Raw genomic sequence first — 125512 nt, 5'->3', positions numbered from 1 at the left:
AGAATTGCAAAGCATAGCCATAGAAATTTTTAAGATTTGTATGTATAAATCAATACAATTATACATAGAATGGATTCCTAGGTCTTTAAATGAAAGGGCCGATTATTTATCGAAAATCGTTGACAATGATGACTGGGGTATTTCCAAAGAAATTATGTCAATGATAGTACACAAGTTTGGTCATTTGTCAATAGACTGGTTTGCGTCAGAACACAACGCCAAAATACTCAAGTTTTATTCTAGATTCTGGTGCCATTCTTCTTCGGGAGTGGATGCTTTCACCGAAAACTGGGGAAATGATTTTGGGTTGTTTGTACCCCCCGTTTCACTTATTGGGGAAAGATATAAGTAAAATGAAATCAGACAGAGCAGTCGATGTTCTTGTCGCCCCATGTTGGCCATCGGCTATTTTTTGGTCTGATCTGTGTCCAAACGGAAATTTCATTCCCAATGTGATAGATTGGTTTGATTTACCTACTAACAAGTCCTTCTATACAAGGTGCAGTAATGGAAAAGGAATGTTTGGTAATACAGACCTGAAATTCCGAATGTTGGTTTTGAAACTAAATTTTCAATGCAAGGGAGACTAGTCAATTTAGTAACAAACTTAAATAAAATGGATTTACCTCCCTTGAGCACAAGATTATATTATGTGTTTTTTAAATTATTCATTTTTATATTACTAATGGTTAGATTTATGAGAGATGTACAGGCTAGTTTAACCTTAGAATGATTTAATGCAAAGTTGTAAGGTATATGTTTGCTTAAGAGCCGGTTGGATGTAAATTTGCTTCAGCAGTATTGCTTACAATATTTATATTAAGGTAGATGGCGTGCGAGACGTCATCGTGGCTCCTTTGCCACGGATGGTGTTGAAGGCAACCTTGCCATGAAATGTTATGAAGGCAGCTTTGCCATGAAATGTTATGAATGCAGCATTGTCATGAAATTTTATGAAGGCAGCTTTGCCATGATATGTTATGAAGGCAGCTTTGCCATGAAATGTTATGAAGGCAGCTTTGCCACGAAGTTTTATGAAGGCAGATTTGCCATGAAAAGTGTCATGAACAGTATTGAAGGTAGCTTTGCTATGAAATGTTTTGAAGGCAGATTTGCCATGAAAAGAATCATGATAAGTTTTGAAGGCAGTTACCAGGGCAGCTTTGTCTCAGAAGTTCAGAAATGATAGAAAATAATCAGTATAATTCTGTCGTGTAAATGCGATACTATTCTGTCAGGTGTTTGTTTCACCTCCTAATAACATGTATGTGACCTGTAAGATTTGTTTCCGTCTCCGCTGTTGATTATTGACATGATAATTTAAATCTTATTTTATACATTTATTTTTGCAGTGTCATAAAAAGGAAATTGAAGAGCTTCCGGAAGTGTTGGCGGACAAGGTGGACCTACTCCCTGGCGTTTTACGTAGATCAAGAGCAGATAATACGTGTAAAAAGTATGAGAACGCATTCTTTCGTTGGAAAAAGTGGGCTTTGTGTAGGGGGCTTGGGAGTGGGGACATCTTGCCCGCCAAGGCTTTGCCTGTGGCCATATATCTTACATCTTTAATTCAAACTGCGAACACACCAAGTCCGGTAATTACAGCTTTTTATGCATTAAAGTGGTATCATGACATTTGTGATTTTAAGTCTCCAACAGATTCAAAGACAGAGAAGCAGCCAAGAGAATTTTGGCAAAACCTACGAATTAAAAGCTACCTATGACCGTTGATTTATTATTAGCTATGTACAATAGATTGTTCGAAGCTGGTAACTTAAAAAGCCAAAGAATTATTTGTGCATCATTGTTAGCTTTTGCAGGTTTTATGCGCAGTTCTGAATTACTGAATATAAGGTTATCAGATTTATCAGATTTAATTTTTGAAAATACATATTTAGCTATTTTTGTTGAGGGAAGTAAAACAGATAAATATAGAGATGGTTCATGGATAATGATTGCCAAGACTGGCACTTGTTTATGTCCTGTGTACAACACAGAGTTATATATTCAATGGGCAGGATTAATCGATGACGATTTTCTTTTTTGTAACATAACTGGTACCGATAAAGGTTACAAAGTCAGGAAAAAAACATAAAGTTATGTCTTATACAACTTTACGTGATCAGTTTAAAGCGGCTTTCTTACCACATGTCAGTGATATTTCACAATATTGTTTGCATTCATTAAGATCTGGTGGGGCGTCTGCAGCGGCAAATAACGGGGTAAAAGATAGGATGTTCAAGCGCCATGGGCGTTGGGTTAGTGAAAGTGCCAAGGATGGCTATACCAAAGATAATCTAGAAGAAAGATTGTCTGTTTCTAGTGCTTTAGGTTTGTGAAGGTTTTTATTGATTAGAAGTTTGCTGCTTTTGTTTATCTTATTTTAGAGCAACCGCCATGTTTGTCTCGCCAATTTATTTATGTAGGCATTTGATTATCTGCCGTTTCCCGTTCTTTTAATTTTTCAGTATGCTTTCCGCAATTTCAATATGAATTTTTGAAATGATGGTGAGTTTTGTTGTTCTTTTCTCAGTATTCCAAGGAGACGGTATAAGGTTTAAGGGAAATATAATTTCTTTCGTTTGAGCAGACGAATTAGAAAGAAATTATTTTCCTTTCAATCGTATGTAGTCTCCGCCAGGTGGCGTTCTATCGCACGAAGTTTTCGTGCGTAACGGTAATTAATGTAGTTGTCAGTTCAGCTTTGGGACACTGACTATTCTACACGTTAAATTTTTGTATATATATATTTTTAGAATACAAAGAACTAAAATTGGCGAAACAAATCTTGTGACAAGTAATGTTTATGGTATACATCATTATCGTCATAGCGTATGATTATTTTCACGAATATGATAATTTCACTATGAACATGTGTTTTAGGTATATTAGTTATAGCATGCTTTGTTGCTCTGATTTCTATATGATAGATTAAGCTATAACTCCAGAATGTAGTGTGTGTATTTTAAAGATACATGGAAACACAATAATTTGTGTACACTGTAATTTGTGTTTCAGTGAAATGTGATTCCTTGAATGAGTTATAGGAAATGTGAATTTAATCTTTCAAGTTCATGAGCAAGATATTGTGAAAACTGAAGTGTTTATGAACATTATGATAAACATAAATGGAAGTGTTTATGAACATTAAGATAAACACAAATGGAAGTGTTTATGAACATTATGATAAACATAAATGGAAGTGTTTATGAACATTATGATAAACACAAATGGAAATGTTTATGAACATTAAGATAAATATAAATGGAAGTGTTTATGAACATTATGATAAACACAAATGGAAATGTTTATGAACATTAAGATAAACATGGTACTTAAGTTTACTGAGTTTATGATGTTGATGCTGTATTTATGATTTGATGATGATATGTTATATATATACATGTAGTTTGGTCAGTATGCGACCCAAGCGCTTTCCGCAATTTCAATATGAATTTTTGAAATGATAGTGAGTTTTGTTGTTCTTTTCTCAGTATTCCAAGGAGACGGTATAAGTTTTAAGGGAACAACTGTACTCTACTAACATGTGAGGACGATTAACTTAATGTCTGGTAACGAGCGGTCATCCTTGTGCAGCCTAAGTACCATTAACTTTGTATTTCGGGCGTGTCAAAGTATCAGCCATTTTGTTGCGGCAACTTTGACACTTTATCATCTGTAAGTATGTTTAGGTTTTTTAAACATTATGATCTTTTTTTTTAAAGTAGAGTACACGCTGTGAATCCTTGAAGAAATGAATGCCAAGAGTAGCGTATGGTACGTACTATGGTCATATTTAATGCTCAGCGGTATAATGTAGATTAAATGGAATAACTTGTTAATCTTAAGACACAGGACATTTATACCCTGTCCCCGTCTCTGAATTTTAAGACATTTTCTTTTTACAAATTTCGGGGACCATGACGTCATTACGTGCTGCGTACGGACTGCTACGCCCCTGTACCATATTTGTGATTCTAAAAATAGAGCAGGATTGAGGTCAAAAATCAATTTGTATCATAGTGGTCGTTAATTTGAACAACCTTTACTTTTAACAGTATTTTTACATTAAAACGTCACAGTTGATGGACTAATCATTGGAAAAAAGTAATTAAATAATCTAATTTGGGATTTGTTTTGTGCAGTTTCTACTTTCGATTTAAATGCATGGCTTCCTACTTAGTGTTTTCTATTTAAATGTATTTATGTATTTACCTGGTAAGTTAATTAATGTGGAGAGGTAACTGTGAACGATTTCGTTTAACAGTAAAATTACATTGAAATGACCGTTTCGATTTTAGTAGACTGCCGTAATTTTTTAATTTTCTACTTTCGATTTTTTATGTAGATGTAATTTTTTGTTATGTATCAAGGCTGCTTTGCATAGTTAGCCTAAGTGTTGTAATAAGATTTAAATATTGTATTATTTCGCTCACACGCATGACTTTGTCTGAATTAGTCTCCTTTGTTTAACAGGTACGTAGGAAGCATTTTCAGATGGCGGCCGGGGGGGGGGGGGGGGGGGGGGGGGGGGAGGGGGGGGGGGGGGGGGGGGGTGCAAATCAGCCGACCTATAACATACCAAGTTCCATGAAACGTTAAACAAAGTTTGTTTTGTTTTATTTTTAGTTGTGCGATGTTAATCCATGAAAAAAAAACAACTACAAAACTGCACGGCACAGCTAAAATTGACTCGCTGTCAAAAGATTGCTATGATAATTACCTTAATTAATCAATTTTTTTTTTTTGGGGGGGGGGGGGGCAGCCCCTGGCCCACCCTGTTCCTACGGCCCTGGTTTATATTATGTCATTTGCATGTCATGCAGTAAATGTATACATGTAAGTTTTTTAACAATAGAATTACTCAGTAGTAGGAATGAATACTAGTACTCGGATGGTGAATGGTCTAAAAATCAAACGTTCTCAGATCTATAGGTTGCATGTATGTCATGTTTACAAGCGTTTATCTTTTAAATTGTTCTGCATTTTATGATTTTATCTAAGGAAAAAGGTGCATCAAGATTCATGATACAGGTAAAATGTTGTTACAACCAGACGAGTATTATTGGTGTTGTCCCTGATTTAGTTAAAATAACCGTTTTTGTTGATATTTTTATAACCACATATATTTTTGTATTAACATGTGAATGCTTTTCAGCTAATCTAATCAGAATGTATACCTTAAAGTGGCATTATGCGCATCTTACAGCACGTAGTGTGTTTTTGGTGAATGTTTTATAAAAGCAAGTTTTCGGTTGCTGTGCATTTAAATGTGTTAAATTAACAATAATGCCGCATAAGCATTTGAAAGTGATGCTTTAGAAATGAAGAATTCGGACTTATAAAATAATAGTTCATTTCTTCAGTCTTGTTCGCAATGATCTCCCTTACCTATAAGTAGAGATTTCAGAGGTTGAAGGGAAGTAACTCCTGCAAGCAGTTTGACTTTTCTTAAAAAGACTGCCCCAGTCAAAAAAAAGAAAAGTCATATTTAAAAAGTTATTATTTCGTTATGGTAACAGGAAGAGTTTGGTATACTGGGTTAAAAACTATAATTTCCTTGACCCTTTTTACACACATATTTATTTGTGCTGTATTTTTACTTGTAAAATGCGTATAATTCCACTTTAATATCAGGGTTATTTCCCTTAAGTTCAATTAAAATGCCGTTTTTGTTATAGCACATATCTGTCTGACGACCTTTTAGTGTGGATGGATATCATTTCGTTGACTTTGCTTATTTTCATTACAGACTGCTATACAATGGCTACTAACACAGCAGATGATGGATCAAAATGTCCTATATGTTTCGAGATTTATAAGGAACCGAAAGCACTTGTCTGCTTACATACATTTTGTGAGGCATGTATTCAGGAGTATATATTAAAAAGCAAAGAGAAGGGTATACTGTGTGATGGGATAGAATGTCCTCTCTGCCGATTTGTGACAACTGCCGAAAAGGACGAACCACCAGAAATGTGGGCTAAATCTCTACGACCGAATTTTGCTCTTGCTTCATTACTAGAGAGTGCATCACTTAGCATCAAATCTTCTGAGAAGGACGGAAAGCTATGCCAGCCTTGCTTAAAACAGAATAATACAACTTCTGCAACAATCTTCTGCTCTGTTTGTAACGAGAGGCTGTGTGGTGAATGCAAGAAAGTCCATGATAGCTTAGAGTTCACGAAGAATCACGAATCTGTTGAGATTGAAAAAAGAGAAAATGTTGAATTTCTAACAGCTTTCCAAACTTTTCAGAGATGTCAACAACATGGCAAAAAAGTTAAGTTCTATTGTAAAGGTGAAGACAAACTGTGTTGTAGTACTTGTGCTATTATTGCACACAGAGAATGCAAAGGCTTGGTAGAAATAAGCGAAATTGCAAAGGATAAGTGTAGCTCAATTCAGCGTAATATACTTTCGAAACAAATATCGGAATTAGAGAATACTATGAAATCGTCTGCAGCACACTTTGTCAGTGAAAGTAAGAAATTGACGTCACAATCAACTGAACTGATGGACCGTTTGAGACAGCTTAGAGAAAAAGTCATTCAGCGTTTCGATGCATTAGAAGACAACCTGAAAGGTGAAATAAAAGCAGTACAAACAGCAAAATTATCTGAAATTATGATAAATGCAGTCGGATGCGATGAGATTGCATGTGAAATGCGTCGTTTAATGCATATGTTAGAACTTGCAAACCAAAACGGCACCGAAGAACAACAATTTGTCGTTGGGAAAAAGTTAAGGGACGAATTTGCCGGTCGTAAATCTCAAGCCGTTTTAAAGTTTGCCGAAGTTGAATCTATAAACTTATCACTGAATATTCCCAAAACGATGGACAATTTCTTAGACATGTCAGCAGAAAATATGTCTGTATCAGTCGAGTCCAAAACAGAAGTTATACCAAGCTGTGCTGCGAAAACGCTCAATCTTTTGGCCGAAGTCAAGATTGAACAAGATACAAATGAAGAAAATAAACCATGGTATCGTGGAATAGGATTTCTGAATGATGGTAGAGTAGTTGCAGTTGATTATAATAATAAGAAATGTGTTTTGATGAATGAAAACTTAGAAAATATAGGGGAACTCGAATTGACATACTCACCGCTAAATTTAGTAGTTACTGAGGACAACTGTGTCATCATTACTGCCGGAGTGAACAAGAACTTGTATATGTATGAAGTAAATGAAAATAATACTTTAACTGAAAAACATGTCATCCCAGTTTCCCTGAAATGTGATTGTATATCAAACTTTGACATCAATAAATGTATTGTTGGTGCTTTTGATAGTTCAGAACCTGCTCATGAAATTAACTTTGCCGGAGATATAGCTCAGTTAAATTTTGATTTTGAAGGAATGCAGTTTACTTCCGCGAAGGACTTCAAGTGCTGCTATACGAAAGAAACAAGACAATTACTTATAGCAGACAACAGAGAAAATGCAGTTCATATATGTAATCTCGTAAACGGAAACAGGAGCACAGTTCATGATAGAAGTTTCGTGAAACTTAGAGGGATTTCGCATTATATGAACGACTTGTATTTCATTTGCTCTTCAGGCACCGATTCAATTGTGCAGTTGACAACAGCTGGTAAAGTGTTAGCTGTAAACAAAATAAATATGAAACGTCTATATTCAATCTGCATTTCACAAGACAAAAACAAACTGCTTGTGTCGAACAATCGCTCAGAGGTTAAAAGGTTGCTTCTCTACAAAATTCAGTGAACAGTGGCATATCTTATGAAGTGTTGTTTTGAAAACGCACTGTGCTAACATATTTAGCGAAACAATCTAATTTAACACAATAGCTAAATCATTTGGTGTTGATAGTTTTAGCTCTCTGGAATTCATTGTTTTCAGATCATATAAAGAAACATCATTTTTTGTTTTATACAAGTTTGTGTTAAGCTAATTCCATAAAAGGACTGATACTTAAGTTCATTCATCCATACCTGATTTGTGAAGTTGCAGCATGTGTCCAATCGTCTGTCCGTCTGTCAGTGTCCGTCCGTCATATCAGTAGGAAGTAAAATTGGAATAATGTTAGGACGAATGCGAATCATGACTGGCTCAAGATTTATAGCCGTTAAAAATAATAAAATACTGTGTTTAGTAGAGATAGTACCTAAAAGTTTAAATTATGAAAAGCAATTAAAAATTAACTTTGGTTGTTTAAATACATTAGTCTTGATTTGATCATTTTGAAGCATGTTGTTTAAGATTTTCTCAAACATTTTATTTAATGTCAATGTATCTCCTCTTGCAGATAGTCATACATATCAAGTCATTGATCAAAATTTAATCCCCAATTATACCTGGATAATTGCAGAAGAACTTAACTCAATAGGTACATAATTTTTGTATAACATCGGAAAATGTTTCCCGCCTTGTAGATAAAATTTGAAAAGAGTGAGAGGGTAAAACATATGACGCTGTCTCAGTCAAACGTTTTTTCCGCACAGCTTTCTGAGTATGCAACATGATTGTCAGTTATAGGTTTCGCTCAGTAATAAGGCGCTTTGAAATGTAGACAAACAAAACAATAGCATATATATTTAAGTCAATACACTACGTTTAAATGCAAGCAGTAATTACTTGTGGTATTTATGTTATACGTTTTCGTCGGGAGTTCGATTCCCAGACCCGTAAAAAATATTTTTAGAACCGTATTTATTTTCTCTGTTTTTAATACGATTCAGCGAAAACAACACTAGTTGGTTATTCTAGTACTAACTGGTTCACTTACTTATATATGTCACTGTTAACACGTAATTTTGTTTAAATACATTTCGTCGTTAATATGATCTAATGTTTTTGAAGCTTATGTGAATCAATTAGAAACCAGAGAGAAACAAACTTACACAAAGTATGTTAATATAATGCAAAATCAAAAACATATTGGACGGATGCAAGTTCGAACCATCAAACGATCACTATAAAATGATTACATGTCTACCCACTCAACCTACTGCGCCATCAAGCCAACCATTAAACTTACTTCCTATATCTTTTGTTTTAAAAGATACTGCTTATCCTCATAAAATAAACGTGTTTGTAAAATGGACGGTTCCAAACTGAAGGGGATCCATGCTCAAAAATAATGACAAAATACAATACATATCGCGTATCCGTAGCCCTGACCAACCTATAAACCGGACTAGTCTATTTTATAAGTACAGCAACACTGTTGACCCATTTAAACGAGGAGTACTGTAAGTATTGATTGTTTATTTACATGTTGCTAAAAATAAATAATACTGCGCGGTACTTATAAGAAATGATTATCCTGTGTTTGTTTTTCAGTAGTTATTATTAGGTTATTTAGCATATTTCTGTACAATACGGATATATATTTGGACAAGTACCGAGCTGAGAAAACCATGTTGGACGAGCCAATATGGTTTTCTCAGCTGGGTACGAGTCCAAATATATCTCGTATTGTACAGTATTGTCCGTAAGTATTGACCTGGCACTTATTAATCTTCGCCAATATTTTGGGACGTTTTCGTTAATTTACGCAATATCTGTATTCTTAAAATATCTATATCACTAAAGTAACAGATACAGTTAACCAATGACACGGTGGCGCAGTGGTAAGGTGGCTGACTTCCAAGCATGTTACCAAGGGTTCGAAATCACATTAAATCATTTCATGCATTTTTACGTAATGTAATGTTATCGATGCCTGTTTTATTGTTACATTATTTTATGCATCATATTTTTATGAATTTTAATTGTTTCTCTTGAAGTATTTATTTTCTGGAAACGCTGGTGGCAAGTACTTTGTATTTTTGTATAAGACGCTTCTAAAATCATTTTTATTCAACTTTTTCTACAACGATTAAATATGACAAAATTCAGTATATGGACCATAAAAATCACGATACGTTTGATCCGATAAGTGGTTAGTTTGCATATTAAACTTATAAAAACAGATCCGGTCAGACGTCGGACTCGAACCCACAACCCGGAGGTTTACAGCTAAACGCCTTGACCGCACAGCCACCCCTGAAACCACTGCAGAACTAACATCAGTATTAACAAAATTATGTTTCAATTCATTAGTATATAAGATATGATGTTCTACAAACCTGGATCTACATACAGACATACAGACAGATCAGCTGATAAGACATAAATACCTATAGACCTATATACAGAGGCTAGACACAGAACACATTTTCAAGTAAGCAAGCAAAAATCAAGTTCACCTAGCAGCCTAAATATTTAATGAATTCTGCCATTGAAGTACTGAACATTATTGGAATTCTTTCAGAGTTTTCTTCATAGAGAATACACTAACATTTTATAGCTCATCAAAACCACTTAATGGTAAATGTTTCGGAAAGTAAAATCAGAGAATAACCTTCACAGCAAGTGGCAGAAATCTAAAACAGGTGGATACAGCACGTTCTGTAAGGACAGGCTAAAATAATGTTGCTGCAAGGTAACTTGAACTGGATTCTAGTCTGTTGACCTGCAAATTGTTGGTTCAAAATGATCTTTGACTTAGACAAGCCCCTGACACTCCTATCTGGTTCATCACTGCTGGGGAAATGGCAGTTTAACCTCTATTAAGCAGCCAGCAAAAAGCAAAATAATCCGTCAGTTTAAGGCAGGTGGCTGCTTAAGACAAGTTGAAATTTGAATAACTGTTTATTTGGGAAGTTAGCTGACTGGTTGCTTACAGCAAGTTCATGCTTAATACAGGTGACCTTTATGGCAGGTCAGACTGTATTTCAATATTTCAGTTCTAGCAATACTATTAAACTGTTGGAACCTCTATGGTTCATGTCATTGACCACTTGCCTTGGGCCACAATGGGTCAGAAACCCTGCTCGTGAAACTGACAGTGTTGTCAGCTAGCTTTCAAAAGACGCGTGGTTGTCCCTTTGTGCCTACACATACTTTAAACTGTCCAGAGGTGCACTGGGGGTCTTCCTTGACCATTGCATATGACTTGAATTGCATTGGTGGAGTTTGCAACCGAACACTTTGACAAACCTGCTGACTAGACTGCAAGAACCAAATCAGTATTTCAATCCAGCCTTTTTCTTTCACAAAAATCTTGTGAATGAAAGAATTTTATCAGAATCTCTGATCTTGAGAGGTTAGAGATAAGTAATTCGCTAACAAGTTTATATCTATAAATATTTCTAGGAAAAGAACTGATAAGAATCTATGTGACTTTTTTAAAATAACTGTTGCTTTTCCCGTGGGGGGGGGGAATAATTAAGATTTAATATACTCTTCAATTTCTATTAACCCTTAGCCTGCTGCAGGCGAATTTAACAGCCTTTGCAAACAGCTTGGAACCAGATCAGACGCCGATTAAATCGGCGTCTGATCTATGGAAGGGAATCTCCGCCAGGACATGCATGCTGCTAAATGACATTGCTGTGTTATTTACTTACATATGCGTTCTGCAACATTGCAACTGCATTTTAGTTTCTTACATTTGCCTTACAAGAAATTCATCTTTAATGCTTCTTAATGCTAAGAAAACAGTCCTTTCATGAATATCGGTTATTCTTGCATGTAACTGACAAGCGCGTTCAATCTTTTTGTTTGCTTACTGCAATATTGAAATGTATACTCATGCTATTACTAACTGTATTCTATGTTTTCTTACGCGTATTTGACGTTATTGCTACTGAATGTAACGAGCTATTAACAACGTTGTGACTTGTGAATATTCCGAAATTTTCATAACTTGATTGTTACTGCTTTTTGGATTTAACATTAGTGATGTTTGCAACCACTTGGTTCTTGTTTATATTACAGTTTCCCGGCAAAAATAATTTACTAAAACACATGGCTTTAATAAATATTTAAACTTGCAGTATAACAAAAATTTAAGCACGGTAGTGCATTACAACATTACAGGGAACCAACAAAAAGCAAAAATTTTAGCGCAAATTAGTATACACGGGAGACCACTCTCGACAGCAAATTCACGTGTTCGGTAGTTTCCGTAGGTTAAACGGTGAGAGAGTCTAAACTTACCCGTGTATACTTGTGTTGTTTTCGGTGGAAATTATGTCCCTGGACAGCTATAAATCATGAGTACTTTTTTAATAAAACACCGTTCATGGTTCACTGATTTTACGGAAACTGCCGGAAATTCTGGTTCCAAGCTTTCTACGAATTTCATATTACAAATGTTAAGGTCGCATTTGATTAACTTCGTGCTGCTTACTGCTTACTTAGCACTGCTTTCGCCTTGCATAAATTTCAATCATTGCAATATTTAGAATCCATGAATTTAAAGTAGGGACCTACATAGAAAAGGTCTACAACAGGGACCTATATATCAAAAACAAAAAACAACGGGCAACAACGAAATGTTAACATGCATGTGTTAGTATAATGGAGGAACGATTTAATCAATTTCAGAAAGTAAAACGTACAAAACACTTAGAACTTGTTCACATAAACATTTTAATATGCCACAGAATGGATGCATTTGCCATTTACACGCAAGAATATGCGTTTTACATACATGCAGTGACGAAAGATGCAAGGTATGTGTCACTAACGGATGGAAGGTAACACAAAGACGCATGGATGTTGCATTTAGTTTAAAACGAATAACACAAGGCAATATGCATTTTGTCATTTAGCAGCATGCATGTCCTGGCGGAAATTCCCTAATATGCAGTTGCAATGTTGCAGAACGCATATGTAAGTAAATAACATAGCAATGTCATTTAGCAGCATGCATGTCCTGGCGGAGATTCCCTTCCATACTGATCAGGTTCCAAGCTGTTTGCTACTCTGACAATATTTCTTCCAATTTTGGAGCAAATTGAATGAACTTTACAATTTTAGCAGACAACATTTCCAGCAGACGACAATTTATCTAGCATGCTAAAGGTTAAAGTATCATTAACTTGACAACATGTGTGACCGAAATTCCTTCATGATATATCACGAAATATTTTCATGACTATTATTTCCAACTTAGATCACTGCTAGTATTACAGAACTAAAATGTCATTTCAACAATATTCTTTTCAAAGCCACATTTCATGAACTATGGTAAATATGTAGGTAGATATATCATCTAGCATTTCATGTATAATATCATCAAACTTTCGTCTCAAATCAGGTCTATTTCTGGCGTTTTTAGCAAAACTGGACAGCTTTGTAAGTTAACAACAAAGAGAAACAAGTGTGTAGAAAGATTTCAAAACATACAAAATAAGGGATTATTCTCAGAATTTCTTGTAAATAAAATACTATCATTTATAAGTGAATTTATCAAAACAAGACAATACAACAGAGATATAAGATTTGAAATGGGAATAAAATATGCAAAAGTATGTCTATAGACATATATACAACAAGTCACAGAACTTCATATTAAATGTGCCAACCACATGGGCCTGTATCAAACTCTTTTTTTTCCAGGGGAAAAATGGCCTACATATTACAATTGTATATATTATAGACCATTTTCACCCAACATGAGTTTGATACTGGGCCCTGTGATGCCAACATAAAACACTGCCAGAAAATCTTAGAAATTCTAGCACTCAAATGTTATTTGTTACATTTAGGTTAAAACGAATTTATTAGACATAGTTTAAAGTTAAATGTTACTGTTTAGAAAGTAAGCAGTCAATCAAGCACACTAATTACCTCTTTGTGGCCCTCGTAAGCTGCCATATGCAGTGGTGTCATGCCAGAATTGTCTCGGTGCATCTCGTCAAGGCCTCTATCCAAAAGCTGCTGAACTATTGCCAAATTCCCCTGAGCAGACGCAATACTGAGAACAGTTCTACCCTCAGAATCTATCGTATCAACTGCTGAACCCCAGAACAAAAGCTGCGTGACAATTTTCTCGTGTCCCATAGAGGCAGCCGCAAGCAACGGAGTTCTGCCGTTTTTATCACTATGATCAACGTCTGCATCCCATTCAAGCAGCATTTCACACACTTCCTGGTGTCCTTCATAGGCAGCGACAAGAAGAGGGGTCATTCCATCTTTGTCTTGATGGTTAACCTCCGCCCCGCGCTCTAAAAGCAAACTAACAACATTTTCATGTCCTTTGCTTGCTGGAATACACAAAGCAGCGACAGACAGAGCAGTTCTACCATCACAGTCCTCATGGTCAATGTTTGCATTATAATCCAGTAAGTGTTCCACAATTTCTGTGTGACCCATGTACGCTGCTGCGATAAGTGCAGTTCTGCCTTCATTATCAGCCTTGTTTACATCAGCACCACTTTCTAACAGTTTTACCACGATTTCCTCATGGCCGCCCCATGCTGCAGCACGGAGCGCTGTTCTTTGATCAATGTCAGCGTTGTCCACCGAGGCACCTGCAGACAATAAAACAGATACCACCTCTGTGTGTCCACCCCAAGCTGCTGATCTAAGGGCCGTCCACCCGTCTTCATCAGCATTGTCAACATTAGCACCAACTTCAACCAAGGCAGAAACAACCTCAGCAAAGCCCTGTTTTCCCGCTAGATTTAATGGTGTCTGTCGAGATTTATCTAATGTCTCTATGTTTGCACCTTTCAACAACAATAATTGCACTAAATGTAAGTTACCCTGGTACGAAGAGGTGTGTAACAGTGTACGTCCATTTGCATCAACATGATCGATTCGCTCGTCTATATCTCTATCACTAAGTTTCGGAGATTCTATCTGGGACTCAATCGTAAGGCTCTCTTTCATGCTGGCAGCATCACTTTCCTCCTCGCATGGCATTTCAGCCCCAGCATCCAACAATAATTTCAACACTTTCTGTTCCTTTGGTATTCCAGCATTCAGACATTTTTCCACATCTGCTCCAGAAATTAGCAACCACTGAACTAAGTGGTTATGATCTATTGTTGAATGAAAGCTGCTTCTCACAAGGTGCGATGCAAAATCCTGAACTTCAGCTGGCGTAAGCCGTGACGCATGTAATGTGGCGTAAAGACACAACATACCATGGCCTTCTGATGCATTACACAGATATTTCTGTGTGCAATGTTTAACGTCTAATAACCATTCAGCGAAACTGTGGTGAAATAATATTCTACAGCCGTCTGCACTTGTAATTAAAATTTTGGAAAGTAATTTCATGTGTTTTTCGAATTCCTCTTTGGAGAGCAATGTGTTTTTAATTTGAGCACAGCCATACAGTTCTAAATTAGTTAGTGGTTTTCTTGTCGCTAATATCACTTCAAGGATAGCTTTCACTTTGGAGAACTGTTTTTTAATGAATAACCTCTGGCACAACCATAAATAAAGACCATTCAGAGTTCCCGGAATTTCTCTAATTTCGCGCAGCATAACAAAATTTTCAGCCACACCATCTAATACTTTTTCTAGGTACAGAAAACATCCATTACTTTTTATATGTAATTGATTTAACATTTCAGCAGTTTCACGACTCAAATGTTGTCGTAATTCTTCCTCGCGGTCAAGCCGACTCAAAATATACTGCTGCACATCTCGAACCACGTGCGACTTCCGAAGGTCATCAAGACTTATTTTTCGGAATCCAGTGAACATTCGAGTTATAGCTTTATTCTGTTTGCGTGACGAGCAGACAAGAAGTAACCAGTTTGGAATTAATGTGTGGTGTTTGGCGATCATTTCTGCGATTGTTTTGCTCCCCTCTTCTCTTTCGTTAACAGAATGTAGGTAAGACTCGTCTATAGAGTCCACCAAAATGAATAACGTTTTCTCTGGGGGTTTGATTGCAGACAAAGGATTAACTATTGCACGTTTGAAAACCTCATCACAGCTTGTGTCACATTCGCTAGAACTCAGCAATTTTTGAACATCTGGGGCTTTCACAAGTTCCGAGTACCCAGCAATCAAATCTGAACAAATCAATTGTTTAACTAAGTTCCTTATAAAGGCTGTCATTGACAATGTTTCCACATCGTGTGCCTGGCAGAAGTGATATGCCAAAAGTCGTCTGTTTAAAAGAATCTGTTTGCCGTCTGCATTTGTAGGCCAGACAAGTTCGCAGCAGAGAGCCGTCTTGCCGCATCCGGGCCCTCCCATTATGAGGGCCCCACATGTTTTTGCTGTCGGCCTATTTTCCAGACAGTGGTTAACTTTGCTGAACGCCCATTCTCTACAATAGAATCGCTTCTCTTTCAATAAACAATGACTCATTTTTTCAATTATTTTCTCTGTTTGCTCAAGAGTAATTTACGAGAATATGAAAACTAATTTTCTCATCATTCCAAACTGACAGCTAAATTTCTTCCGAATTGAATCCGCTAAACAATTCTTGTCTATCTTCATAATGATTTTTTACGCTATTCATTTCCAAAATACTTCCCCGACCCATTGATCTTTCCGAAATAAACAACAATCAATAAATACAGATAATCCCTTTGCATGAATAACTAAACAGTTACAGGTTTGCGATAACGATGCACTTAAACTTGATATACCGAAACTTCTTAAATAATTGAGCGAAAGATGTATTTTGGTATGTCACTGGTTTAATCGATATGTTCCTCCGCACTTCATTAAACTGAATGAATGAAGATGGAATGACTAAGCAAGCTCCCAACTGATCTGGACCAATACATCAATATCACACATAGTTCACTGCAGCAGAAAAGCATTTAACGATACAGAAATAGAAGTAATTTCACTGCTACACATATAATTATCTCCAAAAATATCTTTAAAATCTCCGTTTTCTTCCCACCCTTCTCACACACTGTTGATCGAGTGAAAACTTTTATAATTAAAATGTCAAACAAACTTTTAATACATCAGCATTTACTCCATTTAGACTTCTCGCTATCGCAGTTTACGATGTTTCTTTCATAATTTGATACTTATTTATCATGATGAGGGAATCAACAAATCCACAATCCCATTTCCCAATGCTTCAATTATCCTAAAATGATCACCAATTCTGTATTTCTCTAAATGATAAACATTTCAGAAATTCTGTTCACTGTTTTTTACTGAGTATAATTCCTATTATTTTCAATTATTATCATTGAATGTTCATCCAACATGGAAAGCTATATTACACCTGATACCTCTTTTTGTGAAAAAAAAACACCCATATATAATATCACTTACATGAGGTTTTTCACTCATAAATATCTTTAAATGCCACCAGACGTATCATTTTCCAGTACGTATATCGACAAAAAACATTTCCTTCAAATATCACTCTAGATTCCTCACTCTTCATGTGGGAAGGGAACACCAAGAGCGACCACAGCTGTACGCATCACAGATCTTAATTCGACACAACGTCCTTTGTTAATTTCAAGCTATTGCAATTATTCCGATTCAAAAAGAAATCCCGACTGTTTTTGCTGAAACGTTTTTTCTGCAGGATCAATATGGTGAACACTATTTCAATTTCTCTTTTTGTTTGTGTTCTGTTGCCAATGGAAACAATCATGTACTCTCTGAAATGAGAAGGAAAAGAAATATAAATTTTTACAAGAAAAAACCAATTATAGTGCAAAACAGGGGGCAATATAACATGTCTTTTAATACTTGGGGAATAATCACACAAGTTAAACTCTGCCAGTATTCCATAAATGTAGTGGTGATGTAATTAAGAGTCAAACTCCAAACCTCAGTGATCATGATTTAGAATCCAAAATGAAAAGAAATTTAATAGCTACTATTGGTTTAACCCCCTACCCCCACCCACAACAGGAAAGAACAGCCTGTGAGGATATTTTTTGTCATACAGAATTTTGTCCCATTCTTTTGCGTCATTAAACCAATCAAAAAATGAAAATAAACTCCAAAAGTACCTACCGGGTAGTAACCCAGATTTTGTAAAGATAATCATGAGAAACAGCAATATCTCTGCATTTTAGTAAGATTAGAATATTAGTAGTCCTATATATATATATAGTCAAAATAACAGAACATTTAGGCCAGCCTGATCATCTTCTTAAGACAACCACATTTAGATAGCAGGTCATTAACCCGTACCCTGCTAAATTTCTATAATGAATTTGTCCATCTTTCAGTTTGGACAGTACCATTATCTGTTAAAAGGGGTGCTTACCAAAAAGATACTGTCTGAATGGCAAACAGTGCAAATTATCATGATGTGCAGGCTGATCATGATCTACACTGGTCACAAAGGCAGAATCAGTCATGTCCAGCATGATAAGGGTTAAATATTCAGCAATCTCTGTAAGCTGAATGAGTGAGGCTAGTTTAATCTAAGTTTGTGAAACAGTCATTTAACAATTATAATCATATAACACAAATATCTAGCATTAATGTGTTTGTTGTGATCAACAAAACTGCATGCATCATCAAAAGAAAACAAAAAAAAACTTGCAGTATATCTTCAACAGCATAAAATGTGTCTCCACTAGCTGTGTTTGCAAGAAATTGCAGACATTTATATCTGGTATGATGCCAGGAGCTATAATGTTGTCAAAGTAGAGAGGAAGAATAAGTGAAGCTAATGGCCACAATGTCTGCTATAATATCTACATTAATCATGATCAAGTTTCTCAGTTCAAGTAACCTAGTAAATAAACAAAGATTTCTTTTCTCAGCAGGATATTTTGTGAATTTAGAGAAAATCTGCCAACAGCTTCCTGTTGGTATGTCCCAGTTCTCACATTGTTGCAACACAGAATTCTGCAAGTGCTACATATTGCACACAGTTCTCACACTGTTGCAACACAGAATTCTGCAAGTGCTACATATTGCACACAGTTCTTACACTGTTGCAACCCAGAATTCTGCAAGTGCTCCAAAATGTACATAGTCGGAATTCTGCATGTGCTCCAAACTTTACACAGTTCTCACACTGTTGCAATCCAGAATTCTGCAAGTACTCCATATAGCACACAGTACGGTACTCACATTGTTGCAACACAGAATTCTGCAAGTGCTCCAAATAGCACACAGTACGGTACTCACATTGTTGCAACACAGAATTCTGCAAGTGCTCCAAATTGCACACAGTTCTCCCACTGTTGCAACATATAATTTTTACTTTTCATTTTCAGCACCAATACAGGCACAGAGGTTGCAACAGAAACTACTGTTACAGAAATGTCAGTACCATAGAACAGGAAAATCCTGAAACCCCAAAAGACTGGTAGTGATAAAGCCAAGCACAAAGTGTCATCAACACCAATCTGACTAAAGTACTTGATCTTCTAAACGAAGATCTGAGAACCACCCATTCACATTCGTCTTCTGTATATTTTGGATTTCCAATATTGCTCTTTTTATTTTCGCAAATCTATTTTTATTTGAACCAATCAAACAACTTGTTTGAATGTCAAAGAATAAGAAAAATTTGCAGTCAATCCAAGGCTCGAACGCGGGACCTCTCGCTTACAGAGCAAGTGCACTACCGATTGAGCTAACCGGCTATCTGACATCTTTCGACATAAAAATTGTAGATATCAAAAACTAAGGCTACTTAAAGCTTGCAGAATGTTGTAAGTTAGCTTTTGATTGGCTAGAGGAAAGGTAGCCAGAATGAGGCTATCAATAGCTCGTTGTCAGATCCTATGCGTAGCGTAATAGGATATGTATTTTAGTCAGATTGTCATCAACACATATTTAAATTATTTGAAATGAGATGCTTTTAATGTACACTGTTTTGTATACTTAAGTGTGAGTCCTTGGACCTTAAGTCCTTGTGACTTTTGACCTGTCGTCAACACATATTTAAAATATTTGAAATGAGATGCATGTACACTGTTTTTCGCATTCTTTTGTGTAACACTAGAGACTATATCTTACCTGTTTATATCATTAGATATCATATATCTATTTATATCACTAATATCAAGAAATTAGAGAAAAGCCAATTATGTGTAAGGTTGTACATAATAAAAGTGTTCTAAACTGTTGATTTGTTTTTTAATGATCATTACAGTAACCTAGAGTAACTAGAAAAGTACTGGTAATTTCCAGGAAGCTATGGTAGTTGGTAAGTACTGGGACTAAATTGCCAGGAAATATGTTTAATCATTACGATGGTAGTGAACTGTGTAGACTACCACTGGAACAAATGTCATGACTTGTGATGGAAGTTGTTGTCAAAGATCAGTTTGACATCTGCAATTGTGAGCAAAAGAACGTATTTTTCCAATACTATGGGTATATAACTGATACAATTGCTATTGAAAGATGGTGTAAAAATAGCCCAAAATGCAGGAAATCGCGTGCTCGATTTCAAAATTTTCAGGGGGAGCAAGCCCCCGGACCCCTCTAACACAGGCCCTCATTCTTCAGCACCAAGCCCTTTTTCAAGTCTAGATACAACACTAGTGCTCCAAACTGCACACAGTTCTCCCACTGTTGCAACACAGAATTCTGCAAGTGCTCCGAACTGCACACAGTTCTCCCACTGTTGCAACACAGAATTCTGCAAGTGCTCCAAACTGCACACAGTTCTCCCACTGTTGCAACACAGAATTCTGCAAGTGCTCCAAACTGCATACAGTTCTCCCACTGTTGCAACACAGAATTCTGCAAGTGCTCCAAAGTGCACACAGTTCTCCCACTGTTGCAACACAGAATTCTGCAAGTGCTCCAAATTGTAAGCAGTTCTCAAATTGTTACAACACAGAATTCTGCAAGTGCTCCAAATTGCACACAGTTCTTCCACTGTTGCAACGCAGAATTCTGCAAGTGCTCCAAATTGTAAGCAGTTCTCAAATTGTTACAACACAGAATTCTGCAAGTGCTCCAAACTGCACACAGTTCTCCCACTGTTGCAACACAGAATTCTGCAAGTGCTCCAAATTGCACACAGTTCTCCCACTGTTGCAACACAGAATTCTGCAAGTGCTCCAAATTGCACACAGTTCTCCCACTGTTGCAACAAAGAATTCTGCAAGTGCTCCAAATTGCACACAGTTCTCCCACTGTTGCAACACAGAATTCTGCAAGTGCTCCAAATTGCACACAGTTCTCCCACTGTTGCAACACAGAATTCTGCAAGTGCTCCAAATTGCACACAGTTCTTCCACTGTTGCAACACAGAATTCTGCAAGTGCTCCAAATTGTAAGCAGTTCTCAAACTGTTACAACACAGAATTCTGCAAGTGCTCAAAATTGCACACAGTTCTCACACTGTTGCAACACAGACTTCTGCAAGTGCTCCAAATTGTAAGCAGTTCTCAAATTGTTACAACACAGAATTCTGCAAGTGCTCCAAATTGCACACAGTTCTTCCACTGTTGCAACACAGAATTCTGCAAGTGCTCCAAATTGTAAGCAGTTCTCAAATTGTTACAACACAGAATTCTGCAAGTGCTCCAAATTGTACACAGTTCTCACATTGTTGCAACACAGAATTCTGTAAGTGCTCCAAACAGTAGAAAATACTTCAAATTATATTATATTGCATGTTCTACCTTCCATAGGGATTGTCCAAAAAACTCTTTTATACTGTGGAAAAGTTAGAAAATTAGTCACTGCATATCCAAATGCAGAAATTCTTCTTTCTGTTCTTTCCCTGGAATATAAGAATCTGACTGCTTGAAAGTGCAGACTGAAATATCTGACTCAAGGGTGACTGTTTATGTGGTAATGAGGCTCTGCTGAGTTACTGCAAAACAATTACCCTTACAGCCAGTCACCCACAATCAGTGATAATCCTTTTTCTTGCATACTTTGTTCTTCAAATATTAGAAGATTCATATCACTGTTCAGACTGGACTTCTTACCAGAGTCAGAGTTCCAAATTTGGGTTGCCAAAAAAATCCCCACATGAGAAAATAGTCAAATGAAGCAATAATATTGGTCAAGTAGGTTATATAATATGGAAAATTCAGTGTCAGCTAATTTTGGTGGAGGAATACAGACAGCAAATGCCAAACTGTGCAATACTTCAGTCCGCGGTAAACTTCTAACTCAAACTCAGAGCGGTGGGACTCAGAAAGCCAATGACATTAACTGACCTCCATGCAACTCTGGAGTACGTAATAAGTCAAAAATATATTAAAATTATCATAACCTGTAACAAACTAAATTGCTTAAATTCCACGTCTAAAGCAAGTGTGCTTGATTGATTGCATTAATGTAAGCAAGACCTGGAAACAAATGCTGAACTAATTCAAATGAGGCAAATCACCAGGCATGCTTTTACACAGACAATGCATTGAAATAAAATCCAGACATGTCAGAAATTCTGTTACAGCCTGTAGCTAATTCAACAGGACAGCAGCCTGTTTTGAATTTGCAATCATGCCAGACAACTCTGCAGAACCATGTTGCCTTTCAGCAAGAATCAAATGTAGCATAAAGATTGCTGCAGATGTTGAAAGAATTCTACCAGATTATTTACATGTGGTTTCAGACCTATCAAATACATTCCAAAGCCACCTGACTTTCTGCTAAGTTGTTTTGCAAGCTTTTTTTTCCTATTACCACACTTTAAGAAACTTGTGTTGAACAGTTCTGATATGAAAATGATCTGCATGTGGTTCTCTATTGCACCAGCAACATGTGCATATGTATCTGCACTTCTGAAGCATAATGTAAATGCACTGGATCAATAACACAATTAATATAATGGAGGCAAAAAGTGGTAACAGCTTACAGATAGATCAAAATTTTGGATAATATAAATATTAAATCATTTTCAACCTTTTCAAAATGTTGATATTTATAATGCTACTGACATTTTGTAAAATATTCCAGCCCTTTTTATTTTTACAATTTGATAGAAAGCAAACATATTTATGTTGTTAAGTATTTGCTTTAAAGTATATAATACTTCTTAGATATTCAATTTTTCCATCTTTCCTTTTTGGAAATCGTCATCAAATGTATTTAACTTGACTAAACATATAAATTAATGATGGATGTACATGTGCAGCGAGTTTAAACCCTTATCATGCTGGAAACGATTGATTCTGCCTTTGCGATCTGTGCAGTCTGATCAAGATCTGCACTGTTCGCTATTCAGTCAGTATCTTTTTGGTAAGCACCCCTTTTAACAGTTAATGGTATGGTCTATTAAATTGAAAGATGAGCAAGTTCATTATAGAAATGTAGCACGATTTTAGGGTTAAAACTTCCATGTTTTAGTGGCAGAACATGTACACTGTGTTGAGCTGCATAATGTACTATTTCAAACCTCAGTGAGTATAGTACTATTCTTTAACTTTGTGCTTATACATTTTTTTTTTGGGGGGGGGGGGGGGGGGGGGGATTTAACGTCGCACCGACACATGATAAGTCATTATGGCAACTTTCCAGCTTTAATGGTGGAGGAAGACCCCAGGTGCCCCTCCGTGCATTATTTCATCACGAGCGGGCACCTGGGTAGAACCACCGACCTTCTTTTTCAGTATGAGCATTAAGTATGAGCAGTTATATTATAACTGTATGAAATTTGGATATAAGTTAATATATAATTATCTACCTTTAATAAATTCCCATACCAGTTTGTTTGCAAACATTAGTGTAAAATGTAAAATAAATCATTGCAAATAATACCCAAATTACAGTAATGCTCACTTATTATCATCATAATCAATGAGGGACTGTGTAGACTGCTTAATTAAATTTACATTATTCAATGCCAGACTGGCACATCACCTAAAATCTGCAGGAAAATATAACTGCATGCAGACAGAATATTTAAATGCACTCTCAATGTAACCTTTTATTAGATATTATTTATAGATAGAATATGAATGCATTTCGATTGTATTTTCAGTTATGGCACTAGTGTCACCACCGTGTGGAAAGGCGTGGCTGGGAGGATGTTGGCATTTTGAAAGGTCACACTAAATGACTTGAACAACATGTACATGACACTGACCTCTAATTAGTGTAAAAGGTCATAATTACAACATGTCATTTTAAAACCCTAAGGCGATATTTACTCAACTAGCCTAATTTCAACAAAATATTTTATCTGAAAAGACAATTATCTTCAAACTGAACATTAAAGGAAAGTTAAAAAAATGTATTTAAGATCATTTTTATTTACATAGATCTTTTTTGTTTATGCAAGGTTTTTCTGTTTAAATAAACACTGGGGTTATTTTTCTTTCTTTTTTTTTTGGTGGGGAGTGGGGCTGGGGGAGTGGGGGGGTCTCCAAGAGGCATCTCTTTCTTCCTTTGATAGGACTACTAATTACTGGTATTCCTGTGCTTTTTATTTGTTTTGGAAAGAGATTTTATGTTGAGCACTATTTATTTATGTAAAAAACAACGCAATTTTTAGATGTGCTATTTTTGTTCATTGATTTCCGTTCAAATGGCACTATCATTGTATATATGCCACTTCCCAAAATTTTGCATGTCTTTTAACCTTTACCTTGCTAAATTTCTAAAATGGACTGGTCTATCATTCAAATTGGGCAGTACCATTTATCATTCAAAGGGGTTGTAGTGATAGTAGGTTTATAGGCCACTTCCAACAGCCTTGCTGGGTTAACCCTTTAGCGACGTGTTTAGAGTGTCCATCTACGGATCAAGAGGTGTGGGGTTCGAGCCCCACTAAGGACCTTGGTATTTTCTCTCCAATGGGTTACTTTAATGGCGATAAGGATGTTTAACAGACTCATACAATGAGCATGGAGGGTCATTATGGAGAGCTGTAGTCAGCTCTGAAAAGTATAGGTGGGGGAGAGTGTAGTTATAGTAGGTCCAACAGCCCTGCTTTTGGGTTAACCCTTTAGCAACGTGGTTAGAGTGTCTGCCTATGGATCACGAGGTAAGGGGTTCGAGCCCCAGTAAGGACTTTGGTATTTTCTCTCTAAGGGTTTACTTTAGAGTCTTCACTAAAATTTTACTGACTGAATGGCGAACAGTGCAGACCAATATCAGCCTGCATGGACGTACAGGCTGATCTTGGTATGCAGGACGTGCAGACTGATTTTGGTCTGCACTGGTCGCGTCTGCGAATCACTTGCTGCCAGAGTACTGGCTAAAGGTTAATATTCTAAGCAATCAGTGATTACAAATAAATCATGGATGTGCCATCTACCCAGCTAACTCCCTTCTACTTAATTACATTTAATTCAAGTTGTAACAATGTCCAAACATTTATTATTTCACTATTTGCCACAGTTCACATTCCTTCTTCCTTTATATAAACAGTAAGAACCAGATATTACCTAGCTGGACACAAAAGAACTTCTATATTCTAATGAAATGATCATATTCTACAATCCCAGCTGGATAAATATTAAATTTCCAATCTAAATAAATGAATCTGATCATATGTCAACTGTGTTTAATTTTAAATCCACCTGGCTCTAAAACTGGGTCATACTGTTTTTATCATTAATATGATATGTAGGTCAATAGGTTATAACTGTTATCTTAAGTCTGACCTGTCTGATGAACATCAAAAGAATTGACAAAGATGTACAGATAATATCTCAAAAAAGGTGATTATTTTAAACAGTCCCTTGACCCATTGATAATTTTAAACCCACTACCAAGAGGAAATTTCTGAAGATGAATTACACCTACTAATCAAAAAACACTGCAGCTTTGACTACACTGCAGAAACATACTTTTTTCTGAAGATAGAGGCCTTCTATAATAGTGGTCATGTTTTGTTCACAGGAGATAACTCCTGAGACTATGTAAATTTTGTATAATTATATCCCTTCCCTTCTAGAGTAGATAATCAGAGGCAAGAAAGATCGGTCAGAAAATATATGAGAAATGATTTAAAAAATAAAAAAGTGTAGTGTTTAGTCACGTATTCCCAACAGCAAGTTACTAGTGGTGTTGTGCACAAGTCAGCTCCGGCACAAACTATTTCCAGCCGGAACAGTAATGCTTTTTTATACAGATAATTAAGGTATTACATTAATCTAAAGAACAAATAGCTGTCAAGTATGTTTAAATGTCATAATTAGCAATAAAATTTATATTTAAACTTGTTTGTTGTAATGTTACATTTATACTGATGAGGATTTGCTGTGTAATGGAAAGTTTTCAAATTCTTTTAACAAGTTATTTTGTCAAATACCTCTTAAGGTCATTAAAGTTGACAGTAATCTAAGTAGTAAGTGGCAAAAGATTTTCTTACCTGATACCAACACCTTCTTGGGTAAGATTAACTTATCCTGTCTGGATTAGAGATTAACCATTTGACCAAAGGCTGACCAGTGCCTAAGTCCACATGTATCGTGTCACTCAAGGACACTTAATCAATATGTGGCGGATATGAACGGTCAAGGTTTAGTCTTTAAAATCCGCAAATATTTAGTTTTGCTGTAAGCTATTGGTTTTTGTGACATAAAAATAATTACAAAGTGTGATCTGCATAAATATTTGGTTAAGGATGGTGTTAATTTTACACAAGCTTAATGTCTGAATGTATAGTTATGACATCTGAAGATACATTTCTTTTGAAGTTGTGCAACTACAAATCTATTTGACTATGTATATGCATAAAGAATTATTATCGCTCAGCAGTAAACAAACTAAGGGGACTTAAGGTTGTTGCTGCCACTGACAGCACTTACTTCACGATTTTTGGGGCAGAAATTCTGCTCCAAACCCCCAACATGAGGAAGCTATCAGCATAAATTTGACTATTCTATTATTCATTATAACCTTTACTTATTTGGCTTTAATCTTTCATGACTGGATATTTTGTAACAGTCATCCCTCCAGTGAACTTTGAAGTTCTACCTAGTCATCCCATATCTATCTATGCTGCTAGTGGACTTTTAATTCAAGGCACTGAACCCGACCTCATATCTTACATAGAAGTGTTGTTCCAGATACTTGGGCTGAGCCTGGTAGAGTGATATATGGGTGCACCAAGCAGGGTTAATTTTAAGGCTGTCTCAGATGGTGGCACCAACAAGAAAATATTGGTGTCCCAGATGCATGCATTACTGAAACATATATGATATATATTGCTTTTTAATATGGTGTCCTACGCTTCTGCCAAACACAGTAAGATTGCCTGTCACTGATAAACTTGAGTGTCCAGCACATACTCCTGCCAAGCATAGTTGATACCTGCGCCAAACATGGTCAAGGGTGTCCCAGATACTGGCACTTAAAGCACAGTTCTAAGTCATTGGTTCAACCACAATAGTCTGAATTTCTATCAATTTATTATTAACGGTAAAATCTTTTAAAAGATTGACTTCTGGAGTCTTACTGATAGAATTTCAGACTCCTGTGGTTCAACCCATGCAGCAGTTAGCCCAGATATAATATACATCAGCCAGAATATAGAATTAGTACATTATTAAAACAATTTTACTCTCTCAAGAATATGCCACGTTTGTAATGTGTTATATATATTATATATAGGCCTACTTGTATGAAGCTATTCTTACCAGTGAGCTGTGTGCTAAATATATATTCAAATAATCCAGAGTTTAGTTTTACTCACACCCTGTACATCCAGTCATCCGAATTAATTTAACCCATCACGGTTTAGTTCTGCATCCAAACACTGCTATGAAAATTAACTCACCTATTCTCCGCTTAAAAGCTGTACTTTGTTCAGATCCAATTTGTAGCAGAAAACAAAGGAAATTGCAAAATTGTGTATTTCATTCAATCATACACACAACGTGCGACTGTCTACACTATGTTAATTGAAATGTGAAAGTAGGCGGTGCTTACGATCAATACACTTTGCTCATTGGTCCGTTTAAGGTGAATGATTGTCCTCAGCAGTTATAATGGATATGTCGAAAACGGAGAAGCGATGTTTGCTATTCGAATATGGTTTCTAACTTTTTAACGAATTTTAGAGCAAAATAGGATACTGTTGCATACCATAGCCGTCGGTTTTAGTATACAATGTTTAAATGTTTACTTTAGTCGCTTCATTTTATATATCATTTTTGAACCCGCGGTTTGTTTTAAGTTTACATCGATATCTTTCTTGATTGATAAAGTGCTTTTGAAAGAGTTTATTCAACAGGGTTACCGCTATCACAAACACTGACCGTTACCATAGATCGTCTGAAAATTTAAAGAAATATAACACAAACCTTAGAGGTTTTTTGTTTTTTGTTGTTCTTTTTTACCTTGGCCTTACACACCCCGTATTATATTGGGATGTAGTTTATAAACCATAATGCTTACTTGAATAAAATATCTGTGAAGACATTAAAGTTGAAACTAAAAAAGAATATGTTTTCTTGCTTATTTTCAATCTAATATCTGTTAGAAAATTTATAGGCTATAAATTACAGTGCATGGCGATGCCCATATTTATTATTTGCCCTTTGCCGTTTCGTTTTATATGCTCTGTATATTGTCTTGTATTTTGGTGGTGTAATTTCCCTTCACCCCACCCCACCTTAATACGTTCCCACTCTCTATCATGGTACCCACTCTCTATCATGATACCCCCAACCTGCCTCTCCCTCCTCATTTCCCCCCACTGATGCATATTTGAAGCAATTATATCTGTTCACTACAGTTTCTAATTGCTCAGTGCCACCTGGGAGTCTACTTTTACCTATTATTATCATTATATCAGGACACATTCTAAAACTGATGAAGCTTTGTAAACATGTATAATGCACATTGCTAAATAGCAAATAAACCTCGGCTTCAGATGTGTTTATATACTATTAGGGTAACCAAAAGAAAACAAAAAAGCGTTAGTTAAGCTATTGTACCGATTTGTTCTTTTTACGGTCATACGTATATTATGAACTAAGTATGGTATCATCATGTGCATAGTCACAAAATCATTATTAAATACTTATGTTTATCAGGAGTGTAATTTTTGTACAAAAAAGTGTCATAAATCACGAAAAAAAACTACTTTATTTCGCTTTGTGTGCTAATTTGAATAGGGAAGGTGAACAAAAACATTGCCTCATCGTGAAATTATTTTATAAGTCTATTAAAGTAAATAAAATAAATTCTTGTCATATTTTGCGGTTGCCTAGAGACGTGGCACGCGCAAAGCTGTGTATAGTGAAACGTACTTACTTTAGCCATTAGTATATAATTATATTACATTTCGCACCACTGACTTTCGTACTTGATGGATATGTAACCCAGTTGTTTCGAGTCAGACGATTGACTAGTGCCTAAACCTCTCTTGGAACTATGGCGAACTATTGTGATATACGTACAACCCAGAACAAGCGTGCCCGAAAAGCATGGGCAATGTTTTATATGTACCATGCTATAATGATTGTTGCCATCTCGTTATATACGTTCTTACAGCGCGATAACGCGTAAATAGTCTCCACTTCATTTTAGTATATATCATTTATGTAATAGTTTTGCCAAATATTCCATAAACAAAACCCTGAGATACGCATCAACATTCTGTCGTTCAGACAAATCAATATTGCTATCTTTCATCTTTCCCTTTTATGTTAGATAGTTAAAGAATTGGGCAGATGCCCAGAGAAATAAGAAAATATCAATATTAACTGACAAAAAACGATGATACCAAATTAATAACACTTTTGATACGGTATTGAAAGGTTTGGAAAATGCGCGGTTCTAAAAGATGCGTAGTCAGGCTTTTTGCGCAACGCTTTTCTTGAACAGCAAAATATGCAAAGCACGAAAACTACACACATGCAAGAGTCCTTGAAAATTGTTTGTTTACGTTTTATCATGTTCAATAATTATTGTGATGAGTAAGTTATTCATACTGAAGCAAATCACCGGTTTCATCCGGAATGCAAGGAATGTACATTTAAGTGCAAAAATATATAACCAATGAAGATCTTTGACAGTTTTGACTAATGACTAAATATGCTATCATTGTTATCAAACTTAACAGTAGTTAACACTGTTTATAACAATACCACTGGGATTTTTTTCAGTTTCAAAACCGTAATGTTTGCGTGTATTACAACTATAAAGACTGAAACTACGCCCCCTTTGCCACGAAACAATACTAACAATAGCAGTAGATCGATGACTTCAAAGGATTCGGATTATACTGATATTGTCTGTTAACATGCGCACTTGTGCATGATTTTGTCAGTAGATAAGTAAATTTCAATGTAAGTTTAATATTATTCATGTAATTACTACTGTATTGTCAGTAAATGTCAATTTCGGGGTCGTCTTGAACGTGATTTCACAATTTATTTCTAGCAATGACATTATATGTCATAATTTATTTTGTATATTCCGTCACTTTCATGGAATTCATTATTAAGTTTTATTAATAATAAAGATCTAATTATACCAAATTAGCTTTGTTGAAACCAAATCCGTTTAAACCGGCCATACCAATACTTATCTTTATCCGTAAATCCACAGCGTTAGTCACCCGGTGAAATATGCTGTAAATCTGTTCCTTATGATGAAAGCTGTTCTTTGTTGTGTAAAGCTGTACTTTATGCTGTGAAGCTGTACCTTGTAATGTAAAGCTGTACCTTGTGCTGTGAAGCTGTACCTTGTGCTGTGAAGCTGTACCTTGTCCTGTGAAGCTGTACCTTGTGCTGTGAAGCTGTACCTTGTGCTGTGAAGCTGTACCTTGTGCTGTAAAGCTGTACTTTGTGCTGTAAAGCTGTACTTTGTGCTGTGAAACTTAGCTGTGCCTTGTGCTGTAAAGCTGTACTTTGTTGTGTAAAGCTGTGCTTTAAGCTGTAAAGCTGTACTTTGTGCTGTGAAGCTGTACCTTGTAATGTAAAGCTGTACCTTGTGCTGTGAAGCTGTACCTTGTGCTGTAAAGCTGTACCTTGTGCTGTGAAGCTGTACCTTGTGCTGTAAAGCTGTACCTTGTGCTGTAAAGCTGTACTTTGTGCTGTGAAACTTAGCTGTGTCTTGTGTTGTAAAGCTGTACTGTGTTGTGTAAAGCTGAACCTTGTGACGTAAAGCTGTTCTTTGTTGTGTGAAGCTGTGCTTTGAGCTGTAAAGCTGTACTATGTTGTGTAAAGCTGTGCTTTGTTGTGTAAAGCGCTGTGCTTTGTTGTGTAAAACTGTACCTTGTGACGTAAAGCTGTACCTTGTGATGTAAAGCTGTACCTTTTAGCATATCCCTACTTTAAATGATTTCAATACTGATTTATCATATTTTACAAACGTTTCGGGGATTTACTTAGTGTTATACTTTTCTTTCGAATATTTTGTTCAATTACATTTTAAATGGGATCTTTAATATGAGTGTGATAAAAAAGATTATAAAGTAGACTAAGATCTTATATGTGCATTTTAGTGTATTTATATGAACATATATTTTGCTGAAATTCATTATATATATATATTCTACAAAATTATATTGTCAGGTTAATAGGTGGAAGGGCCTCAAAATAAAAAATAAAAGTAATAAAAAAAAACAATAAATAAAAATATAGATAATAAATGTAAATGATGATGATAATAAGGATAATAATGGGGGTAATGACGATGATAAAATGAAATAAATAACAATTACAAAATAAAGATAAGAAATAAATAAATTAGTACAAAAATAGGTATCTATGAAATTATTTTAAAGTGTACATAAAATTATGAAATGGTTTAACTGACAGTAGTACAAAAATAAAAAGACTTACTAGCCAAACCATAAAGCACGTTTCACTGTAGACACGTTCTGCACTAGTCAAACCTATTTTATAATGTAAAGCTAAACAGTAAACATTATAAAGTATGAATGAAATAGCAACGTAAATTTCCATACTCTGTCATAACAAAATATGATCTGTCTCACCACAAACAGTCGTTATTGTACATTTTTCAAATACTTCAGACACAACCAAAATAGACAATACGCAACACGCCGTGTTTCGTAAATGACATACCCTTTTCCTGGAAACTCTGATGTGATTACTGGTATAATTATTATACATGTACATTTATTTCATTCAGTCTGAAAGTTTAAGAGTAAGTAAGTTCATAAAATGTGTTTATCAATTTTTTTGTCCAAGGTTATATGTCATGCTGAACTTTAAGGTCCCGGAGTGCGTTTATTGTTATTTTTTCTTGTTATCGGAATCCCTTTGATGTGACAGGATAATAATAGGAATTATCTGTTCATTTAATATACTTATTTCATTAACTGTTATTAAGTATTACAAATCACTTGCCCCTCACCGATGTGGATTCGAACCCCACCTGGGGCGTATAATTCTTCATATCAGGAAGCTATCCAGCAGCATTGAAGGCCGGTGGTTCTACTCAGGTGCCCGCCCGTGATGAAAAGCGGGAAAGTCGCCATATGACCTATGATAGTGTCGTTATGATGTTACACCCATTATTTAATGATCAAAGAAACGCAACTACGTTATTGAAGTTATGAAGTGGAAACAGAGTTACTGTTTCGCTACTTTCCTTTCTGGCTTGCCTTCAAAAATAAAGTCAAAACTTAAGAGCGTCCAAATATCTTATTTCCCATAACCATGTTGATTACAAATCTTCAGTGCTGGAACCAACGCGAACATTTTTTATGGGTTTATCGGTCATATGAAGCTGTCAGATTTGGTATGCTCATCAGAGATATCATGGCCTTAAAATCATCTGTGAATAATCTTGAAATGAATACAATTTTCCATTAAATTTTGAACATGCCTAAATGTACTAATTTCTTTTAATGCGTCATTAGCGGGTAATTTATAATTGAAACGGGCAAGCATGTTCCATACATTTTTGGGTAAACATCCTTTTGATCATTATTTTGCAGTGAAGTAATTTTAATTCCAAATGAGCGCGGAAACAAACTTTTAGCAAGAAACATATCAGTGCGGCACACTAAGTCATCGCACAGTGAGGCAACTGCCTTTAATAACAAAATGCATTTTTATGTACATAGACTCAATCTATAAGAAAAACGATCCAGATTTTTTTAATGAATCAAAAATCTTGTTTTATAGTAATAATGTATTTATTTGTCTATCTTAAAACGTGTCTGTATTGTACACTTAATGGTAAGCTGTGACATTAAGAAATGCTCTAATGAGCCGCACCGTGAGAAAACCAACATAGTTCATTTGCGACCAGCTTGTATCCAGATCAGCCTGCGCATCCGCGCAGTCTGGTCAGGATCCATGCTGTTCGCTAACGGTTTCTCTAATTGCAAGAGGCTTTGAAAGCGAACAGCATGGATCCTGGTCGCAGTTGCACTATGTTGGTTTTCTCATGGTGCGGCTCAAATTTAATGCTCAAATCATACACATTTGAATGAAAACGATGACTGTCGTAATACTTTCACTGACTTTGACACCAAGTGAGTTTATTCTATGATGGCAGAGTCATTGGTAACTCCCAACAAATAGTCACTGATATCACCTATTCTCTTTAGCAGAGTGTTAAAATAGTCAGTTTTGCGATCAATTGTGCGTCTAAACTGGTTTGAAATGCACTATTTGTCTTGAAGAATTTAAGAAATTCACGAAGGAGCACCCCTGCTGCGGTTTTTTTTTCTGAAATAGTTTTTAAACATTCCATTTTGTCTTGTAGAATTTTACACATTCTAAAGTCGGGCCCACCCCTGCTTATACTCTAGTTATAAGGACTAGTAATGTATACATTTCAACATGACATTTTGTCTGAAATGGCTTAAAATGCAGTATTTTGTATTGATGAACTTTAAAATTGCACGCGGAGAACCTCAACATATGCCACAAATCTCCATGCTTCCATACTTTGGATGAAAATATTGACTTGTTACTTACGATAAGTTTAAACCAAACCTATTGTACCCCACCAACCCTCTCTTCGTTCTCACAATCCTCCCAAACCCACCCGAGAGATCCTGCTTTGGTTTTGTAGGCCTGGATACGGCCAGGAATTGTAATTCAAGTATTCGTTGATATTAATTTGAGCCTTTTTTATCTCACGCCTTAATACTCATGTCCTAAATCATTTGACTCAGTTTGATAGGCGGGGCTACTTTAATGAATCCCTTTTATTGAGGTCTAATATACTAGATATTCCGCCTTTCTATACCCTTGGTGTATTTTATATGGAGAAGAGGGAAGTAACACCTATCAGTCCAGGACGAAGCACAAAGAAGTTACTTCCCGTACCTCACTGATAATTTCGTTTGCGACCTACAGTCGAACATATCCTTTCAACAGCAATAGCACGTAAATGTAATGGTAAACGATTACCAAGTCAACAGCTTTTGCCATCGTGCGAAAAGGGGCTTGTTGTAGCATGTACACTTTCTTTCCGGGAACATGAGCATTGCCTACCAGACTTGAAATTTTTCGTACTTCTGAGCGACGGGTCAAAACATGGAAAGGAGTTTTTGTTTTGTATTATGTTGGAAGGTATGTGCATATGAGTTAATTGTACTCCATCTGTGTATATGAGACTGTAAAGCATGCTGATCATCCAATGTGGAGAAAATAAATGGGGCTACCCCTTTATTGAAGGCAGAAAATACTTAAAACACCACACTTAAATCATTTCATTATTTTCCTTTTAAATGTAGAAAAAAAAATCTACAGGTATAGTTTAAGATCTATAATAAAATTAATTTTTGTCATTGAACCACGTGTCTCTCACGCCAAGGACAAACTAACATACAGCAGAGGTATGCAGGAATAATCATTAACTTCAATCGATCTATAAAGCGTTCCTTTTGATAATATTGGTAAAAATTCAAAACGGTCTATTGAAACCTATAACTGGATATCAATGTTGTCTGCGTTATTAGAGGCAAAACAAGATAAATGAGGTCCCGCCTTTAATATTGGAATTGTGTAAAACAAATAGAATATTAAAGATATAGCTATTCCTTTTAGGCTAAAAAATCTGCAATAACAAAAGCGAGACTGATGGGTGTTTAACCAATATATTGAAAAGATTGCTGAACTGTATTTAGAGGAGTGCCTTTGCTTAATCAATCATATTTGTATCAACGTAGGTACACAGTAACATGTTTCATTATGATGATTTCTCAAAGTTGTTGCGTCAAAGTTTGAAATTTTGTTCAACTAGACATGGGCTTGAGCCCGAGACACTTAAATTCTATTTCACCGATCTACCATAAGAGCTCGGTATAGCTCACAGGCAACTCCATTTTTATTTTTCACTTATATTGCATTTGTTATTATTATTCTTTACCAAGTTTCCAAGAAAAGCATACTGACTTTGCGTACCAGTTATCGGATGCAGAAGCATATGACAGCTTCTTACACTTCTTAACAAAGCTTTCGCGTTTTAAATATTCCATACATGTTTTTTAGTTTGAAGTGAAACATGTCTTGTAATTCTGAAAAAAAAAACATCAGGTAGATCTATATATTTTCGATAGACCTGACCTACTAATTGGGGGAAATAGTTCCAACAATTGAAAAGACATGGAATAAAATAAAAATATCTTTCACTTTTGAACACCAGATGCAACAGTTTCTTTCGTGACTACGCTATTCATCCAAATGTTGTATCTGGAATTCACATGATGAAAGATACTGCGATCTTAAACTGATACATGTACACGGCCTCTATATCTATAATACTGTGTACTGTGCCAAAACTCTAACTCGCTTATCTCGCAAGTCCGGCTATCTTGAATACATTCTCAAGTCCCGTTCCGAAAACATCTGAACAAAATATCATTCTAAGTCGAATTTCGGTTATCTTGAAGTATAACGCTTGCTCCCTTGGTAATCGAGATACGGAGTTTTCAGCTATAAATATAGCAGAAAATTACCGTACATGTAAGTAAACATTTCCACTTTATCGTAGTCTTTCAATTAACCTGTGCATACAGTAATATTTGATTGTCCCGTAATGAATATAACAATAATCAATTTCATAAATGCATTATTTGTGATATTCAGTCAATAGACAAATGTTTATTCTTTTCTTAATTGATTTCCATACAGGCTATTTTCTTTACCCCTTTGAAACTGCGCGAAGAACCTCTTAAATAAATTGATAAAGAATTGATTATCATAAGCCATATTGAGTGTGATATGAGTGTTAAATTTCATTCTTGACTTTAAACATGTTACAGATAAAAGCCTAGTATAAACACACTGCCAATATCTGAAACTAAGCGATCAAATTTATTAATGCGTAGTTGACATTATTGGACTGCATTTTAGTTATCAGATCTTATTCTAATATCACATTGATTATAAAATTATACAAACACGAAAAACAATATTGTAGGACTATTGCGTGATAATAATTCAGACTTGGGCCAATTTAATATTATAAGTGAGATTAAAAGAATTTGAAGCCGTCTTAAGATTATTGTCGTAGCTTGGAGAGAGGAATTGTTTCATATAAAAGGAAAAAGTGTCATAGGAACGACATTGAAGTTCTTAGCCGTGGATGAATAATACTGCTTTTACGTGAATTGTTCCTAAACGTGCGCTGGAAGACATTCTGATACGGTTGAAGTTGATAATGTTTTAGAAAAGGTGCTAATCACATATTATAAACAAGAAAAACTTTTGATGACAACAAGTAGATTAAACAGTGAAAGATAAAGCTTAGCAAGAAAACTCGGGCTACCATCTGAAATTTTAACATAAACAGGCTGAAAGTTTGAAGACGGGAACATAGTTAATAACTTGAAACCGGCACAAAGATTCGAATAAAACTACAATGACATCAAAGAAAGAAGAGAACAACTCACATGGTGACGAACTAAGGTGCGGACAATGTCATAAACCATATCGCGACCCTCGTCTGCTTAATTGTTTGCATTCTTTTTGCATGGAGTGCGTGCAAGAGCACGTGACAAAGAATAAATGGAAGAGGAGTTTGTTGTGCCCACTGTGTCAGAAAGAGATGCTTATTCCGAAAGATGGTCTCAGCACAATCGCGAGGGACTTCTATATAAAAGCGAGACAAGAGGTCGGAAAACTGACACCAACGTCAGAATGTGATATGTGCCAAGAAAAGGAGTTCGCACAGAGCAGGTGTCTTAACTGCGACGTTAATTTGTGCAGAACGTGTAAGGAAAAACATTGTAGCCCTGAATCGGACCAAGTTCACCATTTTCTGGAATTTGTAGAGCAACCAGTAGTTACTCAAAGCAAACCACACCCTTCTACAAAGCTTACTCAGATGAGCTATTGTAACAAACATCCTGATCAAGAAATAAGTATATTTTGCACAAAATGTAAAATCAATATATGTGCGAACTGCAAGGAAGAAAAGCACGGTGCTCATGCAGTACAAGAAACAGCAAACATGGCGAAATCGATCAGAGGTTCCCTTACTCATTTCCTAGGCGCTATTAAGGAATACCTTCCAGAATTTGAGGAGTTTGTTAAACAGGTCAGAAAAGGACAGAAGGAACTTGATAAGGACTTAGACAATACCATAAAAGATATTCAAGCCAGATCAAAATTTCTTCAGAGAGAAATCGAGAAGATTAGTCAACAAGTTATCAGTGAAGTGAAGGAAAAACATAAAGCCGAGTCTGACGATTTGAACAAAGAAGCCAAAAATATAATAAATTCCTACAAATCGATTGCCACGGTTGCAGCGTCGGCGGAAAGAATTCTGAAGATAGGGAGTGATATCAATGTAATCGAGTCCTCCAAACGTATCCAGAAAAGATTCATGCAAGTGGAGGACGAGCTCCCGTCGTTATCACGAGACAGTGTAGCGACAGTTGGTTTCGTACCTGGAGGATTAAAAGCCGATTCTTTACCCAAAATGTTTGGTCAGATTTCAAAAGGAGAGATTGCACTACCGACTTTACCAGTGCCGTGGGGAATTCGCGTTGCCAAAGAGTTTGAAATGTGCTCCATAGGTGGGTTCAAAGTTAAAAGTGCGGCAGATACAGTGCAAGCAATAGCTCCAATTTCCGACACAGAGGCTTGGATTTGCTCCGGTTGGGGTTCAAAGGATGTATATTTATATTCAATCACAGGCGAAAGAAAGAAAAAAGTTACTCTGGACATTCAGGTAGACCACATGTGTGTCACGCCATCTGGCGAGATTCTCGTGTCTAGCTACGAGGACAAGTATATTCGCAAAATAAACAAAGAGCATGTCGTTTGTGACTTCGCTATACCTCACCTTTATCCTGGCGGAATGGTCATGACAAAACGGAAAGAACTTTTTGTATGTGCGGTGGACAGCTATACTACGCGACGTGCATCACACTCATATAGATGCCTAATGAAAATGTCTGAATATGGGATGAACATCGATGAAATCGATGAAGACGGGGATACAGTATTGTTTGGAGCTCCTTATCGAATTGCTGAAGCACCAAACCGTGATTTATGCATCACCGATAGAGAGGAAGGAAAGTTGCGAGTTATCAGGATAGACCAAGAGGGATGCCTTAAGTTTGTTTATACTGGTCCTAAAGAGGTTAAGACAAAGCAACCATTCAACCCATTAGGTCTGTGTTGTGACAGGGGAAATAACCTTCTAATCTCTGATTGGGGAAATCATTGTGTACACATGGTGAATGGTGATGGACAATTTTTAGGTTTTATTCTGTCTCAGAAAGACGGACTTTTTAAGCCTAATGCAATGTCGTTAGACAAGCTGGGGAACCTTTGGATAGGGGATGGAAACGCTACCGTCCGTGTATATAAATACGGCAAGCGTGATTATTAACGTGGAAACTAGTGTAAAGTAATTAAAATGTGTATCAGATATTAATCTATTAACGTTTACAACACCTAATAGCAAACAAAGCGTTGTTCTCGTGTTTTGAGTCACTATAAGGGATAATATTTGACAAATGTTGCTATATGTCTATGAATGTACGATACGATAGATAAGTTGTATTTACCATCGTTCTCATCGGTAACTAAACAATTACACATTCGGTGCTTGAGGATTATATGTCAGGTCATTGTTTTATGCGCTTTTCATGTAATGTCTAAAATAGTGTAGTTAAGTAGTAAAAAGTCTTTATAACTTCAGATGCATATTTTATTTTTAGTAAAAGAGAGCAGATAAAATATCCATTCTATTGTATTAATGTTACCAGTTGTTGTTAGCAGTTAAATGCCATTAAAATGAATAATAGACGTTTTGATTTTTAAATCCTTTCCACCAACATTTTGTCAGTAACACTGAGCACACAATGTATTATACCGTTGTTTTGATTGTGTTAATACTTTGAGTTCCAACATATTTGTTAATTCGTCAAGACCATACAAATGTTTGTTCTGGCGATTTTGAATTTTGTCCGAGTTTAAAACAAGTTCCATTCAGTTTTTAGAGTAAAAATGGACATCGAAATTATTGCATTTTTACATAATGACCTTTTGTTGTGTTTCGAGGAGATAATTCCTAAGGCTATTCAGTTTTGTACCATTATACCATTTTTTTCTCAAACGTACGATGAGGGTTATTGCTGAGGTAGTAAAAGCGAAAATAAAAAAAAATTAAGAAAAATAACGTTCAGTGCACTGTGTAAGGGAAGTAATACCTGCACCGTAATGTTTTTTGATGATACAAGTTACCTTCCCTATTTGCTCACATACCGGTGGTAAGACTATATAATACTGCTCTATGATATCAATACGGTGATTTTATTGTAAAACAACGTTTCAATGTTGTAACTTAATCATTAACTTTCTTGTTTTTATTTTTTCTCTCGAATGTTATTGATAAATGCCGTTCAAAATGTAAAATAAATCGGTTTGCTTTTGAGTGTTTAATAAAATCTGTAAGAAGATCTTTTGGTTGCATAGAATACAATCAAGCACATTTATAGTAGAAGTCTGTTCATGAGAAGTATTAATGGAAATACAACAACCCTCACGCTCCCAAACACCGACTAAAGTGATTACACTGGTATTGGAAGAGTCAAATATTCAAAAGAACCAGAATATACCACATGTACTCGTGTGGCATGACTTGCCTTTGCATAATTGACCATGTACGCCTAAGACCCACAACAATTATCTACGTTACTGTAACTATGATTCCTTTTACAAAGTTTGAGCAAATATGTAATCACTATACTTACGGACAATTTATGAGTGCAGCAATAATACACGTTCAATTATGTTTTTCCTATTTACGAATAACAGAAGGCCTTGAACACCAACATACTCATAGAACATAAACAGCTGGTTTATAATTCAAATAATTCTAAAGACAAAAATCTACTAGAAAATACTTTAGAAGCATAGAGAATAACCAAAGAAATTAGTAGGTTTGATTGAATCAGTCTACAAGAGATAATGAAATGTATAACATTCCCAACGCCGGGATGCATCGACTTAAACGGAATCATAGGTGGTATGATCCAAAAATTTCAAGAACTAATAACGACACTATGTGCTTTTAATAGCTCAAACGCATCATATAAGCACTGACTCTTTGATACCTTTAGTTAAATGAATCTATAATTATACAACTTATGAGAATATAAACGCTTGTTACCTTTCCATATTTCCCTACGTCCTGTTTATCTAGCCTGACCTGATTGTTGGTATAAAACACTTGTTTTCATCAAACTGTTACAAAACCAAATCAATTTAATAGTATTTGCTCTTCAATGATCCAGGAACTCTTATAATGTCGTTAAGTTAAAATTATGAAAGCGTATCCCGCGGTATCTATACGTTTTATAAAAAAAATGCTGTCTTCATTTTGATTTTATCATAACCAGTATTTGAAATTTCTGTATTACCACGTAGCCCAATGAACGTTGTGGCAATTGGCGATAGAATCAGCTATGTGTTAAAACATCATCAAACAAGAGCTGTCTCCATAGGATGACACATGCCCCCGATGGCACTTTGAATGAATAGTTATGGCCAATGTTAGACTTTAGGACCTTTGACCTACGGACCTGGGTCTTGCGCGCGACACGTCGTCTTACTGTGGTACACATTCATGCCCAATAATTTTAAAATCCATGCATGAATGACAAATATATGGACCGGACACGCCCATCAATGCACTATCATGAAATATGACCTTTAACATCTAAGTGTGACCTTGACCTTTGAGCTACGGACCTGGGTCTTGCGCGCGACATGTCGTCTTACTGTGGTACACATTCATGCCAAGTTATTTGAAAATCCATCCATGGATGACAAAGCTATGGACCGGACACGAATGCACTATCATGAAAAATGACCTTTTACGTCTAAGTGTGACCTTGACCTTTGAGCTACGGACCTGGGTCTTGCGCGCGACACGTCGTCTTACTGTGGTACACAAGCATGCCAAGTTATTTGAAAATCCATCCATGGATGACAAAGCTATGGACCGGACACGAATGCACTATCATGAAAAATTACCTTTAACGTCTAAGTGTGACCTTGACCTTTGAGCTACGGACATGGGTCTTGCGCGCGACACGTCGTCTTACTGTGGTACACATTCATGCCAAGTTATTTGAAAATCCATCCATCGATGACAAAGATATGGACCGGACACGAAAATTGCGGACAGACTGACAGACTGACAGACCGACAGACGGTTCAAAAACTATATGCCTCCCTTCGGGGGCATAAAAATAGTATATTAAAATTTTAATAGATTTCGTGTTTGGTGGTTTTTTTTCTACTATATTCAAACATCATCAGTCATACATAGGACAATGATGATAGCCGTAACGGTGTTTAATAAACCTTCCACTTCCACTGAGTGGCGACAAGAAGGAAATCGTGAAATCATTTTAAGATCAATTCAAAAGCGTGACGGAACATCGCAAAGTCCGTAAATATTTAGTGTAATAGTTTATTGATGCGGGCACTCAAACGGACCAAGCAAGCACACAACCAGTGATTATGTAGTAAAAAAACAACTAGCAAGCCAACACCCATCATGTACTAAAACTAAACTAGCCATTCGCCAGCAATACAGAGGTGAATAAAATTCCTGTGGGAAAGGAATCCAATGGTCCCATCAACCGTTACAACCGGTTGTTCTTGAACAGGCTCAATCAAACCGAGCCTGCAACATTTTCGTTTTTGTCGTGTTGAGCGACCTGTGAAGTTTCTACTTTTTCTACTTTAAATACTTACCAAAAGATGTAGATATGGGAGAGGAGGAAGATTGACATTCACGCTAAATCTTCGGCGAAGTGATCTTAAAAGACTGAATACAATGTTGTTGTCATATATTTTTTAAAACCATACCAATTGTTAAGTAAAACAGATTGACATGAATGTTTCCAATGTCACGCACCATTTACTATTAGGCATGCTTTAATTGATTGCGGGGACTTCTTTCCACAGAACAGTACATGTTTTAAAGTTCAGTCTTAAAAACAGGCATGTATCTATTGTCAATTTGAACATGAATCTCTTTATTTATGTTTACTGCAATAGTGCTATTATCATAACTCATACGTGTGTAAATATAAATGATAATGAGCGATGTTTTGATTTAACTTCTAGGCAATATCTGACTTTTCTGCGTTGATTCGTCGAAAAGTCCAACACAGCTACTAACCCCGCGAGCTTAATTCTTTTCAAATTATCTCCGTCAAAATATTGCATTTTGACTGCATGGTGTGTCGGTCTTTTATTACATAGTACAATATGTGCATAAAAGGTGTTCATAGGCAACAGTGTAAATGCAGATGAGCAGATGTGTCTCCTTTCTTACGGAACAAGAAAGCTCATAAAAGGCTGGCACGAATCAGAAGGCTGGAAAGAATGCACACGTATATTATTACTGCATAACGATCTGAACAAAACTTAGAAGAAACAATTTAGAATTTACAGCGTCAGGAATAAATCAATTTTTCCTTGTATATGGAATAGCATCATTATAACGGTCCTCAGTAGTGGTTATGGCCGCAGAATTCAAATCGCTTGCCCCTCATCGAGGTAGGTCCGAGACTCACGCGGGGCGTTGAATTCTTCATGTGAGGAAGCCCTCCAGCTAGCTTACTGATGGTCGGTGGTTCTACCCAGGTACCCGCCTGTGATGAAATTATGCACAGAGGGGCACCTGGGTTCTTCCTCCACTACTAAATCTTGACCTATAATTGTGTCGGTGCGACGTTAAACCCAATTATAAAAAGTACCTTTATAAGGTTACAGAAGATAGGCAAAGAAATATCCGATTAATTGCAGTTTGCAGCGATCATCAAACTCCCTTGATAAATTAAGTGAGCTAACTGAGAATATCTATGGACGGATAAAAAAGAACACAAACCAGCAACAGTTGGTGACAAACGTCCAAAGGAAAAATGACATTTAAAGAAAGCAGCTGCCAGTACAGCACTCCACATGGAATTATGGGTACATGTAAATGTAGACAGATATCAAAGGCTCATTAGTAAAAGCGAATACAATGATAATAACATAGACGTTATTACCCCTTACTCTGCTATATTTATATAATGAACTTGTCCATCGTTCAATTTGGGCAGTACCATTAACTGTTAAAAGGGGTGCTTACCAAAAAGATCCTGACTGAATGGCAAACAGTGGTCTGCGCTGGTCGCAAAGGCAGAATCACTTGCTAGCAGCAAACTAAATGTTAAACACACGCACACATAAACAAAGAAGGAAGAAAGTAGAATACCACGTTGGATTTGTTTTCATTAAAAGCACGGCTGTCTTTCTTTTTTTGCTGAGGACAATTCTATAAAAACAAACAAAGATTTGTCTGTCTTCTTTTAAGAATCCATATGTATAGTATTAAAATCAAAGGTAAGCGTATACTCCCTGGAAGTATTGAGCACAGCAGAGAAAGTTCTTCAAATACCTATAAACAAGTAAATTTTATGTGTACTGTATATAAAATAGGAGAATAAAAAAGGGCGGAAGGCATACAAATAGGAGATGACAGGAAGTAACACAACCAACATACAAGACACCCATCTATGAATTAATTATATAAAACTGAACTAAACAAAAGTAAATGGGGGTAATTTTTCGTTCATTATAATATACATTTGCACTGAAATAAAGACACTTCCTTGATCAAAATGATTGTGTTTATCTAATCTTTTCCTATCTTACCTTATACTATCATTTTGATCAAATCACATTTATTGGAATGAAACAAAAGTATCGTTATCTTTATGTATCAGATTTGGACAATGATTTACCCAGCCTATTTACAACGTCAAGTCATTTAAAGTAGCTTCCTTGTTTTTTTTAACTGAACATAAATAATCGAACTTATGACCCAAACTTATGGATTTCGAACGTTAAAGTCCCAGCCAAAAAAACCAATAGGCTCATCGTCATTTTTTCCGTCTTTTTTCTTCCGACTAACATTTCTCAGCACAAGATACTTCTCAGTGAACATTTCTGGTACCATCCCACAGAGTTGACATCTACCGGCATTCTTTCTTCTCAGCTGACACCAGACTGGAGCAGTCTTCCAGAGCGCACCGCCACAGCAAATACCCAAGGGCATCCAAGGGAGAGCTAGCCTCTCTGCTGTAATGCAAACCCTGTATCTGTGCGCTTCTCATACCGACTCATTGAAGCCCGATGCCGTAGAATGGTGTTGTCTGCAATAATGGAAGTAAGAATGCGAAGTATTTGTAAATAGTAATAAAATAAAATGCTCACACCTGGCTACTGTACGCGGTTGCATACAGGCAAATATTTAAGCACTTGTCTTCACAGCTGGGAAAGTGGACAAAGAGATAAATTTCACTTGATGACATCACACTAGCCGATTACCACTTTAACTTAATATGCACTATGTAGCCTAACTGATAAATATAAATTAACGATGAAAAAGTTTACAAGATTGTTTTATGTGATAATTTTTTTTTTTTTTTAAATATGCATTCTATAATTTGATGAATTATTATTTGCAAAATAAAGTTTATGTTGGGTATGAAAATATTTTAATTCTGCATGCACACTGAGTACTACACTTATTTGAAATAATCTTAAGTTTGAAAAAATATATAATAAAAATGTAATGTAAGGATAGGAAGCACAGAGCACTTCAAACACAGCCATAGAGCCATATATCGTTAAATAACCCAGTGTGACGGACAAATATAGTAGACGAGCCGCTTTAAAATCCAACAACAAATACTTATCCATATATACATGATGAACACAGAATACTGGCGTTTAAAGAAATGGCTAAAATAAAATTTGTTGAATATTTCTCCTTTAATTTCCATGGTTATGCATATTATTATATGACTTGATTTGAACATATTTCATTTGCTTTAACACTTCTGCAGATGATGGTAACAGTTTTTTTTTTCTTTCTGATTAACATCGTGTCCTAAAATCAATACTCTTATATATTGCGCAATTTTAGTTCCTTACAGATATGATTAGCCGAAATGGTATTTCCATCATGTTTCTATTGTATTTATAGCTTTTACAATTATTAAGGAAGAAAAAATAAATACTAACTGTGATCTTAATCTGCAGATGAAACATCTTGAATTTGCCTTGTGTCCTTAATCTAACAAACTAATCTATTTTGTAATCTACAGATAACAGATCAAAATATATGAAAAGAATTGCAGGACTGTTCCAAAGTTTAAACTCTTTATATAAATGATTAGATGAAACAGTACTTACAAAATATGTTCTAAATAAGAGACCTATTACCCTAAGCCCTCTTTACCCAAGGGAGACAATCTGTTTGTATTATATATAGTGAAATTGTTGGGTGAACACCGTTTGTTAATCCTAATGTATTAGGGTAGAGTATTAGGGTGCACTTAAACTTTCTTGCTATTGAGCCAGCTTTTATAGCGACGTGGTAGAGTGTCCGCCTTAGTTGTGAGAGGTCCCAGGTTCGATTCCCGGTCAAGCCTGAAGTATTTTTAGCCTGTTACATTTGACGCCCAACGTAAATAACTGACGAGTAGATGCGAATTGACACCTTGGAACGTCCCACAGAGGTTCAAACTCAAGAATTCGAAGACGAATTCTACCATGGAGGGGGTGCATGTAGTAGGGTAGAGTATAAGGGTGCACTTATACTTCCTTGCTATTGAGCTAGCTTTTATAGCGACGTGGTAGAGTGTCCGCCTTAGGTGTGAGAGGTCCCGGGTTCGATTCCTGGTCAGGCCTGAAGTATTTTCAGCCTGTTACACTAATCCTGTCCATGTTATACCAGAAAGTCTTAGCGGAGTTGTCTCCATTTTTCCAAATATTTTATCCGGGATCATTTCTTTTCAGTTCAAATAACTTATTTTCAGATAATGATATTTTGATATGTTTTTAGTCTATGTACTTTGATGCAGTTAACTATACATACAAAAAATGTATATCTAAAATAGATAGTTTCTACTTGATGTTTGTATTTTTAGTTCTACTGCCTATAACATATCATTGCCAAAATTTATCCAGATAGTTTTTTATTTGTCCAGTAAAAATCCATGCGTGACATCTCTTTTCGCCGTTTGAGGATTTCACAGATAACATAAATGTTTGGCTTCTTCCATTCTTATCCAATTACATTTTACATGAGTTTCATCAATTTCTTATACAGGGCTGTCGTTCTGCTACTTCAGACGGAGCCCTAATCTACAGTATTTCATTACACTGGAATGGTATGTAGCATTACCTTGCCCGTGATCGAAAGAAGTTCGTACGAGATATTCACTGCCCCATCTGTAGAAAAAAAAACATAGAGGAATTTCATCTTTGAATCATATTCAAAGTATTAACAACGTATTTACAAAAGACTGATAAAAAATTTTGTAACAGTCCTTCTTCTGGGGCGAAATAACGAAGTACAAAATCCCCATAATCTTTACAAATATGATTTGCATGATATAATAACTAGGTAGATCTGCAAGAATACTATTTAAACGGTTGACTTTGAAAACACCCGAGAATATATATAGCCGATGTTGAAAATTTAATAAAACGACCGGCCGCGATGTCTGATGAATACGTTTCCTAATAATGAAATGTGAAAGAAACTTGAACTAACGACATCAAAGATGGTTCAAGTCAAACTCTTTTTTGTAACTTTATTTGTGACATGTGTCTGTGTGAATGCCAGTCATTTTAGAGGCGCAATCTTCACCTGGACTCCATCTGAAGACGGATCTACAGTAAGTTGTTTTATATTGACTGTATAAGACATAATTTTAGCTTTCTTTTTGTTTTCCTTTTCTATGAATAAACTAAACAAATTATGACTCTATAGTTTTACTCCGTAAAATAAAAAAAACACGAATTATATTATTATGGAGCCGTTATTTAATGGGACACTAATATATGTAAAGTAGCGTATCAGAATTTCTTTCGTAAAAGGTGTGACGGCCGTAGTGGCTATCATCTTATTTTTATTTTTTTTTATTTTTGGTCTCCATCTTTCGGTTTGCCGAACAATATAAATTGCCAGTCTTTTCGGTAGAATCTAATGTCGGTATAGTAAGTACTGTTGATTTTTTGTAGTTTTGTTAAGAATAAAAATCAGGAATATATCTCTGTTTTTTATGGCACTGAAAACTATTAACCCCCCCCCCCCCCCTCTCTCTCTCTCTATCTCTCTCTCTCTCTCTCTCTCTCTCTCTCTCTCTCTCTCTGTCTCCCATATAAAGCGCTTTAGTCACGTCAGTAAAGAAATTTATGTGATCCACCAGCTTTATACTGAATCAAGATTTATACTGTTTTATGTTACACTGGCATTGTAAACTAAACACTGCTGAATACCTTTAGACACTTTTATACCACAAAGAGTTTCCCCGTCAAACCCAATAATGACTTTTTGTTACACGCTAACACTTCCTTATGCTACATTACATACAATGTATTGTTCACAATTGTACGGTGATTTTTATACAAATACAAATTTGTAAATTTATCGTACTAGAAAAAAGTATACTAGTATATGTGTAGTGCATTTTAAGTCTTGTTGGCTTTAAACATATCCATAATGTTTGTGTCAAATACTGTAGATAACATCTTCCTTGTTCAGTTTCAAATAATTAAGCTCCCGTATTTTAGAATCAGAGCCAAGGATTGGGACCAAAGGTGTTGCCCATATATCAAAACGATATCTCATACTCTTTAGCATATTAAGCCGAATGAGATTAGCCAGACATGTCTTAAGCAGCTAGCAAAGGGAGAGACACATTAACTTTGACTAAAGGCCTCCAATTATACTTTTATTCTAAAACTTTCCTTTGAGAAGGTTCCATTAAACATCCAAAGCGGAAGAAGATTCTCCTTTTCACACCCTACCACTGAGGAAATTCATAATTGGTTGCGGTAAGCCCCTAACTCCCCTATACATGTGACAAGATTGGCCTATTAAAACCCACCAAAATGCTATTTCCAAACATTCACAGAGATTGCATTTTTCATTCGTGCAAACTCTGGATCCCGAATTAGATATTTTCACCCCTCTCTTCGCCATTTCGTACTCAGACCCTTATAAACAGAGCAATAATTTGACGTAGGCTGGGCACCAGTGGAGAGGGTTGACTGCATGCTTTAAACATGTGTTTTCTAGCTATTTTATGTGCAATATCCTTTAATATAAAAATGGTCATAATATCCGTCTTTCGTTTTTCAAACTTAACCTAATTTCAAAGTAAGGTTATGATTCAAAATTCGAAATAACATTTTAAAATTTTCAGGGCCAAGAGCAAAATCATTTAAAATTGAATAATTGGTATTGAAATAGCTTTATTTGGAATTGCAAAGAATTTATAGTTCTGATTTCATTCTATGTGTAAGCTAAGCTAGACATTTGTCCTTGTTTTTTTCTGCTTTACAGATATAGCACATTCGTGATGTTAGCGTTATTCGGAATGGTTTAGACTCGTATGCATGTACACCAGAAAAATATCTAGTAATGATCAGTAGTTGTCAATTCTTTGTAAATTTAATTCGATCGCTGTGAAGAATGAAAAGGAAAAGCCCATGACTCGTTCTTTTCTATAATTCCACTAAGTAACATATGATGATTATTCTTTTATCTTCTTATGTATGATCAAATATTAAGTACGTAATGTATAAAGAAATAGACATCAAGGGATAAATCAAATCCAACTATTCGGACCTATCATAGATGAATACACTCCGGCATTACTTTGAGATGATGTAAAGGAGACACCTTATTATCATACATTATAGATTTTAAGTTTAAATTTTTTTTTTTGTTATTTTAAACAATTTCTATAGAAGCTTGAATCTTTAAAAATGTTTGCAGCTACTTCTGAAAATCAGAAATCGTCCATTATTTATCATTAATTATTAAAGTTTTGCACACATATTTTTAATAAGTTGCATCTTACGCATCTCACCGTTAGATACACCTACAGTATAGCATGGCGGTAATCCAAATGTGAAATAACTAGAGACAAAACTAAAATTTCAGAGGCTGCTTTTGCTAAATATTTTCGGATGTTCTTAATTCGTAGGTAATTCAACATGTCTGTACGACATTTGCGATTTACATGATCTTTAAAGTTAAAGGTTTCGTCAAGAAATGCACCAAGATATCTAATTGTGCTTTTCACGTTTGATATCATCACCAGCAACGTTAATCGAATTTGTAAAACATTTGTTCAACTGAGATCAGCTACAAAACATAATAAGTTCAGTTTTTTTAAGTGTTCATTTTCAGTTTGTTTCTATCCATCCTGTCATTGATTATAACTCGGCACCGTTCGAGGTTTCCGACCGCTTGTCATGCTATAAAAGCTACGGAAGCAGATATGGGACTAAAGCTTTTATTTGCTATGATCAACAGCAAAACCGTAGACTGATATGGATTTGGGAATGGCATCAAAAAGAGTTCCAGCATAGGTGAAATACAGCCACGGACTAAGGCAACTGCCTTGGGACACAGGCCTTTAGTAAGAACTCACCCATTGAAGAGCTGTTTCACAGACACCATACCGTGCTTTTGGGACATCTAGCAGAATGTCATAGTCAAGTGTCAAATGCCGTGCTCAAGTCAATTGCAATAAGGGCCGTGTCTTCCTGTTTCTCCATACCACTTAGAAGATCATTAACCAACCGAAGCAGCGCAGATTCACAGCAGTGATATTTCCTATATGCAGAATGGTTCTTAGGCAAAAGGCTGTTTTCTTTACATGTTTGGTTTGTTTAGCTTGTAAAGAACAGCTTTCTCAATAAGTTTTGACAGAAATGATAAATATCTCAGGGGACGATAGTTGGAAAGCTCTAGTTCAAGACTAGACTAGCTCCTAGACTATGATATATCTTTTGTTTTACATTTTTATGATTAAATGTAGTGAACTGAGCCAGTCTATATTCTATGTCCAATATCACATAATTTCAACATCATTCCTCTGTGAAAATCTCTAAAATAGACTGGCTTTTGTCTCTGTGAAATTAAATTCGTCAAAAAAGGAAAAATGTAGAAATACTATTATTATCAGTCTAGTGGCTAGTCTAGTTCAAGACCTGCTTTTTACAGATAAAAGAGTTCATCTACATGTGATTTCAGAATACATGTTGGCAAAATATCTAGCTCTGAAGACATAGTATTCAATTTACTGTGTTTTTTCACTTCATCTTGAGTCAATTCTGTAAATTTTTCTAAATTTTTTACATCCCTTACTTGAGGTTCAAAGTTTTGATATTCACTTAAGGATTGGTGTATTTTAAGAGGTTTTTGCAATGAAAAAGTCAGCAAATATTTCGGCCAATGAATTATTAGTCTCTCTTTGAGGTAGTGCGTTTTCAGGTTTGGAGATAGTTCAGATACTAATCCATACAGAGTCTTGGAATCACCTTTAGCGTTCTCTATCTTATCACTGAGTGTGTTTCTCTTTTGACGTTTGATTTCAAAATTGTATTCGTTTCTTACTGCTTTTTATGACTCAAACTGATCTGTTTTACCGTAACGCCTCCATGTACGCTCAGACTTTCTAACTTGTTGTTTTAGATGTTGCACATTTTCATTGAACCAGGGTTTGGGTGCTCTCTGAATTATAGTTTTCTCTTTTAGAGGTGCGTGCTTATTCAGGACTTCCTCTGTTTCCGATTAAAGCTCATTTACAAACTTGATAGTCTGTGAATCAACGTTTATTGCACTTAGGTCACTGGAAAATTTCTCGTTCGTTCAAATTTTTGAAGTTTCTAAATAATACACTCCTACTAATAATAGTGTCTTTTTTAACATCTAAGAGAATCTTAACAACACAGTGATCCGATAAAAATGGTCCAGGCTCACATTTCTTTACATGAACACCATTAAGCGACTCAGTTATATCTAGATCCAAGATATGTCCACCTGTATGAGTACTGAAATCAACATGTTGTTCCAGACCCATTGCTACTAGGGAGTCTTGAAGTTAGTACTATCACTCGTGTCACTGTTAATATGCAAATTGAAAACGCCTATTATAAGTATTTTTTCATAATGTGATAAAACGTTTTCGGTGAAGTCAAAGAATTCAACAACGAACTGGTTACCAATCGATAGAGCCGGGGGTCTAAACACATCCACTGCGTGTATGGTCATATTTTTGAAAACGAGTTTCCAAATACCATATTCAAAGCTTCGAACAGTACCGTGAGTTACCCTTCGCATATTGATCGTGTTTCTACAAGATCGAAACAACACCATCTTTTTTATTTTTTCTATTAGTAACTCTTAATTTATATCCATTGTGGTTCAAAAGTCAGAAGTTTCAAACTGATGTTGTTTCTCGTCCGAGTACCAAGTTTCAGTCAAAAGAACGAAATCTATTTAGTTATTGGCCCAAAAAATCATCTTTGTTTACGACAGATCTACAATTATGAGTAATTCAGGATACATGTTCGCTTATATTTTTGTATAATTGATTGCATTTTCTAAGGTATATCAATTCTTTAAAATTCACACCATTTTGTTTAGGAATTACATTACTGTTACCGCCTCGTTTACTTCTGTGCGTTTTCTTTTTACAATAATTGATCTCTTGTGAAGGTATACTTTACAGGTTAACAACAGGTAATGTCTATTGTAAATTCATAAAGAAAGTTATCAAAACTTTCATTTGATGCAAGCCACTCAGTTGCTGAAGATACAGCAACATAGGAGCACAGAAAGATGCAAAGTACAAGAGACTAAAGAGAGTATTAATTTGTTTGTTTTTATTTTTTTCTCTCGAATGTTATTGATATATGCCCTCCAAAATGAAAAATAAATCGGGTTGCTTTTGGGTGTTTAATAAAATCTGTAAGAAAATTCTTTGGAAGCATATAATTCAACCAAGTAAGTTAATAGCACAAGTTTGTTAATGAGATGTAATGCAAAATACAACTCTCGCGCTCCCAAGCATCGGCTTAAGCGAAACTCTATTACACATGTGTTGAATGGACTCCATGATCCTAAAGAACCAGAAAATATAACAACACTGAGCTTTAGTACAAGGAGACTTTTTATAGTCGCCACAATTGTTATTTTGCTATATGATTGTTCACTTGATTTAAATATATATTTAAAGTAAAAAAGGAACTATATTATCGTGGAAAGGTGACTTTGGATACCGTACACACGGAGAAAACACCCCTATTCAGGTAACATTTTGCTTATATTTTTCTTATTACTTGACAGATTTTCATAATGAAGACAACAAAACGAGTGCTTTCCTCCAAACAAAACGGCTGCCATCAGTTCTCAGTACCTTTCTCAAACACTACGCCCAACTTTATTTCGTAAACCGTTGACTTTCGCAGTTGGGCGAAGTATTTAAGAAAATATTGAGAACTGATGGCAGACGGTATGTGCGGAGGAAAGCACTCATTTTGATGACTTCTACTCACTTTATCTTTTGAATATCCGTCAAGTAATAACGAAAATATAGGCAAAATGTCACCTCAACAGGGACGTTTTTTTCCGTGTGTACGGTATTCAAAAGCCTACTATCGTAAAAATGTAAATAGAACAAATAAATGCTATTTTATGCGTTTATATGGGTATAAACCACATTGGGACTTCTTGCAAATCATCAACAGAATCGCGACTCTTGGATGATTTGCAAAAAGTCCAAATGTGGTTTATACCCATATAAACGCACAAAAATAACATTCAATTCTTTAAGTAACATCGCCAATATACGAGACTAGCATTTGCAAATCAATTTCTTTAAGGCTAGCTAAGCTAAAGTAAATGATTTTTTTTTGCAATGAAATAAAAGATACTTCCTTGAGCAAAAAGATCAGTTCTTATTATACACTAATTTGATTTATTCTAATCTAAACTAATCTAATCTAGTCCAGTCTCCTCTGATAAACATAAAAAACCCAATCAAATCTTATCTATCAATTCATTTTCTTTATGTCTAAGATTTAAAGAAGACAAACCTAGTAGTTCAAATCGTAATGCTCGTTTAAAGTGACGTGCTTGTACATTTACTGAAAATATGTAAGCTAGTTTCAGTTCTAAAGATTCGGCGATTTCCATGGTGCGAGTACCTGTACAGAATGTGATATTCCACGCATTGACGAACTGACAAAAGACAATACTCAGTAAAACTGTGGACGAAAAAAAAATAAAATCCTTTAATCATTTCAAAAAACCTCATTTCTCACATCTAACTGGTATACTTATTTTAAGTAGATATACGTTCGATTGAATGATTTGTCGTGTTTTTCCGACTACCACAGCAAGATTAATTTGACAAAACAGTCTCGTTTTGTTCCTTTTAATTCATTAATAAAGTAGAATGAATAAATCATGACTCTATTTCTTGCAAAAAAAATCCCATTATAGTCAGTAATCCAAGGCAACTACTTCGTGTTCATATTTACAAGTCTTATTCGTTTGTTGTTGTTTTTTTTATCATATTTATGATTTATGAAAATAATTCTATTCTATAATTAACATCGTGTCATAATTCTATATATAAACTTATCTTTTGAATATTCAATTAATTGCTCATTTCTATAACAGGAGATTATGCATATTTAACTTGCTTATTTGACTTGTCAAAAAGGTATGTGCATTTAAACGTGAATTAAACATTAATCAACCAATTATACGTAAGATATGATATTGGAATACAGGGCTGTTCCAAAGTTATTATAATGTACAGAAGAAATAGTGCTTCTGTAACATGAACTTATTAATGTAATATTGCTAAAATGTAACCAATTAGTTTGTTATGTTGTTTACGCATGGAACATCTATTCACCAGGATGTTAAAAATAACGAACATTTCTGACTTTTATCATAGTTGTCCAGTAACATCACACCACGTTTAGACAGAGATATCGTATACTACCACTTCCGCTTCGTGAAAAGAAATTAGAATTTACAAAGATGAAGTAAAAACGTATGTCGTACAACTGAGAAATAATGTGCGTAACCATGAAAATAGTCTTATTTAATTCTAATTCTAATTCAAGTCTAATTCAAATCTAATTAACAAGTATTCTTCATTAATGAGACATTTACATGTTGACTCCCCCTTAAGTTATTGTTAAATTATTTGAATGCAAATATTAACAGACAAGAAAGCATAGCGACCGATCAATTACCATTAAAACATATTGTCTGCCAAATCTACAGAATTTCATTTCATTGGAATGATTAGTAGCATTTACTTTCTCTGTTGGGTAAAGGAGTTTATCTCCCGCCTGTAGCAACAGCATAAAGGTAATTCTTATTTGAATCATGTTCAAAATATTAACAATGTCTTTACCAAAGACTGCTCAAAAGATTTAACAGTCCTCCTTCTTGGATATTTACGCAGTACAAAGTCCCACTAACCTTTAAAATATGATTTGCATGCTATAATAACCTTTAATTATTTAATTTCAAACTGTTTTGAAATGGCTTTAAGAGGTTGCCAACACAATGAGTCCTGCTGTCCTTGCAGCTCAAAACTTCCCAGTTACAAGAATAACATTTGAACGGTTGACTTTGAAAACACTTGAGAATAGTCTGTGTTGAAAATTTAATAAAACGACTGGCCGGAATTTTACGCGATGTCTTATCGGTATGTTTCCTAATAATGAAATGTTAAAGAAACTTGAACTAACGACATCAAAGATGGTTCAAGTCAAACTCTTTTTTGTAACTTTAATTGCGGCATGTGTCTTTGTGAATGCCAGTCACTTTAGAGGCGCAATCTTCACCTGGATTCCATCTGACGACGGATCCACAGTAAGTTTGTTTTTTATATTGACTGTATAAGACATCATTTTAGTTTTCTGTTTGCTTTCCTTTTCTATAATTTAACTAAACACATTACGACTATTTCGCAGATTATAGTGTTTTACTCCATAAAATAAAAAATATATATAATATGAAATAAGACAAAGGCTCAAAGCGAGCTCAATGACAAAATATATACATATATTACAAAGAAACTATTTTTTACTCAAAAGAAAGTGATTCGCGAGAACCTATTCACTTGAAAACAGAAAAATAACATTTAGTGCCATCATACCTGATACAGCGAATATCATATGCAAAATGTACGGGAAGCCGGAGCCACGGTGACGTCATTTTATTTTTCTATTCGCCGCGTTCTTGTACTGGCTTTATGATTATTAATGACAATATTTTCCATTTTCTGTCCAATATTTTTTATCTTTTAAAAGAATCCAATCATTTTTTCAAATAACTAGAATTCTTTCCTGCATGACTTTTGAGTGATGAATAATTTTCAGCAATCGAATGAAGTTCTGTATTCACTGCGGGGAGAACTACTTCATGTCCGCTAGGGGCGCCTTGTTAGCTTCGGGTGCGAAATCCACCACCAAGTGTGAAAGTAAACTTGCGTTACCGTAAAGCTCGATTGGGCCTATTTTTGGGTCCCGCTCATCGAGCTCGCTATTATTATATATTTAATGGGGCACTAATATATGTAAAATAGTGTATCGGAATTTCTTTCGTAAGAGGTATGACTTTTTATGCCTCATTTGCCTCGATAGTCTACAGGCGTGTAGCTGCCTTTACGCAGTAACGCAGCTGCATAGTGAAAATCTGGCAAGCATGTGCAATTTAACTGGCTAATTTATTTTGTTGCAACAAGAAGTCTATATCATGCAACGGAGATTGCTTCATACGCAGCCATTGCTTACTTCGTATTTTGTTTGAAGTACAGCAAACTCCAGTTGTAACGAACTCATCGGGACAAGCAAAATGTGTTCGTTATAGAATAAGTTTGTTAATAAGAAATAAGGCAAAATCTCAAAAGCGAGCTCAATGAAATCAGGAGTAGCTTTTAAAAATATATTACACAGAAACTATTTACTACTCAAAGAAAGTGAAAAATCGCGAGAACCTATTCACTTGAAAAACAGCAAATTTACATTTAGTGTCATCATACCTATTACAGCGAATATCATACTTTGCAAAATTTACGGGAAGCCGATGTCACGATGACGTCATTTCCTATTCGCCGTGTTCTCTACTGCCTTTAGGATTATTAACGACAATATTTTCCAATTTCTGTCTAATGTTTTATCTTTTAATAGAAAATAAACATTTTTCAACTAACTGGAAACCTTTCTTCCATGATTTAGTGATGAATTTTCAGCAATCAAAGAAGTTCTGTATATTCACCGCGGAGAGAACTACTTCCTGTCCGCTAGGGGCGCCTTGTTAGCTTCCGGCGCGAAAGTTTTTAACACCAAGTGTGAAAGTATATTTGCGGACCGTAAAGCTTGATTCTCGACCCTTCGGGCCTGCTCTTCGAGCTCACTATAAATATATAGCGAACATGTTCCTTATCTAGACATTATGTGTATAGCAAACTGATTTATATAATTAGTTGATTTAACGTGCTTTGAAATTCACCGATTGTCTTTGTAGTTTTATAACAATTTAGGTACAGTTTTGCAATTTAGTTCATTATCCTAGTATTTGATTGCTTATTTTGTAATAATCCTGATCATGTGAAACATTACAATCATACTCCGTATATGCTAACGGTTTAAAGAGGCAAATTTATATACAAAATTATGATACAATGTCAAAAATTGATAAACTGTTGGTTTAAAAAATCGGTAAAGAGACATTTTCAAGCCTAAAAACTTTTTAATAGGAGATGTTGTATAATACTGCAGACGTAATTTGTCACGCTTAATAATCATTATGTTATTTTCAGATATCATAGATATATTATAAATGTAATTTAATGTATGAAATTATCAATTATCCCTTGGTCCCAATGTTGTAGAAAATAAAATATAATTGAAATAATATAATTACACCTACGCGAATTGCCCAGGTCTGACACCATTACAAATCATACGATATTATAGTATTTGGCAACCAATTCACAATGAGATAAATAAGTTCTTTCTTTATAATTGGTGATTACATTTTTTTCAGTGGCGTAATAGGTAACTAAATTATATGTATAATATTTCAGAAGACCTTAAACAACACTCTAAAAATTATCAGATCAAGATTTCATTGTAATACTTGGTTTTAGATGTCGCTGATATATATTAACAATCACACTATGTTTTTAATATTTTTTCATGATTCAATATTGTTGGTACAATGTCTACCCAATGCTAATGTTAAAGCCTGAAATGTTCGTACCTTCGCACTTCGCAATCGTGATTCCGCGTTTCACGCTTCTCCATCATGAGCAGGCGATACTCGAAGCGCGGGACCACGATGACAATTCGCGAAATCATAATGGCGAAACGTAAGATCACGATGACGAAGCGTGAAATGGAGAATTTTTGTAATTTTTCGCTTCGCCATCGTGCATTTGCGATTCACGATTCGCTCACATGCACAGGCGATATGCGAAGTAGTCTCAGCGCGAAATCCATTCGCCATCGTAATCTCGCGCTGAGACCACTCCGCATATTGCCTGTGCATGTGAGCGAATCGTGAATCGCATATCGCTAGAGAAAAAGATACATGAAGCGCGAGGTGCGAGATCACGATGGCGAAACCGTAAAATAATTTAAAAGGCGTAAAAACATTTTGCAGAATACTGTTTTAGTTGAAAGAAGATAAAGGAAATACCTATAACGAAGTTGACGTAATGTAGACGTCGCTGACCTTTGCCGGAAAGCTTTCCCTATGCAAGGTATCAGTTTCAGATTTGGTACATTTGTATCAGTATCGTGAAACTTAGCATGTCTTGTATTCAGTTTGGAGTTATGGTAAATTCATTGTAATCACTATCGTATATATACCGTCTCAGACATATCTCTTGAACGATAATATCCAATCATAATGATATTTTGAAAGTGTGTCGCCACTAACCATTTGCTTTGAATAAATACTTGCATATATAACATGAATCACTAAACCATAGATTGCACGCACAATATTACGCAAAATTTATCGTATTAGAAAAAGTATATATGTGTAGTGCATTTTAAGTTGTGATGGCTTTAATGGCTTTAAATATATCCATAATGTTTGTGTCAAACAAATTAAGTCATACATTGCAGATACCAAATTCAGACTTTGATCTTAAACAATTAAGCTCCTGTATTGCAGTATCAGAGCCGAGAATTGGGACCAAAGGTGTTGCCCATCTATCAAAACGAGCTCTTTAGCAAACTAAGCCGAATGAGATTATAGCCAAACATGTCTTAAACAGCTAGCAAAGGCAGCGACTCATTTACTCAGACTAAATGCTTCCAATTATATTTTCATTCTGAAACTTTCCTTTGGGGGTTCCGCTGACAAATCCAAACTATAACTTACTTTTTCCTCCCAAATGAACTTTGTGAAAATCATTCTGATAATTATACAACTATAATAGAAAGTGGCAGGTGGACAATTTAGGCCCTTCCAGAATTAATGTGTTTTCACAACTTCATCTGCAAACTTATTCGACCTGTCTCTTTTCAGTGTACTTTTATAAACACTGATAAATAAGTGTGGCCTGAACTCAACTTAATATAACCAATATTGTGCATACTGCTACATTGATTGAATAAAATGATTAGACATTAAACACATTGTCTTGGCCTTATATATATCACTGTCAATTTGTAAGTAGATATTTGTTTTTCTCATTTTTCCATGCAAAGCATGTAAAATTGTTAGTACCTTTACTGGGGTCGGTCTCCTTAAAAGTTGCGAGTCATTTGTACATACACTTACCGAATGATCAAGATGCAGTATTATATCATTCAGCTCGTTTCAAATATCAAATGTTGTTATTTACAGATAACAATCAGCTTTCGAATATCATGGAGAAGAACATATGCAGGATATTGGTGTAATGATTCAATCATTACTAATGGTACCCTTATAGGAGGGGGAAACCTCGTTTGTTCAAGCGGTTGTAATGACACCATTGGGTCATTATTTTACCAATGTACAGATTACAGTGAAATTGATGACTGGTCAACAGGAAGGCATGACATTACTTACACAGTCACTTCTACACAGTTTTCTTTCAGGTAGCTGTTTTGCTTTTGGTTTTGTTGGGTTTAACGACACACTGACATAATATTAGGGCATATTGTGTCATACCAGCTTTTAATGGTAGAGAAAGACCCTGTCCGTATACCAGGCATAGACGGGTATATCGTTAGAACAACCGACCTTCCGCAAGCCGTGTAAACGTCTTAATGTAAGATTTTTTTCAGCTCAAAAGAAGTTCGAACTCACATGGTTGAAGACCAAGGTATTCATTCTTAATTACTGGGCCAAAGAGTTGAAACTTTGTTTTGCATCTATGATTCAGTTTTGACCTTTACGTCTGGTGCAGTGGAGAAAAAAGACTTGGTCAGTCAATGAAACGCTTTAAATATTTTTAAAAAGAACGGATAATACAGCCTTACAACAAATTAGTGTAAAAAAGCTTTAAAAAGTTTAGAATATTGTTTTAAAATAAATGTACAGTTTCATGTGTATTGTAAGTAGAAATAATCGTAGTTGAGCGATAAGTATTTGAAGAAAACTTATATTATATATATATATAACGGTATATAAGTTGTTTTTTTTCTTTAACAATGAAACGACATTGATTTAAGTGTATCACTTTTAACAGTTTTTCCAGCTGTTGCTGGATCAGCACTCTGGTTGTAGGCAAGGATGGCAATTGGAATGTACAGGCTTCAGTTGACCTTTCAGTACGATCTGACACTGGGCGTATAAATTCATCGCCTACAGTAGAGATGACCCCTGTATTAAATCTTCAACATGGATGCTCCTACACAGTTAAACTTCCAGGTAATGCTTAAGTTACAAGGCATGATTTTTTCTTCATCTTTCGATAGGTCAGATTTGTGTCCATTATTGCATTAATTATACGTATTTAAAATTGTTTTGGTTAGTACTTGCATTTTTAATCTAAGTGTATGTAGGAAATAATCTAAGATAAAACCAATAGCAAATGTTTATAGGTCAAGTAATCTGTGGTTAGAAGAGTGAACGGATAGTGAACTGTGAAATGCATTATTGCCTATTTTATTTATTACTTGTCATCTTTTGGTTGGTACTTTTATATGAGTGTGTGTCGTTGCGGGCAGGAGGCGGTCACAAAATACGAATTTGCTTCTCTTAAAGTGGAAAAAAGGTTTAACAACAAAAACAAGGATAAATATCCAACAGGGAAAGCCACGTTTCAAAAACGCAGCCTCCCAAAACCTTAACCAAGCACGCGGACTAACACACACACTCACACAAAGCAAACATACTAGGACAAAAACAAACAAACAACGACAAAAGATGCCAGAAGACAGAAATCAAAAATAGCTCAGTCCCGGTAGGATTTAAGAACTACCTATCATAGAGTCTTCCACCTGTTCCGTCAGACACAATCAAAAGGGAAAGTTTAGCGTCCAACTGTAACAGGGCAGAACACTCAACATGCGGTATGTCTTAAAACAGTTGGGTCGTAACCTATTTTAACTAGAGCTGTTACAGGAATGACAAATTATACCGTAACAATACGGCCTTGTCACAGAAGTAAGCCAGTGTCAAAGTTGAACCTCAAAATCTATTGGGGTCACTTGCTGGTCATGATCAACCTTCCTATCAAGTTTCGTGATCCTAGGACCAAGCGTTCTCAAGTTATCGTCAGGAAACGGTTAAATTCTTCCAGGTCACTGTGACCTTGACCTTTGATCTACTGATCTCAAAATCAAACTGTGTCATCAGCTGGTCATGATCAACCTTCCCATCAACTTTCACAATCCTAGGCTCAAGAGTTCTCAAGTTATCGTCCGGAAACTGTTTAAATGTTCCGGGTCACTGTGACCTTGACCTTTGACCTACTGAACTCAAAATCAATAGGGATCATCTGCTGGTCATGTTCAACCTCCCAATCAACTTTTGTCATCAAAGTTATCATCCGGAAACTGTTTAACTTTTCCGGATCATTGCGACCTTGATCCTTGACCTACTGACCTCAAAGTCGCACTTGACCTGTATCTTATGATGTTACACCTGTGTACCAAATGTTTTGATCCTAGGCCCAAGCATTTTCAGGTTATCATCTGGAAATCGTTTAACTGTTCCCGGTTATTGTGCCCTTGACATTTGACCTACTAACCTCAAAGTCGAACTTAACCTGTATTTCATGATGTTACACCTGTGTACCAAAATTTATGATCCTTTATCCAAGCGTCCTCATGTTATCATCAGTTAACCGTTTCGGGTCATTGTGACATTGACCTTTGACCTACTGACCTCAAAGTGAATGTTGACCTGTATTTTATGATGTTACATCTGTATACCTGTCCAGAAACCATGAAAACGGACGGACGGACGGACCGACCGACCGACCGACCGACCAATAAGCTCACTCCTATATACCCCCAAATTTCGTTTGTGGGGGTATAATAAAACGTTTAATTACTTTACTAAATACAGTTGGAAAATTGCCATGACCCGAAATCTTACGAAGTTTGTAAACCACATCCTCATAAATTTCGTGTTTTGATATACCTTCTCGCAAAACTTCTTTAAATTACTATTATATTACTATTATTTTAAAACCAAATCTGAATTATGATAGTAAATTTTAGCAAAGTATTTACGTAATTTATAATAACGGCAGCCTTGTCGAAGAAGCTTATTAGTCCCCTACTGGTTGAAAACCAGTTTCGTGGACTATAGGATTGCGCTTTTCCGTCCGTTCGTTCGTCTGTTCGTCATTCCGACCGTCTGCAGTTTCGTGTCCGGTCCGTAACTCTGTAATTCATCACAGGGAGTTTAATATTACTTGGCACAAATGTTCCCCATAATGAGACGACATGTCATGCACAAAACCCAGAACCCTAGCTCAAATGTCAAGGTCACACTTGGAGGTCGAATGTCAACAGGGCTTTTTTCCTATCCGGTCTGTATCCAACAATCCATGAAGGGACTTTAATATTGCTTGGCAAAAATGTACCCCTTAATAAAACAGTGTGTCATGAACAACTTTCAGACTCCTAGCTAAAAGGCCAAGGTTACACTTGCGGTCAAATAATAACATGGCATGAACAGCCCTGTTTCGTCTCCGGTTAAATCAAAGAATTACAATATTGCTTGGCATAAATGTTTCCCATAATCAGACGACGTGTCAGGCGCTACATCCAAAAGTCCTAGCTCAAAGGTCAAGGTCACACTTGGAGATGAAAGGTTAACAGGGATCTTTTCATGTTCTGTCCATCATCAAGGGATTTTAATACTAATTGGTACAAACATTCTCCTGGGTGAGACGACATGCCATGCGCCAAATCCAGATCCTTAGCTCAAAGGTAAAGGTTACACTTGGAGATCAAAGGTCATTTTCCTGTTTGGTTTGTAGCTCAATAATGCAGGAAGGGATTTTAATATCACTTGACTCAAATGTGTCCCATAATTCGACGATGTGTCATGCACAACTTTTAGATCCCTAGCTAAAAGGTCAATGTCACACTTGGCGGTAAGATATTAACATGGCATGAACAGGGTCTGTTTCCCGTCCGGTCCAGAACTTTGTCATCAATTAAGGAATTACAATATTGCTCGTCATACATAATTCCCATAATCAGATGACGTGTCATGCACAACACCAGTAACCCTAGTTCAAAGGTCAATGTCACACTTAAAGATGAAAAGTTAATTGGTTTTCTCCTGACCGGTTCATGGCTTTGTCATTAATCAAGACATTTTAATGTCAGTTGGTACAAAAAATCTCCTGGATGAGACGACGTGCCAGGCGCAAAACTGAGACCTTTAGCTCAAAGTTCAAGGCCACACTTGGAGGTCAAAGGTCAATAGGGTTTATTTCTTGTATGTTCAATAACTCTGTCATCCGTTAAGGGATTTCAATATTACTGGCACAAATGTTTCCGATAATGAGACAACGTGTCTTACGCAATACCCTTAACCCTAACTCAAAGGTCAAGGTCACACTTAAAGGTCAATTCAACATTGATCTTTTCCTGTCCATTCTGTAATATGTTTTGATTAAAGCTCATGTGTCATATGACCATTTAAAAAAATTGTAGGTGTATTTTTTTAAAAATCAATTCCCTTTAATATGATGATTTTTACGTTTTTTCTGAAATTTTTCCACTAATTTCCAAATAAAATGATATCAAAATTGAAATTTAATACTTTTTTTATAATTACAGAGCAATCGAACACAGTAAATTTTTGTTCTATATATGCAAGTTTTTATCAAAATGTTGTGTTATAATATATTAAATATAGTATCATATTGTTTATAAATCATTGACAAATATAAGATCATTATGTTATACTGCAGGAGAGAAAATTAGGTGCCTTCCCGTAGGGGACTGTGTCTAGCATGGCAATACTTCATTCACTTGTTTGTAATATATTGATTACGTTCATTGAAATCCTCAACGATCGGTCTATGGATCGCGGGGTCGCGAGTTCGATCCTCCGGCGGGGCGTATGTTCTCCGTGACTATTTGATAAACGACATTGTGTCTGAAATCATTTTAAAATCATCAGTTACTTGCGGAGAACAGGGTTGTACTGGTACAGAATCCAGGAACACTGGCTAGGTTAACTGCCCGCCGTTACATGACTGAAATACTGTTGAAAAACGGCGTTAAACCCAAAACAAACAAACAAAATCCTCAACGTGTCTACACGCTCTTGCAAACCGAATGAAAAGTTTAGTTTTTTAAGTAATTATGTTTCCATTCATAAGAAGTTTGTATATTTTAACGATTATCTCATGTTTACATCAATTGTTTTACTAGTTGGAGACGTTGATGGGGATATAGTAAGATGTCGCTGGGCAACAGGATTAACAGAATGCTCAGATGTTTGTAATGGATTCATTGGTGCCGTATTAGACGAAGTATAGTATTGTGATTTTTTTGTTGATATTACATGTATAGTGAAATTGTGAACCAATGCATCTGCCATATTATCCTTTAAGTTCTTCATTTAAAAACACCTTTTATTCAAGAAATTGTTTAAGTTTAATCGCATCTTTATTGCCATTGTTCCATGCACCTTAGCAATGTAAGCAAATTTGACATCGTATCAAATGATTTTCAATGTATAACCCAAGACAAATGAAGAAGAAATAAAGATATGTAAGACGTTGTATAATTTGTTTACGGCCGTGTTATAATGCAACATATATTTCCTTCCTAAATATTGCGCGTGTAACCACTTAGTATAGATACAGTAGTCACTTTAAATGGCAAATATTGAACATTGGCTATTAAGGATATACAAGCAGGATAGACAATGTACAAGCGACAAAAATTGGGGAGTATCTAACGGTTTGATTTTACTTCTTACAAGTTCAGGTCACTTGAATTCAAACATTTGGTTAAATAATAAAAAAAAACTTTATAAAAATCTAGATCCACATTTCTTACCTAATTTATATAAAATTGGGTAAAATAGGTAAAACAAGGCAAAATCGAAATTTGGTTATCGAAGATCAAGAACTTAGTCATATAAAGTTAGAGGCCATATTTTCCAACTAATTTGCTTGAACCTTGGTAAATTATCTTCTGAATATATCCTGAGTAAAGTTTGAAATTTGTATGTCTTAAATACAAGTCACGTTGTCTACTTGATCAAATAAAACCTGATTTGATTGAGTTTTCTTTGTAAAATCAAGACAGAGCCTGAAACTGGGTCAACTTGGATTAAACTAGGTCAGTAGGACAAATCACCCTGACCAGGTTTCGTGGGTCGTTACTAAAACACGGAACTGTACGGAACTTTATCTAAAAAACAGAACAGAAATTACGGAACAGATACATGGATGTTCCGTGTTCCGTATTTTTCATTCTGTTCCACATTTTCTGTTCTAAAAATAGTAGAGTATGTTCTATTTTAAATTTTTTCGTTGGAAAATTCCAGATATTTTTCCGGAAAATTCCACGAAAAAGTTCTAAAAATAGTAGTGTTCCGTATATTCTGTTCCGTAATTTTCTGTTCAAAAAATAGAAATGTTCCGTGTTTTTAACCTACGGAACAGACACATACGGAACAGCACTGAATGAAATTAATTACGGAACAAAGAAATTCATTTAATAACAATTATTTATTTACACAGTTTGGGCATACAAATGACATTGATTCATGAATGCCTTTATTAATTCCCACATATTCTGGATGGTACACCTCTGCACAATTGTCGCAACACACATACAAGGCCCCTGTATCTGGCATTTTGCATAAACAATACAGAGGTACTTGTATTGTATTTTTTTTTATTTGTTTGCGTCTCTTCCCAGCTGCAACTGGGAATGGTTTCAACTGTCTTTATTCCAAGGAGCCAATCAATCATCATCCGTGGAACATATGATTGTGTACTTGGATTACGCCCATATGCTAATGCTGTAGCATTTGCAATGGCGTATAGACCACAGTCATCTCCATTTGTTTGCATATAAACATTTGAGACTTTCACCTTTAAAATACTTGCATCCGTTCTTATTAAACTGGCAACAACCATTTCCTGCTCGTGTGGTAAGTCACTGTATGCAGAATCGTAAACAGTGACTTCATTATTGAGGTAATTTATGTTGCTTACGGTTAGCCAGTGAGATCCACCATCTTTTGGGCTTCTATTGATGATCTAAATAAACAGTTTCTCATGAGATTCAAAGTCAAGTTGATGTGACAGCTGACATTATTATGCCATTTTCTACTGTTCCATTCCGTTCCGTTCAGTGTTTTAGTAATGGGCGGTTTCGTGTAGACTACAATACAATACAGTACAATACATATTTTATTTAAGTCGGTGCATATATATAAACAGGAAAAAAACATTAGCTTTGTATAGCTATTTACCGACATATGTAACAAAAACAAGTATATAGCATACAGATCATCATAAATTATGAGTTATACATATATATTTTAAAATCATAAAATAGGCATATGCATTAAGTATATAAATACATGTTAAGACCTGTGAGAGTAGCGCTAATCTTGACCAAGGGCCTAAATACTTCTCTAAAAAGAAAAAACATAAAACCAGCAAGGGGAAAAAGACACAAACTGTGTATATTGTGAGAATTTTTTTAAAAATCAACTATTACTTCAAATCAGATTTGAGGTTAACTGATTAGCACTACTCTCCCAGGGGTTCAATAAGAATTCCTCCATTACAATAATGGTAATATTAAAACTACAGATTGTTAGCTAGTACATAAATAAAAGCACATACAAGGTCAGGCTAAATCAGACAAAGCTGGGAATAAAACAAAGGAAGCTAAAGCAAAAAAAACACACACAAAAATATGCAGGCCAAACTGAAAAAGCACACAGAAAAGCTAAACAAGACGATGACTTGGAACTATAAGCAAAACGAACAGGAGCAGCTCTCACCGTGCCAGGCATTAATCATACCCTTGAAGTGATGGAAGTTCGTCTCCTCCCTGAAATGCTGAGGAAGCGAATTCCATAATTTTGGTGCACTGGAACGAAAAGAGCTACTGCAGTAACTTTTGGTTCTTACCTGTGGCAACATTGCTGTATTAGTGTACCTAAAAGAATAAGAATTTTCTTTGATTTTAAATAAATCATGCAAATAGGCCTGACCATGTTTGTTTACAATTTTAAAAACTTCCAGAGCCATTGTCCTCAGCCTTCGTATTTTCAAAGTTGGCAATTTAGATTTATCAAGGAGGGAATCATAGTCCGAAAAATAATCATCATAAATGAAACGTAGAGCTCGTTCTTGAATTTTTTCCAGTTTTTTAGTATTAGTTTCAGAGCAAAACGCCAAGTCAGAGGACAATAGTTGACGTTTGTAAGAACAAGAAACTGAGAGTAAATTGTGGCCATAGTATGTAGCTATTACATATAGTGACCTACATTTTTTTTGTGACAATCAAGTTTCTAGCGAGACCATGATATTATAAAGGCAAACATTCTCATCAGGATTCCTGTAGGTCATGCAGACATAACAGCAATTAGAGTGTTAGCAGGGTTTTATAAATGTGACCGTTTGACCTTATTCTCACCCAAATGACAGAATTTTGAAAATTTAATTTAGATAACATGAATACTAATATTCTGTCCATGCCTTATGTAAATCAAGTTGCTATTTTGGCCTCTATGGGATTTAAAGCGGTTTTCTACTATTTGGCCTAATGACCTATTTTAAACCCAGATATCCTACACGAGCATGACTAGAAAATCATAATTGGTTTCATAAAAGATCAGGTAGGCAAGTTGTCCTTCAGTCTTGCCGGCTCGCTGTAGGGAGCCGGTATAACGTTAGGAATTTAATGGGCAAACAACACGAAAACACCTAGAATTCCGAACGTTCCGAAAATTAGGACCGATCTGGATTCAAGCTTCATCGTATCAATAAAACAAAAACCGGAGACCAAATATTACGTTTTGCAAAGTAACCAATAGAAATCTGGCTTACAAAGCATACATTTACCCCCACGTTTGGCGGCCAAAGGTATAGTAACCCAAATATGTCCTTGAAACGAGTGAGTGAGTGGGTGAGTTGGGTTTTACGGCGAATCGACACAAAATGGTCATATATCGCCGAGAAGAAGTCATATTGCAAACGCCAACTGTAAAGCCTAAACATTGATGTAAAAATGTAAAGCATACCTAAAAACATCCATGTAAAAATTGTAAAGAACACTATGAATAATGTAAAACATATCTAAAAGCATCCATGTAAAAATGTAAAGCATATCTAAAAACAGTAATGCAAAAATATATGTACGTGTGTGTTAAAATATCAGCTGCAAACATAACAATATTGCAAGATGTAAATAAAAATAAGAAGTGTTAGATCTTTTGATATATTCCAATCTGCTTTAAAAACGATAAAACATTTTCGACTGAAACGTTGTCAAATAATTCTCTCAAAGATTGAACGTCATAATATGTACTGCGTTGTGTAGCAAAGTCCACACAGTCGATTAAAATGTGTTTAATAGTGTGTGTTTGACATGGTACACATTCGGGTTGATCTTCTTTATTCAAAAGGTAAGAGTGAGTCAAATGGGTATGACCTATTCGACAGCGAGAAAGAACAACTTCCTCCCTGCGAACAGATCTGTTCCCTTGGTGCCATTCCCCTAGAGTAGGTTTGATATCATGAAGTTTATTGAATGAAGCACGGTTCCATGACGATTGCCATTTTAAATACATGTAGATAAAATGTATTTGTTTATATTGGGCCTAAAATTGGTATGTGGTAATTTCAAATTAGATTATGATAATAAAAGGGATTTCTTTGCTGCAATATCAGCATCCTCGTTTCCATGAATACCAACATGACTAGGAATCCAATAAAATATGATAAACTTTTTTAAAGATAGTTCATGAAACCTGAGAAGAATATTTTGAATGAATGGACTTTCCATATTTCGGTTATGAATTGACTGTAAAACAGAAAGCGAGTCGGAAAAGATAATAAATTTGTCTGCACTATTTCTTGATATAAAATTTAGGGCTAAATCAATAGCTTTGGCCTCGGCAGAAAATATTGTTGCATTATTTGGCAAACGTAATTTTGATTGATGAAGGAGGCTGACAGCAGCACAGCCAACCTTTGATTGATCTTTTGAACCGTCTGTGTAAATTGCAAAATAGTCCTTGTAAGTTGATTTGATTTCATGATAGCTGGACTTGAATATTTCAGGGTTTGTTTTAGACTTTCTAAAGGCAGTTTTCAAATCGAAAAGAACTGTAGGGATATGAAGGGTCCATGGTGATGTATCTGGAATTGAATTTTCTTTAATACCATCGAATTCAAAGTCAGTTTCATTCATAGAAGATTGTATGCGAAATCCAAACGGTTTGATTTGTTTTGGTTTTTTCTTATATGAATCGGAGTACTTTGGTTTAAAAATAATTTCATGAGCAGGATTGGATTTGTTGGCAGCCACTCTTAAAGCATATTGCAGTGAAAGTTTTTCTCGGCGTGTGTAAAGAGATGGTTCGTTTGCTTCAGCATATAAACTTTCAACTGGCGATGTTCGGAATGCACCAAGAGCAATACGAAGACCTTGATTATGTATGGTATCTAACATTTGTAAATAAGATTTTCTTGCGGAACCATAAACAATACAGCCGTAATCTAGCTTAGATCTAATTAAAGCCCTATAAAGTCTTAATAAAACCGTGCGATCGGCTCCCCAATCAGTATTTGAAATGACCTTTAAAAGATTTAATGACTTCAGACATTTGGCTTTCAAGTATTTTATATGCGGTACAAACGAAAGCTTTTTATCAAAGATAACACCAAGAAATTTTGCTTCATCAACAACGGGTATTTTTGTACCATTTAGAAAAAGCTCAGGGTCACAATGATGTTTCCGTAATTGGCAAAAGTGGACACATTGAGTTTTCGATTGGGAAAATTTAAACCCATTTTCCATGGCCCAAGTTTGGACTTTATTCAAACGCTGTTGTAATTGGCGTTCAATCGTACGCATATTTTTTGAACGATAACATATCAAAAAATCGTCAACATATAATGAACAGTCTGTCCCTGGTAACAAACATTTCACAATATTATTAATTTTGATGCTAAAAAGTGTGACAGATAAAATTGACCCTTGTGGAACTCCCTGTTCTTGCTCAAAAGAGTCAAAAGGGTATCACCAACACGTACTTTAAAACTTCGATCAGATAAAAATTGTGATATAAATGTTGGCAGACGACCTTTTAAACCTATGTCGTTAAGATCATTCATAATACCATATTTCCATGTAGTGTCATAAGCTTTTTCTAAATCGAAAAAGACAGACACTAGATGCTCTTTTTTAATAAATGCATCACGAATAAAATTTTCCAGTCGAACAAGATGATCGGTTGTGCTGCGTTGTTTGCGAAAGCCGCTTTGAAAGTTTGTAATTAAACCTTGCGATTTGAGGTATCAAACTAGTCTAGAATTAATCATACGTTCCAGAGTTTTACATAAACAATTAGTAAGAGCTATGATTCTTGTGGTAAGTGTTTTAAAAGTTGATAATGTATTTGGTCTGGACAAGCTGCAGTATCATGACATTTGTCTAAAGAGTCAATTAACTCTGTGATCGAAAAAGGTTTATTATAATCTTCCTCATTATTTGAATCAAAATTCAGAGGTTTGCTTTCTTTAGTTAATTCATTGTTTTAAATCTTTGGTCATAATTATGTGAAGAAGAGTTTTTTAGAAAAAGCTTCAACAAGAGTATTAGCAATGTCTTCTTTGGTAGATTCAATAGTCTGGTCAGATTGTTTAAGATGAGAAACATTTGAAGTTTTTCCTTTTCCACTTATTTTACGAATCATTTCCCACACTTTTTTAACCGATGACCTAGAATTAAGTTTAGACACGTATGAATGCCAGCAGTTTTTCTTTGCTTGTTTTATAGTTCTGCGAGCTTTTGCTCTGATAATCTTAACGGATTGCAGATTGTCTTTTGTCGGTCGAATATTAAATTTTTTAACGGCAGCTCTACGTTTTCGAATAGCGGTCTTACAATCATCGTTATACCATGGTTTATTTTTTGATTTACCATTTCTTGAAATTTTTGGGATAGACTTGTCTGCAATATCTGATAAAATAACAGAAAACCGATCAATAGGATCAAAAAAATTGGCGAAATTCTCCAAAGACAAATCATTTTTGTATAAAGACTGATATTGCTGCCAGTCAGCTTTATTAAATTTAAAATAAGAGGAATCAGCTGACGTTTGCTGAACAATACTTGATAAGATAATCGGGAAATGATCACTCCCATGTAAGTCATCTAGCACAATCCATTCGAAGTCAAGAAAAAGGCTTGGTTGACAAATTGACAAATCAAGAGAAGAGTAGTGTCCTGTAGCAGGATGTAGGTATGTTTTGGATTTATCATTCAGTAAGCAGAGAGAATTTCTTTCAATAAAGGTTTCAATAATTTGACCTCTAGCATTGCTATCAGAACAACCCCAAAACTCGTGGTGACCATTGAAATCTCCCATCAGAATAAACGGTTGCGGTAGTTGATTGATCAGGTTGTCAAGATCTTCAAGATTAAGTTTAAATTTAGGAGGTATATATATATTGAACAAAATGTTATAGGTCGATCCATAGTTACATGCAATGCAACTGACTAAATGGTAGTATTCAAAACAATTTCTCTATGCGGATGTGCATTATTTATTAAAATTGATGCGCCACCAGAAGCCTTTTCTGAACTTTTATTGATAAAGTTATACGTTGAATAATTTTTAAAGGATATGTTGTCACTTTCTTTCAAAAAGGATTCACTTAAACACATCAAAGAGGGATTATATTTTGATAGAAGAAGGAGAATTTCATTTTAATTAGGTTTAAGTCCACGGCAGTTCCACTGGATTATTTTATTCGACATAAATATATTCTATCTGGAAACATGGTATTCACACTATTCAGTCTTCTCAGGAGAAGACATCCTAGTAATCTGTTTCTCCGTTAAAGGTTTAGGAAGTATGGCAGGAGGCTTAGACGAAAGTCCATCCTCCTCGTCCTCCATATCTACATCTACTGCTAGATGTTAAAACCGGTTGTAGTGGTTAATGGGATCATTAGATCCTTCCCCAGTCCACCGGTATTTAGTTCAATTCTTTGTCTAGGTGTTTTATTCACCTTTACCGATGATGAAGTACTTGTTGAATTGTTAGATACATTGCTTATTCGTTGTTGTTGTGGCTTGTAATTAGGGATGTTTTGTATTGCAGCTGGAGCTTTACCTTGAGGATTTTTCTGTACATTTGTTTGTTGTTTGCTAGGTTCCGAAGTTGGGGCTGGATTTTGAGAAACGGTCACTGAATCTGTTTGAGTAAAAGCATCAATACACTGTGTTGTTTTGTTAGCGACAGATTTAGTGATTGGTGAATAAGTTTGTGCGAGTGATGGAGATGTAAATCTAGCATTGGCAATTTGCCTGGCTTCTGGAAATCCAATGCCTTGTGTGAACTTGACATGAAGAACTTCCTTCTCGAGTTTCCACGTCTTGCAGTCGCGAGACCTGGCTGAATGTGGCTCGCCGCAATTCACACAACGCACTGTATAATTGCACTTGTCCTCGTCATGGGAATGGCCATCTCGACAGCACTTTGGGCAAATGTGATCACTTTTGCAGTTTCTCTCGTTGTGTCCGAACTTAAAGCAGCAGTAGCATTGAAGTGGATTAGGGATATAGGTTGTAACTTTTGTTATGAGGTATCCAACTTTTATGACTGAAGGAAGGAAAGGTATGCCGAAAGTAAGAATAATAGTGTTACTGTTTATTTTTTTTCCTAATCGTTTAATTTTGATTCGTCTAGCAGCCGTGACATGTTGATCAGTAAGGCCGTGCACAATTTCCGACTCCGAAACTCCAGCAAGATCAGGACAGCGGATGACCCCCCTTGAGGAATTCAGAGTGCGGTGTGCAATGCACTTACATGGCCGGTTGAAGAAGGATGTTAGTTTAAGTAAATTTTGAGCATGTGCTGCTTTTTCTACTTCAACGAGCAGATCCCCTGTGCGTAACTTTTTAACGGACTTCGGAACACCAGTTACACTTTGAAGTGTTTTTTCAATTACGAATGGAGAAAGACTTGTCATTTTAAAAGTTTCATCAGTTGACAGAATTAACAGAAATCTTGGAAATGCCATGTTGGATGTGTATGGTCGGTGAGAGGGATTCTCACCTTCCGTGCCATATGAGTCTGTTTCGGTATGCGGTCGTTTGTTTTTATTTTGATTTTCCATGATGAATTTGTTAACATTCGTCACTCGCAGCCCCCACCCGCCGCGGAGTCCAACAAGGGAACATGTAAGCAGAGCGGATATCCAGCTCAAACATGTTAGGGATACTGTAGTGATATACTCGGCCAGGTATTTTGCAATCTTGTTTATATCACCAACTGTATTGCAAAAATGCAATAAGGGGATTCAAGGGATTGCTACTTTACCCGACCAATTGGCCCTAAGCCACCGCCTTCTAGGAAATAGAAACTGTAATACATATTGCCATGACGTGTTCAATACTTTTGTGTGAACGTACTATGAAAGTTGCTGAAAGCAGTAAAATGTGACAAGAGAAGGAAAGTACATTTGATTTTGTGTGACGTTAATTTGCCAAAAGAAGTTAATTGTGCATTGTCAAAAGGAAAAAAACAAAAACAGATGCAATTTGATATGACGAATTAGAAGATGTAAGAGTAATTAAAGTGCAATTTCCTAGGACTTGGCATGACCAGCCGATTGATCGTATCGGGCCAATACGACCGCCAAAAACGTCTACACCGAATAAGAGGCCAAAAATGTGTGTTGGCACCCACACCCCGAAAAGGGAATGCGCACATGTAAACAAGCATGCATCACCTCCCCGGGGTGCTATGGGGCACCTCAACATCCAGGACCCTCCTCTCCGGCTTACGGGCCGTCCTTGAAACGAAAAGAGACGTATAAGATTAAAGCAATGAAGTTACTGATAGTGTGCCACGGAGTGCATACTGCACTTGACTTTGATTGAGTCACACATGCAACAGAAAACTTTCTAATTTAGGACACAAGTGATTTACTTTGCTAGATAAACATGACATAAGTAACATTACTAATGTGTGATCATGAGCCAATAAGCAGTGCAGAACTGAGTTAACTCGGGCTCTTTTCGTTTTGTTTCGCGTCTTTCGTTTTTTAGCCTAACTCTACACTGAAGTTTCCCAGGAAAACTAGGGCCCCACACAATCCAGAGAACGCAAGATAAATTGTTGAAACAACCAAAATCAATAAGCTATTCATATCAATGCTTTGTCTTCCCTTATAGAGCATACACTTACATATTCAGTTACCCATTTCTGCACAACGGTTTTGTGCATAGGCTGTATACATGCCCACATCTTACCTGATAAAAAGAACGAACCGAGCCGCTTGCTAGCTTTTTCAAAAGCTAACCTTGTTTTACAATTAACCTAGTGACCCATAATTAAATTAAATATTATTCAATATAAAACTTGTCCGGGAATTACTCCGGCAAACTTCTTACCTGGTTTCATCATGGTTAAAATGTTGACTCTGAAAAATCGAAAGAATGACCGAAACAGTAGACAGACGTACCAGATGCTTAAGTTAATTGGTTAATTGGTTAAAGAAAAACTCTCTCATTTTTATCGCTTATCCATCATCAGTCTTAACATAGGTCTATAGCGTGTACATCTCTACTACCGACTTCATCAATTACTTCTTCCAACTATTTTGTCATACTGACGTATAAATATTTTGACAATGTTTTTCTAGATCGATATAATCAAACATATTGTAAAACCTAAATCCTGTATAATAAACACATTTTTAATATTTTGACACTGCGAGAAAACTGTGTAAAATTTTTAAGTAGCTATGAGTGTCATTCTATAAATAATGACAACTGTGCTTAAATATGGTACACAGTCTGTGGACAGACTTTAAATTTAGTTTATCCATTCAAAGTGTTCGCCCTTGAATTCAATGCACTTCCGCAATTGAGAAATCCAAGAGGTGAACGCTGCAGAGGGGTCTCCCCTTGCTATTATCTTAAATAACTGATAACTACCACTCCCAAGGGCTTTATTCGATAAATATTTGCACCCAACCAGCATCTTTTTCACCCTTTGAAAGAGAAAAAAGTCACAAGGACTTAGATCTGGTGAATAAGCGGGATGATTGATTTGTTCTAATTTTTCATTTCTAAGAAACTTTTGAACGATGGCACTTTTATGAGCCAAAGCGATGTGATGGACCAACTGGAGACCGCAAAGACCAATCCTTAGGCGCATTTTTGTATTTTCGTTTACAGCTTTCAGCACTTTGTCTTTATAAAACGCGCCAATGACTAACATTCCTGACGGTGTAGGAATAGGTACAACAGTACCACTTGAGTCAAAGAAGATGGAATGTTAAACCTTTTGGACACTTTTAGTTCTGTTTGCAATTACTGGTCTACGGTCACCTTTCGCAGCCACTGTATGTTGTCAATGGGACACTGTGGCTCACAGAAGTATATCCAGGTCTTCTATTAGGAGATGTGACATTGGGCGATCATTTATATTTGACAGCGTTTCTTCAGCGCATTTGACCCTATTGGCCTTTTGCTCCTCGGTTCATATGTGAGGCACCGATCATTGGGCACAAACATTTTTTAAACTCAAGTGCTTGGTGATAATCTCATGAGTTCTCCCCGTTGACATGTCAAGAAAAGCTGCTATCTCGGACACCGTGTACCAGGCGTCTTCATTTATTAAACGTCTTGCAGCAGTAATGTTCTTTCACGTTATTGCTGTTTTGGCCTACTAAGACGAGCCTTGTCTTAAAGACTGCTTGGCCATTTTGGTAAATTTACGTACCCACCTGTAAACAGTTTTCTCTGATATTGTAGACTTCATATATGAAGTATGCAGTTCACTGAGTATCTGCCCTGTAGGTATTTCTAAAGAACAACGTACTTTAATGTACGCTCGCTTTAATTTCAGCTTTATCTTGGCTTTTCATAGCTTCATGTATTTTGCTTCATGTATGTGACTACACTCATTGAGAAATAGATTTCTCCGAAATGATACGACAGTTTTCAATAATACTTTGCAGGATTATTAAGGAGTCATTCATATCATCCACGTAATAAACACGAGTTTCTTGCTTGCAAACTTCTACGGAAGCATGCAGTTGTCATTACTTTTAGACTGACCCTCGTAAGGTTGACTTGACTGTTAAGGTACGCATTTGTGGCATTTTGGTTACAACATAAAAATCCTTTGCCAGTTTGCGCCAAATGAAAAGTAAAATGGCAACAATCGATACATAAAAAGTAATTTCTCGAGATTATAAAGTACAAGCAGAGCTTTAAATTGTTAACTTAGATTTCTTATGTTTTATAGGAAAAGTGTACAATAACATACACAGCGGACAAAAACCTAGGTCTGTACGCAGCTGCATTACAAATCGAAGACTATCCCAACATACTATCTACGACAGCATTGAGCAGTATTCCGCTACAATTTATCGCAAGGATTTACGCTGGAAATAACTGTGACGACGTTCCAGAATTTATACAACCGACCCCTGAAGACAACGCATGCTTTGCACTGGACGTTGGTGACACTTATAATGTAACCATTAAAGCAAGAGGTCAACGAAAGTATGTTATTTATGATAATATAAGCAGCGGTATTTCATGTTCACCATTCATTGTACTTCTGATAAGGAACACATATTTTATAAAAATGTACTACAGTCGAGATAAAATTTGTTCGAGTTATCGGTAGTTCGAGCCATTGAACAATATTCATTATAAAGGTATTTTCCGGGAGCTGACGATGAGTTTGGGGTAAGGGTGGTTTTCGAATTATCCACTTCGAAAAGAATGGAGTTTCACTTAATTGTTATTTTTCAAGGATGTTCACATTTTTGGACTCGATATTGTTATATTTTCTGTACATTTGGTATCATTGAATATATAGAGGATAATTGTTTGTTTTGAGTGAATATGGAATATATTTCACTGAGAAAATTTCAAATATTTTCATGAGCGCGTAGCGCGAGTGAAAATGTGAAAATTTTCCCACTTTGAGGTGAGATATATTCTATATTCCCGAAAAACAAACAAATTTTCTTTTTATTTTATGCTTAATCAATACCCTGCTAAATTTCTAAAATGGACCGGTCCATCTTCCAATTTGGACAGTACCATTTATTATTTGAAGGGGTGTTCCCTGAAAATTTACTGACTTAATAGCGAACAGTGCAGACCATGATCAGACTGCACGGATGTGCAGGCTGATCTTGGTCTGCACTGGTCGCAAAGGCAGAATCACTTGCCGCCGTCAGGCTGAAAGTTAATTACGTTGAGATATGCATTTTGCAACAAATTTTAATCTCGGCGCGAGAAACAGACGCACGTAAACGAACATAACGTCAGACGTGTTGTGACGTTAGAAAGACGCACACGACATAAAGTTCCATTTTACTTTATTACTTGCTGCATGACGTTATGAAAGTCTCATTAAGTAAAATAATTGAAATCGAGAAATATACTACACAGAACAAAGTGCGACCACCATTTTCATCCTATTTTAAGCAAATAATTTAAAATTTATACACAGTGTATAAGTAGTTCGGCAAAGCTATATCATTTACAGTGAGTGATATGCAGTGAGTGATATAGATTATATCTCACTGATAAAACACAGTATTTCATCAGTTAGCATAAAATAAATACAAATTATTTGCATAACAGTTGCGCTTAAGCCGGTGCTTCGGGCGTGTCATCATGAACCCAGCCTGCTATTATTTTACATGGAGGCGGTTCGTGCTTCCAACGGATATCTGCAGACTATATTTAAAGGGTTTCAATTTCAGTTTTCATAGAATAACGACCATATCTGCAATTGGAATGGTGCGATCACTAGAGATACAATCAAAAGATTCCTCCATGTATTATGTTGAATTGAATGTCACCTGGACTCCAACAATTAGCGACTCTGGAAAAGACCATTCTTTGTGTTTCTATGCGACAGACAATTCAAGGTAAATTAATGTCCAGTCACAAATAATTCATTACCTTATTACAGCGTAAAATGTAATATATATGTACATTACGTTTCACGGTGTGAAAGGTATCGTTTCATTTCAAGGGAAATGGGGTGCAACGTACGTTTTGAATAAACGTATAAATCTTAGAAAATTAAAGAAATGGGAAAACGCTCCATCGAAGTCGGATGGTGTAGGTCACTTAACTTGTCCCATCGAAATTTAACCTTGTATTTCGAATTTATTAGTAAAGCCGCTGTAGGATTTTGTAATAACTAATAAGTGAAACACTTCCTGTTGATTAGCCTCAAAATTTATACAACTTTTTCTGTGTAATTTAATTTGATGTATGCTATTTGTTTCTAAGTCCCCTACTGGTTGAAAACAAGTTTCGGGGACTATAGGAATGCGCTTTTCCGTCCGTCATTCCGTCCGTCCGCCCGCAATTTCGTGTCCGGTCCATAACTCCGTCATTCATGAAGGGATTTTAATATTACTTGGCACACATGTTTCCCATGATGAGACGACGTGTCATGCGCAAAACCCGGACCCCTAGCTCAAAGGTCAATGTCACAATTGGAGGTCAAATGTCAACATGGCTTTTTTCCTGTCCGGTCCATAACTCTGCCATCCATGAAGGGATTTTAATATTACTTGGCATAAATGTTTCACATGTTAATACAATGTGTCAAGCGCAAAACCCGGACACCTAGCTTAAAGGTCAAGGTCACAATTGGAGGTCAAATGTCAACATGGCTTTTTTCCTGTCTGGTCCACAACTCTGCCATCCATGAAGTAATTATAATATTACTTGGCACAAATGTACTTCATAATCAGACAATGTGTCATGCACAACTTTCAGACCCCTAGCTCAAAGGTCAAGGTCACACTTGGCAGTCAAATATTAACATGGCATGAACAGGGTCTGTTTCGTGTCCGATTCATAACTCTGTCATTCGTGAAGGGATTTTAATATTACTTGGCACAAATGTTCCCCACGATGAGACGACGTGTCATGCGCAAAACCCGGACACCTAGCTCAAAGGTCAAGGTCACAATTGGAGGTCAAAGGTCAATAGTTTTTTTTTCCTGTCCGGTCTAGGACACTGTCATGCAACAAGTATTACAATATTACTTGGCATAAATGTACCCCATGATGAGACGAAAGGTCAAATTCAAGAATGACATTGTCCGCAGATTTCATCTTCATGCATGGACGCATTTTTATGTAACTTGGCACAAATGTTCACAACCATGAGGCAGCATTGTGTTTAGAATTACCTCCCATTTGTTTTACTATAAATAGATTATATTGTAACATTTTTATTACCGGCTGTAAGGAAAAATCGAGACCACTTTTCTGTGGTACAACATGCATGTTACATCCAATTTTTAGGTGTATTTTGACCTATCTCTACCTGGTAAAGAGTTTCTTGTGGACTTATATTATATAGAATTTTTTTAGGATTAATTTCCCTTTGTTGTTACTATAAATAACTGATATGATAACTTTTTATAATCGGCCAAAAAAATCCATTATGCAAATTTTAATCCAAGTGTTTTGTTATAACATACTGTATGTATAGTACAATATTGTTTATACATCATTGACAGATATCACTTCATTATGTTATACTGCAGTAGAGAAAATCAGGTGCCTTCCAGTAGGGGACTTTGTATTGCATGGCAATACTTCATTCACTTGTTTATTTTAAAGACAAATGAACAAAACATGAAACTATGTTTAATGATGCATCTTTCTTGAAAAATTGTAGTATAGCTGGCAATGCAATATTTAGAAAAATATAATATGTGGACGGCGTGCCTTGCATAAAAGTATACAAAAATAAAATGAGTCAAAGACTCTTCACACCGTGAATTTGTCCTTTTAACCTTTTACAAGCTGGAACATTACAAAATACCAACATGAAAATTAATTTCACTTGGCTATAATGTTTGTAGCTTTTATTTTACCAGGTCTAGTGTCACTTTTCCATTGTCATAACGTGTATTTTTGTAAGAGACAAATGCCCATATCATGTGTTGCAAACTGATAAAATTTTGGTGATTATCAATTTTTCACTATGACCAAGTGATTCAATATAGACATGTTGCACTGGAATTAGATCTGTTAGCTTGTATTAATATGAAATCTGTAAGTAGAACAACATGTTTTATCTAATGCTCTATGGTTTTCTTTTTCGTGTTCAATTTTGTGTAATTATTTGATTTCTGTAAGCTAACGATCTCATGCAGTCTCAGATATTAGAGTCATTCTTTTTTTCAATAAATACCTTAACCATACGTGGTACAAATATGATTACAAATAATAGCTGTTTCAAAATGTTCATATAAAAAATCCTTCGCATAAACTTTTCTTTCATATTTATTACCGCATGCATTCCAGCCTTTTCAATAGATAACTTATAAATTGTATATGCATTCCAATTAATTCTAGGAAATACTTATGACAAAGTGACAACAACTGAGCTATTAATTTTGTTTATCCTTTAAGACATAGACCTTGCTTTTACAACAAATCTATTGTTTGCTATTTTTTATACTTCAATGCAAACAACTTTGAATTATCTTGCACGTAGCCTAAGTACCAGTTTTCATGTATTAGTATGTTGTTTTCCATTTCAGCATAACAAGTACGATGCGATGTATAAAACTGCCTGTCTCGGGTAAAAATCACTATTCTCGTTTTATCGCTACACTTGTTTCTTTTAGACTAATGCATTTTTCCGTCGTTTTAGTAATAAATTTAGGACTTTAACATGTGGACTGTCGTGTTCTGAATAGTTTTGAGCAGATATTCGTCGCTTTCTTAGTAGGTCATTATAGGTCTTGATGTGCAGAACATTCAAAGCTTTGGTCATTATTTAGTACTTTCTGGCCACGTGAAATGCATTTTGATCAGAGAACATTTTAGCAAAACCTAGTAAAACTTCAAGACATGAATTTCACACAATTACACAAAATTTAAATCAATAGTAAAACAGAAAAAAGTGGGAACTCCACAGGTCGCTCAACATGACAAAAATGAAAATAAAATGTTGCAGGCTCAGTTTGATTGCGCCTGTTCATGGACGGTAGTTAAAATGGATGCTACCGTCCACGCCCGCTAGCCCCGGGTTGAGCAGAACTCAACATTTACACAGTTCAAAAAAAAAACAATTTAGAGACATCCGCAGATGTATTAGTAAGTCATAGATCACTGAAAGCAATACGAATCTACCAAAAACAAAGAACTGGCGAAAATAACTTGTTGTTTTTATAAAGTAAAGACTTAAGCTCGTGCTACATTGATTTTCTAGTTTCTGGACCGACACCGTTAAGGGTTGAGCGTGTGGGACTAACCAACACATGGATAATAATAATAGATCAGACGGTAATGTAATTTATATGATAAATAATTATATACGCATTAATAAATAAAGTTTAAATGTAATTAAAGGCAACAAATATAGGCTGAAGTCTCTTAATTTTAGTAAAAACAAGGACTGTGGCCTGCATGTTGCGATCTCATTTCAAGAATAGACTATTTGATCCAAAACAATAATGTGTGTTGAGGATACGCATTATAATTTGATTACCTTGTAGCTGTCAAAGTCAAATTATTAACTGCACCTTCATTACAAGGTCAATCATTGTGACTGATTTAGTATTTAAAGTAAATATGTTTTACACTATAATTACAAGACATAAATTTATCATTTGCACGAAATGGTTAAGTGATCATTACTCTACAATTCTCCTATTTTGTACAATAAATAATTGCCATTTTCAATAAAAAGCAGCAATAAGTTTGCATTGTGAAGTTCTCAAAATATTGCCATTTCGCAGCTTTTGTATCCGCTGTTGCTGACATGAGATGCCAGTCGAATGCTTATATAATTATTTATCGATTTTTTATGTTTTAAAAAGAGGATATTACACGTGTCCTTTCATATTGAATTTATTAAACGAGTTGAATGAAATGATAAAATGAGTTTAATAAATTCAGTGTGGAAAGACACAAATGTAATATTCTTTTTATCACATGTTAGATTTTCCTGTCGAAACATAAAAAAATCTACTTTTTTAACTATTATAAACAAGTCAATTTGACCAACGTCTCCTATATTGTAAACGACGTCGACGTCAAAGCTATATTACACTAGTGTAAAAAAAATATCATTTTTATGTAATGGCTTTATTACACTCCCACGACGTCAAACATGTGATAAAGATACATATCTCGTTTTAGTTCGAAAGACCAACAGATCATGCCTTTATCGAAGTTTTCGAAACTTCTACAAATACAAAAATACTATCAGTAGATGCTTCAACATCATCTGATGTTGTTTTTGATCCAATACGCCGCCAAATCAATGTAACTTTCCAGTATGTTTTTGATATTGAGGAAGATTATCACGTATCTATACCCTCAGGTATTGTATAATAGTGCCACATTTTTGTTAATATTGCAGTAATCTGAGTTTTAGTGTTTTTATCTTTATGAAAATTACGTTTATAAATTTGCTAAGATTGTTCAATAAAAATTTTAATGTTTCATTTATGTGCTCAGTTCTTTTACAACTGAACGCTATGTTTTCCTATTTGATCTTGTCTCACAGGATAGGCAGTTCTTAAGTTTGGCTTATTTAATGTCTGTTCTAGAAAGGTTCTGTAATCTTTCTTGTTACATATTTTTATATGAGCATTTTTAAATTTTGTTGCCATTTAATGTTTAAGGATTTAACCGGACGGGATCGTTACTGTTTCGCTGCAACTGTATATGCTATTATCTAAAAGAGATAGTGGTTATACCATGTAATTTACATGTACTGTATATACTAGTGACAATACAAGTTGTTATTATGTACCTTGTAAACTGCGAATAGTAACAAAATAAGCTTGTACAGGACTAAGTCCTGTAACCTGTGAAACAGCAGGAAGTGATTATAGGCACGCCACGTGACCTTCTGGTATCGAGAAGGTACATTCAGTTTATAATAAACATTTCATTCAATTATAAATAGGTCTTGTGGAAGGATATGTCAGCTGTGGTGCACTCTCTGTCCCAGTCAACGACTCCAGTTTCTGGAAAATAGAAGTTGGTATGTGTAGCCTTTTCAGTTTTCGTAAAGATTGATAACTATTTATAGTTATACTAGTATTGGTATGTGATATGTATCGTTTCAAGGGATTCAATCACTGTAAGAGTCGTTTAGTTTCACCAAAACGTCAATAATTAACCATTTTGTCACGCTTTCAAAGGATCTACTTATAGATTTTATTAACGATCACAACAGCAATCTTTAAGTGCTACGTGAGGGCCGTATAAATTCTCCCAGTACTTGGATTCCGTGTTGTTATATTTTCTGGTCCTTTGGGATCGTGGAGTCCATTCAATATTTATAAATATTTATGGATAAATTCCGCTTAAGTTAGGGTGTTGTACTTCCCATTACCTCTCATGAACAGACTCGATCAAACCGAGTCTGATATTATCTTGCTTGGTTGCATTGTATCTTATAATAGATTTTATTTGATATCCATACTGTAACTGCAGATGTTCAAAGAATATGGGAACTTTCTGTTTTCTTTTCAGATTGTGGAGAACTAACTATTGCGAATGGAATCGTGTTAGCTCCGGATGGAACTGATTATCCTCACAGTGTGACGTATATGTGTAACATAGGACATGACCTAGTTGGCACGGAAAACAGAACATGTACGGCTAACGGAACCTGGACAGAGAGCGAACCATATTGCAAGCCAAGAGGTACATATGCACATTTACTTCTTAAATTTCACGTACGAATGTATATTCTTAATTAACATACAATTTTACGTCATTATATGGGATAGTTAGAAATCACCTCACCCACAATATGCAAAATGTTTACTTTTTAGATTGCGGAAACTTTCCAGAGCTGGTTAATGGATATGTGTCAACAAATTCAACTATATACAACACGACAGTTAACTTTTTTTGTATTACCGGTTACGAAGTCTCTGGAAATGCAAGCATGTTTTGTGATCATACTCCGGCTTGGAGCTCGCCGCCTCCAGTTTGTGTTATAATAGGTACATGTCTATTTCACTAATTAACTCTTGTGTTTTGCCACTGGTGTTGAATAAATTAAAATCAACTGAAAATGAATTGTGTACTGACTTAAATCATTCTTGGTCGTAAGTTACATGTCAGTTATCCTTTTTCTCTACAACTTTGATCGAGTGAGGAGTCTTTTTCAAGTTTGTCAGATTATCCCGCCCTGGTCTAGTGAACTTAGGACAATAGGACAATACTCGGTCAGACAAAAATAGTACAGTCGACATATTTTCAACTAATAATCGAATCTTCTTTTTCAGACTGTGGTGCACCTACATATCTTGAAAATGGGAATGTTTCTGCGTTAGAAGGCACAACATATCAGAAGTGGGCGACCTATTCATGTAATTCAGGTTACGACCTAATGGGTAGCAGTTCAAGACAGTGCCTAATAAACAAAATATGGAGCGATGCTCAGCCATTCTGTTCGCCTAAAGGTTTATATGTTAGTCGTACATAACCCCGAAATCATCGAAAAACAATGTATTCGGCGTTCAAAACAAAACGAATTGTGTTCTTTTGCTAAATTAAATTATAACAACTTTATTGTTATATAACATTATATACATCTTTATTTAAATTGTGTTTATTTGTAATACGTGTTTCACATTGAACATGATTTTATTGTATCATTATATAAACTATATATTTGAAATTAACTGTACTGCAGATTGTGGTTTGCTTGGGCCACCAGTAAATGGTAACATTGACATGACCAACACCACTGTAGGAAATACAGTCACATATAGCTGTGGCATTGGATTCATTTTACATGGTGACAGTAAGAGAGAGTGTCTGCATAGTGGGTTCTGGAACGGATCAAATCCGACATGTAAAGTAGCCGGTGAGATTACAATACATATAAATTAGAACCAAAATAAAAGGAGACTATGCTTTCACGTGTGTACATCCTTTTCCCTCTAGAGATGCAACACGGTCTTTTTACTGAATGTAAATGAAACAGAATGCAATGTTGTTGAGAACAGTTTTTGCTAGTTTTCTCTATATGGATATTTGAAAGATTTTGAAAATCTTCTCTAGCCTGTTTAAGATGATTTCACATAAATATTCCTTTGGTGATCTACGACCAACAATGCAACATAATAGCCATGTTGATTTTGTTAAAAAGCATGACCGCCTGGGGGAGGGCTATATGGAACATTTTTTTATTACTTTTAAACATTCCTTGGATGACCTTCAACCAACTCCCATCAATTCATACTAATTTGTTAAAAAAAACATGACAGACTGTGGGTAAGGTTAGTTTTTTTCTCTTTACGGCTATGTCAAAACAAGAAAATCCGTGAAACCACTAGTCAGATTTTAAAATAACTCCAAACAAAGATTACCCTCTAGAAAATTCCTTCAAGTCATGATGATTTGTGGGCAGGTTTACCATATATGCTTTAAAATTCTTCTTACCTGGCAACGATTAAAGTTAATTTTACATAAATTGCCCATATGTGACTTGCTATCGAATCGCTTCAAGTGTTCTTTACGGCTGTTTGGAAAACTTTAAAATACTAATCTCAGCCACAGGTAGTAAGGTCTGAAAATAGTTTCACACACACGCTTGTTATGTTATATGCGTCTTTACACCGGAAATTTTGAGGGGTGATTTCAAAATAATTTCACACAGCGATTTCTTAATGACCCTTACCAAAACTATTCAAGCCTACCATGAACTCAGGTTAGTATCTAGGGTCATCATAACTCTCTCAGTTACTATGTGTGGAATTTGAAGCTTACTGACACAATAATTATTGCGACTTTCCAGCTTTGATAGTGGGTCAAGACTCGAGGGAGTGCTTCTGGTGGCACACATGTGTCGCCTTGATAGAATCACCGATCTTCTGTAAGCAAGCTGTATGGTTTTGTACACATGTGTCGCCTAGATAAAATCACCGATCTTCTGTAAGCAGGCTGTATGGTTTTGTACATAACAGACGACATCCTAAGCAATGTTTCGAACCCACAACAGTGAGAGTCAAGTAATATCCAAGTCGGCTACCTGCAGCTACCTAAATAACTCGGCCACGTATGCCCCTTATGTAACGATAATAAGTATACATTTGATTTAGTCCTTCACAATTAATTTTTAGAATGCATTTTCCACGTTTACCATTTAGACTGTGGGCAGCTGAATATCCCTTTCCAAGGTAGCGTCATTGCTAGTGGATCGACGTATGGTAAAACTGGCGTATTCTCTTGTAATGTTGGGTATGAACTCCAAGGACACAATTTCACTGAATGTCAAGCAAGTGGATCCTGGTCAAATCCTGAGCCTTCTTGTTCACTTATTGGTTAGTTATAACTATCCTACGTCAGATCGATTGTTTAAAAATAAATAACTGTGGATATCTATTAAAGCTATATTTTCTTACTTAAATAATTTGATTTTATTGCTCATTAACTTAATTAGCTTGTCGTTAATGTTGATTATTTTACGTTTTTTACTTCCATAAAGACTGTGGAGAATTGCCACCAATAGACGGTGGTGTATATTTATTTAATGGAACAACATATGGAGAGATATTGACAGCTGAGTGCAATGTTGGTTACGATCTTCATGGAAGTAGCTTACGGCAATGTCAATCTTCTGGAAACTGGAGTGGATCTACGGCAACCTGTACAATAAAAGGTAGGCCCTACTTACCTTTTCTTTTAATACACCATTATAATGATATTGCATTTAGACCTATTGGACTGTATTTCGATAAGGCCCGTAAATTGACAGTAAGCCTCCAGATCGTTCGACAACGAAAAATGATGATTATTTTAGATATCTGGAAATTAATGCTATTTTTCTTCAGAAAGCTTTGAAACTTAATTACTGACAGACTATATGTTACGGAAACACGTGAGAATTAGTTGTTTTTCCTACTTTTTACGATGAAAATCGAAAAGCGTTTGTAACGCTCTACTGGAGGTAAACTGCCTCAGTTATAAACATCTATATTTAACGCACATAGAACACTAAATCCTTCGTAGCGTTATTGGTGACGACAGCGGAAAATGTCTTTCTTTTCGCGGCAGTCCGGGTCTGATTCCCGACGAGGTCATCTTTTTTTTTCTTTACTTGGCATTTTTAAAATAGTTTAGAAACAAAAACTCATATTCTAATGTTCATGACATGACCAGACTTCAATTTGAAAGAAAGATATTTTTATCCAAAATCTGGAGTTCAGTGCCTTTAAAATGACAAAACACTTTGTTAATGTTTTAATCTTATTACTGTATATACCTAGACATGTAAATGTTATGATTTGCAAAGGAGTCTACAATATCTTGTAGACTGTGGACCTTTGCAAAATCCAGTTGACGGAAGTGTACTTGCTCTAGCGACATCGTACGGGACATCAGTGACGTATTCATGTAAAACAGGATATAGTTTAACTGGAGGGGACACACGCGTATGTCAGGCTGACGGATTTTGGAGCGGAACACCGCCAACATGCCAAATTAAAGGTAATATATTTATGACATATTCAGTTATATTTTGAAGTGCAAATTATGTACAAGAAAACTTTCGTATCCGACGTCAGAGTTGTAAGGTTATTTAAGACTTTCTCAGAAAACGAACCAAAGAATAATATTTCATCTTTTCGACCGCCTAAAATGCTTTACCATAAATGAAAAGCAGTGTAAATTTTATTTTCTTTCTCCGTTTTAATAGATTGCCAAACTTTACCACCGCCAGACAATGGCAAGATATATATCCCAAAAACTACTTACGGCTCTTATGCTTTGTATATATGTGATGAAGAGTACCATATTGTTGGATCAAACAATCGCAGATGCATGTCAGACGGGATTTGGAGTGACCAAGAGCCTGTCTGCGAACTTACCGGTACGTATTTACTCCTTTTCTTTTTTACATGCTAATTATTCCGTTACCATAGTAGTTTTAAGTGTATTCGTGTTTAAGATTTATATTCATACATTATCATAGTACAATTGACTTTTTTTATCCAGCATGTACTTTACAGATTGTGGCAATTTAACTGCACCTTTGTTTGGCGAAGTAACATTCAATTCAACATTTTACAAGGATCAAGCTAGTTTCATATGTTACACGGGATACGAGTTGATTGGCGATGATGTTGTCACGTGTCAGTCAGATAACACCTGGTCTGGTAGTGACCATGTTTGTGTCTTAAAAGGTTTGTTAAACATTATAGAGTAAGCAAGTAAATTGTAGAATGATATGTAATATATTGCCCTGCAAAACTATGAACATATGGCTATATGTTCATAGTCTTCAATACAATATCCTGATGACACTTTTTAATTTTTTAATGCTTAATTGTACCATTTGTTGCGAGCTAATTTGTTGGATAAAACATATACATCTGACTAACTATCTTTACTTTCATGAAGATTGTGGATTTCTGGACTCTCCTGAAAATGGTATTGCAACAGCGACAGCTGCTACATATGGAACCATAGAAACATTCACCTGCAATGAGGGATTTGAACTAATTGGGGACGATATTCTCGTGTGTACGGCCAATGGGACGTGGAATGGTACTGTTCCTATTTGCTTAATAAAAGACTGTGGAGATCTGTTACCGCCATCAAATGGAGATATTTTTGTTAACAAAACGACCTTCGGTTCTGAAGCACTTTATTCGTGCAGAAATGGGTTCACCTTAAATGGAGTAGAAAATCGAACGTGTCTTAGCAATGCCACATGGAGTGAGTCGGACCCTTTCTGCAAAATTAAAGGTAAGTCTAACAATAAAATGTCTTTCTTTGGTTTGTCTATGAATTCAAACATTTAGCACTGGTTTTCCAAGTCACATGGGTTATTCATCAATCTGAATAAGATATTACGTATTTTGTAGATTGTGGAACTCCATCAGCACCAGAAAATGGCCGTGTGACCTTCTACAATACAACATACAGTTCTGAATGTGTCTTTTCCTGCAACACTGGCTACTATTTCAAAGGATTTAACTTGTCTGTTTGCTCTGAAAGTGGCACTTGGAATAACTCTGGTGTCGAATGCATAATTAAAGGTATTAAAAAATCATAAAATATCAAGCTAAAAAAAGTTGGAAAATAATGAATAATTGAATAAATAAAAAACAAGAGAAATTCAACACATATATCTCGGGTTACAGAACAGAAATACTTCTGTACATGTATTAGTGAAAATGAAGTGTGAATATTTCAGTTAACGAATCACTGGAAAGACAAAGTAGGTCTTTCCTCTTTCTCCTCACTACTCTCATCGCTAAGTCCCACACTTTTCCCTTGCATTTGCGCTCCCTCGCTTTTGCACCCCTCTCCTTTTATTATGAATAAGTTATCGTGCCCACTATGATTTTGGCCGTTAGGCGGTGCCCTGCGTGCGTGTGCGCGTGCGTGCGTGTGTATATATTTTGTACGTGCGTGTCTGCGCTGCTATGGTTTACGATGTAGGGAGACTGCGTTTAAGGAACGTGGCTTTCCTTGTTGAATATTCATTCTTGTTCCACTTCCCCCAAACACACGACCCTTTAGTCTATCCAATACCCGATCCCACTTTTTTTACTGTATTTTGCATATAATTAAAATGTATTTGATGTCGGACTTCTTTTTGTTGTGGACCTACTTTGCGATTTATGGCTCTATGACTGTGTTTGGGGTGCTCTGTACTTTCGGGAACTTCAACAGACTGTGCATACAATACTAACTATTCCGTGAATGTCTTACTTTTCTCCGAAACGATTTATCTTTTAGATGTAAGATAATAATTGAATTGTTTCGTTTTTTAAACAACATATTTACACAGTAGAAGGTAACACAATTCAGAAGATAATGATTGATTACACAGCAAAGTCTCCTCTATCTGTTTAAATACCAACATGTTATCCTATTGTTCAATATTATCAATTTGTAGATTGCGGCAATTTGTCTTTGCCGCCTAATGGAGTATTGGATATAAATAGTACTACATATGGTTCAGCAGCGCTATTCTCGTGCACGACAGGGTATGACTTAAAAGGGGATACAATTCGAAGCTGTACAGAGTCAGGATATTGGGATAATGATTACCCTGAATGTGTCATTAAAGGTATTGCAGGAGTCGTTTATATTCATGGGGAACGATTTCGTATTTCCGTCAATCCATGAATTTAAATCCTAAAAAACAAACAACCATTCAGTTTCTCTTCAAAGAGTGAAAAAAGCTATAGACTTATAACTCACGAACTTCTAGTAGCCGTTTTGTCAAAATCACAAAATTTAATGCCCGACGAAATTAGAAAATCTGCAGAACTTCAGACTCCTTACAATCTGTTGTTGGATGAGTTATTATATTTGTTTATTTGTTCTGGGTTTAACGCCGTTTTTCAACAGTATTTCAGTTATATAATGGCGGGCAGTTAAACTATCCAGTGTTCCTGGTTTCTGTACCAGTACAAACCTGTTCTCCGCAAGTAACTGCCAACTTCCCCACACGAATCAGAGGTGGAGGGCGAATGATTTCAGACACTATGTCTTTTATCGAATCGTCACGGAGAACATACACCTCGCCCAGGGCTCGAACTCACGACCCCGAGATCCGTAGATCTGTGCTCTCCCTATTGAGCTAAGCGGGCGGGCTGAGTTATTATATATCCTCCTTTTTGTTTATATGGTTTTATATATAATTATAGTGTACATGTCCATGAACATACTGCTATAAGGTTTTCAGTTCAAAGGGTGCGCGTTTTTAGAATATTGCTTTTGTTTTATAATTTTCCTTGAGTTTTCATGACGTTCGATTTATAGCATAATTATTTCATATCTTTTTTTAGACTTAGACTATGTAATGACATTAAGTATTTGTATAACATTATTTCAAAATATTCGGATAACATCATTTAAATTATTGCTTCCCTTTATTGAATTTAGTTCCATTGAAGTACTTATTGCAGATTGTGGAAACCTCACAGACCCCGTTGACGGACGGGTATCGTATCTTAAAACGACATATCAATCAACAGCTAGTTACACGTGTGCGGTTGGCTATAACTTAGTCGGCCTAAACATAACTCAATGTACCGCTTCAGGGGCATGGTCACCAGCACAGCCTTTGTGTGAGATAGTTGGTATGTTCATTTATCTAACGAAAACAATGGTATTGGTAATTTCATATTGAAGAAACTTTCTGCAAAATAAATCAAACTGGTGCCATTTAGAAACAATCTTAAATGTTATTAAAGATGATATTTTGTATGATGTTAAAAACAGCAATTTCTTATATTTTGATGTTTGACTAACACTTTTGATAGTTTAGAGTGTGGTTATAGACAGAATGTAGCACAAAGTCCGCATCACCTCCACGACCCTGAATCATTTGCCACTTTGATTTTGTGGAATACAAACTTTAAAACTAAACGAAGATGGACAGAAATAAAAATGTAAACATTTTTAAGATAATTTGTCAATTGTAAACGGAATGAAGTGGAGATGTGGACATAATTGTTGATAGTTTTTCTTTTTCTACTTCTCTAAGTTTTCATGAATTATTGAAATTGAAATATTCTAATAAAATCTGAAATGCCGCATAAATTAAAAAAGTCAATTTATACATGTTTTCCATTTACAGATTGTGGTGCTTTGCCAGCACCAACCAATGGAAACAACGATGCAATCATTACTACGTACGGAGAAACCGTGAACTTTACTTGCGATACAGGATATGCTTTGTTTGGCAATGTCGTAAGAACCTGTTTAGAAACAGGGCTTTGGAGCGGCACAATGACAACTTGTAAAATTAAAGGTCATTTCATTTTGCAATTTGGCAGCAGTGTAAGTAAATGGATCCTGTTTACCACAACATCATTTTACTTTATATGAACAGTTAATATAGACAGTTATACAAAATGCTTACTATTCTATTCTTCTATTTTAGATTGTGGTTTCTTGGCCGCTCCAGAGGATGGTACTATTGACATTTCATCAACGGTTTATCAGTCAAAAGTGGTATATAAATGCAACATTGCATACGACCTTATCGGTGTATCATCGAGAGAATGCTTGTCAAATGGATCATGGAGCCAACAGGCACCACTTTGTCGGGTAAAAGGTATATAAAGTAATTATTACAACACTCATTCTTGTACTTCACAAATCTTTACAATTCATTAAAATTTAAAATACAAAAAAAAAACTCAATCAAAATTGTATCCCAACAAAATACACCACTCAGTATTTTTTTAACTATGTTTATTTTATTTCAGACTGTGGCACATTGCATGACATTGAGAATGGTATTGTTTACATCCCGTTTACTACATTTGGATCCGTTGCTTCTTATATATGTAATAAAGGGTATCATGTGGTTGGTGACGTTACACGACTTTGCCTGGCCGACGGCGTTTGGGACGGAGAAACACCCTTTTGTGAATTGACAGGTAACAAAAAGTTGAAGTACAAAATATAATTTTGATCTTAATTAGTTTTCATATTAGTGTGTGTTCAGGGTTAACGTCTTTTTCAACAATTTTACAGTCTTATAAACGACGGTGTCTACTTGTAGAAGTGAGCACAATGCCCATTTTTATAGTGCTGTCTCACTGGAATATCACGCCGTAGACACATGACATGATACCCAACTCAGTCACATTATACTGACACCGGGCTGCCCAGTCCTAGCACTATCATCTTAATGCTGAGCGCCAAGCGAGGAAGCTACTGGTATCATTTTTACGTCTTTTTACGAACCCACGACCTCCAGCACTCGAAGCGGGCGCTCTACCACCAGGCTACCGATGCGGTCTTCATATTACAAAAACAGTACAAAAACTGCATTAAATGTTTTACACCTGCTGTGAAACAAATATTATTTAATATTGTTCTTGTAACAGTTTGTCCTGAGATGCCACCACCTGAAAACGGACACGTTGACCACAATTCAACTCTGTTTGAAGATGAGATGATATTTAGATGTGACACTGGATATACACTTTTTGGAAAAGCAGTAGTTGTATGTCAGAAAGATGGGACATGGTCCGATTATGAGCACAACTGTACTATCAAAGGTTTAAGTATTACAGCAAAATCATTCAATTTTGAGGGGATTGAATAGAAGTTTTGGTCTAGATGTAAATTCGTGAATTTTACTTGTTCATTGGGATTTGATACTGATGATTGACTTAACCATGGAGTCCAGTTATTTTCTCAGTATGTACAATATCACAAACAGTTAACAAATATTTTAACGTAACATTTATTAGCTTGTAAATATTCGAAACGTATTCATGTTATATGAAATAATGGCAGAAATAGCAAGCTTATTTGAATGTATCATATTTGTGCTTATATAAAATCGTAATATTATAGGGTTTAAACATATCTTTTTATCGATATATCATACACATTTTTCCTTTCAGTTATAACAAAGTATGGAAACACCAGTCATAACTATGTGTATCTTTTACAGACTGTGGACAATTGCTACCACCTACAAATGGAACTATTCTCATATCCTCAACAACATATCTGTCAACAGCGGAATTTCAGTGTAATGAGGGATATGACTTGAACGGTGATAGCATCTTCCTTTGTCGCGATGATGGACTTTGGAATGGGACCACACCATTCTGTAAAATAAGAGGTATGACAATGTATGTATAGAGAATATAACTTAATTAGGCTGTTTTTGTGAACTCATAATAGAAATAAGGGTATTACATTTCAATTTGTAAATCTAGCTTGTGGTATTGATGTGGTTTTTCACGTGTTGTTTTGGCATATAAATAACCACCCATTATTATTCTTTCAAACTAAAAAAGAGTCATTGTTTTTCATGATTGGGTGTCAAATGGCAAAGATTATAACATTTTTGTATATTGTTGTGATAGCTACTCATTTAAAGATTTACATAAAACTATTTGTTTTAAAATAATAGAATGCAAGCGTCTACAGGCACCAGATCACGGGAATGTTTCATCGGATGGTACAGAATTTGGATCTTGGGCAATATATAATTGTGATGCAGGTTATAATTTAGCTGGATCTCGGAACAGTGTATGCCTTAGTGACAGGAATTGGTCTACTAATACTCCAAAATGTCAGATAAAAGGTATACATCAGTTGAAATGCATTGTAGATATAAGTGGAAGAACCTGCATTTCTCCGCAATTTTCTGCTTAGGTGTAGCACACTTGTACAAGAGGTGTTCATGATGAACCTATTGGTAGTCCGCTAGTTAACGATTTTACTGGCATGACGTTAAAGATCATATCTGATAAAATAGAAAAAAGTCGAAAACTACAGGTCGCCCAACAGGACATTAACGTTTGGTGTGACTGAACCTGTTCATGGACGGTAGTGGATATGCAAGCTACCGTCCACGTCTTCTAGTCCCATGTTGAGCAGAACATGTAATAAGTACCAGAATATAATTAAGAGACACACACGGATGTACTCATACGGCGGGTTAGCAATTCCATGAAAAACGGCGTATAGACCCCAGTTAGAATAATGGCTTTCATTTTCATATGTAATGAGTACCGAATGTAATTAAGAGACATCCGCAGATGTTCTCATATGACGGTGCAACTTTCAATGGTACTCCGAGTACAATTCAATGAAAAACGGCCTATTATCCCCGGTTAAAATAATGGCTTTTGACAATTGACAGAACCAAAAAAAACTGGAATTTAGAGAAGGGATCTGAGGCTATGGAGCCTGCATATCACAGAAACATCCAAAAGACAAAATTAAAAAGTAGGCACCATAACCAAGGGGTGATTAAACAATACCGAAAAGCTATATAAGCGGGAGTATTGGAACCACCCAAGTCGAAAAGTTTGAGCTGAAAAATTAAATAGTACACTTACGAAGTATAGATATCGTGTTGAACGATCTGAAGAGATCGAAATAGAAGATCTCTGACTGAGTGTACGGGGATGTATATTGCCACAAGGTCTTGATAAAGTGCAAGTTTTTTGTCTTTTCAAAATGTAGCAATTTCGAAAGTAGTTGTTACTGAATTTCTATTTGTAAGAAGTAAACCGCGTTCTGAAAGTACCCAGACCACCCTACAAAATTAATGTCAAGTGTATTATACTTTCTGAAAAATGACCACTTATATTTTATTTATTTTCATTTGATATCATGGGTTCACAGACTGTGGTAATCCGCTGATTCCTGGAAACGGTGATGTCGACTTTGGGAACACAACTTTTGGATCAGTTAGCTATTATAGTTGCATCCAAGGCTATGATATTATCGGTGGTAATACTTCTATCTGTACTGAGTTTGGAAACTGGAGTAACGGAGACATCAAATGCACTATTAAAGGTTGGCTCACTTTTCAGACTACTTCGTGAAATAAATATCTTTATAAGTTCCATGATCAAAAGTTGATGAAAGTACTTTGATTGGGAAAATATGATATGGACTCTTAAGTTCATTTAAAGAAGTAAAATCATAGAAGAGGTTTATTTTAAAATAAATGCATCAGACTTTTTTAACTAAGTAAATGTGTAGTAGTATCGTATCAAAATGCAAGTCGTAGAAACTCAACAGGTCGCCAAACACGAAAAAAGAAAATTTGGCAGGCATGGTTTGACATGACTTTTTCTAATAACTTGCCTTCGGTAACAAGAATTGACTTATAGCAGATATGTAAACATTAATGTTGAACAAGTTCAATTGAAATTGTTTCATTTTGTCACATTTTAGACTGTGGACATCTTTCCGTTCCTCCTAATACCAGACTCGATGCTGATTCGACAACCTTCGGCTCTATAGCGTTTTTCAGTTGTGAAGAAGGTTACAATCTGTATGGAAATTCAGAAAGGCATTGCTCAAAAGAAGGAGTTTGGAATAATACCAGTCCAAGCTGTATCATTAAAGGTGAATCTATTTTAAGTTTTATCTTATTTCAAATACTGCTGTGTCAGAAGAATAAATGAACGCTATCACTGTTCTGATACAACTTAAAATAATTGTTAAGTTTGTATTATATAGATTTTGCTCTGGTTAGATGGAGAGTTTCTTGAAATAAAAAGTCAAAGCTTACCTTAAAACTCACGTGACGCTGATCACTGTATACAAAGTAATTTAAATTTTGTGTTCAAGACTGTGGTACCCTGACCGACCCCGAGAATGGTCTCGTGATCTACAATGCGTCAACCTATGGTTCTGTCGCTGTTTACCGCTGTGATGTTGGCTATAATCTGACAGGCAGCAATAAAACCGAATGCTCTGAAGGAGGGTTTTGGACTGACTCCAAACCGTCTTGCCCGATTGTTGGTAAAATAATTTTATTAACATATATGGAATTTAACTTATCAAAGTTTAAGTAAAACAAGACTTTAGATTTGAAGATTGAATACTGCTTAAGCCGGTGCTAGGGGGCGTGGGTAGTGTTGCATTTTCCATTACTGCTCAAGAACAGACTCAATCAAACCGAGTCTGCAATTTTCACTGTTTGCCTTGTTCTCGGTGCTTCCGAGGGATCTACTTTCCAGATTTTATTTCTATATAAAAAGAGCGATTCTGTATTCGTTGATGTCAGGCTATTCTTACGATGCTCATATGTTATTTATTGTAAAACAGTGACATGAAATTGAATATTTTATTTGATTGGTGTCTTGAATAAAATTGTTTTGACAAACATGTCAGTATGTGAGATATACCTTGCTGTTTGTGTTATATTGGTGAAGATTGCGGACCCCTCGATCATCTAGCATATGGGAATATTGATATCAACGTGACGACATATGGTGCAAGTGTAAATTATTCTTGTGATGTTGGATACGATCTCATTGGAGTTAAAAGTCGGGTTTGCTTGGCGAACGGTGATTGGGATGGTTATGATACGTATTGTGAGATTAAGGGTAAGCAGAGTGAAGTACTGTCAATACCTATACTGTATATCATAGAAAGACAGTTTGTTTTCAGTTAAACCGAGTCTGATGCATGGTTGTGTTACATGCTTTCAAAGGATCTTTTCACAAAATTTATCGATACTATAATTATGTAATACTGGTTGCGAGTCAAAAAAAAAGAAATAATTTCACGTTATATGCAATTTACTTCGTAGTTGATGGAATAGTAACTGTTTAATGATAGTTATACTGAGTTTAAAACGAAATTTATGTGTATGTTTTTACTCTTTTAAAGTTTTTCATTAAAAATTTCTGCTTATTCGATAGCATTAAACATTCTTATGGTAATCATTTTATATGTCCATATATTGCAGCTGATTATGTACACAATATAAGTGAAGAAATATCTCGATACAGATCCACTATATACACATAGCACGCTCATGTAGCACTGGCTCATGATTTTCTTGTAACAATTCAATACTTGCCTTTACAGAACAAAGGGCCCTGTAATAATTCGCAGTTGCAAAATTATACAGAAAGTACGTTTTTTCAATTATTTAGGTCAATCGTTTCCGTATGTTTTCCTACGAGAGACATTATGTGAAATATTATAAAAACAACATAAAATTTGCTCATAGATTGTAATCAAGATCGTCCGGCTTGCATTAAGAGCATTTCTTTATAGATTGTGGATCACTTGTCAATCCTGTAGATGGTATCGTGTCTGTATCTTCAACTGTTTATGAAGGAATCGCAACATACAACTGCAGTGTAGGATTCGACTTGTGGGGTGAAAACACACGTAAATGCTCTGCTGATGGTATATGGGACAAAGAACCTCCCAGATGTTTAATCAAAGGTAGCGGTAACATTTCATTCCATTCTACTTGAGGCTATAAAAGACTGTTTAGCCAACTTGATAAACCAATGTCGCTGTTACTTAACAGCCATTAAAATGTTTTTAAAACGTAATAAGGAGATTTGCCACATAGAGGAAAACACGACAAGAAAAACAAAGTAGTGTTGATATTTTTATTCCCAAAACTTTGCAGAATTATGATAGGCAGACAGATAGATGGATAGATGGATGGGTGTTTGGATGGCTGAATGGACGGATGGATTGTCAGTCTATTTGCATACCCGTTTATCGCCATAAGATAACCATGTGATCATAGATATGTGTTTTACTGTTCTTGTTTGTAGTTTTTTGGGGTTTTAATTCATCCGTCTTCTGTAAATACTATTGAATTTTCTTCAAGATTGTGGCAGCCTAAGTAATCCTGTGAACGGTGAGGTATATGTGCCTATTTCAACATACAATGCCTATGCTTTGTACGTTTGTTATGAAGGTTATCACATTAGGGGAACCCATACCCGTAAATGTACCCCTGAGGGTTTATGGAGTAAGGAAAAGCCCATTTGTGAACAAACAGGTAAGTGTTGATTTTTATTTTAAATTCACACACTTTATGTTGCCGCGGTCTTCAGTGTCATAATAAAAGCATAATATAACATTTTATATCAAAATGCAAATACTACTAACTATTATTTTGGATATTATTTTTGCTTTGCAACGCATATTAACACACATACAACTTGGCTGTTCTTTCAACTTTATGTTTGTCCTTCCAAATATCAGTCATATAAGCACTAGATATAGCCGACACTTTCATTCGATTAAAGCCGATTTAAGCAATAGTTACACTATTCTAACAAACAAGATTTGAGACAATAATTTACACTATTCTATCATACCGGATTTAAGACAACAGTTTTTGCTTATATTTGTGATCCTCAGATTGTGGTAATCCCCCTTCACCAGTGAATGGTGAGGTGACATTTAATGGAACAGTTTACGAATCCGAAGCGAAATACATGTGTTACACGGGGTATGAACTAGTTGGTGAGGAATCCATTGTGTGTGAGGAAGATGAAAAGTGGTCCGAAACTGGCCAGTCTTGCATGTTAACGGGTAAGGGAAAAAGTGAAAACAGAGACTTAATATTTAACTTTCTTTTTCACTTGTTAATTTTTACTTATTAATTATTCATTTACGTTTTTGCTTCGCCGTTATTACCTATTCTGGCTTCTAGTCAACTTTTAAATTCTTTTTATTGTAGACTGTGGTTCGCTAGAAGCTCCTGAAGATGGGGATATAAAGGGAACTACATCTACCTATCAATCGATTGTTACGTTTTCCTGCTCGGAAGGGTTCGATCTCAGTGGTGATGAAAAACTTGTATGTACTGCCGATGGTAAATGGAATGGATCTACTCCAGTCTGTAGAATAAAGGACTGTGGATCGCTGCCTGAACTACAAAACGGAAAGATAGTTTTTAACAAAACTACGTTCGGTTCTGAAGCGAATTACATATGTGATGTCGGCTACTCTTATATGGGTGATTTCACCCGAATATGTAGAAGTAATGCTACCTGGAGTGAAACTGAACCATTATGCCAGATTAAAGGTAACGAAAGTAAAAGACTTTTAAAATTGTCTCTTATTTGTTTTGAACTTTCAAAAACGCATTTTGATTTAAAGTATGTATTCTTTGTATTAACTTACATTACAGGTTTTATAGAGCGCATATCTTATCGGATAAAATGCTTTTATCAGTTTCAGTGTTGTAATACAAACTTAATTTGGTATATCATCTTTTGTCGAATTCGTTAGCCATTTGCTTTCCAACATGAACTAAATTGCATGATGCTGTTATAGAATGGTAGAGTAATTACTGATAATGTGTTTATCTGTAAGTTATTCAAAAACGTATTATTATGTCTCCCACCACACAGTGGTGTGGGAGACATATTGATTTACTCCTGTCTGTATGTCTGTCTGTCCCTAAGCTTGTCCGCACTCTAAGTCGAACATTTCTCATCCGATCTTCACCAAACTTGAACGAAATGTGTTTGCCTATAAATCCTCGGCCAAGTTCGATAACTAGCCAAATTGGCCCAGGCACTTCGGAATTATGGCCCTTGAATTACCGAAAACACCCCAAAATCATTAGTAGTATAGGGGTCCGTTTGGGGTGATTTATGTGCATGCCCTAAAAGTCCAATCTTCACCAAATTTGAACAAAATGTGTTTGACCATAAGCCAAATCGGCCGAGGCACTTAAGATTTATGGCCCTTGAATTACCCAAAACCAGCCTTTTTACTCTTCAAACGTATATTTGTAGTGTAAACAGTATATAAAGACTGAATTACTATTTAGATGGTTAGGCAGTTGTGGGAGACATGCGCTTTTCTCAAAAGCAGCTCTAGTTGTTAACTTAAATTCATTTAAGATTGTAAAGTACCATCAATACCTTCAAATGGCGAAATATATTTTGACAATACCACATATGGATCGGTAATCTACTACTTGTGTGATGTCGGTTATAACATGAAAGGAGAAAATGTTTCTGTCTGTACCGAGAATGGTCAATGGAATAATACAGAAACTAAGTGTGTTATAAAAGGTAGGACCGCTTAAAAATCAGAGAGCATACTTTGTTAAAAACTATCGTTGTAAAATGGCTTAACTTCTAAGTTATGCGAAGAAAATCATCCAAGCGTTTTTTATAACACTAAGCAACATATACAATCTGAAGTTGATAGATATATTGAGAAACAAAGTTACCTGGTATATTAACAATTGATAAATTTTTGTATAGTTAGTTAAGCATTAATGTTACAGTCTTCTGGTCATAATAGTTCATAAGAAATTCCTTGTGACTTCAATACGTTTTTAAGATATATCAGAAACCTTGTATCTTCAATAAAACAAAACTTTGGAGGCAGTGTTGTAATTTTTTTCTTGTCGATTGGGATTATTGAGATTTCATTTTTTACTACATATAAAATTCCGTTTAAGCCGTGCTTGCGTAGGGAGGGGGTGCATGAGGGATATTGAATATTTCATTACCTCTCATGAATAGTCTCAACCGAACCGAGTCCGCTATTACTTTGCTTTGTTACGTTCTATGCTTCCAGGGGAATGTCAGAATAATTTGTATATTTGATATATTGATAACATAACACATAAGCACAGATAATGATTGACTCGATTGCTATAATTATTTTTGAATTGCGGTTGATAATAGGATTTGGGTCATTTATGAACGATTTGGGTTTATTACAGTGATAGCTGGATCCCAGCATCACACATTATATTATATACAACTATTTGTTAAAGTAAGTACCCGTTGTAAAATACTATGCACTAATTTGGAAAAATCAGAAACAATTTCTACAAATAGCACCAATCAAAGCTCACTTCTGCTAAGGTATAAATAGGTGGACGGATGACAGAGAATACATTCTGTATCCAGCGATTGATGTAGACACATCGAGGATTCAACTGATAATTTATACCGGTACCTTGATGAGAAAGTTATTGCAACTACGCTGTCAGGGCTATAGGGCTAGCGCATACGAGTTTTTCCTTAACGGTACTTGAATGCTATAGACGATAGCAAATATAGGCTGAGCATCGGAAAGCTGAGGCAGAGACAGTAATCTACTAAGACAGTAGGAGAGTTCCAGCTTATAGACGAGGTTCAGCGTTATAGGCGAAGTACAGCTATCGAAGTTATGCCTGTATGATAGTTGAATGCTATAAGTGATAGCATATAGGCACTGAGCATCCTGGAACCAGGGCAAACATATTGAGTTGCAGCTTCAATAAAGGCTGAACAGCGATAGGGCTCGTACGTTGTTGAATCAAAGACATTATCTGACGGGAACTTCAACTAAAGGACTAGTCAAGTATAGTATCTCCAGCCTATAGGAGTTTGAACTGATATTCATTAGCTTACGGGCGTTAGTTTGAAACATTGAGTGATTTGCCTGATCCCTGAAATTATCTAGCTCATAATTACAATCATTTATGAATCATTGGTACACAAATCATTTAGGCAAGGTAGCCAGGGAAAAATTTTATATATGAGATATATAGGTCTCACCAGCTCTACGTTTTAACAAAGCACACTCTACATAGTTTGTCAGCTAGTCTGTGACATAGTCACCTTAGCGATTGGACCCATTTTATTGTTCAAAATACTAAAGGCGTAGGCACACACCTAGGTCATATAACTCGTAGCCTGACAGGGATCTTGTCACAGGTTATATCATTACTTGCAGATTGTGGAAATCTTTCAAACCCAGAAAATGGAGAGCTGTTGATAAGCAATACATATTACGGCTCCATGGCGAATTTCTCTTGCAACACTGGATTTACACTTCATGGATACCAAACACGCACATGTCTTGAGACAGGCAACTGGAGCAATGATAATCCTTTGTGCGTTGTAAAAGGTAAAGTGACTCATAAATAGATATGTTATGGAAAAAGTTTATAAATAAGAAACCGGGCTAAGTTGGTACCAGCTCAGAACCTCATAAAATAATTTCCAGTTACGATAATAATTAACAGGATAATTGTATTATATTTTCTTCATTGTAAAAAATAGCCCTTTAAATAATTGCTGCTATAAGTCTGTATGATAGTAGTAAGCAAAGTTATGACTAAACATGCTAAATTTGTCCCAACAAGTCCCGGTCTATCCTCTTTTATAAATTTCACTGAATATCTACAATATGTTCCTACAATAATGTTGCAATGCAGTACGTATATGAAGCGGTCTCTGCAAAGTAGAATGGTTTACTTGCACAAAACTGAAGATAATATATATTTATTTATCAACATTCACTCAGACTGTGGTGAGCTGAGTGGACCTACAAATGGTTCTGTCTATTTACCTTCAACTACATACGGCGCTGTAGCAGTATACATATGTGATACCGGATATGATGTTTTTGGCGATGTTACACGAGTTTGTCAAGAAGATGGTATTTGGGATGGGAATGACCCGACTTGCGAATTGACAGGTTTACCAGACTTTAATATTTTTATAAATCAACTTGCTATCTGGTAAATTTTGGACTTTAGTCATGTTATGATATTATGCAGCCATTGATATTACTGCCATATGATTCCGTTCTTTTATAAAATACATTCAAGCAACCAGCTAAATATTGATATTCGTGTACAGTACTTAACTTTGTCAAATATGTTTGTTTTTCTTTTTCTTACGGTAAACTACAGTTATATACGTGTCTGTCAAGTTCCTTTGAATTATTTCACAATTGGAAATACAAAAGTATTTTACTGAAAACAAATCAAACATTCATGGACATGTTGACATGTTAGAATGTGACTTTTTTCAGATTGTGAGCCGCTACATTATCCCCTTAATGGACGAGTTATTGCCGAGTCCAGAAATTTCGGAGATATTGCTATGTATGTGTGTGATACAGGTTACACACTTGTTGGTAACGATACGCGGGAATGCTTAATAAATACATCTTGGAGTAACACGGAGCCAGTCTGTGAAATCAAAGGTTGATATTTTCATTTTTTTTTTTTTTTTTTTTCTTGAAAACTTTTTTTATAATTATCAAGTACACATTTAAGAAATTGTAGAAATGTATCATCTGAAAACATTAGTAGTCACTGCTTTGTACATCTTAGCACATGAATGTCAGTTGGGATATCTACTGTATACACACAGCCATTTATCATGTGAAAAGTATCCGCGTACTTAGACTGACTTAGTGATTTTTGTATCTTTTGATCCTTTGGATCATCGAGAACATACAATGTTACTCTTACAGAATCCCGCTTAAGCCGATTCCCTCAGGAATGGGCTCAATCAAACCGAGTCTGCTATTATTTTGTTGTGTTGCTTTCTATGCTTCCAAATGAATTTCTTATGGTCAAAAAGATTTATCTATAACTTCAATAGCAGCCTTTAAGTACCGTGTGGTGGCTGTAAACAGTTTCTAGTACTGTACTTAGACTCATTGTTATTTTATTTTCTGGTCCTCTTGGATCATGAAGTACATTCAATTTTACAATGGTAGAATTCCGTTTAAGCAGGTGCAAAGGGGCGTAAGCGGTGTTGCACAATTTATTACCTGTCGTGAACAGACTCAATCAAACCGTCTCAGCTATTTTTGTTTGGTTACGTTCTAATGTTCCAAATGCTCTCTTACAGTTTTACTGATTTATCAGATCGAAAATATAAACTGTGAATGAAATAGTGTTAATCGTAAATGAGTTTTAATGTTTTAAGTATAAAACCTGATAAGACTGAAGTTATCGGAATTTGTGAATTTGTTCATTGCTATCATATTTATGAGGAACAATATGCTAACCTGTGTAAGCGCTCGAATGAAATTTCATTTTTATGTTTATTTCTGCTGAACAAATGTTTTCATGGGGTCCATTCAAGGTTTATCTATGACAGAACTCCGCTTAAATCCATCCGTGCTAAGAGTGTGAAGGCATTGCACATTTCATTACCTCTCAAGAACAGACTCGATCAAACCAAATATGCTGCATCCTATACCTCAAAGGGATCTCCGTATAGATTCCATGTTTTATATCTTTAAGACTGCGGACCACTTACTGGCCCAGATAATGGACATGTAGTTTACGGTTCAACTACCTATGGATCCAAAGTATCAGTAACATGTGACGAAGGATATGATTTGACAGGCGAATATGAAGGGATTTGTGAACACACCGGTACCTGGAGTATAAATATATCAGAATGTAAAATTAAAGGTAACAAACGCTTAAACAAAGGCAGTATTCTGTCGTTATATTAAAGTAATACATGTATTAATTTTCAGTAATTTTCTTCCAATATATATTTCAGTTTAGGCCTTTAAGATACTGGCACTTAATAAAAAACGACATTCGTAGTAAGTTTACGTATTCTCGTTAGGCAATTTGGCATTATTCAAACTTAGAATTAGCTTAATGCGCACATTCTGTAAAAAACGGAGAATGCCGAAATCGCTACCGAAAATATGTAAAGTTCCACCTTAATTGGGAAGTATGTCGGATAAATGTCCAGTAGTTGAATCGTTTGTATGGTTAATGTCCGCGCTTTATTTTTCATAATTGTGTCTTTTAGAGAGGTGGTACATTTTTCACGAAATGAACGGGATACTTTCCATATTTCTAAATACACATTAATACTATTTCCAACACAGTGTAATATGAACAGATCAATCTATAAAAGCTGTGTATTTACATATGATGAGTAAATTCTTTAAATTTACATATTTTGCAATGTACATCTGTTAAAACACAACTGTTATTAAAATTGCATGATGAAGTTGTTTTGCGTACTGGATGCATAAATATTTAGGTCATTCGAAGAATTGATTTAAAAGTGATCAGAAATGACTGAAACGTATAAATACTTACACCTCCATTAAGTTTAACCTTTGTTATTGTTAAAATATATGCAATCATTTTGTAAGATAAAATATTTTATACTTTAATTACCATTCTATCAAATACTAGAGCAGTAGTTCTGCTCTTACTACTTAATCTGCAGGTGGAGAACTTTAATCCAGCAAAGCTTCATGTCTTCATAATGTTTACTGTCTTGAATACATACAACACAGAACAGTCCGTATCAAAAGGCCTATAACTTTGCTCTTACTGTTCTGTAGTGTTTCTGCACAAGCCAGCGGTTGTGATTAATATTTTCTCAGATATGAAATTTTAATGAGGTCGTTCCGAAAAATTATCTAACAATTATTATTTAGGTATATTTTACAAAATTTCAGACTGTGGTACCTTAACACATCCTGAAAATGGTAGAGTCAAAACAGAGGGAACAGTTTTCAGGTCAACAGCATCTGTTATATGCAATACTGGATATACTCCTGACATACAAACACTTCAATGCTCTCAGACTGGTACATGGGATGGTAAACCCAGCTGTATCATTAAAGGTATATTTAATTTGTTTTTGCTGCAAATGCCTGTGGACTTTTTGAAGATGCGCTTGATTTTTGATCCGTGTCCGTAATTTCTACTCTCTTGTCTTGAATAATTAGTACACAACTTTTTTGTTCGGTTTTTTGACTAGTTTCACACGGACACAAATACGGATAAGAAAATTACTACTTTACTGATTAAAAAAGAATAGATATCTATTTGCAGAAGTAGTAGTAGCTGTTAGTTGCAAAACAATAAGGTAACATTGCGGTCTTTCGAAGTCATAATCAAACGTTTTCTTCCGAATATATTCAAAACATTTTGGTTGTTAGAGACGTTGTTATACAGTCTGTTAAGGCCTTTATACCTCCCCAGTTTCAAGATCCGTCCTTTACCGTCGGACTAGTTCCTGTTTATTATAATTACATTTTACCGTCAGTCTCTCTATATATTCCACCCTCCTTTAGTAAAATAATTTGCCCTTCATACTTTTTACCATCCCAAATATGTAGTTTGTCTTTAACCTTTAGCATGTCGTTAATGATGTATTAAAAGCATGAACAGAATTGACATCAACTTATTCTACATATAATACTTCTGTGAGATAATCATAAAACAGGATATATCCTTCGCTGTTAGCTCACTTGCTACACAACGAGAATTCTTTAGAACAAATCCAAAGATACGAATGATCAATGAGACCCCGTCAAATGGTGGACTGAAAGAAGAAAATTAAACGGACTAATTAAATAATGTACTTTTTCACTCACCCCTAGGACGAAATATATTACTATTATTACGTTTCAGATTGTGGATCAATAGACGCACCAGATCATGGGTCAGTTTCCTATTCAAGTACAACTTACAAATCCCTAGCCGTTTTTGAATGTGATGTTGGTTATGATCTTGAAGGAGTTTCTAATAAAACCTGCCAGCATGATGGAACATGGACTAACGGATCGGCCGAATGCAAAATAAGAAGTAAAATTAATATATGTTTATTCCGTGTTGTTATCTGTTATGGTCAAATCATATGCAATAGACCTGTCAGTCCGAATGTTTATATTTGATATTGACTTGACACCAAGTTACTCCATTGATTTAATGAAATGAATAACCATGTCCCAACAAAATAAGTCATTCCTATATATTTGTTTAGAATTAGCGTCATTTTTCAACAGTAATTTATTAATGTAACAGTGGGCAGTTAACCAAACCAGTGTTCTGAGAGTCTGTACTAGTGTTATCCTGATCCCGCAAGTAACTACAAACTTCGCCTGATCCAGAAGTGGATGACAAAATGACTTCTGACACAATGTCTATTATCAAACATTCACGGAGAACTTGGGATCGAACTCATGACCTAGCGATTCGTTGCCCTGTTCTCATTGAGCTAAGCAGAAAGGGTTTTTGTCAAAAAAACAACAACTTAAGTTGCTATTTAAGATTCAAAATGCTTACTTGGAAGCTTGGTAAAACAAATCTCTGGATGTGATCTTGGGTTCAATGAAACAACTAACACAAGCCAGCTCAGATGAAATTGGGCATAGTCAGATTTCGAAAACTAATACAATCCTCGGCCTTTTTCACCAACTTCGTCCACAACAAGTACAACATCTCTTAGAGCAAATGGCCAAATTAATAACATATTACAAGAATGATACTTCTATGATTCTTTCTGCATTAACTTTACCAAAATGAAATAGGTTAAAGTTAGAAACAAGGAGGACATTCTACTTGAGAAATGTCCAAAGAGTTATTTTAAAACAAGTACCAGGTTTACGTTACAAAGTTTCTTTTTCGTGATATTTATTATTCGCGGCTTTGAAATAATTCCCTGTATTGATATTTCGACGAGTGCTTTATATCAACATACATGATTGCCTCGGGATTTCTAATATTCAATTACGCTAAGCTTATACCCTTATGTTTACGTGCAATGAAATGAAGTACATCATGCTTAAAAGAAAATGCGTAGAAATTCTGAGACAATATTCAGCTTAAATATGTTACTGACAAGTATTATTGAAAGTGAGGATATTTTGGCTCCTCATATTCATCCGAAATTGGATTTTTTTTTTCATTTCAGGCTGTGGTTATCCAAACACACCAGAGAATGGATTCAAATCTTTAGAGTCTGATGAATATAAGTCAGTCGTTACTTTCTCCTGTGCAACTGGTTTTAATCTAGTTGGTAAAGTAGAGTTAACATGTTTGGAGAATGGAACATGGGATGGATTAGAACCCCTTTGTAATATTAAAGGCACGTATATCCTTTTGTGGATCTTTTGTCCACTAAATTAGCTGAAGAAAATGACATGATGTTCACTATTAGCCAGTAGATGTCACTTTTTCACAAGTTTTGTATTGTACAATTATCTGGACATGTCAAACTTTCATAATATGTTTTGATAATGAACAACTTCTAAAATGTCTGAGGTCCATCGTAAAGATTCGTCGAAAACTTCGCTTGCCTTTGCATATTATAGGAAAATAAAAGTAAATATAAAGTACAGAATCGGGATTTTGCTCGAATGCTGATTCACTACCATTTTAGAATACATGTTTTAAGTTCCAATATGTATATATTGGCAACTTTATTTTAGATTGCAGAGATCCCGTGCCTATAACTAACGGCCAACTCCAGTTTACTGCAACAACGTTTGGATCAAGTGCTTCATACATTTGTGACATCGGCTACATCATGATAGGGCAGCCAACCATCGAATGCTCAAGTGACGGAATGTGGCAAAATCGGCCCATGTGCAAAATCAAAAGTATTTCCAAAATATTTCAGAAAACCTTAGCAATTGTTATGCTGTAATATTTTTGAATTGCTGTTGAGAGTAACTTAGTGCCTTTTATTACTGAAGGTCAGGAACTGGTCATTTTCACATTTCAATGGAAAATGTGAAACTTGCCTCAAACAATCAAGATATAATCCCCTGTTTATACATGTATAGATAAAGCAACTGTACATGAGATGCATTATAAAAATATTAGAACGTATGTTTGCTGTATTAATTCAATTGTGCTTGGAAACTAGCAGAACGATATTAAAATAGAATAAAAGCAGTAGATGCGTTTTCATATTCAGAATGTGGGGAATTGCAATCGCCGGAAAATGGAAAAGTTTTTATGTCTTCAAACACATATGGAGCACTGGCGATCTTTTCTTGTAATGATGGATATTGGCGCGATGGAAACCAACTAAGTGAATGCCTAGATAATTCAACTTGGTCAAATACCGAAACGATATGCGAAATAAAAGGTATTGTAAAGTATCTGCATGATCTTCATATTATGTTAGGTTTTATCTTTATAATTGGTAAACATTTCAACGGTACGATAGATTCTTGCAGACAAGTGTTAACTTTGCACGTTAAATTAGTTTTCCCCGGTACCAGTCTGTATACAATTACCTTTTTCAATCAGATTTAATAAAATTAGAAATTACAGACTATAGATATGTATCAACTTTGCACTAATGCTTGCCAGAAACATTCTTACTTTCAAATATGTACAATCATGTTTGTTTCAAGATTGTGGTAAACCGTTATCACCAACAAATGGTAATGTGTCTTATAACAATACCACCTACGAATCTGTTGCGAGGTTTTCCTGCAATAATGGTTACAACATGAACGGTGGAAATTTGATGCGTTGTAGCTCTGATGGACTTTGGAATGGCAGTGTACCGGATTGTATTATAAAAGGTTCTTACCTACATTAAATTATTTTCTTTGAGAAGGATAGATATACAGAAGGACACACACAGAGAGTGTGTGTGTGTGCGTGCGTGCGTGCGTGCGTGCGTGTGTGTGTGTGTGTGTGTGTGTGTGTGTGTGTTCGGGTTTAACGTCTTTTTCAACAATTTTTCATTCATATAAACGACGGTGTCTACTTGTAGCAGTGAGCACAATGCCCAACTTTATAGTGTTGCCTCACTGGAATATCACGCCGTAGACACGTGGCGTGATACCCCATCCAGTCACATTATACTGACACCAGGCTGACCAGTCCAAGCACTATCCTGTTAATGCTGAGCGCCAAGCGAGGAAGAAAGAGAGAGCGAGAGAGAGAGAGGGGGGAGTATATAGAATGTTGCTGCCGTTTTTATACTCATATTTTGAGTTTTGACGTAGATATACTAATTATTGATTGATATGCATCGAATGACACTGTCCTACTATATATGGCTACGGTAACTCAAATTGCAAGCTGTGGTACTTGATCAAATGGATATTGAACGCTGACTCCGAATCACTCGCCGCAAACTGATGTTAATCGAAGCGCATGTGAGATAAATCTAACGCATCCCATTTTGTCATAATTGACAATAACCTTAAACAAAATTAATATAGATTACACTTTCCAAGAAAGTAATATCATTATCTATTTGATTTATCAGCGTGCAACAACATAGATGCGCCAGCAAATGGAGATGTATCAATTACGACAATGTCATATGGAGCTACCGCTGTTGTTTCCTGTATTTCCGGGTATGACCTAGTCGGAGAAACACATCTGAAATGCACGGAAAATGGAAGTTGGAGTGATGAAGTTCCATCTTGTGTAATCAAAGGTAATGCAGCTTATATATTTTGGTATTTCATAATAATTTTACACGATGTATACTAATGAACTACAACTATAAATTCATTCAAAAATATCTCTCTCTGTATGTCTATATCATATTCTGGCTTTTCTTTAGATTGTGGGCTTGTTGGTAATCTAACAAATGGAGAGGTGTCTAATGGAAGTACAGTTTATGGATCCGTTAAAACCTTTTCGTGTGACAATGGATATGAAATGTTGGGGTCAAACATGTCCAATTGTTTGGAGAATGGATCTTGGAGCGACAACCCTCCTAAGTGCAATATAAAAAGTAAACCAGCAAAATTATATTTTCATATAACAAAATTGTAAAAGTCTTCCCGCACTAGGACTCAGTGTTATATTTTCTGGTCATTTAGGGTCATGGAGAGCTTTCAATTATGCTATCACAGATTAAACCGAGATTTAATTGTGTTCTATGCTTCCAAATGATCTTCACACACTTTATTAACTATCGCAACAGCTGTTTTTAAGTGCCGTGTTGTGTTTGCCCTTACTTGCACCCAGTGCTGTTATAGTTTCTGGTCCTTTGGGATAATTGGAACATTCAACTGTACTATAATAGTCTGATTCACAGTGGTATTTACTGCCGCATCTTTAACATCATACGCTTTTAAAAAGCCCGTATTCAGTTTACTTGCATTTCGATAAATTGTTTTATTGTTTGAGAACATTGTCATGCTGGGAAATGTGATTTGTCGTCGCCGTATTTCCACAGTGCCGTAACTTGCTTTTTGATAGTTTTGGGAAACGACGTTTAAAGATTTGAGTGTCAATGACTTTATACTACATACAGTATTGTTGAACTAAAATTTAGCTTGTTTGGGTTAGTTCTAAAAGGCCATATTTTCACCATCATACAGAGGTCCTAGAGATATACCTAATGACACTAAAATCTCAATCTTGCCAAAAATTGACTTACGTCACTCTGGAATTAAGGCAACGTTGTGTCAATAGGTTGAACGATCTGCGTCTAAAAGGCCAGTTCTTGCACAATATTTCCACCTTATATCAATGGATTTATTTTGCTTCTATTTAGCAACATCTGCATCTGCTGCAGCAGCAGCATATTGGATCATTGGTGGAAGCACAGGTTTTATTATTTTCGTAATCGCTGTAAGCATAATAGCGGTGACAGTATCAAGAGTGATGGGAAAAGGAAAACAGGGGACAAGGTACAATTGTTAATTCTTCTTACACTGTTGACAACCGAAAACACGGGTAGAAAATGTGGTAGAAGTAAAGCTGTCGTCTTTATGGTGTAACATCGTTTTTGACTATGTTTAAATTAGATAAGTTCCTCATACCCCTTTCGCAAATTTCTCCTATTTGCTTTATAAAACAGTGTTTATACTTAAAGGGACTAACCCACACATTTTGGCGAAAAATAATTTCTTTTAAAAATCCATAAGAAGTGAGTACTCTGAAAATAACAAGTGGTACATGTGCGAACTTATTGACATAAGGTTTTTCCAAGATGCTCATTTAGATAAACAGAAATATTACATAGAAGGTAGTAAACCGTTGCAACGCTTTTGAAATAATACAGACAATTTCCTTTCTTCTTGCATTTTAACCAACACCTAACTTTTATTATCACCGACTTTATTAAATTTCAGTGTTATTCTAAACCAAACTTGGTGGAAATGAACTTGTTTAAAACCTAAACTGTGGGCGAATAGGAAATATTCCTACCTGAAAGGCTTTAAATCTCTTGAATTTCGACAACACCATTTTGTGTTTACAGCACTACAAGCGTAAAACTCGTTTGCAAAGTATACAGTGCGTATTGTTTACGTTGAGTAATACAGCAACCTCTGTTATGCGGTCAAAGTGCTCGACAGGTCAAGGTCGAACCATTTGCTCCTCTCTTATATGGATTCGAGTCATATACAACTCTTCGTGTGAGGATGTATTCAATTTGGCTTGCAAAATGAACGTAGTTCTACCACGCCTTGTCCGAGTGTTCTGCTGGAGATCTATCTCTACCGCTTCATTTCTTTTCAGTTTTGATTTAATTTTTACAAGACAGATTTTAAAAACACATAATTCTTTTCAGTTATATTGCTGACAATAGTATAAATATGGATGACATCAAACTTACAGATAACTGGCAGCATCACAGTACGTATTGGTACTGTTTTGGTAAAACTAATAATCTTAACAAGTAATGACACATATGCTCTAGAGTTTTTACTTTCTTGTTTATTGCCTCGAGTTTGTATACGTTCTAAAACGTATTGATACATTCTTGATTTCGTTTAATTTCTTTGTAGCATTATAGATGTCTTTACTCTTTGTAATTTTAAATGTTTGCCGTGATTTTATATCCAATAATAGCTTTATACCTTACGTTTTCAGTTTTTCAAATGTTAAAACCAGAGTTCTTTGAAAATAAAAGAAAATAATGTAGTTACTTATGTTTGGGAACGTTTTTTTTTTCAACATGAACCCTAATTCATTGCCTGTTGCGTTTAATTTAAGTGCGACCTAGTAATTCTTATCAATATCTTTTACAGATGGGTACCATGGATCTAGCTTTCGGCAAAGTGATTGGCGGAGTTTTTCGTTGCGGGTAAAAATATCATTACATAATGCTTATGACGATAATGTAAAAACGCATTGCATTCGAATATTAGTATATATATATATATATATATATATATATATATTTTTTTTTTTTTTTTTTTTTTTTTTTTTTTTTTTTTTTTTTTAGAATAATTATGTTGGTAACAAAGTGTAATCATCACAAAACGTAAGGCAGCCATGTAACAGAAATATAAGCATAAAATATTCTGTTTCAGATGACTCCAGGATATTTGTCAAGAACATCAGGTATCTACGAAGCCTGATATGAGACGTTATACGAATGTTAAGACTTTTTATAAACGTCAAAGTGAAAAACGTGTGGAACAGCTCTGTTAAAAATTGAAGATTAATGTGTTTTATATATATTTTCAACTTATTTTTGCAAAAGAAACGGTGTACATAGATTGTTTAAACCTTTGAGTCGGTCAGCTGTTACAAAAACAAAAAGGTCAAGTAGTCTGGTGATATGTGTTATGTAAATTCTGAATGTCGTTCAGGAGGGCATGAGGGATATTGTACATTTTATTACCTCTTATGAATACACAATCAAAATACATCGTGTTGTTACAACTCGTTTTATAATAAAGTTGGAAATTGTAATAACTATTACAAAACGGATTGAAGTGTTAAGTACAATGTAAAATGAACCTCGCAGCCCGATTTGTAATAAAGTTGCAAAATGTAATAAAATTTCTGAATGTGTGTAAAAGCATTTACTTCATAGTTCTAAGGTTCACTATGTGAAAAAAAGTGAATGAGGTGAAGGTGCCATGTGTGTTACTTTTGGCAATATAGCTTTTACTAATTATACCTAAGTAAAAGAAGGCAAACAGTAAGCAAATCAAAATGAACATCATTGAAATTGTTACAAAAACTTTCCTAGTGAGAGTAAATGTCATTTCGGTCATATTTCCAAGTTTGACCATGTGTAAAAAAAGTGAAGGAGGTGAAATGTCATGTGTCATACTTTTGACATTTAATTTTAACTCATTATTTTTCACTAAAAATGCAGCTGGTTAGCAAATCAGTATGAACTTTCATGACATCAATGATTTTTTAAAAATTATTACAAAACGGGTTGAAGTGCTTATTACAATGTGAATTGAACATCGGTACCCGTTTTGTAATACAGCTGCAAATGTAATAAACTTTCATACTGTGTGTAAATGTCATTTCGGTCATATTTTTAAGTTTCACTGTGTGAATAAAAGTGAAGGAGGTGAAGATGTCATGGTTCCTTCATTCGACAGCTTGTTTTAATTAAGAAATAATTTATAGCAAAACGGTGCTTTAACATTATTTATACACGATGGGCGGTTATACGCCGGGCGTAATAATTTCACGAAACTGGTTGGAGTGCTTATTACAATGTGAACTGAACATCGCAACTCGTTTTGAAATGATTATAACAATTTCATTGATTTAATGGACGTTCACTTTGATTTGCTAACTACTTACTTTGTATAATTATATATAATTAGTAAAAGCCATATTGTCAAAAGTAAGACATATGCCATCTGCACCTCTTACACTTTTATTCACATAGTGAAACTTTGAAATATGACATAAATGCGTTTACACACTCACAAATTTTGTTACATTTTGCAACATTACAAAACGGGTTGTGATGTCCATTTCACATTGTAATTAACACTCCAACCCGTTTTGTAATAATTATAACATTTTCAATGATTTAATGAATGTTCACTTTGATTTGCTAACTACTTGCCTTCTTTTACTTATAATTAGTAAAAGCCATATTGCCAAAAGTAAGACACATGACATCTTCACCTCCTTCACTTTTATTCACATAGTGAAACTTAAAAACATGACACTGATGCGTTTTACACACACGCAGAAATTTTATTACATTTTGCAACTTTATTACAAAACGGTTTACGATGTTCATTTCACATTGTAATATATAATAAATACATTTTGCAACTTTATTACAAAACGGGCTGTAACATTGTGTTCCAAAGGATCTTCTTATCAGTATGCTGGATGCTCATCTTTATCAAAGTTTCATATATCAATACTTGTGTCATATCCCTTAGCTGTATTCTATTATACACATACATTACAAATGTCATGTAATCTACATTAGCAGTTCGTGTATCTTAGTCGGATGGAAATGTTTCTGTGTGTCGTTTTCAAGGCAGAAAAAAATAATCTAAAAACGATGATATTTTCACAATAAAATATCACGTGCATTTTAAATGAAATATCTTCATGTGTAGAAATAGATTGTGTGATTTGAGATCGAATTATGTATTGCTTGCATCTCTTAATGCCGAATTAACACACTCTCTACACAAAACATTAACGACCAAGTGATAAAAGTTTCTACCATGTTTTTTCCCCCATAAATTATCAATTTAAGTCTACTGACTGCAATACGATTATTGTACAAGTTCTGGATAAGAACCTTAACAAAAACCAAGCTCTTACTGACAAAGTAGAAAATGTCATAATTTGAATAATCAGTTTGGAAGACCTTTGGCTAAACCTTTTTTTTCCGAATGAAAGAAGAAAATAGTTGCTTTTCAACAGAACAATGTTATTGCAATTACAATACGACTGATCACAGTCTCACAGTCTTTTCTTATACTTATGTTAAATTACTTCCCTTCATAATTATAAAAGGGTTAACTCCTTTTGCTGTCGAATGATAATCAAGTAGAAACTTCAAAAGAAACAAGAGCTCGTAGAACACGAAATGCTCCCCTTGATGCATTCAGTAATTGCACAAAGAATAGCTTGGTCATTGTGCACTGGATGTTTGACATACTGACCTCAAATCAATAATATGGGTCATTTACCAGTCATAAGTGACCTCCGTATCAAACGTGATGTTAGACCAAAGCATTCTCTAATTATTTAGCAAAAATGTTCTGCTGTTCTGGGTCAATGTTATCTTGAGTTTTGACCTACTGATCTCAAAATCAATAGGGGTCATTTGCTGGTCATGACCAACCTTCCTACCATCTTTCATGATCCTAGGTCTAAGCGTTCCTGAGTTATCATCCAGAAACTGTTGAAATGTACCGGGTCACTGTGACCTTGACCTACTGACCTCAAAACCAACTGGGAGCATCTACTTTTCATGACCAACCTCCATATTAATTGTGATGATCATAGACCTAAGCGTTCTTGAGTTTAAGTCCGGAAACTGTTTAATTGTTCCGGGTCACTGTGTCCTTGACCTTTGAACTACTAACCTCAACTGGTCATGACCAACCTCCCTATTAAATTTCATTATCCTAGGCCCAAGCGTTCTTGAGTTATCAACCGGAAACTGTTTAACAGTTCCGGGTGTCTGTCACCTTGACATTTGACCAACTGATCTTAAAATCAATTGTGATGACCAACCTTCCTATCAACTTTCATGATCCTATGCCAAAACGTTCTTGAGTTATCATCCGGAAACCGATTGGTCTACGGACCGACCGACTGACAGACCGACCGGCCGATATCTGCAAAATAATATACCCCACCTTCTAAGAAGGGTGGAGGCATAAATATGAATATGTAAAAAATAACTAACTTTTAAGACAAGTAGTTGACCAAATTTATAATGCGGCGTAAATATCATAATATATGTAGTAAGCTCATTGTATATTCTTTGTTGTTTTTTTCGTTGGATCCGTACATGTCTCTTTTTAAAACTATTTCATGCAAATGGCTTCCTTCTCAGCCTGACTAATGTCAAAATAGCGCGTGCGTACGTGCATGTGTACATTAGTGCGTGTGTGTTTTGATTGATGAAAGCTTCATGTTACATATATTGTCTTCTTTGTTGTTGCTATTTCTTTCTCCCCCCCCCCCCCCCTCCCCATTCCCCTTGCGTTTACGCCTACCCCTCATGAGTGAGGTTAGATGCCCACCCAGCAGTCCCTAGACGGTGCATCAATGTTTCTGCTTGCCTGTTTGTTTGTTCTGTGTATGCATGTGTGTGAGAGAGTGTTTGTCTTGTGTACATGTGTGTTTTCGCTGCTGTGGTTTGCGGTATAGGGATACTGCGTTTTTTTGAAGCGTGACTTTCCTTGCTAAATAATCATCCTCGCTTTTTACACGTTCCTCAATAACCCGCCCCTTTATCCACCCCTTACCCAAAATAATGCGTCACTCTGACAAAAAAAGTACATACGTTAGACATAATACCATAGCAAGTGAACATGATAACACAGTAATTAACAAGACATAACAGGATCTTGAGAAGATACTACTCTAAACAAAGAAGATACCTAAGACAGCTCTGGCGTTCCATATTAAGCAGCTGAGGAAAAGGTAGCTAATATAGTTACTTTATGATTAAAATCGTCCGAGTTATATTAATTATATACTTGATCACATTATTTTGGTTAATTTACATTTTGGTGATTATATTTCACAACTTCATTGTCAAATAATGCGTACTTTAAGAGCCCGTCCAAACTTGCTACTGAGATAGAAAATAAACACACTGATAAGTGACTTTATTAAGATTACACAGATCTATCAGTCATGTGAGGAGACAACTGTTCTGATAAAACGGAGTTCAAACAGGTAAGTGGTATATTTATTAATTATTTAATTTACTGTAAAAATTAAGTATACTTGCACGTTTTAATAACCCTTTTGTTACAATATTACAAATTATTCAAGCATAATATTATTTTAATTTACAGTTGCAATTATTATAGCTCTTGGTGAAAAAAAATATCTTAAAAAGAAAAACAATATCAAGAAATACAAGATCGCAGTTATGCATCGTTTCAGCTGTAACTTGCATTCACAATAATACATTCAGTATTTGAATTTCAAGTGTATCATGATGCGTGAAATGTTTGTAATAGGCCTACTTCCTCAAAAGGTATACATGTACATATATACAATGTTCTATTTATAGCTCAAATCTTTAACAATGATTGTGAGAGTTTTATTGTTTGCCTCATTGTGTGTAATGAGTCGAGGGCTTGACAATGGTTTGGCTCTGACACCACCCATGGGTTGGGTGTCATGGGAACGATACAGATGTAACATTGACTGTGAAAATGATCCAGACAACTGTATCAGGTATGAATTGTCTCAAGTTAATATTTTAAGGGAAATAACTGCTGACTTATTTTCACTGTGCTTCCAGAAGTTATCTCTCTTCTATCATGTAAGCGGGTAAGAACTAATGACGAGTAGACTGGTTCTAATTCCTTATTCTCTATTTAGAGAATACTTTGTGAAAGCATTTGTACTCCTAAAAGTATCTTGAAAGTAAAAATGGGAAGTCCGAAAATTCATACAGTTGATGCATTTAGAACCCGTTGAATAGTGACAGTCACTGTGTTTTGCTGCCCTCTTTTATACTGCGTTTTGTTAATAACTATTTAATACTGGATATATTCAAATAGATTTTGCTTCTGTTCAAAGATAAACTGTTTCTTTTATTTTTCTTTACATCTATAAGTGAACAATTGTATATGACAATGGCGGACTTGCTGGTATCTGAGGGATACAAAGACAAAGGTTATGAATACGTGAATATAGACGATTGTTGGATGGAAAAACAACGGGATGCTAATGGCTCTTTGGTGGCTGATAGACAAAGATTTCCTCACGGAATAAAATGGCTTGCTGATTATGTGAGTGTTATTTAAAGGAGGGCATTCGCTTTCTGCGTATCAGTTTTACCAGCAGACCAACAATACATTACGTGAATCTCTATAAATAAATTTAATGATATCAGTGAATTTGAAGTCAATTATTTTAGTGGACCAGATGTTTTAATTCATGTTAAGTAACAGAAATCGTTCTGTCAACTATTATTACACTCGTGTATCGTATATAATTCCTATATTGACCTATAATGAAAGTACTTTATACATACATTAAATAAATCAGTGTGTACAAATATGTCATGTTAAATAGCTTTTGTTTAATGCTAACTGTACAAGTTATATTAGCCCCATGTTTGCTTATTTAGTTCGTCATACTTTCATTTTATAGCTTGCATTAATTAACGTTCAAACATTGCATTGCAAGTATATAATCATATATCCGTTAGTGAACCCTGTGTAATGTTTAAATACTTTTTTACCTTTAGGTACATTCAAAAGGGTTAAAACTTGGTATCTATGAAGACTTTGGAACATTCACTTGCGGCGGTTACCCTGGTAGCAAGTTTTACCTCCAAGAAGACGCCGAAACGTTTGCCTCATGGGGAGTAGATATGTTAAAACTGGACGGATGTTACTCAGGCATTGACGATATGGAATACGGTAAGTGTGAAAGATAAATTTGCCTCATGGTAAATAGATATGGTAAAATAGATGGCTGTTACTCAAACATTGAAGATATGGAATATGGTAAGTGTAAAAGATAAGTTTGCCTCATGGGAAATAGATATGGTAAAATAGATGGCTGTTACTCGTACATTGCTGATATGGAATACGGTTATGCTAGTATAATACTAGTATTTATTATATACCTATATTATATACCTATATAAATTCTGTCAAAAATACAGCTTGTATTTTACAAGTAAATATGACCAGGCAGAAAAATTTCTGTATTGTACCTTTTGTATTGTATGTTGCCGGACTACTTTCATTTAGTATGCATGACCTCACACAGTTCTATAAATAGCGCACTCTAAAACTTCTAACATCGACAAACATTTAAACTTCGTTCGGTAACAAAACAACAAACTCAAAGGTGGAGGTATATAATAAAAGGGTCATTACAACACAGTAGCTAGATCTGGGATTTTGTTTTTGGCTCTCGTGGATTTTACAAGGACGGATAACACTCACACTCGGCGCTTGCGCGCCTCGTGAGATCCGATCTGGCAAACTCCACTCGAGCCGAATACAGCATCACAGATCGAGCTACTATTACAATAACCCTATTGTATGCATTGTAGTCTTCTTCATGTGAGGAAGCCATCCAGCTGGCTTACGGAAGGTCGGTGGTTCTACCCGGGTGCCCGCTCGTGATGAAATAATGCACGGAGGGGCACCTGGGGTCTTCCTCCACCATTAAAGCTGGAAAGTCGCCATATGACCTATCATGTGTCGGTGCGACGTTAAATCCAACAACAACAAAAAAACTTGCGATAGAGATACTTGTTATGATATGCAAATAGCGACGTAATCTAACTGAACGTAACGTACTGTCTGTCTGCGATATCAGCATTCTTCGGTATGAACTCGTAAATTATCGGAAAATACCGAAACACCATGCAAGCATACGTAACCTTACGGAAATTCCCGAATGCCATTTCGGGTCCAATAACTTGATACTAGGACACTGACTATCTTGATACAGCTTATAGGCTTTATACTTAAAAAGATTAGAAATTAAATTATCTTCTCTTGTCTGCTATAGGTTATCCAGCCATGTCATTTTTCTTGAACCAGACTGGACGACCAATGTTGTATTCCTGCAGCTGGCCTGCATACGTTGTCTTCTATGGAAAAATTGTAATTCACTTTCTATTTCGTTATCTGTTTCTATTAAAGAATTTCATTCATGTCGTCTAAAATTTGATATTTTACAACAGTAAATTATAAGTGATCTTGAAGTTAATAAGGGTGTTTCAGTTTCATATTTGAGAGGCAGCTTTCAAAAGCCTTTCGTTTGTTTCTTCTAAAAATGTCTAAAATGTCTTGGGAAGTTGGCTTGCAAACTAAGTTTAGAAAATTTTACTCGTTGAGATATTTTTTCTTACAGATAGCATTTTTATCTAATTTTCAGCCAGATTATAAGAAAATTGCCAGTTACTGTAACATATGGCGAAACTACGCTGATATACAAGATTCCTGGGATAGTGTGCGAGGTATTATTGAGTTCTATGGTAACGATACAGGCAACTTCAGCCTTGTTGCCGGTCCAGGAAACTACAATGACCCGGATATGGTGAGTTTCCCCTTTTAACAGTGGTAAAGTTGATTTATTTTATAATTAAGAAATGGCAACTGATCTTGGTCAGCTTTTCATGTTAAACTATATATTATTATTGTCTCCCTTATCTTGTGGTTGTAATAAAATGTGATTTAAAAAAGTATAATACAAATTTGTATTTCTGTGGTATAGAGCCGAAATGTGACTTCTTTAACTATTTAAGAAACATCATGTTTGAAATAGCCTACGTCCCTTATACAAATCTGGATTATTTTTTCGAAAGCTAAAAAACATGTACTGACGATCTAGTGTTTGACATACGACAATTGTGCTGCCTTTTATAGAGAGCAAACTCCAAATTGATTCAATTAAAATAACTTGGTGTTAACTAGTGGGTTGTCAACTTGACTAAAATATTGAGCTCAATCAAAGCCGGAGTTCGGTTTTACATTGTTATTTTATAATTTTCAGATCATAGTAGGGGACTATGGATTGAGTTATGACCAGCAGCGTGTTCAGATGGCCATGTGGGCCATCATGTCAGCTCCGCTGTTGATGTCTATAGATCTCAGAAATGTAAAACCGGAAGCAAAGGCTTTGTTACAGAATGATTATCTCATCAGAGTGAATCAGGACTCCCACGGAACACAGGGGAAAAGAATAATGAAGGTGAGTAACATTGTGAATTAAAACATTCCTACAGGGTGTATAAATCTATATTGCTAAATGACCATGAATTAAAAATAAGAGGATATATCATACGATGAGGGGGCCTCCGTGGCCGAGTGGTTAAGGTCGCTGACTTCAAAGCACTTGCTCCTCATCGATGTGGGTTCGAGCCTCACTCAGAGCGTTGAATTCTTCATGTGAGGAAGCCGTCAAGTTGGCTTACGGAAGGTCGGTGGTTCTACCCAGGTGCCCGCTCGTGATTAAATAATGCACGGAGGGGCACCTGGGGTCTTCATTCACCATCAAAGCTGGAAATTCGCCATATGACCTATAATTGTGTCGGTGCGACGTTAAACCCAACAAATTAAATAAATAAAAATCATACGATAAAACAATATTGGAGCAAGGGAGATCAATCGTGAGGGCATATTGTAGGCATTGTAACTGAAAATTTCAAGTAGGAGCTATCTATATTATATGTATGTGAAGTTAACTGCATCAGAATACAACGACTGAAAAAAATATTAAAATATCATTTCCTGAAAAAGAGTTATTTGAGCAGAAAAAAATGATCCCGGATGAAATATTTGGAAAAAATGGAGACAACTCCGCAAAGACTTTATGATAGACTTAGGTGACAATTGACCTAGTACCTCATCCGAACTACCCACTTTTTACCTCTAACCATGAAAAAAGCATGCCTATTTGCCACATGGATTAGCAACCTGAATACAAAACTATGTAAAGATCAAATAATTGATTGCCCTGGGGAAAGTAGGACATTTTTGTGGTGAAATTTGTCAACAAACAGACGATTTTTTTTAAAAAGTCAAAACCCACAGAATTTCACAAGGTGAAATATGTTGAAATGGCTACTGCTGGAAAGAGAACAATCTCAACTACCCATACATATGCGTCAAAGTATGGGAAAAATATCTAGAAATATGAGAAAATCGAAGAAATCAATTTCAAGTCTAGATCTGTTAGATGTATAACTGTGTAATTATACATGACATTTATCATAGATAGGTTACTTTTCCTTTGCACTGATATAACATGGGCAGGATTAGGATTAAGAAACGGTGTTCACTCAAAAATTTCACTATATAATTAGATTGTTCCCCTTGCGTAAAGAAGGCTTAGGGTAAATCTCTACATATTGTCCCTTATTTGCATTATCATTCTATGTTCCTAGTAAATGAAAAATAGCGGACGACGAATTCGGTATTGGTACAAAATTTAACTGTTGTTTCCCAATTTATCTTTGATGACAGCTTAAACAGGAAAACGCTCTTAAGCAAGGCGTGCTACAACACCGAATTTTATATGTACCAAGTTAAAACAGAACTGTTTAGAGCGACGAGTACAAAACTGTCAAGCAATAGATGAAACAAAATATCGGTGTCCATTCATAAAGTTTTTTTTTGTGGATACTGGTGTTATTCTGTACTGATACTTCTATCTTAAGATATATATCTTCATTTCAGAATGGTGCAATGGAAGTTTGGACTAAAAACTTAGGTTTCGATGACAAAGGAATGGCATTTGCTTTCCTGAATTTAAATGATGGCGGCGCTCCTTTTGAAGTTCGTATAATACATTTATTCCTTTCACGAGAAAAATACCTCTTTCAAAAGGCTATTTAAAGATGTAGGTCAAAAATGAAAGTCTGGGTTGCGTAGAATGTTGTGCCTGAGCGTAGAACGTTGCTGACTTCGGGTTATTTGCCCTTTTATCATTATGAGGTCCAGTCATGTATTTTCCTTCAAGGATCAAGGTCAAGGTAGCAGTTACAAAAAATAGAAAAATGGTCTGTAATCTAAGAAAATGTGGTTTCCAGCTTATAGCTTTAGTAAGGATCGACTTACTGTCATAAAACTTCGTGTTGCAAGTTTATATAAAGAACTGGCTTTGGCTTGTATTTTGGGTCACTGATGACAAAAATAAGAAAATGGTTTCCACTCAATATCTTTAGTCTTGGTAAACCTATTATCAGCAAGCTTTGCTTGTAGCATAGCGTGAAATAAATGGTGTGGGAAGTGTGTGCGTTGGCATCTAATGTAGAGAGCTGATTGCATCTAAAGCGTTACTATGTTCCATTGCATGAAGGAGCTTCAGCATCTTCAGCCTGTTGTATCTGTACCTCTGAATAGCGTGACAGGATGCGGTCAGACATGTCTAATAGAACATGGCCTTTTTTAACAGAACTTGATGGCGTGATGCAAACTTTGAAAACCTGGCTTCCGTAGAATTTTCACATATCTTCTTCATGCTTCTTTTTATTGCAGGTAAGAATGCCGCTGTACCAGCTAGGTTTGAATGAAGCAGAAGGTTACAACATGACGGAAGGTTTCACGGGAAAGTTTATCGGAGTTCTGAAACCCCACGATATTATTAATGCCAGTGTAGACCCTTCAGGTGTGTGGATGGGAATTGCTTATTTCGACTGTTAATGGTCATGAAAGTTTAATCATTATTTATTATCACTCAAAGGCATATACGTATACTGTTATCATGGATGGCCAGTGTCACATTTCTCAATAAGAAACCAAGGATTCTTGTGATCACATGACAGAACTATGTCAGTGCTTGTAAACCAATTAATTTGCTTGAAAACGGCGTTTTTAAGTTTTTCAAAGGATAGTAGATATCTATAATGTGCAATTTTGTTAAATTTGCAAATCGTGTAAATATATTTGAAAAAAAAATATCAAGATCTTTCTTGTTTTTTCCTGAGCTTTGCTGTCATTTTCTTTCAGAAGAGAAAAAAACGTTTAATCTTCTGTTTTAAATTTACATTTTGCCATGGTCCACATGAATATAAGTATGATCATAAGTTTGTCGCACAATTCATCTATGTATAAAAACGGAATATATGCTCAAACACATCTGGCGTTTAAGTGTCTTTCTTAGGTAACCTTCAAATTAAAATAAGAGCAAAGAGGTTTGTTACAAAAAGTTTTGATCAGTTAGGTGAGAAGAGGTCCGGTTAAGACCTGGGAATGGATATTCTGTTTTAATTTCTTAAAATGTTTATTCCATTACCTCTTAACTCTTAGTTTTATTCGCTGGTAGCCTAAACATATCATATATGCCATTCGTCATCACCTTGTAAAGCTTATAATTCAGTTAATGCAAGATTTATTTTTATTTCTATTTTTTTAATTTTCTTTTTTATTTATTTTATTTTAATTTTTCTTTTTTTTTTTTTTTTTGATTTAACGTTGCACCGACACAATTATAGGTCATATGGCGACTTTCCGGCTTTGGTGGTGGAGGAAGACCCCCGGCGCCCCTCTGTGCATTATTTCACCACGAGCAGGCACCTATGTAGAACCACCGACCTTCCGTAAGCCAGCGTAGTGGCTTCCTCACATGAAGAATTCAACGCCCCGAGTGAGGCTCGAACCCACATCGCTGAGAGACAAGTGATTTGAAGTCAGTAACCTTAACCACTCGGCCACGGAGACCCCTAATGCAAGATTTAGGCCAGGTTACTGTGTGAATTTAAAATGGCCCAAAACAGAATCAGCACCCCTTCGGAACTGTACATGTATTTTCATTGCTAAATATAAAAAACCCTAGTATAAATAGCTGTACCGTTAAGCAGTTTTGAGTCATTCTAAGGTGTCCTGTCGCGCTTAAAACTGATGATATTCACAAAGAATTTCTAGAATAAAAAATAATGTTTTATTAAATTGTAACACTACATACATTTCTAATCTTGCATCAGAAAACCTTTTATATATAACCGTAAGTTGATACCAAGTTTTAAGATAAGAAAGCACTTAAAACAAACATTTATTTGCATCTACAATACGTATAGCGTGTAAATGCCTGTTTAGCGACTGTAACATTCATAGATGGATCAATTGCAAAGATCGTTGTTTTGATATATCACTATGGTCAATCTGTAGGCTTGAACTGCATTCCTCAATGGCATGATGTCTTGGTACCAGTGTAGTGCCTGTATGTCCTAGATTTTACCGTTATATTTGAACAGGAAGCTCTAATCACTCTGGCTGCACTTGGAAGCATTCTGTTAATGGTTTAGATATGCAAAACGCAATCGATTTGCATATTCTGAAGCGCCTTTTCACTCATCCACGTTGGTAAGTCTCTTTGAAACATAAAATATCTAATCGGATGATCTCGGACTGTATTCTTACGTAAATATTTACCCATCAATCAAATTGATCGCAGTTTGTTAAATGCAAAGACACTTTTCATTCTTCGCGTTGACAACTTCTTTGGTCCTTCTTTTATACGATAAGCCCCATTAAAGCTTCTTGGTCTACGAAATTGAGTTCTTTATTTACATATGGATGTCCTGAAGATCTACAAAGCGAGAGTGTTACACAAATATTTCATTGTGAATAGGATAATGGGGTAATTTGCTAGGATGAAATCAGAATTGACGATAAGTACATGCAAGATAAAATCCTGTAGTCCCGACGAACAGTTGAGAAATTGTATAAAACTGTACGGACTTGTTCATTTA

At 35.5% G+C, this 125512-nt stretch overlaps 5 protein-coding genes across 7 annotated transcripts; 4 read left to right on the top strand and 1 right to left on the bottom strand.

The window, feature by feature from the left end:
- The first annotated feature begins 3980 nt into the window (after window positions 1-3980).
- Window positions 3981-9981, top strand: LOC128557218 (E3 ubiquitin-protein ligase Midline-1-like). The gene is made up of 2 exons (XM_053544351.1): window positions 3981-4107; window positions 5753-9981. Exon 2 carries the CDS (start codon window positions 5764-5766, stop codon window positions 7729-7731), a length of 1968 nt encoding a protein of 655 aa, XP_053400326.1. The 5' UTR covers window positions 3981-4107; window positions 5753-5763; the 3' UTR covers window positions 7732-9981.
- Window positions 9982-13614: 3633 nt separating this feature from the next.
- On the bottom strand, window positions 13615-31584 carry LOC123557967 (ankyrin repeat domain-containing protein 50-like). 3 transcript variants are annotated; one of them, XM_053544349.1, is made up of 2 exons: window positions 31434-31584; window positions 13615-17405 (listed from the first exon to the last, which is right to left on the bottom strand). In XM_053544349.1, the coding sequence occupies exon 2, from the start codon at window positions 16132-16134 to the stop codon at window positions 13630-13632; it is 2505 nt and encodes an 834-aa protein (XP_053400324.1). In that variant the 5' UTR covers window positions 16135-17405; window positions 31434-31584; the 3' UTR covers window positions 13615-13629. The 3 variants fall into 3 exon arrangements, with proteins under 3 accessions (XP_053400324.1, XP_053400323.1, XP_053400325.1); XM_053544348.1 differs by lacking the exon at window positions 31434-31584 and adding an exon at window positions 27416-27897; XM_053544350.1 differs by lacking the exon at window positions 31434-31584 and adding an exon at window positions 27276-27398.
- A 4258-nt stretch (window positions 31585-35842) lies between these two features.
- Window positions 35843-39468, top strand: LOC123557966 (tripartite motif-containing protein 2-like). Its single transcript, XM_045349799.2, has one exon. The coding sequence runs from the start codon at window positions 36442-36444 to the stop codon at window positions 38419-38421; it is 1980 nt and encodes a 659-aa protein (XP_045205734.2). The 5' UTR covers window positions 35843-36441; the 3' UTR covers window positions 38422-39468.
- Window positions 39469-46537: 7069 nt separating this feature from the next.
- On the top strand, window positions 46538-116627 carry LOC123557965 (CUB and sushi domain-containing protein 3-like). Its single transcript, XM_045349798.2, has 54 exons — window positions 46538-46789; window positions 58807-59042; window positions 59636-59817; window positions 63795-63895; window positions 75895-76154; window positions 77375-77542; window positions 80192-80232; window positions 80866-80939; window positions 81798-81981; window positions 82573-82650; window positions 83145-83318; window positions 83450-83623; window positions 83909-84085; window positions 84319-84492; window positions 85778-85951; window positions 86116-86289; window positions 86943-87116; window positions 87325-87498; window positions 87638-87811; window positions 88029-88376; window positions 88496-88669; window positions 89536-89709; window positions 90554-90727; window positions 91228-91401; window positions 91534-91707; window positions 91862-92035; window positions 92489-92662; window positions 93064-93237; window positions 93532-93705; window positions 94755-94928; window positions 95313-95486; window positions 95712-95885; window positions 96299-96472; window positions 97152-97325; window positions 97726-97899; window positions 98265-98438; window positions 98587-98934; window positions 99761-99934; window positions 101598-101771; window positions 102171-102344; window positions 102684-102857; window positions 103912-104085; window positions 105105-105272; window positions 106066-106239; window positions 107348-107521; window positions 107865-108035; window positions 108356-108529; window positions 108801-108974; window positions 109670-109843; window positions 109973-110146; window positions 110915-111050; window positions 111935-111999; window positions 112395-112450; window positions 112680-116627. Exons 1-54 carry the CDS (start codon window positions 46676-46678, stop codon window positions 112725-112727), a joined length of 9045 nt encoding a protein of 3014 aa, XP_045205733.2. The 5' UTR covers window positions 46538-46675; the 3' UTR covers window positions 112728-116627.
- A 248-nt stretch (window positions 116628-116875) lies between these two features.
- Window positions 116876-123674, top strand: LOC123557964 (alpha-N-acetylgalactosaminidase-like). The gene is made up of 9 exons (XM_053544347.1): window positions 116876-117012; window positions 117356-117522; window positions 117908-118082; window positions 118544-118718; window positions 119827-119921; window positions 120196-120357; window positions 120814-121011; window positions 122499-122597; window positions 123300-123674. Exons 2-9 carry the CDS (start codon window positions 117371-117373, stop codon window positions 123462-123464), a joined length of 1221 nt encoding a protein of 406 aa, XP_053400322.1. The 5' UTR covers window positions 116876-117012; window positions 117356-117370; the 3' UTR covers window positions 123465-123674.
- The last annotated feature ends 1838 nt before the right edge of the window (window positions 123675-125512 follow it).

The sequence above is a fragment of the Mercenaria mercenaria genome, chromosome 5 (assembly GCF_021730395.1).
Source record: "Mercenaria mercenaria strain notata chromosome 5, MADL_Memer_1, whole genome shotgun sequence".
Taxonomy (NCBI): domain Eukaryota; kingdom Metazoa; phylum Mollusca; class Bivalvia; order Venerida; family Veneridae; genus Mercenaria; species Mercenaria mercenaria.
This window is presented reverse-complemented; position numbering and strand designations above follow the sequence as displayed.

Excerpts from the sequence above, each read along its gene's own strand:
- LOC128557218 (XM_053544351.1), top strand. The coding sequence starts at position 5,764 with ATGGCTACTAACACAGCAGATGATGGATCAAAATGTCCTATATGTTTC.
- LOC123557967 (XM_053544349.1), bottom strand. The coding sequence starts at position 16,134 with ATGAGTCATTGTTTATTGAAAGAGAAGCGATTCTATTGTAGAGAATGG.
- LOC123557966 (XM_045349799.2), top strand. The coding sequence starts at position 36,442 with ATGACATCAAAGAAAGAAGAGAACAACTCACATGGTGACGAACTAAGG.
- LOC123557965 (XM_045349798.2), top strand. The coding sequence starts at position 46,676 with ATGGTTCAAGTCAAACTCTTTTTTGTAACTTTATTTGTGACATGTGTC. Across the intron at positions 77,543-80,191 it reads TATGCGACAGACAATTCAAG|CATAACAAGTACGATGCGAT; the intron begins GTAAATTAATGT and ends TTTCCATTTCAG. Across the intron at positions 108,036-108,355 it reads GCCCATGTGCAAAATCAAAA|AATGTGGGGAATTGCAATCG; the intron begins GTATTTCCAAAA and ends TTTCATATTCAG.
- LOC123557964 (XM_053544347.1), top strand. The coding sequence starts at position 117,371 with ATGATTGTGAGAGTTTTATTGTTTGCCTCATTGTGTGTAATGAGTCGA. Across the intron at positions 118,719-119,826 it reads CATTGACGATATGGAATACG|GTTATCCAGCCATGTCATTT; the intron begins GTAAGTGTGAAA and ends TGTCTGCTATAG. Across the intron at positions 119,922-120,195 it reads TTGTCTTCTATGGAAAAATT|CCAGATTATAAGAAAATTGC; the intron begins GTAATTCACTTT and ends TCTAATTTTCAG.